We start from the raw sequence: 121,896 nt of genomic DNA, 5'->3' as shown, positions 1-121,896 counted from the left end.
ATGTAATAGTTCTGCAATGTAATAGTTCTGCAATGTAATAGTTCTGCAATGTAATAGTTCTGCAATGTAATAGTTCTGCAATGTAAAACTAAAAATTAGAAGAATAAGGAAGTATTACTGCTGTGGTCTTACCACTGTAAAATGCAACGGGCATTGTTGCACATGTCCAGAACACGTGTCCAGAACACGTGTCCAGAACACACGAGTCCAGAACAGAAGTCAAAAATTTTTCTGTTCAGTTTTGAAGGAGACAATTCTTTATTTCCACAAAGATACAGAGCCCTGCAAGGGACATTGGAGAAAAAAAATATGAAGATGTACTTTGCGAGATCCCGCAAAAGTTTTGAGTTCATGCACCTCCAGGTCAGAATTGAAAACTTAGAAACAACCACAGCGATGGAGGCCACACACCCATGTGAGAGATTCATAGATTTTTATTTTGAGCTTGGACTAAATTATAAAAACATTAACATGGTGCTTGGCAGTAGACCCAGCATGCATGTGTGAGTGAGAGATAAAGGGAACGTAGGAAGTGATAGAGTGGGAGTAGATAAAGTATAGTGAGAGATGAGAGCAGGGCCAGGTTGAGGGAACGGAGAGGCTTGCAGGAAGAAAGACGAGAGAGGGAGAAGAGGTGGAGAGGAGCAGGGAGTAAATGAAATGAAAACTGTGTAAATACCATAATTTAGGCTACTATTTTTTTTAGGTAGGAATGTATGCACATTTGTTAAATTTATGTATTCTTTTTAACAGGATCAGCTGGATGACACTGCACAGGTTTGGAATACACACTCCATCATGCCATCTAAAAACTTCCTTTGCCTCACTGAAGAACATGTTGAACTGTGTAAAAACGAGTGTGTTTTTTCAACTGACCAAACTATGTGATCCAGATGTATATGAACTGTGCAATAGCCTTATAACTGAGTCCCATCTAACTACAGCAACAGACCCATATCAGGCTGTGAACTTGTACATGCATCTAAGAGAGACATGCCATGGGTGTAGAGAAGCAATCCATTACATACTTTGGCTACTGCAGAATGACCTTGTGAGCAATTGTTTCAATGGCAGGCTGCATGTTGTTCTTAGGTGGTAGAAAGTGGGAACCCATCCTTGTAAAGTGGTCAATAGGGATGGGTATTGATAAGATTTTCACGATTCCGATTCCATTTTCGATTCTGTTTAACAATTCGATTCTTTATCGATTCTCTTATCGATTCTTTTTTTTAAAAAAAAGGAGAACCCTAAGGTCGATTAGCTTAGAACTTTGTTTTATATCTTCTCTTTAAACAGGATAGAAATTTAGGAGTAACATGGCCTTACAAACCCAACAGTGAGATCTTAAGAGATCCACAGCCTATGGCTCTTTAATGGGGTGTCACAGGGTCCCCAGGAAAAAAATAGTAAATGTAAAATAATAAAATAAATATTCTTCTGTAGCAATAACAAAGTATAACATAAATTATTCAGTAGCAATTACACAAGAATATCCAGTAATGTCCCTGCCCACAATTAAACACATTCACTTACCGAAAATCGGGGGCATCTGCTGTGGCAAATGGGTGCAAGCCTTTTACCACAAACTTAGTCACTGCTCGGTGACATTTGTCTATCCTGGCCTGAAAGGAGATGCTAACAGTAGACTGCAGTGAGAACTGCCAGCATCTGAGCCAGAACGACTCTGTCTGTCTCAAGGTTATTATCGTTTACGAAAACTAACTAAATAACGAAAACTAGAAGTGAAAAAACATTTTTGTTAACGGAAATAAAAATAAAAACAAAAAAAGGAAAACGAACTAAAACTGTAATGAGTGTTCACAAAAGTAACTAAAATTAACTGAATTTATAGCAAAAATGTGTCTAGTTTTGGCCCTGCGACAGACTGGCGACCTGTCCAGGGTGTACCCCGCCTCTCGCCCTATGACAGCTGGGATAGGCTCCAGCGCCCCCCGCGACCCTGAAAAGGATAAGCGGAAGCGAATGGATGGATGGATGGATGTGTCTAGTTTTCATTGATGTGTGCGTGTCATACAATAGTCAAGGGTAAAAATGAAGTTTAGTTTCCAGATTTTTTTCTTGCTGTCTAATTATGCCAGCAGGTGGCAGAAATGGACAAATCGTCTCCATTAAACAGATTTGTAAAGGTCAGATGATACACAGTCCTGAGGATGACTGAGAACCTTCACAGACAGTCCTGAGGAATAATTCCAGAACAACAAATAACACCAAGCAGGTCATGGCTTTTAGATTATGAAAATCAATAAATTACTGCAGACCAAAACTAAAAGGGCAAAATAAGAAGTTCCTCACTAGAGCACCAGTGACAGTTTCACAAACTGAATTAGCAAACTCAGAAAATTAATTTAAAAAGACTATAGCAAATAAAGTAAGAGTAGGTTAATTCAACAAGCACCACAGACAGACTCGCGCACACACACACATACAGTGGGGCAAAAAAGTATTTAGTCAGCCACCGATTGTGCAAGTTCCCCCACCTAAAATGATGACAGAGGTCAGTAATTTGCACCAGAGGTACACTTCAACTGTGAGAGACAGAATGTGAAAAAAAAATCCATGAATCCACATGGTAGGATTTGTAAAGAATTTATTCGTAAATCAGGGTGGAAAATAAGTATTTGGTCAATAACAAAAATACAACTCAATACTTTGTAACATAACCTTTGTTGGCAATAACAGAGGTCAAACGTTTACTATAGGTCTTTACCAGGTTTGCACACACAGTAGCTGCTATTTTGGCCCATTCCTCCATGCAGATCTTCTCGAGAGCAGTGATGTTTTGGGGCTGTCGCCGAGCAACACGGACTTTCAACTCCCGCCACAGATTTTCTATGGGGTTGAGGTCTGGAGACTGGCTAGGCCACTCCAGGACTTTCAAATGCTTCTTACGGAGCCACTCCTTTGTTGCCCGGGCGGTGTGTTTTGGATCATTGTCATGTTGGAAGACCCAGCCTCGTTTCATCTTCAAAGTTCCCACTAATGGAAGGAGGTTTTGGCTCAAAATCTCACGATACATGGCCCCATTCATTCTGTCCTTAACACGGATCAGTCGTCCTGTCCCCTTGGCAGAAAAACAGCCCCATAGCATGATGTTTCCACCCCCATGCTTCACAGTAGGTATGGTGTTCTTGGGATGCAACTCAGTATTCTTCTTCCTCCAAACACGACGAGTTGAGTTTATACCAAAAAGTTCTACTTTGGTTTCATCTGACCACATGACATTCTCCCAATCCTCTGCTGTATCATCCATGTGCTCTCTGGCAAACTTCAGACGAGCCTGGACATGCACTGGCTTCAGCAGCGGAACACGTCTGGCACTGCGGGATTTGATTCCCTGCCGTTGTAGTGTGTTACTGATGGTGACCTTTGTTACTTTGGTCCCAGCTCTCTGCAGGTCATTCACCAGGTCCCCCCGTGTGGTTCTGGGATCTTTGCTCACCGTTCTCATGATCATTTTGAGCCCACGGGATGAGATCTTGCGTGGAGCCCCAGATCGAGGGAGATTATCAGTGGTCTTGTATGTCTTCCATTTTCTGATGATTGCTCCCACAGTTGATTTTTTCACACCAAGCTGCTTGCCTATTGTAGATTCACTCTTCCCAGTCTGGTGCAGGTCTACAATACTTTTCCTGGTGTCCTTCGAAAGCTCTTTGGTCTTGGCCATGGCGGAGTTTGGAGTCTGACTGTTTGAGGCTGTGGACAGGTGTCTTTTATACAGATGATGAGTTCAAACAGGTGGCATTCATACAGGTAACGAGTGGGGGACAGAAAAGCTTCTTACAGAAGACGTTACAGGTCTGTGAGAGCCAGAGATTTTCCATGTTTGAGGTGACCAAATACTTATTTTCCAAACTAATTTATAAATAAATTCTTTACAAATCCTACCATGTGGATTCATGGATTTTTTTTTTCACATTCTGTCTCTCACAGTTGAAGTGTATTTAGTATTTTGTACCCTGCCTCTTGAACTATGACAACTAGGATAAGCTAAAGCTCCTGAATTGGATAAGGATTTTAAATGAATTTATTCCTAGGTCTGACAAATGGCAGCCAAAAACTGTAGTGTCTTTCTCCACTCTTAATTGACTTTCTTACACAATAAAGCCAGCACTGACTACCGTGTGCAAAATGTTCTGCAATGTAATAGTTCTGCAATGTAAAACTAAAAATTTAGAAGAATAAGGAAGTATTACTGCTGTGGTCTTACCACTGTAAAATGCAACGGGCATTGTTGCACATGTCCAGAACACACGTCAAAATTTTTTCTGTTCAGTTTTGAAGGAGACAATTTGTGACACACGCTAGGCACAGATACACCCACACACAGGTCGTTGTCATCAGATCCCACATTTATTAAGAGTGTGCACTGAATCACAACAGAACACCGTCTGACAGCGGTCGGTTTCCCCAGCGTCTCTCTCCTCCGCTCCTCTCCACCTCACTATATAAAGGAAAGGAAAACCACCATCAGTCCAAAATCGCCATCAGCTGTTCTTACCAGCACCGCCCCGTTGAGCTCACTGCACCACTCCTCCCCTGCAGCCGCGCCCCGGACCACACCTCCGCCACACACCCCCACCGCCCGACTGAGGCCGGGTAGCCCACCGGCCGAACCTACTCCCCCCCCCCGCGAGCGAGAGAGAAAATCGGCCACCGCCATCTGCGCCCCCGGCCTATGGACCACCTTGAACTTAAAAGGCTGCAAAGCCAGATACCACCGGGTGATCCGGGCGTTGGCATCCTTCATGCGGTGGAGCCACTGTAGCGGGGCGTGGTCCGAGGAGAGGGTGAATGAGCGCCCCAGGAGGTAATAGCGAAGGGAGTCGACTGCCCACCGGATAGCCAAGCACTCCTTCTCCACGGTGCTGTACCGTCTTTCGCGCTCTGCCAGCTTCCGGCTGATGTAAAGAACGGGACAGTCGGCCCCTCTCACCTGCTGGGACAAAACGGCCCCCAACCCTCTGTTCGAGGCGTCAGTCTGCAGAACAAAAGGGAGGGAAAAGTTAGGGGTGTGAAGCAGCGGCTCCCCACAGAGAGCCTTTTTCACCTGCACAAACGCCGCCTGGCACGGCCCCGTCCACTGAACCAGATCTGGAGCACCCAGTTTTTATACTGCATGTTTGGGATACATTATTTCATAAGATTGTGTAATGTTATACAACAAATCAGATATGAGGAATGATGGAATAATAAATTGAGATGAGTTCTTACTATTTTAACAACATGTCTGATTTTTTTCAAGTATGTTTTGAATACTTGATTTTAATTTGAGAAAAAAGGGATTCAAGAAACAAAAGTACTTCTTATAGGCCTATCTGTTACTATGTGTGCTGTGAAATCTTCAGCTTCTCTTACTTTAGTTTTTAAAACCACTTGTCAGAGATTTACAGTTAACAACACTGAGACACTTGATACTGATAACGTGCGGCACGGGTGAATCTCAGACCGAGAGACACCACGAACTGCAGTATAGGTTACATCGTCAATATGCAATATATAATCACATTTCCTGTTACGCAGGTCCTGATGCTGTCTGTGTGTAAGCTGTGTGTGTGTGTGTGTGTGTGTGTGTGTGTGTGTGTGTGTGTGTGTGTGTGTGTGTGTGTGTGTGTGTGTGTGTTGCAAGTCAATTTCTAAGAATAATATAATGCAAGTCAACTTCTGCGGATGTGTATTTCTGTACTGATCTCTTGCGGTAAACGAACACAGAGTCACAGGGTCAGCTTCCTGTTTCTACAGAAAGCTGTGTCTGGTGAAATATGTGAACATAAGTATAACATAACATTTGAAGCATAATCAAATAAAACAATAAAAACTCCCTAACACCACTCAATGAAGAATTAATGATTTACTCTGCAATCCAGTGTCTTGCATTCTGCACAGGATCTAATTACATTAAAGTATTTAATTTTGCTTTTATATCCAACATGAATCATGTGTTGTTGCCAGAATACAGAAACTGTAAATGTGAAGAGTGCAGGAGAAGAAAAAGAGTTGAAAGATGGAAAACAAGCAGGGGAGAGGAATCAAAAAGACAGAGCAAGAAGACAGGGCTTACCTGCTGGGAAGGTTTGTACAAATATGCCATTTAAGGGCTCTTTGTTAAGTCAATAACATAAAATCTGAGGCCTGTATTACAAAGCAGGATTTAGTCCAAGTAACTTTGGGTCCAATCCTGGGTTTCCATACTTCTCATTCAGATGCTTCGTACTCACCTTGGTAACTTATGCTGTAAACCTAACCTGTTCTGGTGCACATTATGTTCTACATTAGAGGTTAACAGACTCACATCATTGCCTACTAACCATTCAAGTGCCACCATTCCTTCATTCTCCATTGCTCACCATACCCCCATTCAGTCCCGGGTGGAGAACCTGCAGTCTAAGTTCTGTCAATACGAGGAGAGCCAAGCCCTGGTGGAGCATATCCTGCAGCACTGGGACCGGCGCCGGGGATTGTTGTTGGTCCCACTCCCCACTGAAGATGCTTTAGGGTCAGCTGAAGTTACAACAGAGAAGCAGGTGTGTTAGCTGGCCAACACACCTGGTGGTCCTCCACCAGGTGGCCCTCCAATCCCTCCTTTTTTTTTTTTAACTTAAATGTAAGACTGCTTGGAAAATTGGAAAGGTGTGCTATAATTCTTTATCCTTGTTTGAATCCAAAATATTTTTTCCATCTACACAGTCCTCTGCTGATAAGAAGAGCAGGAGAGTCAGTAACAAGCTCATATCACCTTTGCACAGTCAAATAGCAGGACTGTCAGAAGCAGAGAAGGCAGACGACAAGGCATCTCCTCTGGACATTCCATATATTGTGTTAAATGTAACAGAAAAAGACTACATGAGCATCATAAGCAGCTCTTTGCCTGCCCTAGATGAGGTATAGCATCATTTCACAGATCTTTCATTTTTATAAAATTATTAATTATGTTTCTGTTGAAAATGAAATTATTCTTTCATAAGTTTAAGATGAATTCCTAATCTATTTTCTTTTCTGCTTTGGTCTCATTAGGTGTTGGATGATTTAGGGATAGGTCCTAGTGGCCCTCCAATCCCTCCTTCTGTCACCTTCTCTGTCGTTCCTTTTCCCAAAAAACGAGAGCAAGCTAAACTAGAACAGACCTGTTTCACCTTCCTGGTTCCTTCAGGGCTGGATGAAAAGGACAAGGACAAGAAAGAGGACGAGCTGCAAGCATCCGTTTTAAAGTTATCGGTAATGTCTAAACAAAAAAAATCATTCTTAATTTGAGGCAAAATCTGAAACACAAGCAACATGGACCTCATGTCCATTTAACCCACACAAGCTTATTTTGGTGTTAAAAGCATGAAATTTTAGGTTTTTAAGTCAGAACACTGTTTGTCTGCTGTTTTTGTAAAGGAAGAGGCAACAGGCTCTAAAGGTCATGGCAAGGCCACCATTAAGGACAGCACAGTGGCGAAGGACAAGGATAAAACGGGCCGAGAGATTCACAGGAGCAAGAAACAGACTTCCGCCAAAACAAAAGCACAGGGACCAGAGCGTCTCGGGTCACGTTCGCATGCCTCCTTCCACCCCGAGGACACTGACCAGGAAGAACATCAAGCAAGCTTGGAACAAAAACGCAGCCATATGTAAGACGTACTGCAGAATCACTAATGTTCATTAGTGTTTTTTAATTTGTTGTTGGTGCTGCTTGTCTGAATGTGTGCTTGTATGCATTTAGTCTGACAGCATTTCGCTGGGTTGTGCCAGCTGGCGGTGAGGTGGTACTCAAGATCTGGTTCTACTCAGAGTCACCAGGAACTTTTAAACATACCTTCAACTTTGAGATAGTCGGGACCCGGAGACTCAACCAGCTCATCTGCAGAGGAGTTTCTACTTATCCTTCCATCAGCAGTGATTACATGTCAGTCTGCGTAGTGTGATGAACTAATGTAGTGAAATAACTGCAAACGGGGAGGTTGTAGTTGGCGTGTTGTGTTCTGCCTCACTTTGTAAAAATCTAGATCTATTTTTCACAGATGAATTAAGTTTGAAGCTTTTTAATAGTCTGACTTTTTGTGTGTGATTTCCACAGGACTGTGTTTCCCCACAGTAAGAAAGTCACTCAAACTAAAGAGGGGCTTCTGAAGACCTATGTAATTAAACCTGGATACTTTGAGTTTGGACCTTTGCTCTGTGGCAAGACCAGAGACAGGTGAGAGGCAGAACGATGGCTATAAATGGTTTCATGTGGTTGTGGCTTTCTTTGTATTTACAGATTCACGTGTGTGTTTTCTAGATACCAGGAAAACAGGTACCCCGAGAACTCAGAGAAGCTGGTGATTCACAATAACTCATGTCTGGAGGCTGAGGTCCAATTCAGTTTCAAGCATGATACGCAGGCCACCACATATCTGTTGGACCCCCCAGCCATGACCCTCAAACCGAACCAGAAACAGGTAGAATAGCACTAATGCTGTCTGATAATTTTACTCTACTTTCTCTACTTACATTTAAATACTTTTCCACCCTACAAGGAGTTGACGCTTTGGTCGTACCCAACAAAAGTAGGACAAATGAAGGACGGCTTGATTTGCCAGATCAAAGACAATCCTGAGCTTGTGGTCATTGAGCTTTCGTGCTGGGGCGTTCGGCCAGAGTTGGAGTTGGAAAGCAAGCATTTGCACTTTGACAGGATTTTGCTGCACAGGTACCAACATATACCGCAGTAATTCAGGGAACACGGATAACTATTGCTCAGTTTACAGATTCAAAAGTGAATTTGAAAAAAAAAAACCATGAAGAATTTTCTCAAAAGAAAGGAGCTTCAATGATAAAATATGCCACAGTGGATAATTTGGGATTTCTCTCTCTTCACCCAACCTTTTTTATCCTGCCCAGGAGGGACAGCCGCAGCATTATGATGTATAATAAGACAGCTCTGCCAGTGTCCTGGAGATTGCAGGGTGTGGAAGAGTTGGGTGATGAGTTCACTGTGCCACAAGATCAGGGCATCATCTCACCTAACTCTTCTTTCCCTTTGAGCTTGCGCTTCAGAGCCCGAAGGCCACTCAATATTAAGAGAATCTTGCGTCTGGAGGTAGAGTACAACCAGAGCAGTACTCATGCTGTAGTTAATAAATAACATGAAATAAATGAATATATTATAGACATGTTATACACACAGAAGTACATCATGTGGGTTTTTTTCCAGGTAGCCGATGTGGAGAAAATCCTAGGTGTTGTATACACTGAAAATATTCAGGTTACTGCCGAAGCCTATGACGTGGACCTGGAAATCAGTCCAGGTACAAATGAAACAGCTTTTCGTTTAAATGTGAAAGTGAATGTGGGCCTTTTATTGATTTAAATGCAGTAAACAATCCGATTTTGACCATTTTGAACCTGCACTTCCATTCTCCACATTTTATGCAAAAGAAGGAGTCACATAAAAATGATATTTAAGTTGAAAAAATGTAACAAGGATGTTACAGTAACTGAAAATCCATCATACAGACATTGTTATATACATTTATATTTCCTTAAATAATGAAAATTAAGTAGAGCTGCCTTTTTATCATGAGGAAATATTTTTGTCACAGAGAACTGGCATCTAACGCAGCTAAGGACCATTAACAGATAGCACTGCAAAATGACTGACTGAGTGGGTGGCAGGATATAATAACCACCAATAATGTACTACATGCTCATGTTTCTATGTCAGATGGCTGTCTTAATTTTGGAACCATCAGAGTCTTTGAGGATGTCAGACTGTCACTCAGATTGAAAAACCAAGGAAAATATGAAGTATCTTACAAGTGAGTTTAAACTGATAGTTTTTGCAATATTTTATTCATATAAAGGTTTTCATGGAACGGTCATTTAATTTTATTGTTCTCTTATCACAAGGTTTAATGTTGAGCAGACAGACCCAGCGCAGCCAGACCTAAACTCCATTTTCAAAGTGTCTCCTCAGTGTGGTAGTCTGATGCCCAACAAGCCCGCAACAGTGAACATCCTCTTCAAACCTGATGTGGAAGTGTTCATTAAAGACCAACCTATCCTGCCTTGCCAGGTTCGATCCATAAAAAGTAAAAACTTTATTTAAAAGATTTAAATAATTGATAGCTGACACTGAGTGAGCTAATCTTTTGCAGGTGATTGAACCGAGCATTGGGACAGGAGGAGAAACTGTAGCTATCGTGGCGATCAGGGTTTCAGCCCGATCTGTTCTCACCAGGTGAAGGCCGATTCATGCTCTCACTAATTCTGCACTATTAATATATTATTTATTAATAGTGCAGAAACATTATTGTATTATCGTATTATAGTATAGAATTTGAAAAACTGTGTTTCTTTCATCTCATTTCCAGCCTCTTATTTTGCTCATATGAAGCAGCTTAGTAGTTGTTTTTTTGTTTTTGGTGTTTTATGTTCGTCTCTCTTCAGGTACAAGATCACACCTTCATCCGACTTGAACTTTGGTCCTCTGATCTATGGCAACAAGAAAAGCCAAAGCTTCACCATAGAAAACAATGGGGTCTTTGAGGCCTCTTTCACCATCTGCCGCATGATCACAGATCCCGTGAGGACAGGGTAGGCCAACAGAACACACAAAAACAACACATCCAGCACATGTTATTTTAAAGATATTTTATTTGCTCCACCATTTTTAGTTTTAGTTTTCACAAAACAAAATTTTGTAACATTTATTGTTAATAAATTGTGTATTTTTTTTCTCTTTACATTCTGGTCTCAGGGGTCCAGGTAAGACTATATCAAGAGAGACCCTTTCAGGGAGGCCCAATGCTGCCAAAATACCACCAGAATCCTTTCAGAGTTTTCTTCAGGTGAGAGAACACTGGTGAATTTCACACCAGTGACAGTGCCTGATAGATGGTCCTGTTTGTGGTTTTACAGTCATTGGACTCTTCATTAATTTTCTTAGAGTTACATTTTCTGTTTATTTTGAGATTAGTCAAGCTAATAATTAACACATGAATAATCACAAAACAGTCCTGACATTTTTTCTTTCAGTTCCTTTGAGTTGTTATGGATTTACAAAAGTAAAACAGACAAAATAGACACTGAAAAGGTCTATAAAGTGAATTAATAAGAAACACGATAAAACCCCTTAATTTTAACAGGGAAGCAATACAAAAAACGGTGATGATGGTCATGAAATAAAATTGTGTATAATTTAGTGTCTTTGATTTTTATGCTTAATAGTTTGTAAAGCAAAATAAACTAAATTCTGCTCTTTGACATTAAATTTGATTTCTTTTTGTAAGTACTCCTTTCAGTATTCTCATCACCTCTCCTTGCTTCTTCTGATTTTCCTGAATTCTTCCAGAATCGCCTCAGCGTGGGTATGTTCTCAGTGTCTCCCTGCATTGGGAGCCTACAGCCAGGGTCTCAGCAGCTGGTGACAGTGGACTGTGCAGCTGAACAGCTGGGCAGGTGGAGCCAGGGTCTGCACATTGACATCATTGGGCGTGACCCCTCAGACCATCCTGATGGCATACCCTACACACTGCTGGCTGAAGTCTGCAAGCCAGGTGAGAGCTGCATGATTCTTTTTTGATCAGTAAAGCTGGTCAGGCTCAGCTCTACAGTCCTGAAATTACCAAAGGCATGTTAAAAAGATTTTTGATCAAAGATCAAATTCTGTTCTAAACTTACTGCTAGCCGTTCTTTGACTTAAATCATATTATATCTAGCTCTTTTTTTTTGGTTTCTAGGCATAGTATTGGATATGGCCTCCATCTTTGAGGAACACCATCTGTGCTGCAGCAGTAGCCAGCTTTCTTCAGAGCAGTTTTGCAATGCTAAAGGGATTTTTGTGCTGGATGAAAATAAGTTTATCTTCAACAAAATCCTGGTGGGTCAAACCAGCCGAGCTCGCTTCAAACTCACCAACAGCAGCAAGGTCCCCTGCATGCTCAGCTTGGCCATCAGAAGTGCTGGGCCTAAGGTGAAGTGTTTAAAGTCACAAGGATAAATGTATATCGGACTGTTTCTGTCTATCATAATGTAGGTAGAAGTTTGAGTCTAAAATATGTATGTTTTACAGTCATCCCGACACATTGAGGTCTTTGACTTGCCTGTGACAACACTGAGCATTCCCAGCCTCTCGCACGCGTTTGCTGTTGTCACCTTCACACCTCAGGCAATGCAGCATTACAGTGTTGTGTTTGAGGCCAAGGTGGAGGGAAGTGGAAGGTAAAGAAGCAAATGACTGTGTATGCCACTGCGGTGTTGTCTTTAGTTTTTCTATCCCTTTTTTAATCCCTGTTACTACTGTATATAATAACAATAACAGCACCGGTTGTTTTCTGCTGCTGACTTCTCCCACCCTGCTCTCTTCTCTCTGCTGGATTAAGAGTGACACCCACAATTAAGACCAGCGTGCTGGAGTTTGACCTTTTGGGACAAGGCACTCTGCCCAGTGTTTGTGTGGTACGTCCAGGTCTGAGGAGCAGTAAAGGAAGCCCAGTGCTGCACTTCAGACGGGTACCAGTAGGGCGCAGACATATCCGACCCCTGGTGCTGTTAAATAATGGAAATGTTCCAGCTGAGGTGAGAAGAAGGAAATTTGTCTGTTTATCCATTTTAAATTCAGTAAAACCAAATTATACCAAAATATAAATATTATTATTTACAATGCATTCAGAAACATAACAAACAGTCTAGGTAGGATTTCATGAATAATGAATGTGTTTTCTGAAAATGTGTATAGGTCCAGATTGACATGCTGGATGAGCATGGTGTGTTCACCCTAAAAGCTGCGTCTGACAACATTAACGCCTCAGTGGACTCCACACAGCGTGCTTCAGGTAAATAAAACTTGTATTTGTGAAACAACGCCTACAGAAAAGTGCACTGTAATTTTAACTGTAATGTTTTAATGCTCGTTTTACCACGGCACTCTGAAAATACAGCTGACATTTCTTTAATCTAAGTCTGAGTTCTTAAGGCTGTAGTGTGACTTTCTCTCCTAAGTGGCCATCTTAACATTGCTGGGTACTGTCTTACATATTGTTGTAACGATTCATCGCATTAGCTGGCAGTTCTTTATAGTCCATGAGCATCAACGTGACCTTATTGCAAGAACTTCCCATTCAATTTATGTCCCAATTTATGATTTATAGATCCTAACCGACATGACTCGGTTTTACCCTGTCTTTTCTTTGAGGTCAAGTGTGATCTTGTTTTAGTTTAACAAATGCACTGAAAACTAGTGGGTGAGGCTTTAAACCATTCACACTTCCCACTCCTCAATGGTTTCTGACATTTTTCCTTCTCCACAGAGCACAAATCGGTGCACAGAGTAAACCTAAAGCTGAAGAGTAATGAACCAGTGGAGATTGAGGTTGGCTTCTGCTCTGATAAACCCTTGAATGTCAAGGAAAAAATGTCACTGCAAGTGAAGGACAACCAGCAGAGCAACACTACAATAGAAGTAACAGGAGAGGCTTACCAGCCAATCGTCTCTCTAGATCACATCAGCAGGTCGTTGCAGGATATAGATCATGAAGATGAAAAAGAAGGTATGGCATAAGATTTTTTTTACAAAACCTCCTAATCTTGTGATTTAGTTCAACAGAAGCTTGAGTCTTTTATTAAAGACCTAATTTCTCATTTATAGGTAATTATGAGGTGCTGGATTTTGGTGACTGCCATGTAAACGTTCCATACAAAGAAAGTTTTACTATGACCAACCACAGCAGCAGCCAGGTGCTGAGGTTTGAGTGGCCCCCTAGTGGACCTCATGTCAGCTTTTCACCACAGGTAAAATATCAACAAAGTGGCAGAGGCTGTCAAAACTGTTAAATGGTGGAGCCAAAAAATACTTTTTCATAGCAGTGATAAAATGTGCATTGTCAAAAGTCGCTGGTTAGTTTGGCATTATTTTTGAAACAAAATAATGCCTCAGTGCAATCAGCATTTCTCTTGTGCAATAATTAAATAATTTGTGGTTTTAAATATGTACCAATGACTTTATATTCATTTATTTATTATACTTGCTCTTTTTTAAACTTTGTATTGATGTTTTTTTTGTTTTTATGTGAGCTTGTGCAACATAATTTCGTTCTGCGTTGAATATTTGAGGTAGTGCTGACAATGACAATAAAAAAAATCTTGAATCAAACCAGCATCAACAAATAGTAAATACAGCTATAGACATTATTTCTGAACACACGCAGTTCCTTTCCTAAGACACTGATTGTAGTAATTTTACATTTTCTCTTGCTTGTTTTACTGCCAGCTCAGGAAAACATTTAGCTGCTTGTTGTTACAGGTGGGACACCTTCATGCTGGTTGCTCTAAGGAAGTGATTGTCACATTTAGCTCCAGCAAGGCAGTGACTCTGTCTCAGCTGCAAATGAGATGTAAAGTTTGCCAGGTGGAGTTCCAGCAGCCTGTAGAGGAGGTAGCTGACTGGGATGACCGACACAAGATGGTACACTGGCTGAGTTCTTCAGAGAAAGCTTCAGATGCATCCAAACAGGCTGTAAAGGACAAGGTACATGTGGGCCCTAGCTTATTGTGTTAGAGAGACAAGTGGTGTCAAATGCTGTATAAGGAGACAAGTTAATAAATCACATTCTTTTATCCAGGTGATAAGAACAGATCCTGAGCCTTGCTGCTCTGTGGTCGACGGCTCTCAGGTGGAGCTTGAATTACGCATCAGTGCTGTCTGCGACTATGTGAAGTTAAGCTGCAGCACAGACATCATCCTCTTTGAGAACACCATGCTTTTCCAAACCAGGCTGCAGCAGTAAGTCAGGTTTTGTGTACAACATATTCCAAGTCATCAAACCTAATAATATATAACATGGTATTCTTGTGAAACATTATTTGGGGTTTCTTATTCATCAGATAGAAATGAAAATACTAAAGATCAAAAAGATAGCCACTAAAGGCCACTAACATTACATTGCTCAACAATCTGCTTCTCAGAGCTCTGCCTCCAGCACCAGAGAAAACTGTGCACTTTAACGCTTTACTGGGCCGTAGCCACACCGTCACTGTAAAGTTTATCAACTATGCCCGCTTCAAAACCACGTACTTCTGTAAGGTAAAAACAAAACAAAGAAGAAGAAATAGCCCTCTTCTGTCTTTGTATACATTCATGCTAGGATGACTTTATATGCATTCAGTGTCAGCCTTCATCACTTCTTAAGACACCTTTTTATGTGTTCTTTATAATTTGTCAACACACAACTCAGTGTCTGTATCTTTCTGTCAGTTTTAAACAGAAATTTTCTCGTGTTGTCTCTCTCCTCCAGACTGATTACCCAGACTTTATCGTGGACAAGAGTGTGAGTGTAACTCCGGGTTTCCACGTGGGCTCAGAGGCCAGCGTGGACGTCTGTTTTGAGCCTTCTCAGCTGGGAGAAGTGAAAGGCCAGCTCAGCCTGTCTTCAGGAGTTGGTGGAGAATACATATTTCCCTTACATGGGTTATGCTTGCCCCCCCAGTCTCAGGGCCCATTCAGCATTAAAGCCGGTGGGAACATCATCATCCCCTTCAAGAATGTGTTCCTACAAACCACAGCTTTCTCTTATCTGGTAAAGACCAAGTAGAATTTGTGAAAATGGCGCAGTGAGAAAACCAGATCAAGCAGTGGCGTAAAACTAAAAATGTCTTTTATGTCAAGTGATTTCCAACGTACTAATTCAAACACATCAAAAACAGGCAATATTATTAAAAACAGGGATGTTTTACTGAGGAGTATTTACACTGTTCACTGCGACACCATGAAACATTAAATTTAGCCTGGAACAGATTGCAGAATTGTGCAACCCTGTCTATGTTTCAACAAATTTGACTCCTGTGTCTCTCTGATACAACTTTCACTTTAGCATATTTTTTTTTAGCAATGATAAATGCTTCAGTTTAATATATGTGCTTTACTTAATAGTACATCTTATTTTGATGTACAAAATACAAAATACAGTTATTTTGTATTTGTTTGTTAGTTTGAAGCGGTTGTTTGTGGTTGTTCTGATCAATGCAATTACATTATTAACCTGCAAAAACACTTTTTTCCTTAATAAAGTTTTATTACACATAAATAAACAATATTTGGTGGTTCCATTAACAAACTTCTCCTGTTAGTAAATTAGCTGAATATCATCTCTTGACCTTGTGCTAACCTTGCTGATTCAGCATGTCATATTAAAGTGAACTGACTGTGCCTGTGCTTAGAAAACAGTGCAACTTCCCCATAAATATAACCACACCTTTCAGTGTTTTTACCCCGATTAGTAAATGTGGTCTTAAGTGTTTTACCGCTGTTGCCTAGAGAGCCAGTTGTGCACAGGGAGCAGCACAGTGTGGCTAGTTTTTGCCGGCAGCTCGTGCATAATAGTGTCCTCTGCTTTAGGAGGATCAGCAGTTCCCTGCAAGGAGTACAGCATGCCTGTCCCATCGGGAAAAGCAAAAAAGACTGATCCCTGTGCAAAAGGAAGGACAAATGTACAATTTTCAGGGATTAAATCCATTTAATCAATCAATCGTATCTACATGCATTTCATATTTAACTCAGTGCCACTAAAATGGCACTGCTCCTCTACCTGATGTTTCTTTCCAGAAGTAGTCATGGTCATAGGTCGGTAGGTGATCGTGAATGCCGTGTTCTGGTGGGGCTCGAAGTTCACAGAGAGTGCTGCACTCCAGTGCTCACCCTCAATGACAGGTGCGATGCTGCAACACTGGTTTGTGGGGTTGAGCACAGACAGGGTCTGAGTGTGAGAGCCACGAACTGGGCAAACAAAATTCACCACCTGCACACAGAGAGAGGGCAGCAACAGTTCAGTGACAGATGGCTCAAAGGCGCTGACATTACAAAGAACAGATGACGTATGACGTTTAAACTTCTGATGTCAAAACATCTGAAGTTTCCCACATCTGAGCTACATCTGCTGATATGAGAAATTAATTCCTGTGTCATGGTAAAAAATTAGATTACCTTCAACTCAATCTCTAGATAGACTTCTTGTAGACATTAGTGTTACAGAGCTCATTGAAGCCAAGTAATATTTTTTAAAAACTCTTATATATGTTTCACATCGCCTGATGTTGACCTCTAACCATTCCTACAATCTGAAACACTCACAGTCATCTTTACTATTGTGCCATCATCTGGTTTCAAATTTATTGAATTTATTGACTGGTTACTGGAAACACTGTCCCATGTGAGTGAGCAGATTTGTATTAGAAACCTGAAACTATGCCATGTGGTTATTTAAAATAATTAAATGGAAACAGAATTCGTTAGTTTACTGACTACATAAAGCACTGCTGCTCTGCATGTGAATACTGAAAGGTAAGATCAAAGTCTCTCACTTTTAACTCAATAGCACAAATAATCACTTGCACGTGTAAGTCAGTGGTTTTTAAAAGTTAGATCACATACATGCATCATGTAAATATGACACATTCTCATCCTCACTGGTCTTCAAAAGCATTCAGTTAACCTGAAATAGCTCTTAACAAGTAACTATCCAATGATCAATCAGATGGTTTTTTTTGTTTGTTTACTATATTACTCAACACTGTATTTGTCTGAAAAGGTGCTTCAGTCAAACCTCTCTGCTGGTGGAGGTGGCGATGCAGGAGCCAGTGACAGTAAAGGTGATGGGTGAGGAGGAACCAGTGGCGGCTGGCCCATAGGGGGCGCTCGGGCTCCGCCCCCCCAAATGTGGAGGAGTAAAAATATATATTTTTTAAAAATTCATCAATGATAGTTTTACTATGTGTGTGCCCATATACAGCCAGGCGTATTTTAACATTTTCACCAGCTGACTCATTAAAGTTCAACCAACAAACGGTGTTTTTCTTCTTCTGGGGCGCTCGTCAAAGCGCCCTTGATATGCAGCGAAATAGCCTATCATTAAATGGTTGCCAGGGGAAAATAATAAATATTTGACCTATCAGCGTCGCTGAATTAAATGGTTTGGGGGCGCTTAAAATTGCGCCCCTGCAGAAAACGCGCGAAGATTTGCTGTTCTAGAATTTTACCTCAGTCAGTAGCCTAAGTGAGCTATAAGGTCAGAGAGAGACGATGGCAGGCACAGCCTCCCCCAAATTCGGTTAGATCGCTTCTAACCTACCCTTTTGCCAGAAGGACAATGGCAGAAAAACTGCAAGTTAAAGAGTTGGGACCTGACAAGCCCGAAATTCAACTAACCCAGGCAACGAAGGAGAAGTCAAAAGCATACAACAGGACTTTTTGTCGGAGTTGGTTCCAGCGCAAGTCGTGGCTGACAGGCTGTGGAACAGCTAATGCACTTTTTTGTTTCCCGTGCATACTGTTCAAAAGTGACAAGTGTGATTTGACGTGGACACAATCTGGACAAACCGACTTAAAGCACCTCTCCGAACGAATCAAGAAACATGAAAGCTCACGAGTTCATATGGACAACAGTGTAAAGCTAGCTGTGCTAGGGAAAACTAGCATAGCGGCGCAGCTAGATGATGGACATCGGATTGCTTTAAGAAGGCACAACGAAGAGGTAGATAAAAACCGTCATATTTTATCTAAAATCATCGATTGTATTAAGTTTTGTGGTGCTTTTGAGCTAGCAATGCGGGGACGCATTTAGCCCACCCCCCAATCAGTTTACAGTTGTTGTTTTCAATAGTTATTTTTCATTCATTCATTCAAAAAAAAAAAATCTGTTCATGTTCATTTTTACAAATCTATACAAATGGCCAGAATATGGTTGTTCATTTTAAATTTAAATTAAAATTGTGTTGTTTGATGTACTCATTAAATGGGTCATTTTAGTCGATATCATAAAAATTGCCCCCCCTGAGATTTTTTTCAGGAGCCGCCACTGGGAGGAACCCTCCACAAAGCAGGACAGATTCTCATATCTTGTGTCGTTACGCAGCTCCACAGGGGCAAACGTCACTTGAAAGGAAACTTCCATCCCTGGGTTGATAAATCCTTTTAATGGCACAATGGACAACTCTGCAGGAAAATCCTCTGTTTTCCAGTTAAACCTGTAAGAAGGTGGATTGAAAAGTAAAAAGCAAATAGGAGGATATAATCCTGTGCATGTGACACCTGATTGCAATAATACAATACTGTGTGTCTGTGTGGAGATTTGTTTGCTGGTAGCGTCTAACCTTACCTGGCACTACTGTCGCCAGTATTCGTCATGACAGTCTTCTTCTTGACCTGGCAGTGCTGGACCACAGCTCCAAAGGAAAGGCAGTCCTGGTCCAGCTGAACTTCAACACCCTGGTAGTTTTTTGTGAATTATGTTAACGGTAATCGTTGTTATAAGATCATGGCATTCAGTTTAATTCATATTAGTAATACAGTCTATATTCAGAACTTTTTTAAAGGAAGTCTGAAGGAAAGGTTTATTAAAAAATATTTTATGTGACAATTTACTCCTAGAAGCTGATGCTGATCAAGACACATAAAGAAACAGATTATCTGTTTCACAGTGAAATTTATGTACCTGGCAAGAGCCTTGGATGGTCAGCAGGGGTTGGATCAAGCCTAAACACTTTGCCTGCAGCTCAGCAATGAAGGGACGAATGCGCTGATGAGGTGAGAAATGGATCTGAACATTACATGTTCCGCCACTAGACTTCAGCTTCAGCTCACCTTCTGGACTGAAACACAGATCCTGGGAGAGAGGGTGACATGAAGTGCTGCTCGAGTGGACTGCTGTTTATGCATATCTTGCCTGCGTTGTCTGTCTGCATTCCTTCTGATCAATTGGTGTATCTGTGCTGAGCATTAGGGTGCAAGAAAGGTCGATACTGCTGCGGTTTACTAGAACCACCTGTTTTTTCATCTTCTGACCCAGTTTCAGAGGTCCCAATTTCACCTTCTTCTGCCTTGGATGCTCAACTTCCAGCTACAAAAAGTCAGGATATGATATTAAAAACATACTGATTTTGATACATTTTATGGTCAAATTATGAAGCCAGTGGACATCAGAGCATCTTCACATTGGATCCAGGTTTTTGAAAATCTAATATCAATAAAATTATTAAATATGTAGCTTGATTTTATAAATCTTACATGTGTTCAAGTTGCTTTTTTCAAACACATAATACAGTTAAATGCTATATTGATATAAGCCCATATTAGATCTAAAAGATGCCTTTTAATCCATCCATAACCACTGTGAGGTGGGTATTCAATCTATGTTCTAGGTGTAGGCTGACAAGCTGCTCCTGGAGGTCAAATCAAATCAAATCACTTTTTATTGTCACATCACATGTGCAGGCACACTGGCACAGCACATGCGAGTGAAATTCTTGTGTGCGAGCCCCACAAGCAACAGAGATGTGCACAACACAAACGAGCAAAATACAAGAATGGCCAACCTGAAACTAATAAATATATGTACAATATATAATAGTGTATGCATTTCTGGATGTGTATACTAAATGTTTTTCTACGTGTGTGTGTGTGTGTGTGTGTGTGTGTGTATACACATTTTTACAAATTAAATAGTAAACAATAATAAAATAAAATATATAAAAATATACAGAGTTGAATATGTGCAAAACAGTGGCATTACTGTACGGTATGTAGTGCATAATGTTGAAGTTCCAGTAGTGAAGCTGAGGTGTCTATGACGTGTTCAGCAGTCTGATGGCCTGATGGAAAAAGCTGTCTCTCAGTCTGCTGGTACGGGACCGGATGCTGCAGAACCTCCTTCCTGATGGAAGTAGTCTGAACAGTTTATGGCTGGGGTGACTGGAGTCCTTGATGATCCTCCCCGCTTTCCTCAGGCAGCGCTTCCTGTAGATGTCTTGGAGGGAGGGAAGTTCACCTCCAATTATCCGTTAAGAGCACCGCACTACTCGCTGGAGAGCTTTGCAGTTGTAGGCGGTGCTGTTGCCATACCAGGTGATGATGCATCCAGTGAGGATGCTCTCAATGGCACAGTGATAGAAGGTCCTGAGGATGCGGGGGCTCATGCCGAATCTTTTCAGTCTCCTGAGAAAGAAGAGGCGCTGCTGCGCCTTCTTCACTGTTTTGTTTGTGTGTACTGACCACGTAAGATCCTCAGCCAGATGTACGCCAAGGAACCGGAAGCTGCTCACTCTCTCCACAGCAGCGCCGTTGATGGTGATGGGGGTGTGTACTTCTCTGCACCTCCGGAAGTCCACTATCAACTCCTTTGTCTTTGCGACGTTGAGGGTGAGATGGTTGTCTTGACACCAGTGGGTCAGGGCGCTGACCTCCTCCCTGTAAGCTGTCTCATCACTGTTGGTGATAAGACCCACCACTGTAGTGTCGTCCGCAAACTTCACAATGATGTTGGAGTTGTTTAGCGGCTGTGCAGTCGTAGGTGTAGAGTGAGTATAGGAGAGGGCTCAGTACACACCCCTGTGGAGCACCAGTGTTCAGTGTGATGGGGGATGAGGTGATGCTGCCCAGTCTGACCACTTGGCGTCTGTCAGACAGGAAGCTAAGGATCCAGCTGCAGAGGGAGCTGCTCAGTCCTAGATCCTGCAGTTTCCTGTCCAGCTTCGAGGGAACGATCATCCGCGGTGCGCACACTGTCCGGTCTCATGGTGTTCGCTGTGTCGAATCTAGCGTAGAATACGTTTAGATCCTCACACAGAGAGGCCGTGGTCTGCGGTGTGCTGGTTTTCCCTCTAAAGTCTGCGATCGTGTTTAGTCCCTACCACATACTCCGAGGGTTGTCAAACTGTTGCTCCACCCTGTCCCTGTACTCAAGTTTGGCTGCTTTGATCGTGTTCTGGAGTTGGTAATGTGCGTGTTTGTAGTCCGATGTGTTCGCGGAGGTAAAGGCGGCGCTCCGTGCCGCGCGAACATCTCCGTTAATCCAGGGTTTTTGATTTGGGAAGGATTTAACTGTTCTGGATGGGACGACATCTTCCACGCATTTCCTGAGAAATCCGCAGACTGAGTCTGTGTATTCATCAATGTCCCTAGCACTTAAACCCCCGCGAGCCATCATTTTAGGGATTCCTACCTATTAAACCCGGAGAGCAGTCAAATGGTGGAAGTGGAAGCTAAATACCTATAAAACCCAGAGAGCAGTCAAATGGTGGAAGTGGAAGCTAAATTGGCTAGTCATTCATATGTATATTAGGCTGTTAAGTAGGAATTCTGGAGGGAGGGGAGTGGGGGTGAGGGAGTGGAGTGTTTCAGTTTGCCATCTTACCACTGGCAGTCCCAGGCTTCTACCTTTCTACCTTTAAAACCCGCCACCAGCCAAATGGCTGGTAGGCTTTTAGCTAAGCTTTAGCTTCAGGCAAGTGGAAGCTAAATTGGCTAGTCATTCATATGTAAATTGGGTTGTTACCTGGGAATTCTGGAGGGAGGGGAGTGGGGGTGTGTGGATGAGGGGGTGGGGGAGCTGCTAAAAGCGGTGAGCTTCCTTTTGTTTCATCTTGATGCATTCTCAATCATCCAGGGAAACAAATCTCCAAAAGTCACCAACTTGGAGTGTTTCAGTTTGCCATCTTAGGGAGAAATCAACACACATGGGTGTATGTCCTTTGTTGCTGAGATTTATTGATAAAAACAGTACAAAAAATCAACCATTTGTACACATTTTTACAAATAATTATAAAAAGTGAGTGAGTACATTTCAACATTTTCAGCAATCACTCACAATCCTGGCACTGCCATGGTATCTGTAGTCTGCATTTACCACATGTGTATCTGTTGCAGTGAACACATCGCACAGTGGCATGATTGTTCTTGCAATTGTGTTTGACCTGACACATGGCTCTTTTTCCAGGGCTCGGTGTGGAGGGTTGTGTCAAAGGCAACTGTTCTTTTCTTGCCTTCTTCGCAGCTACATGAGAGTGAGCTAACTCCCTTGCAAGCTCCACCAGGAAGTCCACCCGTCTTTCCTTCGTCCCGGAGCATGCTTGATACAGCACATGTGCATTCAGTGCTGCCATGTCAATCATGTTATAAAACACGGCAACTGGCCAGCGATGTGTTCACTGCAACAGATACACATGTGGTAAATGCAGACTACAGATACCATGGCAGTGCCAGGATTGTGAGTGATTGCTGAAAATGTTGAAATGTACTCACTCACTTTTTATAATTATTTGTAAAAATGTGTACAAATGGTTGATTTTTTGTACTGTTTTTATCAATAAATCTCAGCAACAAAGGACCTACACCCATGTGTGTTGATTTCTCCCTAAGATGGCAAACTGAAACACTCCAAGTTGGTGACTTTTGGAGATTTGTTTCCCTGGATGATTAAGAATGCATCAAGATGAAACAAAAGGAAGCTCACCGCTTTTAGCAGCTCCCCCACCCCCTCATCCACACACCCCCACTCCCCTCCCTCCAGAATTCCCAGGTAACAACCCAATTTACATATGAATGACTAGCCAATTTAGCTTCCACTTGCCTGAAGCTAAAGCTTAGCTAAAAGCCTACCAGCCATTTGGCTGCTCTCCGGGTTTTAAAGGTAGAAAAGCCAAATGGCTGGGCTCTGGGCCTTCCTAGTGTTAAGGAGAAATCAACACACATGGGTGTAGGTCCTTTGTTGCTGACATTTATTGATAAAAACAGTACAAAAAACCAACCATTTGTACACATATTTACAAATAATTCAACATTTTCAGCAATCACTCACAATCCTGGCACTGCCATGGTACCTGTAGTCTGCATTTACCACATGTGTATCTTTTGCAGTGAACACATCGCACAGTGGCCTGATTTTTCTTGCATTTGTGTTTGACCTGACACGTGGCTCTTTTTCCACGTGTCAAACTTGATCCTGACAAGTTTGGGATCAAGTTTTGGGTGGCTTGCGACCTAAAATCCAAGTACATTTGCAATGTCTTCCCATATCTTGGCAAGGACCCCAGTCGTCCCACTGGGGAGAGACTTTCTGAAAATGTAGTAATGAGGCTGATGGAACCATTCCTAGACAAGGGCAGAAATGTTACCACGGAGTTTGGCTTCCTTTTGGTGGTGTTATCAGTCTGAACCACGCTGTGCATGCTGCTAAGAATATAGACTGTCTTCTTCCGTTTGGCCGCATACGCCGTCAGCGTGGCAGCAGAGGTTGAAAACACCTAAGAAATAAGATAAATTGTTATTTCCATAGCCCTTTTACACACAATGAAACACATAAACATAGAACCACAAAAGACCTGCAACATACCTGAGTGGTGAATACATTGCGATCTGTCTGTCTAGTGGATTGAGGAATTTCCCTGCGAATCCTGTTGACTGTGCCGAGGATGGTGGTTTTCCGTCTAAGAAGTTTTTGTGCCAGTGAAAGCGATGTGAAAAAATTGTCCGTGGTAACATTTCTGCCCTTGTCTAGGAATGGTTCCATCAGCCTCATTACTACATTTTCAGAAAGTCTCTCCCCAGTGGGACGACTGGGGTCCTTGCCAAGATATCGGAAGACATTGCAAATGTACTTGGATTTTAGGTCGCAGGCCACCCAAAACTTGATCCCAAACTTGTCAGGAAAAAGAGCCACGTGTCAGGTCAAACACAAATGCAAGAAAAATCAGGCCACTGTGCGATGTGTTCACTGCAAAAGATACACATGTGGTAAATGCAGACTACAGGTACCATGGCAGTGCCAGGATTGTGAGTGATTGCTGAAAATGTTGAATTATTTGTAAATATGTGTACAAATGGTTGGTTTTTTGTACTGTTTTTATCAATAAATGTCAGCAACAAAGGACCTACACCCATGCGTGTTGATTTCTCCTTAAGATGGCAAACTGAAACACTCCACTCCCCCACCCCCACTCCCCTCCCTCCAGAATTCCTACTTAACAGCCTAATATACATATGAATGACTAGCCAATTTAGCTTCCACTTCCACCATTTGACTGCTCTCCGGGTTTTATAGGTATTTAGCTTCCACTTCCACCATTTGACTGCTCTCCGGGTTTTATAGGTAGAAAGGTAGAAGCCTGGGGATGCTAGTCTAGCAGCCACGCGAAACATTTCCCAGTCCGCGTGATCAAAACAGTCCCGCAGCACAGACTCCGATTGGTCCGTCTAACAGTGCACCGCCCTCCGGGTTGGAGCTTCCTGTTTCAGCTTCTGCCTGTAGGCGGGCAGGAGCAGGATGGAGCAGTGATCTGATTGGCCGAATGGGGCGCGGGGGAGGGCTTTGTACGCATCCCGGAAAGAGGTGTAACAGTGGTCCAGAAGCCGTTCTCCACGAGTGTTAAAATGTATGTGTTGGTGGAGTTTGGGTGAGACTTTCTTCAGGTTTCCCTTATTAAAGTCTCCGGCTGTGATAAACGCTGCCTCTGGGTGTGCGGTTTCCTCGCTGCTGATCGCGCTGTACAGTTCCCTGAGTGCTCGGTCAGTGTCGGCTTGTGGGGAAATGTAAACAGCCATGATAATCACTGCTGTAAATTCCCTCGGCAGCCAGAATGGCCGGCACTTAATCATCAGGTACTCCAGGTCCGGTGAGCAGAAGGATTTGACCGGGTGCACGTTCGAAAAATCACACCAGCTGTTGTCCCAGGTCGCAGTAAGATCCTGCGACCTGTCCGCGCGGTGCACGGAGAACCCCGGTAGTTGTATTGCGGAGTCCAGTACTTTGTCCGATAGCCAGGTTTCTGTGAGGCAGATCACGCAGCAGTCCCGCATCTCTCGCTGGAATGAGATCCGTGCCCGAAGCTCGCACAGCTTGTTCTCCAGAGACTGCACATTTGCCAGTAATAAACTGGGTAACGGTGGTCTGTTAGTGCGCCGTCTCAGTCGAACCAGAACGCCAGATCTTCTCCCTCTGCGTCGGCGTTTGCGGCCTCCAGGGACAGAGAACAAAGGCGTCTCAGGTGAGATGAATGGGGGGTCTGCAAACGGAGCGTCCGTGTTGCAAAACTTGAACTCCGGAAAGCTATAAGAAAGACCGTCTTTTATGTCCAGTAAGGTTTGTCGGTCGTACACAAGGAGACAAGTGCTGCTCGTGAAAAAAATAAAGGAAAAGTAAAATTAAACACAGAAGAGAGCCGTTGCTTGGGGGAGCTCGCGACGAGGCTGCCATACTCGGCGCCATCTTGTTGGAAAGAGGCTTGGTGGTGCTTGTTCCAAGCAAGCACCGAGTGCGCAACGACGTAATGGGAAACTCACAGAGAAACTTGCGGATTCTTCAACTGACCACGGCACACCTGCACCAGGGTAAACCTCCGCCTACCGCAGTCCTGCTTTACAGGTGAAAATAGAGTAACAGGACCGCTGAGTCTTTGACTTTATTTATTTTCTGCTGTGTTTTACTTGCATCTATTTGAAAGAGTGAGTGTAAAAACAAAAAATATTTTATTTTATGTGCTGGAATGTGTAGAAAATAGGGTTAAATGTTAAACTAATTTACTCAAGTCAGAGAATGTTGCATATAATTAAATTTTTGCTTGATGCAAAAAGTTAAAAGATTAAAACTGATAAAACAAGTTTAAAAAAAAAGATACTTTTCCATTTGATTACATTTTGTATGATGGATTATGCAGAAAAAATAGAATTGGGCTGAAAGATCTATCGCTTTATCACCTCTTCAGGTTGTAAATCGTGTTTTTAAAAAGTAACTAAGTAATTAATTACTTTTGAAAATAAGTAATCAGTAAAGTAACGGGATTACTTTTTTTGGGAAAGTAATCAGTAATTAGTTACTGATTACTTTTTTCAAGTAACTTGACCAACACTGGTCTCTAATTCCTTGATGACTTCCTCAGTGTATTTAAGCCCAGTGTGTCTTCGTGTCAGTGTCGTGTCGCGTTGTCTGTTCATGCACCCTGTTATTTCTAGCTGCACGTCAGGAGTCTAGCCTGAAAGATTCGGTATTGGACATGTTCATAGTCACTTTCTCCAGTCATGTTTCCCTGCACCTTCATGTGCCAGTACCGAGATCTTGTTCACAGTTTTTCATGTCATGTTCATAGTCTGTCCACAGTACTTTGTCATAGTTCAGTCCTGGTCTTCGTTCATAGCCTTTAGTTACTCCCAGTTTAGGTTCTTAGTTTTGTCATTCCCATAGTTTATGGTTTGTTATTTTGCCTTCTGTATCAGCCCTGATTAAAGGCTCGCTTTGAGCTTAGCAAAAGTCTTGCCTCCTGCGTCTGTGTCTGCACCTGGGTCCCTCCACGCACTCTCCACTCCGTCTGCCACTGCAGACTGTGACAACATTGTGGGGAAAACTATACAGCAGTAACTTTCTTATAACCCAAAGTTAGAGCTATCCCATCACACATGATGAGGAGCTGTAGTGTATATGCAAAATACACAAAGAAAAATACTTTGATACACCCTTTGCCAGACTGTTCTGGTGTCCCACCCTTTCTCTTTTCACAACATTTTTATAACATTAATTACAGATGATAAAATCAGTTTCCTGGCTTGATTAATCCACTGAAATTACGGATCTACAAACTCTGTAGCTGTTACTGTAAAAGGTTCCTTCATGTAATGATCTGCTAGAGGGTGTGGGGAGCCACAGCCCCGTCCTCCAGGGCATGAAGCAGGTATGGAGAAGATCAAAACTCCAGACATCCAGAGGCCCTCAGAACACAAGAGACCAAGGAAGACCAACAGAGGGGCAGCCGCGCCACTGTCCCAGAAAGAGCTGAGGAGAGTCCCAGATGAGGGGTCACTCAGCAGCAGCGGAGCAGAAGCCAGGGGGGGTTGCAGTGACGTGCCCATGAGCTCCGCCGGCAGCCAGCTGTGCCTGAGTGACCGAGCCCCAGGTGGAACGGTCGAGGGCACCCCACCCCCAAAGTGGCCCGAGTGAGCACCAGGCTCCAGGCCCCGATAAGCAGCCACCAAGGAGATTTATACTCTTCATATGAAACTCACAAATCTAAATGCCTAATCCTCTGCAGAGATCTATGATGATTCGTTACTGTATAGTTTCTAAAAATATGCATTGGCAGTTATGAAACAGAGAACATTGTCACAAATTGAGCATTGTGTTTTCAATTGTTTTGTTTTAGTGTTTACATTTTTGAAAGCTTCGAGCTGCTCTTTGGTGTGAAAGTTTGAGTTTTGCAGTGGGAAGGTGTGGTTGTGTTTATGTAGCTTTAGAAAAGGGTGTTGTGTTTGGACATTGGGAAACATGGTGGAAACGTTTGTGACATGTGTTTTAGCATTTGAGAAAAACAGTAATTTGGCCTTACTGTGTTTTCTTTTGTGGTGTTTGCTGCAGTTTTCCTGTTGCGTGTGTGTGTGTGTGTGTGTGTGTGTGTGTGTGTTTGTGTGTGTAAAAGCTTGAATGTGGACCTTGAAAGTGCTTAAAAAGTGTTTGAAATTGACCCTGAACAAGGTGTATGAACACTGAGAACCCTAAGAACCAAAACCTGGAACACAAACTTAAGCTTAACATCATAATGACCCCTGAATGACAACAATACAAAATACAAAACTATAATATAAGAATAACAAACTAGAAAACTGTTTATAAGCGAAACAAAACAGTGACATAAGTCAAACTTTACTCAACTCATTCTTCTTGCTTCCTCCACTTCCGTACCAGTGATTCATTAATGTTGAAATCTCTCACAGCTCTATTCCCATGTTGTTGCAGTATATTAATGAGTAACCTCGTATTGTGGATGGTTTATCTCAGTTGTTCTCCTGACTGAAGTTTAGTCTGTTTACAACTTCCTGCCATGCGATTTCATTTGTCCCTAACCATCGGGAACCCCCACGTTAACTTTTATCGAGTGGAAAAAAAGTTCATCCTCCAGCTTCACTTTGCTTATGTTATGCTAACATAGCTGTGTCGCTAGCGATCACGTAGCACATATACCAGTTAGCCAAACTTCAGTAACCCTATAAACATACTGCTTTTTTGTCTTCTTTTATGTTGGAAGTGATAGCAGAGCTGTATGTTTTCATTATTTCAGAAATCTCTGTGTCAGAACATGCTATATCATGTTTAGGTGGAAACTAGCGAGCTAACTTCCTGCTAACTTCTAACTCTGTTAAATTTACAGTTTTTCTCAAATGCTAAAACACATGTCACAAACGTTACCACCAGGTCCCCCAATGTCCAAACACAACACCCTTCTCTAAAGCTACATAAACACAACCACACCTTCCCACTGCAAAACTCAAACTCCCACACCAAGAGAGCAGCTCGAAGCTGTCAAAACTGTAAACACTATACACAGCGTTACACACTACAGCAAAACAATTGAAAACACAATGCTCAATTTGTGAGAAGGTTCTTTGTTTCATAACTGCCAATGCATATTTTAGAAACTATACAGTAACGGATCGTCGTAGATCTCTGCAGAGGATTAGGCATTTAGATTTGTGAGTTTCATATGAGTAGTATAAATCTATAGGAAATCCTGCATGTACGTACACTACTGTAACACAACTCAATGCAAAAACAGAATCAATTGCACACAACAGTAATCTTGAAAACATGAACAGGGTGTGAAGTTTTTTTATTTACGTTATTCACACCACACACACACACCACAATCACTGTGCGGCATCATGTCGCTGAGCTGTTGCTCGCATCTCGTCCGTAATGATGGTGCGAGGTTGTCTTGCTCTCCCTCCTGGACCTTCTCCTCTCCCATGTTGGCCTTCTCCTCTTCCTCGTTGGTTGCTCCTCTTCCTCCTCTCATTTGAACTCCTCTTCCTCATTGGCCTGCTCCTCTTCTTCCAGGGCCAGCTCTTCTCCCTCCTCTCCATCAAATTCCTCTTCCCCTGACTCTGCCTTCATCCATTGTGTTTGTTTGGAATCTTCAGCATACTGTGCACTCTGAACTTGCTTTTACATGTGGGTACAGCATTAGCAACAAGTGTCTTCAATTTTGAGTCATTGTGTGTAGTGAATGACGCCAGGTGTGTTCCCTGTGTTCAAAGATTGGTGACTGTGGCAAGCATTTTGCATCACATGGGCTTTCATTTGAGAATATGAGCAGAGTTGTTTTGCAACATGTGTTTTAGCAAGGAAAAATGTGTTTAGATTTATGAGTACAGAGGGTTGTGTTTTGTGAATTGTGTCTTCATGTGACATGTGTATATGGTACTGGAATATGGTGGCTACATTTAGTAAATGTGTTTAGACTACTGGTCATTTGGGTTACAGGATTGGCTTTTGTGTTTTAACATTTGAGAAAAACTGTAATAAATCCTGTTTTCATGGATGCCTGGATGTTAAACTTAATTGTTACACCTGGTAAAGCAGCAACGCTGATCATTTTATTAAAGATGAAAGAATTTAGACAGTTTTTAACTCTCAGTGATTCTGTAGTGTTTGTTTTACTTTGGGAAAACAAAAACTCTGAAGTGGACAAAGTTTTTGGACCCAGATTACTCTTCGAGGCTCCAGACTACAGTAGCCGTAATGCTCAGATAATCCATCAAGCGGTGCTGCTTCATAGCTTACCAAAATTGTAGTAAAGCATTTTTTGACAGATGTTTGAGCACCGTGTACATCATAAAATCGGTTCGAGGTCAGTAAGTGTAACTGGTGTGATTCTGCGTTGTGTCTGATAAAAAAGGTAAAAGAAAGAAAGACCTCCAAGTAAATAATTTGCCCACTCCAGCTCCTCTCCCACAGGGGAATTGTAGAAAAGGGTGGCATTTATTTTTACATTAAACATAAAGTATGCATTAACACGTACCATATTTGACATAAGATAAAACAAAACAACAACATGAAATCCGACATACCTGATAAAAAAAGGTAAAAGAAAGAAAGACCTCCAAGTAAATAATTTGCCCACTCCAGCTCCTACGACCAAATACAAACAGTGGGGAAGAGGGTTAGCTCAACCCACCACAACTTTCAAGCTAGCAAGGAGTATATATTCATGCTAGCATTTATGGTGCCTAAAACACATTTATGATACACACATACTACACACTTATAACATCTAACAAAAACAGGCTTAATAATGACAATAATTGAACTAAACTCGCAATCATAAACATCAGGGTGGCTAAATATGAATTATGTATGTTTTAAGGTGTTGGAAAGAAATGACACCCACCTCTCCCACAGGGGAATTGTAGAAAAGAGGAGAGGCAAAAGGGGTACACTGTATTTATAGTATTGCACCAAAGAAGAAGAAGAAAAGAATGAGGAGGGGCTCTAACTGATAATGAACATAACTACAGGCTTGGAGGTCCTAAAAGTCAGGTATAAAAGGAGCAGTTTGGGGGTTTAGAACACATTTTGTGTAATTATAACAATGTGATTTATGACCCTGTTACATAAGCACAACCAGAATTCATACATAAGGCAAAACGGATTATAAGATGCACTGTCGATTTTCGAGAAAATTAAAGGATTTTAAGTTTGCCTCATGGCGGCAAAAATACATAACATATATATTAAAAAAGCAACAACAGAGACCACACCAAGGAACCAAATACCTAGTCATTTTAGGCTAAAATTGAAATACAGAATTGAATTTATTGTAGTCAAAGATAAAACTGCAAAACATTTATGAATAGATCATCTTTCTGAAATCAGTTGTTTTATGGAACTTTTTCACAGATCCATTGATAAGAAGATAAACACCAAAGATCATTCCAAGATTTTTGTTTATCCCCTCCGAGATGAACACAGTCCTCTTCTCCACCATTATCAGGCTGAGCTCCTCCCCAGTTCCTAGCAAGTCAGCAACAACATTATCTTATTATTATTATTATTAAGAAGAACTTAAGCTGTTAGTTGCTTGTGTGTGCGTGTTTGTGTGTGTGTCTGCATGTTTGGGGGGGGGGGGGGGGGGATAAATACACTTTACATTAGGATCACCAAATTTCAATTAACAATGGGGATGAGTAAAAAAAAAGGTTTGGGGTTTTGGGGTTTTTCTTTTCAGGACATGGTGGTTTTTAATCACGCTTGCATAAATTCTGCAGATGGCAAAACACACCAGTTCAGAACTTCTTCTGACCCCCTGTGGCCAAAACAAGTTATTAGCACACATCTTTAAGTTTTTGGTCGTGCAGTTGGGATCCACCCACTGACATGTAAGCTCACCATTGTGTTTAACAAATATCTTTTGAAAATTCAGTACAAGGAATGAACTGAACCAAGGTGAAGACTTACGTCAGAGTCAGTGGAGTCCCATCTACCCATTTCCACATTCCCTCCTGTTCTTCGTCATTCAAACCAATCCAAACTTCTCTGGTGATCGTAGAGAGGAAGTTCTGTTTAATATGAAGGAAAAGCTTTTTATTTTACTTTAAAATCCCAGTTTTAGTCTATGCAGTTTATTGTATCTAAAAGTCTCTTTTAAAAATCCAAAGCCAGCACTAATTAAAACTTCGGATTTTCTACAACGCATTTCGTGCAACACCGAAGATACATTTAATGACAGCTCACACAGCAAAACACTCACTCATTCAAATCTTTAATTCTTTTTGTCATATTGTCTAAACAAGCGTGGTCAAAATGTTAATATATTCTGCCAGTGGACTCTTAGAGTTGTCTGCTCATGTCATAAATCTAATACCCATTTTTACTAAAACATAATTTTTACTAAAACACGTAGAATATCACAACCAAAAATCATGTGCTGTGGAAACCAAACATAGTGCAATAGTATTCTGTAGGTTACCGGACTTCCTGTCACACCTCATAGCAAACGCTTTCTCATGCAATGTATGCTGCATCCCCTGCATTTGTTGGCGTCTTTGCCATATCCTGTTTTTCTTATCCTTGCTTCACTGCCACACTTTCTTATTCTTCCTCAGCGTCTTCTTCCACTGACAGGTTGTTTCCCCGATATAATTTCTGTCTAAAATGAATTTCTGTGATAGTGTGGCGGACCACCAGGTGGCTCCACACACACCCAAGTTGAACGGAAGTGTTGGGGTGGAGATTTTGGCGCTCACTATATGTGAAGTTCGGAGAGTCAGTTAATAAAGTTGGAGTGAGACACAGAGACTTCTCCTGTCGTTATTACATACCTCCACATTGGTGACCCCTGTAGCGAACATGCTAAGGCTCGACGACGAAGCCAGCTCCGGCCTGGAAGCATCGGCTGCCGCCGGACTTTCACCTCCGCCGATGGCTGCGTTTGCTGTGGCGCTTAAATTGCCGGATTTTTGGCTTCACGATCCTCCTTCATGGTTCGTGCACGTAGAAGCTCAGTTTGCTCTTCGTGGAGTTTCAGCCGACGATACTAAATACCACCATGTGGTGGCCTCACTTGACCCGCTGTCAACCCGCCGCGTGATGACTCTCTTCCGGGACCCTGCCCAGCCCAAGGCAAGTACGCCGCCCTCAAGGCGCTGCTGCTGCGGCGTTACTCCCTCTCTGATGCTGAGCGGGCCGAGAAACTCTTTTCCCTCGCGGGCCTGGGCGACGGCACCGCTCTCGAGCTCATGGAGAGCATGCTGTCCTTGCTGGGCGCGGATGACGGAGGATTTCTCTTCACCCACCTCTTTCTCTGACAGCTGCCGGCTCCAGTGCGCGCTGGCCTTGCCAACTCCCCGCTATTGGCCACGAAGGATTACCGCTCCCTTGCGGAAGAGGCGGATCGCATCCTCCTGGCTACCAGGACTTTCGGCGTCCAGGCGATTGTTCAGGACTCACCAGCGTTTTCCCCCGCCCCCTCACCGATGCTCCAGGGTCCCTCCGACTCGTCCACAGTGGCCGGAATCGCTGCATGGCGGCACCGCGGAAAGGGGATTTGTTTTTATCACCAGCCTTTTGGAGCGAAGGCACGGCGCTGTCTCCCTCCTTGCAGTTTCCAGACCCAGGGAAACGGGCATGTCAGCGCTCTGTAGCAGCCGCGACCGCTGGCAACAAGGAAAGGCTGCTTTTCTTAGAGGACTCACGCTCGGGGAGGCATTTCTTGGTGGACTCCGGCTCACAGAAGAGCCTTCTTCCCCCGGTTGGCTCGGACAGGCTAGCTGAGGGCTGCGGGCCATTGCTAACAGCGGCTAATGGCTCTTCCATCAAAACCTTCGGTGAAAGGTTGGTGACTATTTGCTTTCATGACCGTGACTTTCAGTGGAACTTTGTTGTTGCTGCTAGCTCTGTGCCTATAATAGGCGCTGATTTTCTTTGTGCTCACGGACTGCTGGTTGATGTTGCTAACAGACGTTTAATTGATGCTGTGTTAGGGCTGCTCAATTAATCGAATTTTAATCACGATTACGATCTGGGCTTTCAACGATCATTAAAAATGACTGAGCCGATTATTAGCCCCTCCCTCATTTATCCGCGACACCTTAAAGGCCGGTCCGTGAAAATATTGTCGGGCATAAACCGGTCCGTGGCGCAAAAAAGGTTGGAGACAGCTGATTAAGAGGACCTGAGGGAAGCTTGGAAAGCTAAGCAGAAGTTATTTGGAGAGGAGAGTGACTGCCGTTGGTTGAAAAGAGAGGTAAAAAAAAACTTCAGTGGTGTTGCACACTATTTTATATTATTTTTTAAAGTCATTGTTAACCCTTTAGCTGGTCAGAGCTGCACGCTCCGTTTTGTGTAACTATTTTTAAATCCCTGTAGAACCTGAACCGTGTAAGCTAGCGCAATATTTTGTTTTGCATATGAAACCAGAGGAGTTGTACTTACATCTTATGCCATCAGCTTGTCCTCGGTCACAGTTTCCTTCCACATAAAGCTTTGCAAAAATTGCATAAAAAGCGTTTGCAGGAACAAAAACATAATATTCCAGAAACAGGCTTTGCTGATCCGATCAGCTGTTCCTAACACTTCCCACAGTGAAACAGACATCAGTGCGAACTATCGCATGTCCGCCATTTCCTGCCCGAAACCGGAAGTGATGTCATTTTAGTGGAAAATGTAGTTTTTTACTTGTAGGCCTTAAAAGCCTATACTGGTCATGTTTGACTTTTCTGAATAGTTTCTGGGATGCTTAGAACTCAAATTGCACTGCTGGAAATAGTTTATTTTGATGCACCTGCTGTTTTCTTTGCAAATTTGCATCATAGGATTGTTTTTTGTTTTTCCTGCAGTGTATATAAAAATTGCTGTATCGCCAAAATAAAACTATGAAGACACTCAAAATAAATTTCCTGTTGTTGTAAACTATTTTTTGCAACTTTTTTGTATTTAAAGTTTTGAGGGATAAGCCTCTTAAATTTCTCCAAGTAGAAATATATGTAAAAAAAACAAAAACGATTTTCAATTTTTTTGTAGTTTATTGCACTTTTTTGCAATCAATGTAGTTACTATGGACTTAATGCATACATATTATTAAAATATGGGCTATAACAGTTGTATAGCAACTTGAAATGCTCCCACAAATGGCACTACAACATGTAAAAAAATAATATAAGCTCTGGCGGACTTGGTTCTATAGTAGGTCTTAAAGGGTTAAATAAATATCGTCAAATAATCGAGATCTCAATTTCAGTGAAAATAATCGTGATTATCATTTTTGCCATAATCGAGCAGCCCTATGCTGTGTCATTTTCCTCATTACCCTGTTTGACTCGGGGTGCTCAGCCCGTGGTGCATGCTAACTCAGTAGATTCGGGTGACGTTTTTCAGTGTTTGCTTTCTGAGTTTCCCTCACTCTCTGTCCCCCCTTTTCTCGAGCACTGTGACGAAGCATGGGGTGGAGCATTACATAACTACAGTAGGGCCCCCGGTGTTCGCGCGCGCGCGCCGCCTCGACCCTGCCAAACTGGCTGTCGCTCGGGAAGAATTTGCCACCATGGAGCGTCTGGGCATCGTGCAGCGTTCGAACAGTGCCTGGGCTTCTCCGTTGCACATGGTGCCTAAATCTGATGGTCGGTGGCGACCTTGTGGGGATTTCCGCCATCTTAATAATGTCACAGAGAACGATCATTATCCCATTCCCCACATCCAAGATTTTTCCGCCCATCTTGCGGGGACCTCGGTTTTTTCGAAGATCGATTTGGTACGGGGATATCACCAGGTTCCCGTGCGCGCGGAGGATGTCCCCAAAACCGCCGTAATTACACCTTTCGGCCTTTTCGAGTTTCTGCGCATGCCGTTTGGCCTGAAAGGTGCCGCCCAAACCTTCCAGCGGTTGATGGACTCGGTCTTGCGCGGGCTGCCCTTTGTTTTTGTATATCTTGATGATATACTGGTGGCCAGCAGCTCGAAGGAGCAGCACATGTTCCATCTGCGGCAGGTTTTTCAGCGTTTGGCGGAGCATGAACTGATTATTAATCCGTCTAAATGCCAGTTTGGGTTGCCCGTTCTCGATTTTCTTGGGCACCGTATTTCCGCCGAGGGCGCGGTTCCGTTGCCTGACAAAGTCCGAGCTGTTTCGGAATTTCTGCGTCCCACGAATGTTAAGGCGCTGCAGGAATTTTTGGGGATGGTGAATTTTTACAACCGTTTTCTCCCCAGAGCGGCACATCTGCTGAAGCCCCTTTATGGGGCGTTAAAAGGTAAGAAAGCTAATGACTCCGTTGACTGGTTTCCGGAAAGCATCCAAGCGTTTTCTGATGCTAAGTCAGTGTTAGCTAATGCTGCCCTTCTGGCCCACCCATCCCCCTCAGCGCCGATTGCGTTGACCACCGATGTGGTGCTGGAACAGCGAATCTCGGGTGTCTGGCAACCGCTCGCCTTTTTCAGCCGTACGCTACGTGACAGCGAACGCAATTACAGCGTTTTTGACAGGGAGCTACTGGCGCTCCACCTGGCGACTCGTTATTTCCAGTTTTTTCTCGAGGGTCGTCACTTTACCGCATACGTGGACCACAAACCCTTGACGTTTGCCATGTCCAAGGTTTCTGATCCATGGAGTGCACGCCAGCAGCGCCAGTTGGCAGCCATTTCTGAGTTTACCACGGACATTCGGCACGTGGCTGGTAAATCCAATCATGTGGTTGACTGTTTGTCCCGTGCGCTGGTTTCTCCCGTCTTTCTCGGCATAGACTACTCCACCATGGCTGCCGATCAGAGCGGTGACCCGGACATCCTCGCACTTAAATCCACCCAGACGGGCCTCATACTACACTCAAAAAAATGAATGAGGTGGATTGTTCAGTGTATATTAATTATTTATTTTCATTTTACTTAAAATATATGTTTTTGTTAAGTTAACATATGTTTTTCTAATCAAGTCTACGTAATTGTGTCTATTATTCAACGTACATAATACTAATGTGTTACTTGATCGCATAACATTTAAGTTAAGTCAATTAGGATCGATATACCTTGTATATCCACAAGGTGGCAGTAATGCAAAAACAGTTGTAATGAAACCGCGCAGAACAAGAAGGTTTCACGGCTTGTGCCTGATCATGCGCAAGACTTCAAATTTAACTGAAAAAGGCTGTTTTGGCGCCAAGCTGCTGTTTCTTTGAGAGGTAAGACCACTTTTTTCTTTGACTATGTTGTGTAGTATCTATATGTCCAGCATGGTTATATTTTGCGTTTGTCTTACAAGACATGTTATATCGTTTGCGTGTGCTTGTTTTACATTAGTTTTACTGGGTCCTGGACATGCTTATTTTGTGGACTGTGTAAGAAACATTTTTATTGTTTTTTGTTTTATTAAGGGATTAGCTACAGGGGTTCATGGGGTTATTCTTTCAAGGGGTTATTTTTCCATTTGCTTTCTTGGGATTCCTTTTCTGTAATCCGAGAGTCGGAAATATCGAATAGGATAGCAAGGATAGCATAAAGTGACATTTAAAATCCAAAAAGTCAAGGGCGAAAGCCACTGTGACACCATTGTTCTGCTCTATCAGTAATCTGTATTATGTAAAAATGGTCTGTAAATACAGCATGTTTCCTAGCGGAGTTATACATATCAATGTAGTTATAAATTACAGTTTGTGAAAGTACACACTTAATTTTTTTAATAAAATTATTCAAGACATATGAGTGGACAGACAATGGAGGTCGACAGACCTGGTGATAATTGCTTCTATAGAAAGTTAGCACATGGCAGTGTCAATCTCTTGCTTTTCTTCTGAGTAGTATTTTATTTAGTTGTAATTCAAACAATAATTTGCTTCTTGAAATTAAGGAATTAATTTTTTTTTTCTTTATAAATCTCAGATCCTGCCTTTACCTGCTCCCTCCTATACTGATGTGGTGTATGTGGTATTGCTGAGCTTGTATGTGGTATGTGAACTGTTATACTTTTAAAAACAAAACTGTTTTATAAGTTAAGTTTTCTTTTGTGACCCATCCCATGCCCCTGTTATTTCTTCTCCACATCTGAACCATGGTAAAGGTTGCAGTTCAAGGGCCTGAGGCATGAAATTCTTTTCAGATCAGCTGTGATCAATATTTTTTGGAACTTGATAAATAACAATAAAAGCTGTAATGGCTCCATTAGCATTTTGTGTAAATGTTTGTGTTAAAATTATAGCTTTAATGAGGTCTTACTACATTAGTTTTAGTTTGTATATGTGTACATATAGTATGTATATTTACAGTACAGTATGTTGTGTTTGTTGACATATTTTCAGGTGGAAGCAGAATATGTGAGGATTACTACTGCATGTTCCAAGGCTTTTTACACAACTTGACCAATACACTGACCAGCTCGTAAAAGTCTTCAAGAAAAAAGGAGGCGTTGCAGGGAAGAAAATTAGACAAACTTTGGCCCCAGCCACACAGGTGCGTTATTCTGTTGGTAGCAAAATATTATGGCTAATAAGATCATTTTCAAATTTAAACAACTAGTGTATGGTAGCTGCACAGTGCACTTACATTTATATTAAGCAAGACAAAGTTTGGTACTCAAAACGTTGGAAAATTTAAATTACCTAAACATATGTAAAATCTGATCCCTTGATTTAGGTTAAACCAGAAGTGAATGTTTTTATGTTATGTTTTGAATGCAAAAAAGATGATGTATTAGTTTGTCTTTACCTCCATTATGGACATATATAATGTGGTGGAAACCCTGCCCAACAGGTTAACTATTCATGTCCATGTGATGATTAGTTGGTCTTGTGTACATGTCTATCTGTGCAGTGGATATGTCATTCATTTTGCGTATAATGTGAGTTTCTGTCATCCTAAAGTATATCTGTTTTCTCTTCCTGTATCTCTGCCACTCTCTACAGAAGGAAACCATTGAAAAGGGGAGGGAGTGTGTCCTCAGGGCACTACCTTTTTACCTGAATGAAGACCCAAGCATCCTCTTCAAAGAATAATTGGTTGGTAATTTTAGTTTAGTTTTTTATCTGTATTAAACCAAATTTTGAATAACTAATGTTGTTGCATGTTGTAATGTTGTTGTTGTTGTAATTTGCATGGAACCTGTTTAAATGTTTTGGGAAATCTTCTTGTATACCCAAACTATTTATATTTATCGTTGAATCTGTAGTCTAAAATAGTGGCGCACTGGGGTGCATGTTCCTAATATTGTGTTTACGTCATTAAAGGGTAGCTTTGGCCCTTTTTCTTTCTTTTTTTAAAACTGGATGCCATTTTTCTATGTTTTTGTGTCTAAGCTACAGCTGTTCAGAGGGAGCTGGAACAAATTACCCTTGCTATCTTTACCATCGAAAGAGCTGATGCCAGCACTCCTCCAGCCGATGTGGGTATAACCATCTAGTGTGTCCTGCATGACCTGGAAGACCTGGCCTCTGCATGTGCACTCTTAATGGGTGGGATATATGCACTGAATCTCAGTTAACCTCAAGACTGAAAGCTAAGAGACAATCAAAAGTATTGAGATTTAAAGGATTTAATTGAGAGATGATACTGCACCAGAAATGTTGAAGGGTGGTGTGTATATTAGCGTTCAAGGCATATTGTTATGAGGTGGAAATATGTTCATATTCAGTTTGTGTTACATTGTGTGCATTGTAAAGGTAATTGCAATACATACTAAAAATAAGGGTAAGTTAGGAGGTTGATCTGATATCCTCGTGTTGGTGTTGTTCCCAGATCATCATACTAAATGTTGTTCCAGGATCAACATTGCAAGTGACCAATCAGAATGTTGTGACGTCATACTTTTGCGACTTCGGGAAAAAACGGCGTAAAACAAAAAACTGTACTTAAGCTGCGTGAAACCGCCTCTGTCCGCCGATCAACTGACCCTAACCCTAACCGTAACCCTTTAATAAACAGTAAGCAGAATTGATATTGTCCTTGCAACATTTGAATTTCATAAATGCACGAATGACTTGGAATAGAATAACGTCACAACAATGTGATTGGTCACTTGCAATGTTGAACCTGGAACAACATTTTCATGATGGTCTGGGAACAACACCAACACGAGGATATCAGATCATCCAAGTTGGGAATGCAGGATGAATGTATATTTTGTGGACTTTTAAAGACGACCAATTGTTTCCATGTTAAAATGTTTACATCTGAAGTTTTTTGCCCAAACACTGGTAAAATAAATGTTGACAGTGGCAAGTGTTAAATGGTTACTGCTGTGCTGTTGCAAAAAAACTGAACGCTGACAAGCTGTTTTATTGTTAGACCATAATGTTGGCATGTTTTGTTAAAGTTTTATTTGGGATGGTGATGTAATTTTCTTTGATTGCTAATATCAGTGGACTATTTATTATTATTATTATTATTATTATTATTATTATTATTATTATTATTATTGTTGTTGTTACATTTTTTTTTTTTTTAAATTGTGGCTGTTGAGGTGGACACTTCACTTTGCATTGTTAAAGGAAAGCACTTCATTGGCATTGTGTTACTGGACTGACCCTAAGCAATCATTGCAAATAGCAACTTTGCTATCCATTTTAGACACTAAAAGAAAAAAACACTCACAGACCTTACTAGCATCACATGTGCATAACTCAAGTGTCATCTTATCAATGTGTTATGTGATCTTCAATGCGTTTTTTTTTTTTCTTCTATTTCTGGTAGATACAGCCATTTAATTTAAAGTCTTGATGTTGCATCTGTCTACATACTGTTAATTACTAACCCTAATGAGCTGTTGTGTTTTATTTTGGACTGGGTTTACACAAATGCTCACTGAATGTGTTGGCAATAAAATAAATTTTAAAAAATAAGTTGGATGTACTTAATTCATTTGTGTGGAACCTGTTGACAAAATAGATTTATGTAAAACTAATTAATAAAGCACAAGGTGGCTGAAAATATAATATTTGAATTAATCTAACTTAAATTTAACATTTTACTGCCACAAATAAGAAATGTGTTGAAGTAACTAATCTAAACTATCTAACCTGAAAATATATCATCTATGTTCATACAACATAACTTGATTTAGTTAGTCTTAAATATGTCTTGTTAATCTTAAGTAGTTTTTTTAAATTAGATGAACTAAAGATTTTTGCTTTAAACTAACATAATTCAATTTCGTGGAACCTGTTGACAAAATAATTTTAATTAAAGTCAACGTTTCATTTTTTTGAGTGTAGAGGACAGACCCGTGCAGGACGGTGGTCCCCTCCTCGTCTGTGATGTTTCCACCGGTTTTTGACTCGGTACATGCTCTCTCTCATCCAGGGGTCCGGGCCTCTGTTAAACTGGTCAGTTCTAAATTTGTTTGGCCAGGCCTTCGCAAATCTGTTAAGGAATGGGCGTCAGCGTGCATTCCCTGCCAGCGTGCGAAGGTTCATAAACACACCAAGGCGCCCCTGGAGCCGTTCTTCATACCCAGCAAACGTTTCGATCATGTGCATGTCGATCTGGTGGGTCCTCTGCCGCAGTCACAAGGTTTTACGCACCTTTTGACTGTTGTTGACCGGACCACCAGGTGGCCGGAGGTGGTCCCCCTGGCGTCCACTACAGCAGCAGTGGTGGCCAAGGCGTTTTTGTCAAGCTGGGTCTCGCGTTTCGGCCCACCCGCAGACATTACGTCAGACAGAGGCCCCCAGTTCATATCCGAGCTTTGGTCGGCCATGGCTGATGGACTGGGGGCTAAAGTCCACCGCACAACCGCATACAACCCGCAAGCTAATGGGATGTGTGAACGGTTCCACCGGTCGCTTAAGGCTGCTTTTCGTGCCTCCTTAAAGGATGGCAATTGGGTTGACCGCCTCCCGTGGGTTTTGCTTGGGCTGCGCTCTGCGGTTAAGGAGGATCTCGGCGCTTCCCCAGCTGAGCTAGTGTTTGGTCAGCCCCTCCACGTGCCTGGAGAATTCTTGCCCGAAAATCCTTCTCCCTGCTTCGATCCATCAGTGCTATCTCTCAACCCGCTTTTGCACTCGCTTCGGGTTCCTGGTCCGGTGCACCATTGCGTGCCTGACACCTTTGTTCCAAAGACTTTAGAGACTGCTAAGTTTGTTTTTGTCAGGCACGATGCCCACAGGACATCGCTGCGGCCGCTGTATGACGGCCCATTCAGGGCTATTGAACCGGGCCAGAAACATTTTGTTTTGGATTTTGGGGGTCGAAGGGAGACTGTGTGTGTTGACAGACTTAAACCTGCACATGTTCTTCCGGACAGTAATGTAGTGCCGGCCCAGGCCCCTCGCCGTGGCCGCCCTCCTTCGATGGGGTTGACAGACTCTGGTTTTCCCCCCAGGACTACCCCCGGACCACCGGCGTTTGAGCCTCCTCCTGCCTTTCCTGCTCGCCTTCACCAGCCTCGTTCACAGGATGGACCTTCCTCTGCCTGTTCTCTCCCTCCCAGGTTCAGTCGTTCGGGTCGTTTGCTTAGACCCAGGGTCCTGGACTGAATAGAGACCTAACTGTGTGTTCAGGGGACCACCAGGTGGCTCCACACACACCCAAGTTGAACGGAAGTGTTGGGGTGGAGATTTTGGCGCTCACTATATGTGAAGTTCGGAGAGTCAGTTAATAAAGTTGGAGTGAGACACAGAGACCTCTCCTGTCGTTATTACATACCTCCACAATAGTACATTTTAAAACGCTCGTGATTTTTTTTTTTTACTTTATTTTGATTGTGTTAACACTACAAAAAATATATACTTTGAAATTAAAAGTATTCAGCAAAAATAAAAAGGGTCTAATCTAATAAGTGTCTGTCTCACACTGTGACAGAATTATAGTTGTTTCAGTGTTTAATGTCTATATATGTGTTGATAAAATGTTGAAGGGTTAATAGAAACATTTCTTGGTTTTTCAAAACCAGAAAAAGCTATTTACATTAAAAATAGGAGCTTGAATTTCAAAATGTATTTACATCTCAATAACACACACATACATAAACACTGTACCTGTTCTTCAGGGCTGTTAATAACCAGCAGATCTGCTCCACTGTTTATGCAGTCCATTCTGGCTTCATCCCAGGAACCAGATCTTCCTGAGAGGAGATAACAGCTATGGTTGAAGTTCCATCCTACAGGACATTTTTTATCTGAATGAAATTACAGAAAAGCAATATTTAAATTAAAGAATTTTTTTCCTGAACTGTATAACAATGCTTATTTGATCTCTGTTTAATTAAGTAAAGTCCTCCAAAGACTTGATCACAGTTTATTCACTTGAGACTCAATAATAAGAATAATAATCATAATCATAATATAATACAAAATAAAACTTAAAATCTACCTAATAAAACATTTAACAAATACAACAATGAAAACATTAAACACTAGCACAAGTTTTTATCTTAGCCACAACAAAACATGTCATATTATAAAATAAAACAGAGGACAATTAAAATGTAGAATTATAATAAGCGATAAAACTTCAAAACATTTATGGCATGGTAAATGGCCTGCATTTGTATAGCGCTTTTCTAGTCCCTAAGGACCCCAAAGCGCTTCACACTACATTCAGTCATTCACCCATTCACACACACACACAGGCGATGGCAAGCTACAGCTGCCCTGGGGCGCACTGACAGAGGCGAGGCTGCCGGACACTGGCGCCACCGGGCCCTCTGACCACCACCAGTAGGCAAACACGGGGTTAGTATCTTGCCCAAGGATATTTGGCATGCAGGCAGGAGGAAGCCTGGGATCAAACCACCGACCTTCTGATTAGTGGCTGACCTGCTCTGCCACCTGAGCTACAGCCACCCCGGGTTATGAGTAAATTATCTTAAAGAAATTTTACTTGGGTTTGGTGTTTTTTCGCAGATCCATTGACGATTAGCTGTCAAACACCAACTATCACCCCATGACCTTCTCCCATTGTTTGTGACATAAGCACAGTCCTGTTTTCCACCATTATCAGGTTGTGTTGTTGCCCAGTACCTAGCAGGTCAGTGACAACAACATTATTTTATTATTATTGAGGGGAAAATGAGCCTTTGTCTTTGGTGTTTGTGTGAGGAGTTTTGTCAGACTGATTTTCCATCAGCAGCTTTGAGTTTTTATGAATACAGTGTACATCAAGATCACCAAATTTCAGATAAAAATAAAAGATAATATATATTTCATTTTACTTTTACTACACAAGGTATACAGACAAACACACAAGCCCAGACTGCACAAACATTTTGACTGAAATAATAACTACAGCCTTGGCACAGTGTGGCAAAAAACAAGTCATTTGCATGCATCTTTAAGCTGTGGGAAGCCGTTTGGCTCCACTGACCATTATGCAAGCTGAACAATCTGCATTCATCTGTGGGTTTAACAAATTTGGAAATATTCTGGAAATTTAATAGTAATGAATGAACTAGTAAAGTAATGAACTGAACCAAAGTGAAGACTTACGCCAGAGTCAGTGGAGTTCCATCTACCCATTTCCATGTTCCCTCCTGTTCTTTGTCATTTAAACCAATCCAAGCATTTTTTTTGGTGATCGTAGAGAGAAAGGTCTGTTTAATATGAAGAGAAAACATTTTAACCACAATTTTATCTATAAACTATGAAATTATTTTATGTCATAAGTTGCACCTGAGAAAACGCATAATCATAGCAAATAATTTCATTTCACAGGTGCAGTTAAGTTCCTCGCTCCTGAAGTTCAACAAGCCACATGCTAGAACGTGCAAAAAGAAGCCATTTCACACCAAGATTGTCTGCTTTGCACTGCTATTTGTTTACAATTGGAAAAATTGTTTGCCAAATAATTATCAACAGTTATTATTTTCCTGTGTAGCAGTGGAAATACAGATAACTATCACTGGATTACTTTACTGCTGAACAAATCCTTTAAACTGTCCCCTTAATCTGGTGTACAACATAGCTTTTATAATAAAAAAAAAATCACTATAAAGAGAAGAATGCATCATTCTTCAAAAAAAAGGTGCCTTTGAGTGCTGCCTTTGAGTGCACTTTGATCAGTCAAATGCAGCTGTGCACATCTGGCTGCAAAGCTTCACTGACTGTAGTTTCAGGCGCCACTGTAATAATTAATCTAAATAATATCACATATTCTCTGAACAGTCAATCTGTGGAGTGGACAGGAGAGGGGGATGTTACAGGCTGTCTTTAGTAGCACATTTGTCTGAACTAGTGTCTAATAAAACAGTTATGGGGCGATCGTGGCTCAAGAGTTGGGAGTTCGCCTTGTAATCGGAAGGTTGCCGGTTCGAGCCCCGGCTTGGACAGTCTCGGTCGTTGTGTCCTTGGGCAAGACACTTCACCCGTTGCCTACTGGTGGTGGTCAGAGGGCCCGGTGGCGCCAGTGTCCGGCAGCCTCGCCTCTGTCAGTGCGCCCCAGGGTGGCTGTGGCTACAATGTAGCTTGCCATCACCAGTGTGTGAATGTGTGTGTGAATGGGTGGATGACAGGTTGTGTAAAGCGCTTTGGGGTCCTTAGGGACTAGAAAAGCGCTATACAAATACAGGCCATTTACCATTATCACTGTTGCTATCATTTTGTGTAAATTATGCACAATCCTTGAAGCTGCTGCATGCTAGCTGTGTTAAGTTTTTATGCTTTTTGGTTTTACTGTATCTGTGCAGCTAACCAGCAGATTTACTTTAGTCATGTCTGTTGTAGAGCCATCAATCTAGTCTTGGGCCTTGGACCAGCACACATCTATTTTCATCAATTTTAGTTGACTTTATTTTTTAAATTTTTTTATTCAGTAAAAAATACATTTTTATTACAGTAAAATGTACAAATGTTCTGGATTAAAATATTCTCCAGACTCTATGTAATTGTTGAGTCTTTAAATTAGACACCACCGCTGAAGCTAATTCACTGTAGCTGTACCACAATTTGTTAGTTGATTCATATGATTTTAATTGTTCTACATGGGATGTTCTGTGCACCAGTGAATGTACTGATTTATCACTGGCTTCACTTTAATACTGAAAAACATATAATTCTAGGACACGTTTTGAAGCACTCCTGTCCAGTTATGGTATGTGCAGTTACATGTGTTTGATGCAGACTGAGCAACTTTTTGTTCAAAGGTTTAAATGTCTGTATTTTGGCCAAAGTAAAAATTTGGCCCTTAGAGGTTCTGATGCACACTTCTTTTCCTGATCCTCGTTATGTGTTTTTTCAGTCATAAAAGCTTTGTAATACTGTACAATAGATTAATGGGACAGCTGTGACATGGCTTCACAACTTCAGAACTTAACTTAGATTACTCTGGTTTGTAGGATTTGTTCAGCAGTAAAGTAAAACAGTGATGGTTGTTTGCATTTCCACTGCTACGCATTAAACATTAACTGTTGATAATTTGGTAAGCTTTGTCTTTCAAAATGTAAACAAATACGGACACAAGCAGCGCCTATGTCACTTTCACTGTGTAACTGAATTTAATGCAGTAACCTGAAGTGTCCATCAAGGTGACCAATCACATTAGGACCACCCTTCTCCTTTGCACTACTGCACCCCATCAGTCAAAAATGAGTTGATTTGCACAAGCAGGATTTCTCTCCAAGCACAAAGAGCTAAACACAAGGGCATGAAACAGCAGCACTGTTTTACTGAAGATAAATTTCACAACAACAAATATAGTAAATCACTCTCGTTAACCTGCAGCATGCTGTAAATCTTTTTCAACAATCAATAAATCATTGTCACCAAAAACTTGTTGATGCTGTCTAAACAAGGTGATCAAGATGTTAATATATTCTCTCAGTGGTGTTACAGCCCTGGGCCCTATTTCAGGAAGCCGGTTTAGTGCAAACTCTGAGTAAGTATACCCCGAGTCAACGAAAACTCTGGGTTTTCGGTTTCACAAAGCAAGTTCTGATTAATTCTGAGTGAGTTACTATGACGACACACTCCGTGAAGCTAACCTGCCCCCTAGCAGGTTTACTTCAACTAACCCTGATGTTCTCCGCCTCTTTGTCGGAAACCTGACTGTAGGAAGTGTCAGACATGGCGTGTCCCTTCCTTGAAGAGCCAGTAGATGTTGAAGCCTGAATTCTCCGCAGAGCTCTCCGCCGGGAGAGAGTGATTAGAGCGCGTTCGGACATTTTATCATTTCCTGATGATTTTCTGTGCGAACGTTACCGTTTTTCAGCACAATCGATAATTTATTTGAATAACACTTGGTCACTTGGTGTTCGCTCGCTCTGTGGTAGAGTATCACTTCCTGTTCCTGCTCAAACACAGTGGTGTTTCTGAGTAGCTTATTTGCTTAGCGATTTAATTAACAACTTTTAAATACATTCTTCTTTCATAGTATAATCTTCACGTGCTTCATCCGAAGCACACTTTCTGTGTACTCACTACCTAATTTATAGCCAAAGTATTCACTCACTGTCTCTGTACTGTCTCGCTAGCCTAGCTTAGCTCGTAGCCGACTCATTAGCACCATGGCTACTTCACCTGTCCCTCCTGCACTTTCTTGCTCATTGTGTCAGATGTTTAGTTACTCCTCGGCCTCCTTTAGCAGTAATGATATCTGTAACAAATGTAGCATATTTGCAGCGCTGGAGGCCAGGATTACTGAATTGGAGACTCGGCTTCGCACCCTTCATTCACCCGTAGCTAGCCAGGCCCCTGTAGCTGGTGCAGCCGAAAATAGCGTAGGCCCCGCTAGCTGTTCCCCGGCAGGTCCCAAGCAGCTGGGGAATCAGGGAGGCTGGGTCACGGTGAGGAGGAAGCATAGTCCTAAACAGAAGCCCCAGGTACACCACCAACCCGTTCATGTGTCTAACCGTTTTTCCCCACTCGGCGACACACCCGCCGGGGGTCAAACTCTGGTAATTGGCGATTCTGTTCTCAGACATGTGAAGCTAGAGACACCGGCAACCATAGTCAATTGTCTTCCAGGGGCCAGAGCAGGCGACATTGAAGGAAATTTAAAACTGCTGGCTAAGGGTAAACGTAAATTCAGTAAAATCATAATTCACGTCGGCAGTAATGACACCCGGTTACGCCAATCGGAGGTCACTAAAATCAATATTGAATCGGTGTGCAACTTTGCCAAAACAATGTCGGACTCTGTAGTTTTCTCTGGTCCCCTCCCCAATCAGACCAGGAGTGACATGTTTAGCCGCATGTTCTCCTTAAATTGCTGGCTGTCTGAGTGGTGTCCCAGAAACGATGTGGGCTTCATAGATAATTGGCAAACCTTCTGGAGGAAACCTGGTCTTGTTAGGAGAGACGGCATCCATCCCACTTTGGATGGAGCAGCTCTCATTTCTAGAAATATGGACAAATTTATTAAACCCCCCAAAATATGACTATCCAGAGTTGGGACCAGGAAGCAGAGTTGCAGTCTTACACGCCTCTCTGCAGCTTCTCTCCTCCTGCTACCCCCCCAAAAACCCATCTCCATAGAGACTGTGTCAGCTTCCAAAAAGACAAAAAACAAACTAAAAACCAGCAACAAACAACTTAAACATAAACAATTACAAAGAAAGAACAATACAGTATCCACATCTGAACCAAAGAGTAAAACAGTGAAATGTGGATTATTAAATATTAGGTCTCTCTCCTCCAAGTCTCTGTTAGTACATGACTTAATAATTGATCAACAAATTGATTTACTCTGCCTTACAGAAACCTGGTTGCAGCAGGATGATTATGTTAGTTTAAATGAATCAACACCCCCGAGCCATTCTAACTACCAGAAATCTCGAAGCACAGGCCGAGGGGGCGGTGTGGCAGCAATTTTTCACACCAGCCTATTAATTAATGAAAGACCAAGACAGACTTTTAATTCATTTGAAAGCCTGATGCTTAACATTGTCCACCCCAGCTGTAAAACTCAGAAACCAGTCTTACTTGTTATCATCTATCGTCCACCTGGGCCTTACACAGAGTTTCTGTCTGATTTCTCAGACTTTATATCTAATTTAGTTCTGAGCTCAGATAAAATAATTATTGTGGGTGATTTTAACATCCATGTAGATGCTAAAAATGACAGCCTCAACATGGCATTTAATCTGCTATTAGACTCAATTGGTTTCTCTCAAAATGTAAAAGAACCCACCCACCACTTTAATCACACTCTAGATCTTGTTTTAACATATGGCATCGAACCTGAACAGTGTTTCCTGAAAACCCTCTCCTGTCTGATCATTTCCTGATAACATTTACTTTTACAATAATTGATTACACAGCGGTGAAGAGTAGACTTTATCAAAGTAGATGTCTTTCTGAAAGCACTGTAACTAAGTTTAAGAATATAATCCACCCACTGTTATCATCTCCAATGCCCTGTACCAACACAGAGCAAAGCAGCTATCTGAACGCTACCCCAACAGAGGTCGATTATCTTGTTAATAATTTCACCTCCTCACTACGTACGACTCTGGATACTGTAGCTCCTGTGAAAACTAAGGCCTCAAATCAGAAGTATCTGACTCCGTGGTATAATTCTGAAACACGTACCCTAAAGCAGATGACTCGTAATCTGGAGAGGAAATGGCGTGTCACAAATCTAGAGGATCATCATTTAGCCTGGAGAAATAGTTTGCTGCTTTATAAGAAAGCCCTCCGCAAAGCCAGAACATCTTACTATTCATCACTGATTGAAGAAAATAAGAACAACCCTAGGTTTCTCTTCAGCACTGTAGCCAGGCTGACAAAAAGTCAGAGCTCTTTTGAGCCAACCATCCCTTTAACGTTAACTAGTAATGACTTCATGAACTTCTTCACAAATAAAATTTTTATCATTAGAGAAAAAAATTACCAATAATCATCCCACAGATGTAATATTATCTACAGTTACTCTTAGTACCATTGATATTAAGTTAGACTCTTTTTCTCCAATTGATCTTTCTGAGTTAACTTCAATAATTACTTCCTCCAAACCATCAACGTGTCTTTTAGACCCCATTCCTACAAAACTGCTCAAAGAAGTCCTGCCATTAATTAATTCTTCGATCTTAAATATGATCAACCTATCTCTAATAATCGGCTATGTACCACAGGCCTTCAAGCTGGCTGTAGTTAAACCTTTACTCAAAAAGCCATCTCTAGACCCAGCAGTCTTAGCTAATTATAGGCCAATCTCCAACCTTCCTTTCATATCAAAAATCCTTGAAAGAGTAGTTGTCAAACAGCTAACAGATCATCTGCAGAGGAATGGTTTATTTGAAGAGTTTCAGTCAGGTTTCAGAGCTCAGCACAGCACAGAAACAGCTTTAGTGAAGGTTACAAATGATCTTCTTATGGCCTCTGACAGTGGACTCATCTCTGTGCTTGTCCTGCTAGACCTCAGTGCAGCGTTCGATACTGTTGATCATAATATCCTATTAGAGCGATTAGAACATGCTGTAGGTATTACAAGTACTGCGCTGCAGTGGTTTGTATCATATCTATCCAATAGACTCCAATTCGTGCATGTAAATGGAGAGTCCTCTTCACACACTGAGGTTAATTATGGAGTTCCACAGGGTTCAGTGCTAGGACCAATTCTGTTTACATTATACATGCTTCCCTTAGGCAGTATCATTAGAAGACATAGCATACATTTTCACTGCTATGCAGATGACACCCAGCTCTATCTGTCCATGAAGCCAGATAACACACACCAACTAGTTAAACTGCAGGAATGTCTTAAAGACATAAAGACCTGGATGGCCGCTAACTTTCTGCTTCTTAATTCAGATAAAACTGAGGTTATTGTACTCGGCCCTGAAAATCTTAGAAATATGGTATCTAATCAGATTCTTACTCTGGATGGCATTACCTTGGCCTCCAGTAACGCGGTGAGGAACCTTGGAGTCATTTTTGACCAGGACATGTCCTTCAACGCACATATTAAACAAATATGTAAGACTGCTTTCTTCCATTTGCGCAACATCTCTAAAATTAGAAATATCCTGTCTCAGAGTGACGCTGAAAAACTAGTTCATGCATTTATTACTTCCAGGCTGGACTACTGTAATTCATTATTATCAGGATGTCCAAAAAACTCACTGAAAAGCCTTCAGCTAATCCAAAATGCTGCAGCAAGAGTCCTGACAGGGACTAGAAAGAGAGAGCATATTTCTCCTGTTTTGGCTTCCCTTCATTGGCTTCCTGTTAAATCCAGAATTGAATTCAAAATCCTGCTCCTCACATACAAGGTCTTAAATAATCAGGCCCCATCTTATCTTAATGACCTTGTAGTACCATATCACCCTATTAGAGCGCTCCGCTCTCGCTCTGCAGGCCTACTTGTTTTTCCTAGAGTATTTAAAAGTAGAATGGGAGGGAGAGCCTTCAGTTTTCAGGCCCCTCTTCTGTGGAACCAGCTTCCAGTTTGGATTCGGGAGACAGACACTATCTCTACTTTTAAGATTAGGCTTAAAACTTTCCTTTTTTCTAAAGCATATAGTTAGGGCTGGACCAGGTGACCCTGAATCCTCCCTTAGTTATGCTGCAATAGATGTAGGCTGCCGGGGGATTCCCATGATGCATTGAGTTTTTCCTTTCCAGTCACCTTTCTCACTCACTATGTATTAATAGACCTCTCTGCATTGGATCATATCTGTTATTAACCTCTGTCTCTCTTCCACAGCATGTCTTTATCCTGTCTTCCTTCTCTCACCCCAACCGGTCGCAGCAGATGGCCGCCCCTCCCTGAGCCTGGTTCTGCCGGAGGTTTCTTCCTGTTAAAAGGGAGTTTTTCCTTCCCACTGTCGCCAAAGTGCTTGCTCATAGGGGGTCATATGATTGTTGGGTTTTTCTCTGTATCTATGAAGCGCCTTGAGGCGACTTTTGTTGTGATTTGGCGCTATATAAATAAAATTGAATTGAATTGAATTGAATAACATCCTCAGGCCTAGTATTGCTCATGTGATACATCGCGGACATCCTCTCAGTTCTGTACATATTATTTGTATTGCACTTCGGTTTCTTGCAAACGGGAGCTTTCTGTATAATATTGGTGACGCTGAGCACGTTTCCAAGGCTACCGTCTGTCGGGCAGTCAGGAATGTTACAGTTGCACTGAAACGTCTCCTGTACTCGTTTGTGGTGTTCCCCGGTCACAGACCCACAAGATTTATCAAAGAGGGATTCCACAAAATTGCAGGTATCAGGATGAACGAAACTTAATTCATGATGTGGTGATACTTGAACTACTACTTACATTTTACATTTATTTTCACAGTTCCCAGGCGTGATTGGCTGTATAGATGGCACTCACATTCCAATCATTGCTCCTTCAGTAAATGAAGGAGACTATGTGAACAGGAAGTCTTTCCACAGCATTAATGTACAGGTACATAAAATAAAAAATGAAATATAATAAAATAACGTGTTAAATGGGTGGAAATCCCTAGATCAATGTTTAAATTAACACTCACGCATTGACTCTGTCGGCTATGTTTTGCCATGCATGCTCCCTTTCTTTTGCAGCTGAGGCTGTGTTACTTTTTTTCTGCAAAATTTGCATGTTATCGGCATATGCTGCCATCAGAATTTCTACCTCAAGCGCTGTAAAATACATTGACCGCGCCTTCTTTCCCTCCGTCTCCATGGTGACTCGCTTAATCTGTGCTCCACTAATCAGGGCTTTATGTATCCTCGTGCGCGCGCTTAACTTGGGGTTAAAGCAACTCCGCGTTGATTGAACTACTTGTTATCAGCCTTTCTGAAACCGAATATTCCGAGTTGGACAGTTCGGGGTTACTCAACCCTGAGTATCGTTTTTCACTCTGAGTTTTCTAAACCGGCTGAAATAGGGCCCTGGACATATACAGAATCAGGACGTGTCAGTATGTCTGTATTGTTTTTTATATGTGTGTACTGTGCCTTTAAGAGTCTCGGCAGGCCCCTCCTTGGGTGAGCTGTTTTGGGTTGGCTTTAACCTGGCAGCTCCTAATTGGCCCCACTATCAACAGGCTGTTTTTTTTTTTAATAAAAACCTTTATCCTTCATAAAAAAAGTTCTTAAAAAATTTAAAGAGATTTTGCTGATACACTTTAATTCAGCAAATGTAATGTAAAATAACCATATTCATCATGGTTTTTTAACTTTATTCTGATTGTGTTAACGTTAAGAAAAATGTTCATTTTTTTAATAGTAAAACTATTCACCAAATAAGAAAAGAAAAACAGAAAATATCTTTTAGTAATAGGATAAGATGGCCCCAACTGACAGCGTGCTCAGTGAATACCTCAGGCAGCAGAAACCCATGGAAGAGGAGGAAGGCGAGGAACTATTATGGAAGGACGGGCCCCTCCATGGCATGTACCACCGGCAGATAGCGGAGGTGACTGATATCCAGAAATGCTGCCATTGGCTGGACAAAGCTTGACTGAAAACCAGCACGGAGGCTCTAATCATGGCAGCACAGGAACAAGCTCTGAGCACAAGATCCACAGAGGCTGGGGTCTATCACACCAGGCAAGGCCTCAGGTGCCGGCTATGTAAAGATGCCCCTGAGACAATCCACCACATAACAGCAGGGTGCAAGATGCTAGCAGGCAAGGCATACATGGAACGCCATAACCAAGTGGCCAGCTTAGTGTACAGGAACATCTGTGCCGAGTATAACCTGGAAGTCCCGAGGTCAAAATGGGAGATGCCCCCAAGGGTGGTGGAGAATGACCGAGCTAAGATCCTGTGGCACTTCCAGATACAGACGGACAAAATGGTGGTGGCTAACCAACCGGACACAGTGGTGGTAGACAAACGGAAGAAGACAGCCGTAGCGATCGATGTAGCGGTTCCAAATGATAGCAACATCAGAAAGAAGGAACACGAGAAGCTCGAGAAATAGCTCGGGAAGATGATGGAGGGTGAAGGTAACAGTGGTCCCAGTTGTAATCGAAGTCCTTATATATATATATAATTACAGGTGAGGGTCAGGAGTCCCAAAATGAATTAAAAAAAGACATCATTAAATAATTTATTAAATGTTTTAAATAGATGAATAGGCATGTAATTAATTACTTAAATATGGCCTTTCATATACATAAACACTGTACCTGTTCTTCAGGGCTGTCAATAACCACCAGATCTCCTCCTCTGGCTCTGCAGTCCCTTCTGGCTTCATTCCAGGAATCAGATCTTTCTGAGAGGAGATAGCAGTTATGGATGAACTTACTCCATCCTATAGGACATGTTTTTTCTGGAAGACATTACCAACAAATACCAGTTCAGCAAGTTACTGAATTATATTTAAAGAACTCTATAACAATGCTCATTTGATCTGTTCAATTAATTGGAATTTTAGTACTTCAATAGTTTTGCTTTTATCAATCACACCAACAAGAACAGTAAAGCCAGAAGGACACATTTCCTGCGGGGAAATTAAAACAGAGTGGACTGTCTGAAAAAATAAGACAATGAAAACACTCTAGACAAATTTGTGTAACCACTTTGTTGGTGGAAGCTGGACCCAGATCCAGTTTATCAATGATGTGCTTTTTTATTTGTTGTGATCAGTTTCATTTCTGATTCTAAACTATAATTGTCTTGGCTGGAATGACCATGTTGCTGATGAGACTGCCCACAAATATTATGACTGCATCGTGGTCAGAACTGTTGTATTAGCACCGTGACAGACTGGTGACCTGACCAGGCTTTACGCTCACTCTCACTCCACAGCAGCTGGGATAGGCACAAAACCTTCCAAGACCCTGAACTGGATAAGTGGAAGACAATGGGTAGATGTGTCTGTTAACCCACTTTCAGGCCTTTTGTTCACACATTGATATCTAAGGCAGTTTTCGAACATCTGAAAACATTTTAGAGATAAAAGACTGAAATTTTCACAGACCTTTATTACCATCAAAATAAATCAGAATCTGTAATACATCAAAAAAGTCTTGACTAGTTAAAATATGAAAAAAGTCACCACGTTGCGGAGCGTCATTTACCTGGCAGGAAACACGGCGCCTAAGCGGCTCAAACGCTCAAAAGTTTGGTCATACTTTACGAGAACGGATAACAACAGGGCAACTTGCAATACTTGCAAATTGGATAGTTCATTTAAGGGAGGAAACACTACGAATATGCAAAAGCAATTTGCTCACAAAACACGCGATGACCTTAAATGAATGTCGTGTTTTTAATTCCACTCCGGACTCATGAATCTCAACCCAGCAGCAGCGGTAACGTTTGCACGTCCTCTCCCGTTAATGCGGCAGGTAAATAATCAACTAACAGCGCATATTATGTTAGCGCGATCTGCCTTATTACAAAACCTGCCATTATTGTGCATTTAGGTGACCATGATGACACCCCATTAAAGAGCCGTAGGCTGTGGATCTCTTAAGATCTCACTGTTGTGTTGTAAGGCCATGTTACTCCTAAATTTCTATCTTGTTCAAAGAGAAGATATAAAACAAAGTTCTAAGCTAATCGACCTTAGTGTTCTCCTTTTTTAAAAATAAGAATCGATAAAGAATCGGAATCGTGAAAATCTTATCAATACCCATCCCTAGTCAGGGGTCAGCAACCTTTAACACCCAAAGAGCCACCTGGACCCGGTTTCCACGCAAAGGAAAACACTGGGAGCCGCAAATACTTTTTGACATCTAAAATGAAGATAACACTGTATATATTGTTTTTTTTTACCTTTATGCTTTGTGTGAACAACTAAAGTAAGTAAGTAAAGTTTATTTATTAACAGACAGGCAGTCACAAAGCGCTGTACACAAAATATTAAAATAAACAATACAATCAATAGACATTATACACAATGTAAAAGATCAAATGTAAAGAATGTAAAGAATATAAAATACGTAGATCAACAAAAGGCTTGTTTGAACAGAAACGTTTTTAACTGCTTTTTAAAAGAATCCACAGAGCAACTAAGGTGTGTGAAATCCATTAAGTTTTACAGAGAAAATCACATTTTGAACTCTTAAAGAAATATAACAAAAGGAAAGACACCCAGCTGAACTAAAATCATCCATGTAGCAAACAAAAACTGTTGTGAGCCGCCACCCTCATATCGCCTTTGGAGCCTTGACCTGACATTTAAAAAGTAATTGGAAAAAAAGCACTGTGCTGCTAAAAAAAATAGATATTTGCAAAATTCTGCCTAAATATGTATTTTACCTGGTTAATGTGTGTGGCGGGGCGTGGTCTGCAGCGCCGCTGCAGGGGAGGCGGACGCACCTGAGCGGCACCCGCAATCACACCTCGCCGCCTTAAAGTCTGTACTCTCACTGCTGTTGTGTTTTCGGGCTGTGAGCTGAAAAGCTACAGCCGGCTGTATGCGTACAGCAACCATGTGAAAAGTGGTCAATAAAGAGCATGTTCATGGAAACGTCGTCGGGTCTGCCGTGGTACGTTTACAATGGAACTTCTGCTCCTGAACCTCTGCGCACAGCGTCTGCAAATCGGGGCTGTACGAAGTCACTTTCATCTTTACGCAGGACTATAAGTTGTCATCTGTGAGGCATGAGCGTTTTTTGTTTTTAACATAGTTCACGGTGGGGAACAGCTGCTGACATAATGTGGATCCGAGGATCCATAATTGGCATATCTGGGGTTGAAAGTCTCGATAAATGCACGCCGTTTCTACAGGTATACCGGCTTCTGCGAGTGTGACGCTTATTTTGAGCGATGAAAAATAATAAAATATAATTTTATTTTTATATTTCAATACCACAATAATCTTCCAATTTAGAACTACAAGTTAAAAAAAAGAACTAAACACAAATAAAATACACTTCAGCTAAATACTTCTAATTTATTTTCCCAAACCACCTGGAGCCGCAGTACAAGGACAAAAGAGCCGCAGGTTGCCGACCCCTGGACTAGGTGAATGAGGCATGTTAAAAAAAGTGCTTTGACTGCTCAAGCAGAGTAGAAAAGTGCTATATATAGATATATATCTTGAAATATATGAAGATAAATGATCACAAAACCCATTAGATGTGTTCAAACTCTGAACCATGAAATTTGTATGTAAATGTGTGATGGTCAAGCAGAATGTTCTAAAGAAAAAAAATGTCTGACTTTAGATGGAATGACTGTAACTACCTATATTAAGGTCTATTTGTTGTAGACTCATTAATTTATAAATGTAACTACAATTTCTATAAAGGAATCAATTTCAGCATTTTTGTACTGGTTTGATTTTGTGATGCAGTCGGCAATGTTGCTACTACTGGGGTTAGGTTAATTGGTGAATCTAAATTGTTCATAGGTGAGAATGTGAGTGTGAATGGTTGTGTGTTTGTGTGTTGTGTGTTTCTATGTGTTGGCCCAGCAATAGACTGGCCACTTGTCCAGGTTGTACCTTGCCTCTTGCACTATGGTAGCTGGGAAAGGCTCCAGTGACCCTGAATTGGATAAGCGCAAGCGAATGGCTGGATGGAAATAAATTAAATGAAATATCATCCAGCAACTTTCTTGGGTTGACTTTATGAATTTCGAATAATTTCAGTGAGTGCAAAGTCTTGAAGAGCCACAATCCCAAATGACAATGCATATTTGGTCTCTTAAGCATTTAAGTTTAATTAATTTAAGTTAATTAAGTTTCTTCTCAGTGAGAGAAAAGGAGAACAGTATTTGCTAGAGAATTGAATCACTGTAAAGACAACGGTAAATAAAAGGACTCACTCAGAGAACTCAGAAGCACTTCAAGCTCTTTGAGATTTTCAGAGAAGTTGGTACGCAGCAGGTCTCTTTCCTCAGTCATGACGGCAAGTTTTTTACTCACAGTGGAGAGATTTGCATTCAGGCTGTCTCTTTCCTCAATCATAATAAAGTCTGAAATAAATAAATTAGGGCAGGCTTTTGAGACACAAAACATCTTGTGCATTCATACTTAGACTGCTTCTGATTTATTTTAAACCATAAAAACTTTGAACATTGCTTAGCTTGTCAAATATTAATTCAGCACTCAGTGGCAGTTTGAACAATTATTTATGAAGAATCAGACTCACAGTGGACACCATGAGTGACAAATCCAATAAGAAGCAAAACACCCAGCAGACTCCACAGCACAATAACACCTAAATAACGATTCTCCTTACGGCTCTTTGGACCTGAAAAGAGAAGAAAAAAAAGACTGAATTATACAACAGTAACAACAGCTGTTAAAATAAATCTATCACTTCCTACCTGTGTGATGTGTTGACAGTTTTGGGTTGTCTTGTTCAGCAGATTCAGCACTGGCAGAAATTTCCTCCATTGCTCACAAGCAGGCAAACTATTTCCTAAATGGTGAGATCTGTAGCTCAGCGCTTGTAACCTCAAATTATCAGTAGTTTCAAGTTCTTCTTTTTTTGAACTTTCGAGGATGTCACACATTTCAGATGTTGTTGATATGATTTTCACAGCACTAATTTACCAGTAAAAGTGGATCTGATCCTTTCTAAAGATAATTTTGTATATGATAGTTGTCAGGGTTCCTGGGTCGGTGACCCAGTATTTCCAGTTCATGTTCACTGTTTATCTACTGCCTGTTCCACTTCCTGTTTTATTGCGTTAGCCTTGGTCTGTGTGCATTATGTTCAGTCCTCTTCCCATTAGTTCATTATGTGCAGCTGTGTACTCACCAGTCTCTCATTATCATTATCACCAGTCTGTGTATTTAAGCCCTCTGTTTCTACCCATTCACTGTCGTGTCATTGATGATGTCGTTCAGTTCAGTTAAGTCAAGTCAGCCAGCCATTCAGTCAGTCGTCCAGCCAGCCATTTTCTACCTCTGTTCTGTTCATCCACTCCTTATAATAAACCTTCACCAGTCTTCACCTACCTGCGAGTCCTGCGTTTGGGTTCCTTCCTCCTCGCCTCCACACAACGCCTGACAGAATGACACGACCCGTGCCACGAAGACACGTTAGGAACCCAGCAGACTCGGACCTCTATGAGCGGCAGGAGGTAGCGCTCTCCTTGTGGGCGGAAAAACTCAAGGAGAGACAGCGGCTCTTCGCGGAGCGAGAGCACGTCTTCGAGGGCACTCGCTTGGCTCTGGGCGGGCCTCGGAGACGCCGCGTTCCCCCACCTGCTGCCTCACCTGCACCGGAGCATCTGCCGCGGAGAGTGGACGTTTCACGCCGCGCTTCGGCCGCTCCCTCTCTCGCCACTCCGCCCCACGCTCACACATCACCTGCCTCATTCACCGGACCTTCAACCTCGCCACAGCACAGCGGCTCCGCCTTCCACCTCGGCTCAACAGAGGCTCCCGTGCCAGAGGCTCGGACGTGTACCCCGCCCGCTTCCACCTCCCGGAGAAATCGGCGCACACGCCGCCATAAAATGGACTATTTCCAGCAATTCCCGGTGGTGAGTTCCAGTGACTGTTTTCCACCCTCATTTGACTCTCCACGTAAACCCAATAATAAACCCATCTCTCATTCATGGGATGTTTCCCTCCTGGAGGATTCTGTGGACTGGGAAGATATTTTCTGCTCTGCTCCCCCAAAAGACTGTTCAGTCAAAGACTGTAAATAGTGGTGGCAGAAGGACCAGAATAAATCCAGATAGACCTGTCAATATCACTCGCCCAGTCATCATTTCCACTCCTGTCAGTCAGCCGACACCCACACCTGTGCCCGCTCCCAGGACGAGGGCAGCTGTGACCCCGTATACCTCCACACGCACTTTTGTTCCTCGGGTGGGGGTGACTGGTGTCCAGCCACCTCCCGTGCCTGTCCCAGCACCTAGGCTGAGGGCGGCCAGGATCCGGCCTGACCCCCCTAGAGACTCAGCTGAGGCTCTCCAGCCAGTGCCCTCACGCTCTGGAGGCACGGAAGAGCCAATCAGTCCACCACTTCATCCACCTCCTGACCCAGCCTTTCACACCCTCGCACTATCCCTCGTTAGATTAGCTGAACTGTCCCCTGCCCAGGCACCAGTCTTACTAGCCCAGGCCGTAGCTTTATCTCCCCGTCTAGCCCAGTCTGTAGCTCAGCCATCAGCCACACCGACCTCAGCTCCGTCGTCAGCTACGCCTGCCTCTGTTCCTCCCTTAGCATCTTCGCTCCAGTCAGTTCACTCACCTGCTGTCCAGTATCCTGCTGCCCTCCAGTCAGTTCACTCACCTCTAGTCCAGTCACCTCCTGTAGCTCAGTCCCCTCCTGTCCTCCAGTCACCTCCTGTAGCTCAGTCCCCTCCTGTCCTCCAGTCACCTCCTGTAGCTCAGTCTCCACCTGTCCCCCAGTCACCTCCTGTAGCTCAGTCCCCTGTCCAGTCAGTCCAGTCGCCTCCTGTTTCCCAGTCGCCTGTCCACCATCCTGTTCGGTTCCCGGACCTGCAGCCACAGCACCCAGAGCCAGCTGTGAGCTCTCCTGCTTCTCAGCCAGGGGTTTCCGCACCCGCTGGCCCGGCCGCTCCTCAGCCAGGGGTTTCCGCACCCGCTGGCCCAGCCGCTCCTCAGCCAGGGGTTTCCGCACCCGCTGGCCCGGCCGCTCCTCAGCCAGGGATTTCCGCACCCGCTGGCCCGGCCGCTCCTCAGCCAGGGATTTCCGCACCCGCTGGCCCGGCCGCTCCTCAGCCAGGGGTTTCCGCACCCGCTGGCCCGGCCGCTCTTCAGCCAGAGGCTTCCGCACCCGCTGGCCCTGCCTGTCTCCAGCCAGAGGCTTCCGCGCCCGCTGGCCCTGCCTGTCTCCAGCCAGAGGCTTCCGCGCCCGCTGGCCCTGCCTGTCTCCAGCCAGAGGCTTCCGCGCCTACCGGCCTCGGCCTCTGCTTCGCCCGGTCCGGCCTCGGCTGCACCCACGCCCGGCCTCTGCCTCGGCTGCACCCACGCCCGGCCCGGCGTCGGCCTCTGCTTCTGCTCCGACTGTTCCGGGGCCAGCCTCAGAGCCTTCGTCCTCGTCGGGCCCAGCCTCAGAGCCTTCGTCCTCGTCGGGCCCAGCATCAGAGCCTTCGTCCTCGTCGGGCCCAGCATCAGAGCCTTCGTCCTCGTCGGGCCCAGCCTCTTTGGCTTTTGTTTCGCCTGCTGCAGCTCCAGCCTGTGCTTCGCCTAGTCCGGCCCCGTCGTCGCCTGATCCTGCCTCGTCTGGTCCTGTGCCCACCGGGCCATGGCCAGCACGCCTAACACTGGAGAGCCGCCGCTGCCTGCCGCGCGGTCAGCCCCCTGAACTGCTCCGTCGTCTCCTTCTTTGCCGCCGTTGCCTTCCGCCTTCCGCACGGCCGGTCCCCGGGACGCCTTTGCCTGAGTGGCCGCCGTTGCCTTCCGCACGGCCGGCCTCCTGAACTGTGTCCACGTCGCCGCCGTTGCCTTCCGCACGGTCGGCCCCCGGACCGCCTTCGCCTGAGTGGCCGCCGTTGCCTTCCGCACGGCCGGCCTCCTGAACTGTGTCCACGTCGCCGCCGTTGCCTTCCGCACGGTCAGCGCCCGGACCTGCGCTGTCGTCGCCGCCGTTGCCTTCCGCACGGTCGGTCCACCGGAACAGTCTCGTCTCGACCGCCGCAGCCGCCTACCGGACCAGCTCGGTGGTCGCTGCTGCCTTCCACATGGCCGCCCACCTGAACTGTCTCGTCTCGGCCTCGGGCCGCGTGGCCACCCTCCTGAACTGTCTCTGTGTGGACTCCGTCCCTCCGTCCTGGGCCCCCTCCGCCCGCCCTGTTCTGGTTTTTTTTTCTTTTGGCCGTCGGGTGCCGGCCTTTGACGGGGGGGGGGTACTGTCAGGGTTCCTGGGTCGGTGACCCAGTATTTTCAGTTCATGTTCACTGTTTATCTACTGCCTGTTCCACTTCCTGTTTTATTGCGTTAGCCTTGGTCTATGTGCATTATGTTCAGTCCTCTTCCCATTAGTTCATTATGTTCAGCTGTGTACTCACCGGTCTCTCATTATCATTATCACCAGTCTGTGTATTTAAGCCCTCTGTTTCTACCCATTCACTGTCGTGTCATTGATGATGTCGTTCAGTTCAGTTAAGTCAGCCAGCCATTCAGTCGTCCAGCTAGCCAGCCATTTTCTACCTCTGTTCTGTTCATCCACTCCTTATAATAAACCTTCACCAGTCTTCACCTACCTGCGAGTCCTGCGTTTGGGTTCCTTCCTCCTCGCCTCCACACAACGCCTGACAATAGTCATATGAAAACTAATAAAAGTTAAATTTCTTTACGCAGTTTTTTTTAAGAACTTTAAAGTTTCAGATTTCAGATTCATATAAAGAAAATGATCAGAAAGTTAGCAATTAAAACTTTAGGCTCCTGCCTAAGACCTTTAAGTTCTTATTTAGAAACTATATAGAAACATGCTAGATAGTATTTTTAATCAGTTTTTAAAGATGGATTATTTACTGTCATTGCTGCAGAGACATTTGTGTGATATGTGATTAAAAATAACCTCAACACAAGAATGAGATAATAACGTTACACATGAATGTGCTAAAAGGGGAGAATTTCTCTCCCTCTCTCTCTTGCTTTTTAAAACATCCAGAAGCTTGTATAAACATTATAATTTCTTGGAAACAGCACAAAAACAACAGGTCAGCTCCTAAAAATGTTAGATTAGCACAAGTGGAGAGTGGCAATTAGGAGACCTTTATCTGATTTTGCCTTTTATTGATAAACAGGTTGTGAGAATCCTATTTTTAACTACCAAGAGTGCCACTACCATGCTAATAGATGACAACACCCTCCATAAGCACAAATACATAAACATGGAGAGGGAAAAATAACAAATAGGTAGAAAAAAAAACAAGGAAAAAAGGCAACAAAAAGGACAGGGGGGAACATAGCAAGAACTAAAGTTAGTCATGTATAACCTATTGAGGCCAACAGTGTGAAGGCAATGATGAAATATTCATTCATCTGATATTCAGCGTAAGTGTAAGTGCACGTGGCACTAGGACGCTCTAGACCGCAGGTCGTAAGTGAAGCAGTGGGAATAAGAATCAGCACCCCCAAATCTGAGGCCATGGTCCTCAGCCAGAAAAGGGTGAAGTGCCCACTCTGGGTCAGGGATGAGTTCCTGCCCCAAGTGGCAGAGTTTAAGTATCTCGGGGTCTTGTTCATGAGTGATGGGAGAAGGGAGCCGGAGATCGACAGACAGATTGGTGGGAACACCTTGGTGTCCCCCTGGACAAGCTGGAGGAGGTGGCTGGGGAGAGGGAGGTCTGGGCTTCTCTGCTTAGGCTGCTGCCCTCTTGACCCAGTCCCGGATATGTTGAAGAATATGGATGGATGATAATTAGTGTTTGTGAATGTTGTGGATTATGGTGTCTACTTGTTCAGGGTTATGTTGTCCACTTAGTTTTTTACCAGACTTCATAGCAATAATGGATGATTATTTTTTTCGCATGACTATATGTTGTAACTCATCCAGTACAGAGCTGCTGTTGCATAATGTGCCTGTACTGTGGGTGTCCTTGTTATCAAATTATGACTGGCTTTTGCCAGGAAACCATCTTTTATCACTAACATCTTGCTGTTTCCTGTAAGTCCATGTTCATCCTCCGTATCTGTGAGCAGTGTTTATTTTGTTCTGATCTTCTTAAATTCATGGAGAAACATAATATTTTATGAAAGCATTTAACATATTTAAGGGCACTTTAATGTAAGCAACCATCACACCCAATGTGCATTTCATACAATTTCTGTGTATGGTATTATATAGACAGCATACAAATGATGTACATCACTGGGGCTGAAAAGCAAAGTGTTTAAAAAAGTGTTTTTAATGTATTTCTAATGACCATGAGAGGATGACTTATCTCAGTGCAGAGTTAAGTCCAGTTGTATAGGAGTAATACTGTGTATGTTAACCAGTGTTGGGAAGGTTACTTTTAAAATGTATTCTGATAGGTTCGTAGCATAAACCTATTCGCTGGAACATTCAAGACAATTCTACTACACAGCAAAAGCAAGACACAAGTTACCAAAGTTCTTTGTGTTACTCATGTATGAGGGAGAGGACTGGACGAAGATGTGACCCCATAAACGACTTCCCTAAACCTGCTGGTCTGGAAGTCCAGCAGTCCATCGTCATACAAAACTCCAAGCCTTGCGCTGAAACTGGGACATACACTGCATAAAATGTCTGACATTATCCATTGTCGTGCCCTCATGACAGAGGATGAAGCCCTAATCAAGTCCACTGATGTGTTCAAGAAGTTGTATGTCTCCAAATGGTCCGAGATGGTGTCTCACCGTGCCTTGAACACAATGAGTGAGGCAATGTTTAACAAGCCATCAACATTGCCCTTTACAGAAGATGTTCGGATTCTCCATCACTACCTTCAAAAATCTGCAGAAAGTGCCTTTTGCAGCTTGGAGAACGAAGCCACAGCTCAGAATTATGCCCAACTTGCACAAGTTACACTCTCACAAATCATTGTGTTCAATCAAAGATGTTCTGGAGAGGTTTCAAAGATGCGCCTCAAAAGTTTTCTTGAAAGAGACAAAACAGCACTCCACACAGATGTTGCCATGGGGCTCTCAGAAATGGAACAGAGACTCTGTAACTATTTCTGTAGAATAGAAATAATGGGAAAAAGGGACAGAAATGTTCCAGTTCTGCTAACACCAAGCATGCTGGATGCTCTGTCACTACTGGTTAGTAGGAGGCCTGACTGTGCTATTTGTGCCACTAATATCTACCTCTTTGCAAGACCCCGATCAATGAGTCATTACAGAGGAATGGACTCCTTGCGTGTTCATGCACACCAGTGTGGAGCAAAGCAGCCTGAGTATCTAAGATCGACACAGCTCAGAAAACATGTTGCCACACTCTCACAAGTCCTTAATTTGAAAAACAACGAACTTGATCAGGTTGCAGATTTCCTGGGTCATGATATCCGTGTTCACCGCGAATTCTACAGATTACCAGTTCCCACAACACTGTCACGGGCTGCGATGGCAGACCGTGGAGTGACAGTGAAAGCAGGGCCCAAACGCAAGACTCTAAGTGAAGGACAGTGGATTTATTTACAGGAGGTGAAAAACACACAACTATATACAAAATCCCAGCACTGTGGTCCCGTGGTGATTCTCCCTGAATCCCACACAGTGCAGATGTCCGTGAGAAGTGAAAGGTGGCGACTCCAAAAAACTCCAATTCCCACACCGTGACTTTAGAGGCGTACTCCGCTCCCGATTCCTGGTAACACAAAAGGCAGAGGGTTAGCAGGGGATCTGTTTCCTCGGAGGTTACGTAAAAGCTCACGGCAGTACTGACGAGTTCTGACTCAAGGATCCATCGTCGGCCTCAGCTCAGCTGCAGTCCTAAATGCCGTTCCTAGACGAGCGTAATCTGCTGCAGCTGGCAGAGGACGACGAGTGGCAGGTGCGGCTGTCTCTCGAGTAGACCACTTCCGGGTTCGCAGTCTCCTCAGCGAACCCACACCTCCGGAAGCTCACACAGAGACACATGGAGAGACGGAGAGCAAACCAATACAACACACGGAAAACATAAACATAAACATACACTGAAAATGCCTGAGCCCTGGGTCCCTAGACCCAGGCCATGACAAACACAGCTGGCCAAGATTTCCAAACTGCTTTTAACACTGGAAAAAGGACATCTTTCCCAGATCCAGGGGAAATCACTGGATGAGATCAAAATAGAAGGTTTGTATTGAAAGGAGCAAATATTAGGGCAGTAGTTGAATATTATGCTTTCATATTATTCAATTCCTTTAATTTTAAATATGTTTATATTGTCTATCCTGTAAAATAGTCAGATGTCTATTCATATTAATGTACAGAATTCACCTGCTTGCTGCTACTACTGCATATTCACCCAGTGTATATACTATATGTATGTATATATATATATATATATATATAATGTTCTTCCTCTACACCCCCCCCCCCCCCCCCATTTTTGCACATGTCGAGGAGCGTGTCAGGCTACATTTCACTGTGTGTTATACTTGTATAACTATGCATGTGACAAATAAAGAACCTTGAACCTTGAGCCTTTATCAACAGAATTAAAACCTAAAAGCACAGACCATTCTGTTAAATGTCCATGATTTAAGGTTCTTGAAGTCTATTGTTTCATCACTTTGCAACATTTGGCAAACTGCAGAGTGGTGGCCTTAAATAGTAAAACTATGTACTATAATTTCCAGTATTTGTTCTGTATTTTATCATATCTCGTTGTTAATGTGAGATTTTTGGGGGTTTGTGTTTGGTTTTTTTGGGTTTTTTCCACAATTTCTCAGATGAAATTGCATTAAGTGATGCTGAAACAAAGGACGGTGAGAGTGAATCAGATGATGATGACACAGCACTCACAATGTCGGCGTGTGGCACCAGTGAGCCTGTATATGCAGTAGCTGATTCCACAAAAACAGCGCAGCTCCAAGACACTGTAGATTGTGGTAAGTTACCACTAGCTTGGTTTCTGTGGATAAAATGTTTGTTACAAATATTAAAACTTAATCAAATGGTGTAATCAGCAGATGAAGGACCACTCACAATGCCTGCAGCAAGTGAGACTGCTGCTCCCTCTGAAGGTAAGGGGTGCAATTGGTTCTCTAAGCTTATGGACACGTTCTTTGTAATTTCGTTGCAATTCTGTCTCTGTACACCACCACAATGGATTTTAAAATCAAACAATATCCATATGTGTTAAAGTAGACTTCCTGCTTTAATTCTAGGAATTTGACGGAATCATCACATCACAGCCATTATGCGTAGTCTATTATTCTAAGAAGCTCAAGGGTAATTGTATAGCTGACAAACAATTTAATGACTGGGTGAGGCCTGTCTACAGACTACTTCATGTGACATACTATGGTGCTTGCATGATGCATTCTCATTATCCAGGTAAGTAAGTAAAAAGGTGGATTCTGTTCATCTGAACGTAGTTTTTTCAGTGGGAGAAATGTTTCGTCACTTAGATGTTTGTGCTTTAAGGTTCTTGAAGTCTATTGTTTCACTTTGCAACATATGGCAAACTGCAGAGTGGTGGCAAAAAGTCACTTGGATGAGTGACAAAATGTTTCTCCCACTGAAAACGCTACGTCCAGATTAACAGAATCAACGTTTTGGGATTTACTCACCTGGATGATTGAGCATACATCAAGAGACTTTTATTCAGTCTTTTATTCACAGTGGAACACTAAATGTTGTCTCATTTTAGAAATTTAATAAATTTTCAAAGAGAATTTTAGCTCGTTTTGATATCGATGGTAGCAACACATTTCAGAAGTTAGTACAGGGTAGCATCCATTCTTTAAACAAGCATATGTTTTTTGTTTTTTTTGTTTGGTTTTTTGTTTGTTTAAACTACTACTACTTTATATCTTCCAGATAAAAATGCTGCTCAATCCCACAATTCCCAAAGAGCTCCCAAAAACATGTGGTCCAAGGCTGAGGTTGCTGCAGTGATGAGGCATTTTAAAGACCACATAAATGAAGGGAAACTAGCCACCAAAAATTCATTTTAAATGTTTTTAATTTTTCTGTCTTCTATATTTTTATATTTCTGTGGGAAGCGTGGGCATTTTTGTCCATAGATTTCTTTTTTATTTATGGTTAAAATTAATGTTCAGATCCAAGAACACTAATAAAATGATGTTCCAGTAATCCTGTGTCCTGTCAGATGTGTATTCATGGTAATGATGACCTATTTAAAAATTACATCATTGTCCCTTTAAAGACCCAATATTGGGTTTTTTTGGACCTCATAACACACATCGTTGTCAAGTGGACAATGTCTCCAGAAAACACAATAGAGTCTGGTTGGTGTGTATCAGTGTATCTAGACTTCTATAGGGAGTGTATGAGGTCTGAAGTGACCCAATTTTTTTTCAGATTTTTTCAAGCACTTTAACCTCGCTCCCTTGGCTCTAAGTCCTTTGAAAACGGTAGTCCACTTAAACCACCACCGGGCGGATTGACATAGTATAGTCCCTCCATACCACATAGACCCGTATGTGTGTGTGTGTGTGTGTGTGTGTGTGTGTGTGTGTGTGTGTGTGTGTTAACCACCCAAATGTGACTTAGGAGGACAACACTGTTATTGGGGGACTCTGTCAAAGTTTGCTTCATGGTGACATCACTCTGGTTTTAGGAGGGGTCTTCTCGTATTTTTTGACAGTTTGACCTACAGCATGCAGAACTGACTGCATGTGCTTTGTTTCTATGTTGAAATGAAACTCAGGCTTGAACATTAAGATAGTACTATACAGGTACACACCGGCTCACTCCTTGGCGGCCGCTTATCGGGGCCTGGAGCCTGGGGCTCGCTCGGGCCCCTTCGGAGGTGGGGTGCCCCCGGCCTCTCGGCCTGGGGCTCGGTCACTCAGGTGCAGCTGGGGGCCGGCGGAGCTCATGGGCGCGTCACTGCAACTCCCCCTGGCTTCTGCTCCGCGGCTGCTGAGTAAACCCTCATCTGGGACTCTCCTCAGCTCTTACTGGAACAGTGGCGCGGCTGCCCCTCTGTTGGTCTTCCATGGTCTCTTGTGTTCTGGGGGCCTCTGGATGTCGAGAGTTTGACCTCCTCCATACCCACTTCACACCCTGGAGGACGGGGCTGTGGCCCCCCCACACTCCCTAGCAGATCGTTACATGGAGAAACCTTTGGAATACAAGCATGCTGATCCACACAGGTGTACACACGGGTGTTCACTGCTCGTAGACCCAAATTACACCTTTCTTGGCCGCTACTTCGAAGCACATCTGTCCTGCGTGCTGCACAACAACATTGAATATTTAGTATTTACTGCTGTTTACACTTAGCTAGATTAATGCGATGGTGTTGTGTTTAGTATGTTGCTTTGTTTTTTTTGCTTGTTTTCTATTTTTCTCTCAACAGGTGATCCAGGAGATTTTTTTTCTCCCCCCCTTTCTCACTGTCCCTCTCCCCTTCTGTTTTTCCTTTCCTTCCTCTTTCTTTCTTCCTTTCCTATCCCTCACTCATGTCTGTCCCGTCTGTAACATCTGAAAATAAAATATGATAAATAATAAAAACAAAGATCGACCAAATGGACCAATACAGCAATGCCACGATGATCCATTTGGCAAAGTAAATCCATTGGGTATCCTTGTTGGTCTTCAGACAACAATTCTGATGGCTAAAGAACCAAATGGGACAGGCAAAAAAAAAAAAAAAAAAAAAAAAAAAAGATAGTACTATACAACTACTTAACTTGTTTTAGGCACTTTTTACTGCTGTAGTGCATGGGTTCTCTCTGGCTGTGTACTCTGGCTTCCTCCCACAGTCCAAAGATGTAGCTTATGGGGTTAGGTTAACTGGTGATTCAAAACTGCCCTTTGGTGTGAATGCAAATGCTTGTCCTTCCATGTTAGACTGGTGATCTGTCCAGGTTGTACTGCCCTATGGTAGCTGGTATAGGCCCCAAACCTGCTACCCCACAATCCTGATAAGGATAAGTGGAAGAGGATGGATGATTGCAAAGGAATCAGTTGTTAATTGGAGTGACAGGCTGTCGCAGGGTATCAAATTGACAGACTCTACCACACTCACACCTATGGGCAATTTAGAATTACCAGTCCAGCAAACCCCACTAACTGGATGTCTTTTGGCGGAAGCTGTAGTTGCCAGATACAACTTGGGTGAGAGGCATTGTACACCCATCATATTTGGAATAGGTTCCAGCTGCAAGGTTAAGCAAATACGGAAGCATTGTTTTTTATTTTGTTTTGTTTTTTTTACTCTGACCCCCCTCACGCAGATAAGAATGCATGTGCCATTTTTAAGAAGCTGCAGTGTTTTAACTCAATTTGCTATTCTAGATAACAACAAAGTGAAAGAATCAATTCCCCTAATCCCAGTAAAATGGTTCCAGTAGAAAAAAGTGAAGAGGTCAATTGCGTTCAAATTTTATACTGGGATGAAGTGTATTAGTTGACATCTGCAACTGAATTGAAAACACCTCACCTTTCCAACTGTCCAAAACAAATAAATGTTGCAATATTTTGCTAACAGTGTCACAATCATCGTCTGGGGTGCACAACAATATCTTCTTTGGACAAGTGCATTCAGTGTGTGGGACCGGTTTCCTCCCTCAAGTGGCTTGGCTATAAGTGCAAAGGTGAGACATTTAGTGAATAGGTACAGTATATAGTAAAAAGCATTAATAGAGGTCAACAAGTTAAAACTAGCTGAAATGAACACTGCTCCCTTTTTAATTAATGGGTGGTCACGTCTAATTAAAGAAATGTAGTATTACCTCATTGGTGCAGGACCTTGTAAAAATGGTATACTTGGGATTGTCCTCAATTCCTCATTCCATAACATAAACTGCTCAAAATAATAAAGGGAACACTTAAACAATGCGATGTAACTCCAAGTCAGTCACACTTCTGTGAAATCAAACTGTTCACTTAGGTAGTAACACTGACAACCAGTTTCACATGCTGTTTTGCAAATAGAGTAGACAACAAGTGGAAATTATAGTCAATTCACCATAATAAAGGACTGGTTCTGCAGGTGGTGACCACAGACCACTTCTCAGCACCTATGCTTTCTGGCTGATGTTATGGTCACTTTTGAATGCTGGCGGTGATTTCATTTTAGTGGTAGCATGAGACAGTCTACAACCCACACAAGTGGCTCAGGTAGTGCAGCTCATCTAGCGTAGCACATCAATGTGAGCTGTGGCAAGAAGGTTTGCTGTGTCTGTTAGTGTAGTGTCCAGAGCATGGAGGTGCTACCTGGATGTGGAGTAGGCCATAGGAGGGCAATAACCCAGCAGCAGGACCGCTACCTCCACCTTTATGCAAGGAGGAACAAGAGGAGCCCTGCAAAATGACCTCAAACAGGCCACAAATGTGCATCTGTCTGCTCAAATGGTCAGAAACTGACTTCATGAGGGTGGCTTGAGGGTCCAGCGTCCACAGGTGGGGATTGAGCTTGCAGCCCAACACCATGCAGGATGCTTGGCATTTGCCAGAAAACACAAAGTTTGGCAACTTCGGCACTGTCACCCTATGCTCCTCACAACTGAAAGGAGGTTCAAACTGAGCACGTGACAGTCTGGAGATGCCGTGGGGAACGTTCTGCTGCCTGCAACATCCTCCAGCATGATCATATTGGCAGTGGGTCAGTAATGGTGAGGGGTGGCATTTCTGTGCCTGCCAGAGAGCCTGACTGTCATTGGGTAACAAGATGAGATCCTCGGACCCTTTGTGAGACCACGTGCTGGTGCGTTTGGCCCTGGGGTCCACCTAATGCGAGACGACACTGGAGTATGTGGCTGGAGTATGTCAGCAGTTCCTCCATGACAAATGGTAAAATGGTAAATGGCCTGTATTTATATAGCGCCTTACTAGTCCCTAAGGACCCCAAAGCACTTTACATATCCAGTCATCCACCCATTCACGCACACATTCACACACTGGCGATAGCAAGCTACATTGTAGCCACAGCCACCCTGGGGCGCACTGACAGAGGCGAGGCTGCCGGACACTGGCGCCACCGGGCCCTCTGACCACCACCAGTAGGCAACGGGTGAAGTGTCTTGCCCAAGGACACAACGACCGAGACTGTCCAAGCCGGGGCTCGAACCTGCAACCTTCCGATTACAAGGCGAACTCCCAACTCTTGAGCCACGATCGCCCCATGCCCCGTCCCATGCTATGGACTGGCCCGCCTGTTCCCCAGACCTGAATCCAATTGAGCACATCTGGGACATCATGTCTCACTCCATCCACCACAAACTGTCCAGAGGTTGGCAGATGCTTTAGTCCGGGTCTTGGAGGAGATCCTTCAGGAGACCGTCCGCCACCTCATCCCGAGCATGCCCAGGCACTGTAGGGAAGTCATACAGGCATCTGGAGGCCACACACATTCAACTACAACTACCTAAAGAACAAAGTATTTAATAAGAATAATTCATTCATTCACATCTGGGATGTCCTTTTTTTGGGGGGGGGGGGGGGGGGGGGATTAGCAGTGTATGTGTAGTCATTAAAATATCCTTAAGTGTGAACAGTTTGGGTTTTTTTTTCAGCATTTCACATTACTGCAATGCTTTGACAAAAAACTACTTCACTTAAATAGAACTGCAAAGCTAAATTAAGTCTATCAAAATGTGTTTCAGTTTGTTTAGGGGTCTGGCACAAATCCTGCCTTGCAAAATTGGCAAATCAGAATTGTCACCAGTCATCACAGGTGTGTATCCCATTCATATTTGGCTTGACTTTTTTTCAGTTTATTTTTTACCTGTCTAAAGTATTTATCAATTAAAATAACTTTTCTTCTTACATTCCAGAAAGAAGAAATTTCTGAATATTCAGGGGAGGATGGATTGCCACATTCAGTTCTGGATCAAATATCAAGTGATGATGATGGCAACCACAGCATATCAGAAGAAGAATATCTGCCAGATTCAGAGTCATATGATGAAGATTCAGATGAAGACATCTCATTATTGCCAAGCACATCAAAAGGTCTGCTATGGCAAGATGACCTCTCCAAAGCGCATGAACAATCAGATTCAACGAATTTAATCCACAACTTGACAAAGGACAAGCCACAAGATAAAAGTGAGCTTTGCGAAACTGAATCAGAAAAAATGACTTTAAGTAAAAGAAATTACTGCTATTTTTGTGGCAAACCACAAGCTAAAATTTCCCGCCACCTGAAAACGCACAAAACGGCTCCTGATGTTGTGCATGCATTTTCCCTGCCTAGAGACTCAAACGAGCGTAAAAGCCTGTTAAAGAAATTGAAAAATAAGGGAAATTTTAAGCATAATGCTGCAGTTTTGCATGGTGGAGTGGGACCACTGAAAGTGAAGAGAAGACCCAAGATTAAAGCAGTTTGTTGTTGTGTCTGCGTACCGAATTCTCAGTGCATAACATGGAAGAAGCTATTAAGCCTGCTAACTTCCAGAGAGTTGTGCAAGCAGTAAAGAAAGTTTCAGGTTTTGATGAAGAGACACTTAGGCACTTAGACTAAAACAGATATACTTGTGTTTGCTATGCCAAAAAACAATAAAAGAAGGTACGACCTCTTCTCGTGACCCCAGGATGTGAGTGTGTATGCCAGAACACTCTGGAAGGCACACAGAGTCTTTACAGACTGCTAAGGATCAGACCTCTATCAACATGCAATTGATTATAAAACTCTAAGCATATATGAGTAAATACTTCTAAGCATAAATGACAATCCAATAATATAAACCTGACATATTCCACTACAGATTACAGAATACATGCCCCAAAATGTATTTTGTAACGTTTTTACCTTACTCAATGAGAGTAACGTATTCTGAATACTTTGGATTACTTAATATATTATCATGCTTTTTACAACTACATGAATGTACAATTGCTGTGTGATTTATTACTATTACTGAAGGTCCGCGGCTCCGAACCATAGTAAAGGGACCTCTGGCTAATACGTGGGGTTCGTGTCGGGCTCGTAGCCGAAAACTAGCTTTACTTTGTTGTCTGGGTCAACTTTGCTTGCGAGAGACAGAGAGAGGCGTTGAAAGGCTGCTGCAACAGAACTTATTGTTTCGGAGGAAAACACGAACACAGTGTACAGTCGAGTCTTAATAGCTTATTTACAACTGGGCTCATCAGGCACTCTTCTTGGCTGCAGTGGTTATTATTATATTTACATGCTTCCAGCTCCCGTTTCTGCTCGATGACAACTCGTACTTTCCACTCTCCTTTTTCTCCCTCCTTGTGCTCACAGACACGTAACGGGTATGGCAGTCCATTCTCCCTGCAGCACGGACTACACTGCCCATGATGATACATTCTTTAGAGCTATGACTGTAGCATTCTGCCTATTAGCTTAGCACAACAACAACAACAAACAGGTGCTCTGTCGCTACCCATCTGTACCGGAAACCCGATCGGTACCCCGCATGCACAAATCTTACGTCACTTCCTCTCTTTGCCAGCATTGCGACATTCAATATATTTGAATGATACGGTTAGCGCCCAGTTAGCTCCTAGCATTTCTCAACATCTCTGCCTCCTTTTCGACTACCAGGACATTTAAACTATGGATAATCTGTATACAAACAAATTCATGCTTTTCTCCGATTGAACAACAGCACCGTAAAATAAGAAGAATGGCGCCTAATTACAGAGTTAATATTACAGACTTTGTAATATGTCACGTGAAGATTCATCAGCCAGATGAAGTGTTTACTGACAATTGACAGTGATAGCGGACATCATCATCACTATTCCGATCAATCCTCTCCACACAGACAAGCATAAACACACTCGACTATCACTAAATCAAAATTAACACATGTTTGTAATGACGCTAATTCAGTTTACATTAGGGTTCATTCGCTCGGTCAGCAGGTGGCAGAAAACATCTGCACATGCGCGGTACAGATCAGGTAGACCCGATTTGTACGGTCCGACATTGCACATGCGCAGTAAGGATCGGGGAGTACTGATCCGTCACTATCTTTTTATTTTTTTGTTTTTGTCTACATTATATTAAATGTTTCATTATCGGAAATATTTTAAGCGATACTTATTATTCTTAACATCTTAACAGATACTCTGACCCGTAACTGTCGTAAAACGCCATGTAATCCATTTATTTCAACAAAGTAACTGTATTCTATATACCACCTTTTTAAATGGTAACTGTAATGGAATACAGTTACTCATATTTTGTATTTTAAATACTTACCGGTGGTACATGTATACCGTTACTCTCCAACACTGATGTTAACTGAAAGAACACATCACTGTTGTTAACCGTGTTAGTGCATTACAAAGTAATGTGTTACTGTAATCATATAACATTTTCCAATCTGTGGAACCAGGAAGTTTCAATATAATGCCACGCTAAATTAAGGAAAAACAACAACAAAAGATGAAACTGATGACATGTCAGAGTGCCTGTAACAGATTTCAATGGGTTATTATTTTGAAATCCAAAACGTAACTGACTTTATATTGAGTGGCTTAAGTGAAATGAGTCCATGGAAACCAGAAGATTTTTTTTTAATAGCTTCAAGAGTTGAGACAAAGCCTGAGCTGGTCCAGAGGCTTTCCGCGCTGACGAAGAAGTCCAGTCAGCGGCCTGGAAGGTGAACACTGACGCCGAACCAGACATTGACGAGGAGGTGGCATGGCAGCTGCAGGACCAGATGAGGCAGGACCAGACAGTAGAGTGGCAGCCACAGATGATGGAGTAGGTGGGTGCACTGCAGGCTGGATGGATCCCACTGACCCTCCAGCGGGGACTGAAGACAGCTGAAGCGATCCCTGACACCTTCCAGCGGAGACTGAAGACAGGTGAATGGGCCCCTCGGACCCTCCAGCGGAGGCAGAAGACGACTGGCACAGTTCTCCAGAACACTCAGTGGACACGAGGAACTGCTGGCCGGGCTTTCCAGAACCCCCAGCAGACACCAGGAAATGCTGGTCGGGCTCTCCAGAACCACCAGCTGATGAGGCAGACAGTGGCGTGGGAGCCGCGGAGTGCTGGGTTGGCTCACCTGAGCCTCCAGCAGGAGCAGATGCAGGGCCAGAAGGTGTGGGGACCCCTGGCTGTATAGGCAGTTGAATAATGGCAGTTCAGTATGAGTGGCAGACTGAACTGGAGACTGAGCTAAAGACTTCACTGAAGGCTGAACAGGAGACTGAGCTAAGCTAATAACCAAAGTGATGGTTGAGGTGAGAATGGAGCTGGTGGTGGAGCAGATGACTGAGCTTCAGGCTCAGTAGAGAGATAACATATTAACCAAAATTCTAGAAAAAGCACATTACATAAAAGGTATAAATTGACTTGCGTGTAATTGAATGAAATCAGTATTTGATCCCATACCACCCAGCCAAAATTCAGGGCATTATGCCACACAGATTGCAATCACTCAGTCAATTGTAGACAATCCTGATCTGAAATGAACACAGAATCAATTTCATTTTTCTCCATTCCAACCTCTCCAGCCTTTGGGCGAGATCAAAGAGCTGTCAAAGGGCGTTGGGGACAAGATTGTTGACCTACACAGGGCTGAAATGGACTACAAGACCACCAGCAACTAGCTTGGTGAGAACTGTTGGCATTCAAATCAGAAATAGAACAAATGACCATCTATCACCCCTGGTCTGGAGCAAGATCTTCACCCCTGATGGGTGATGATCATCAGGAATTTGGTGGATAACCCCAAAATTAAAATTGTAATCATCTGAAGGCAGCTGGTACCACAGTCAGCAAGCACACCATTAGTAACACACTACACCAGGGGTGTGCAACTCCAGGCCTCGAGGGCCAGTGTCCTGCAGGTTTTAGATGTGTCCTTGATCCACCACAGCTGATTCAAATTGCTAAATTACCTCCTCAACATGTCTTGAAGTTCTCCAGAGGCCTGGTAATGAACTAATCATTTGATTCAGGTGTGTTGACCCAGGATGATATCTAAAACCTGCAGGACACCGGCCCTCGAGGCCTGGAGTTCCCCTTCTCTGCACTACATAGTAATAGACTGACATCTTGCAGTGCCTGCTAGGTCACTCTCCATGTACAAGCCCATCTTAAATTTGCTGGTGAACATCTTAATGATTTATAGAGAAACTGGCAGAAAGTGCTTTGAAAACAATAATCAAACACTCTGACAGACTGATATACATACAGAAAATAATTACTTCAAACCATTCCTTCTAAAGGTGGTTCAACAAGTTAATGAATTATAGTGTCGTAATTTTTTTACAGGACTTCATATCACTCCTATGAATTTTCTTTTAACGACTGTATGTTGTAACTCAAGTAGTGCAGAGCTGTTGTTGCATAATGTGATTTTACTGTGTATTTTGTTTATACTGTGTGCATGCTTGTTATCAAAGTATGGTTGGCTATTGCCAGGAAACCATGTGCTATGTTGCTATCTGTTAAATATCGGTACATGTGATTATTATCATATCATGGTCAGGGTTTTATCAGCTTACTGTTTCCCTTAAGCCCGTGGTCATCCTCTGTACTTTGAATGCTGTCAGCAGTCAAAATAACAGAGCAGGACACCAGGGGCGATTCTAGTATTAGAGCTTTGGGGGTGGTGAGCACCCAGAGAGCTGCCCAGCCAGGCAAGATAAATCATAAGATTCTTAACTTCATCAAGTCTTTCTGTCCCTGGGTCCTCATCTCAAAACATGACATCACTGTTTTGTACATTTTAACACAATTTAATCCCCACATTTGTGAAAGAAAAGCAAAACACTTTTTTGAAAAGTCTATAACAAAACCATCAAATCTGATCAAGGTTATTTAAATGCTGCTAAAGAAGAATGGATTGGAATAAAAAAAATAAATACATATCCTAACCTTAATTACTGGGGAGAATAATGAATGATGCTCATAGTGAGTAAAAAGTAAACTGAGTGCATTTTTTGGACAGAGATTCACTTTTAATGTGTATGTATAATATAATACAGATACATAAAAAACACTCCCAAAACAGAATAAATTATTACAAATAAAAATCTTTACTGCAGACACTAATTTTACTAATTTAATAATACTAATTTTGCGCTGTAAGATTTATGAGGTTCATTCTTTCATAGTGGTACTAGGGAGAGCTTGACATTTTTATCAGGTGGTACACACTGTAAAAAGTTTGAGAAACACTGATAAGTGTATGTGTGCTTTTGGAAAAAAAATTAAAGCTGCTGTAACGAATCTTTGAAACAAGCTAGCTTAAAACATTTTTAGAATATAAACAGAGCACTCTGCTTCTCTTTACAGCTCCTCCACCAGGGCTGTTTGGCACTTTCTGATAGTGTGCAAATGTGGTGCACGTGCTGTGACAGTCATACAGACAACTGGACGGTCCAAAAGTTGGCCTACCTATTACTGGATGAGGTTTTAGTAGAGTTGTGGCTGAACCACATAAAAATATATTATTAATTTTAATTAATCTCCCCGATCAATTATAATGTTATGTTGGAATGTTGTTAAAGAGGGTCAAAAATGTTCCAAACCAGTTTGTTTTGCAGATTCTGTATAGCAGCTTTAATATAGGGAGGACACAACTTCCAGATTGTGTGAGTAAAATACGTTTTTTTCTCTTTGTCAGTTTAATAGTTTCTGTTTTGCCTGTCACTGTTCCCTGACTGTTTTCTTACTTTCAATCAAAAGGAAAATAACCAAACCACATGAACATCTAATAAAAGATATAAATACACATCCAGACATCCACCCATTCACACACACATTCACACACTGGTGATGGCAAGCTACATTGTAGCCACAGCCACCCTGGGGCGCATACATGTCAGTGTGCCCCAGGGTGGCCCCAAAACACACACACACACACACACACACACACACACACACACACACACACACACACACACACACACACACACACACAGATGTTATCCAGACTTGCACTTTGAAACAATGAAAAGGACCTACAAGCCACAGTCCATGTAAATCACATCACACCCAGGTGACTGCCAAACACACACACACACACACACACACACACACACACACACACACACACACACACACACACACACACACACAGAGCATCCATAAAGAATGATGATAGATTAAATTATTAGTTCGTTAAGTGGTACACTGGATTATATTTACCCTTTCAGGCTCTGGATGTTTCAGGTCCAGATCATTGTTTGGAAAGCTGTTTGGTTGCGGCTTTAGGCAGCTCACAGTCTTCTGAATCTGGCTGGTCTCAGTCTTCGTGTGTAACAGATAGAAAATGAAAATACAGTGCATTTTTGAAGAGGCTTTTGAAACATTAAACTGTATGAGAAAGATAAGTTTCAAGCTAATGTCTTTAAAATATTCACTGTCATGTATAGAGAATTTAAGGCCCTATGATTAAGAGAAAAATAGTCAGTGTGATTTCTTTAATCTTTTTTTATTAGTAATAAAAGAAACACGAGCCTTTCATGATTTGTGCTAGTTTCTGCTGAGATTGCAATTAAAATCGTCCCTGAAGAAGAAAAAAAAAAAAAAAAACACACAAAAAAACCCCACTAAAGCTCACCACCAAAATCCCAAAACGAAAGTATCGACAAATCTATTTACAGCTATTTACAACAAACTATTTATTTACAACAAAACACCAAACTATTTACAACACGGGGGAGATCGCGACCATGACACACTGAAACACAGGGTTTAAATACCTAGAGGCAGCAATCAGGAAAATGGACAACAAGAGGGAAACACAGCTGGGGCAACTCAGAACTGACGAGACAGGGAAACGTAAAATGAAAACACTAAGATAACACAGACTTTCAAAGTAAAACAGGAAACGCATAACAGTCACGCCAAAAACAACACACCGTCAACACCAAAACGTAACAGTTCCCCCCACCCAAAAATCAAACATTTAACACCAAGTGAAAAGTTTGATCCAGTCCCACTGACCCTCCAGCAGACGACGAAGGCTGGAGCAGTCCCACGGACCCTCCAGCGAAGGCGGATGAAGGCCGGAGCGGTCCCACGGACCCTCCAGCGACGACAAAGGCTGGGGCGGTCCCACGGACCCTCCCCTCAGCGAAGGCAGACGAAGCTGATGAAGGCTGGAGCGGTCCCACTGACCCTCCAGCAGACGACGAAGGCTGGAGCAGTCCCTCGGACCCTCCAGCGAAGAAGGCGGATGAAGGCTGGAGCGGTCCCACGGACCCTCCAGCGAAGGCGGACGAAGGCTGGAGCGGTCCCACGGACCCTCCAGCGACGACAAAGGCTGGGGCGGTCCCACGGACCCTCCCCTCAGCGAAGGCAGACGAAGCTGATGAAGGCTGGAGCGGTCCCACTGACCCTCCAGCAGACGACGGAGGCTGGAGCGGTCCCACGGACCCTCCAGCGAAGGCGGATGAAGGCTGGAGCGGTCCCTCGGACCCTCCAGCGGAGACGGACGGCTGAAGCGAAGGCAGACGAAGCCGATGAAGGCTGGAGCGGTCCCACTGACCCTCCAGCAGACGACGAAGGCTGGAGCAGTCCCACGGACCCTCCAGCGAAGGCGGATGAAGGCCGGAGCGGTCCCACGGACCCTCCAGCAACGACAAAGGCTGGGGCGGTCCCACGGACCCTCCCCTCAGCGAAGGCAGACGAAGCTGATGAAGTCTGGAGCGGTCCCACTGACCCTCCAGCAGACGACGAAGGCTGGAGCGGTCCCTCGGACCCTCCAGCGAAGGCGGATGAAGGCTGGAGCGGTCCCACGGACCCTCCAGCGAAGGCGGATGAAGGCTGGAGCGGTCCCACGGACCCTCCAGCGACGACAAAGGCTGGGGCGGTCCCACGGACCCTCCCCTCAGCGAAGGCAGACGAAGCTGATGAAGGCTGGAGCGGTCCCACTGACCCTCCAGCAGACGACGGAGGCTGGAGCGGTCCCTAGGACCCTCCAGCGAAGGCGGATGAAGGCTGGAGCGGTCCCTCGGACCCTCGGACGAGCCCCCATATGTTACACCCCGGCCTAGGCAACCGGAGTGCAACACAAAAAAAAAGTAAAAATAAAGAAAAAAAAAACACACAAAAAAACCCCACTAAAGCTCACCACCAAAATCCCAAAACGAAAGTATCGACAAATCTATTTACAGCTATTTACAACAAACTATTTATTTACAACAAAACACCAAACTGTTTACAACACAGGGGGAGATCGCGACCATGACACACTGAAACACAGGGTTTAAATACCTAGAGGCAGCAATCAGGAAAATGGACAACAAGAGGGAAACACAGCTGGGGCAACTCAGAACTGACGAGACAGGGAAACGTAAAATGAAAACACTAAGATAACACAGACTTTCAAAGTAAAACAGGAAACGCATAACAGTCACGCCAAAAACAACACACCGTCAACACCAAAACGTAACAAGCCATTGCTAAAGGAGTAAAACAATCACCTGTAGCAGCAACGAACTATCACTAGGGCCCATTTATCTTCGAGGGACAAAATTTAAAATGAATCTAACTAAAGAGGCTAGAATCACATTAGACATCAATCACTGTTAAAATTTAGAAACCGAAAGCCATTTTTTATTTCTGCATACCTGCTGATATTTTTTTAGTGCTTTTAGAGGGCTTTGATGTGGCAGCCATCACAATTGCCCGTTTTCCATTAGTACCTACCCCTGTTTTTCCAGTAGGTTATAGTACCATGTAGTTTTTCAGTAACTACACAGCAAATTCAAAAGTGTTAAATGTTTTGGTGTTAATAGTCTTCTTGCAAAAGTAGAGTTAATTTTACTCTAAGTAGAGTCACATTCTTTTAATGTAACTCTGAGGTGTAAAATGATAGTAGTTAAAATTGAGTGTTAAAAATGAGTGTTTCTATTTCAAATCTGGAGGTGTTACAATGGAAACATTAACTCTTGACCTCTTAACTCTGAACTCCTAGAGGGGCTATGACACCAACAGAGTAAATTCACAGACTCCACCCCCAGCACCATAGGCTCCAATCGAAGCTGAAGTGAAGCCGTTTCAGAACACTTTGCTCTACATATTTGAGTTGTTTGCCATGCTTGGTAAGTCATTTTTTCAAAGATTGTTTCAATTATTTCTATTAGCTTTTACTTCTGTGGCTCTTTGGAGTTGAGACAAAGCTGTGTAAAAGGCATTAGCCATGTTGCTCGGTGATAGCATAATATTCTGTTTTAGCTAGCTGAAAGGTATTGTTTGCGGGCAAATACCACAGCCTTGAAAAAAGCTTGCATGTGAATTTTCAGTCAAACTTTTGGTCAAATACACCTAAAACAATGTCTAGAATGTGAAATGTTGGTATAATGGTGCTACTTGAAGCCTGAAAACGATCGCCCATAAAAAAAAAAAAAAAAACGAGCAAACAGCAGTAGCAGGCGTCCTGACTGGGTTCTACGTTAGCATAAAACTCCAGAGTTTTGTGCACACGGTTTAGGTAAAAATGAAAAAGGTTGAGGCTTTACATTTAGTTCAGTATTACCTGTTGCCTGTGTCCTTGTCTTTTGGGAAAATACTTTACACCAGTAATGGCTTTTTTTTTTTACTGTGCTGCAATTGTTTACTGGATTATTTGTGCCATTAATTAGTGTCAACTAATTTTTATTCAATCTCCACACAGGATATGCTTGTGAAGATGGAATATGGGGGAGAGCAGAAGTGCGTTGAAGTTCCACAAAGGGATGAATGAAGGACATGCATATTGTATTGAAGAAATAAGTGATGAGAATGCTGTTATTTGCATTTACCAGCTCACCTATGTCAGACCTTTTGATAAACACAATTCTAATGAAAGTGAGAACATGTATACTGTTAAATCTTTCAGAAAATGTTTTGAAATTGTGGTGCACAGTTCAGAATAAATGTTTTTCAAAAACCTGTGCGTCTTTTTAGTAAATGTTTATTTCCAAAAGAAATTTCTAGAAGTTCAGAACAGTAAAATTCTCGCTTTTTAGAATGAATTAGAAGATAACTCTTACGTAGTTAAACTAAAATACTCTTTGAGAGTTAATATATAAACTCTTAACACCAAGTGTTAAATTATCAACTCCAGACAGATTTGGTGTTTAACACTAAATCAGAGTTAACGTACCAACTCTCCAAAAAGAGTTAAATTAACACTCTCTGGTGTGGACCCATATAGACACTTTAATAGTGTTGAAATCAAATCTGACAGTGTTAATTTGGACATGCTGGATTTGCTGTGTACTGCACCAAGGTTCCAAGTTATCCAAAGTGATCAGAAAATTTGACATAGACAGACTGAATGCCACCAGGTGGCTGGTCAATGGTGTCACTCGATAAGTTATGAGTGCGCCTCCTTCGTGAAAATCCAAGCCATCATTTTTGAAACTCTGAAATGTTTGAAATGGCAACCAAAATTAACAGCGTGATCCCTGAATTGAACACTAAAGTATAGACTGAGCAGCAGGCATTTTGTCACCTTGACGTCCATGCTTGCTGTGGCATTTATATCACTGGATGCTCGGCTGCATTGCTATAGTGACCCCAGGCACAGTAGGTGATACTCAATTTCAGTGGAAAACTAGATGCCCTAAGTCCCGTTAAGCCAATTTGAGTAGGTACAAATGTAAAAATGGCTTACGGTATGCAATTTATCAGTTCCAAAAAGTACAATTGTAGAAATACCTTGCATCTCCAGGGCCAATCCGAGTCACCATAATTATAGTCTATTTCTTCGCCTGGACTTATGTCTCTGCTTGCAAATAAGCATAGATGGGGCTTTCCATTGATATTTAATATTTTCATCTTAGCACTTGGACTGATGTGGTTGTCGTTGACAAGTCTGCCTAATGACCCAGCTTCTTGAGATGCATCCACACTGTGGGGTTAGGCAAAAAAGTATTAGCTTAACTAGTTAGTTAGGAAGCTTTTTTTTCATAAATCAAAAGCAATGTGTAATTTAATCTTAATCAAACTACACTGATATAATACGCACCACCAGAGTTTTCCATCAAACTTGAATTCAAACATCAACACCTTCAGGCTGTCATGATAAACTCTGTGTCTCCGCTCACATTCTTCTTTTGTTATGAGTTTACCTCTGTATTCCAAAAGGAAGTCTCCTTTTTGGAATGGAACAGTCGTGAAAATGCCCCGACCTGAATTGCAGAGGCATACCAAGTGAGTGACAAAAGACAAAGTGACAAACTCCAAATCTAATCCAAACTAAAGACCAACTTACCTTTGAAGGCATTTATGTAGTGGATATCAAGTCCCAGTTTGTCCCTTCCAGCAGAAACATGACAGACTGCATCCTCCCGTGGAGGAATGTGTCTCCTTCGCATGTTCTCCTGTACGTTTTGATTGCCTGTATTACCAAAGCATATAAAGTATTACGATTATCGTCATCATTGTCATCATCATCAGTAGTAGCAGAACTAGCAGTAGTGTAGTTTACAGCATAAACACAGCTGACTTATTCATAGTCCTAATTTATGCCTTCTTTTAAAATGTTAAAGGTCTAGTACTCAAAATGGCGACATGTGACATTTCTGTAATGGCGACTGCAGAGAGTGATACAAGTACTGAGAAAGCTTAGGCATCAAAACTGTAAGAAGTTTTTTCTTCAGGCATATAAATAAATACACGACTAAATACACTTATACCCCTTGCTTTTATTTTAGGGCCAATCACAATGACTTCCGGCCGTGTGTATTGAAAATGTGTATTAAATTGCAGTACCTACACACATCCACGCTAACTTGAAACGTCGCTGTGCAATACACTGGAATACACAAAAATCAGGTGAGGGGTATAGGTGGACTTTTAAGAAAATCAGAAAATCTTTTAATTATAGTTTAATAAATGAATTTACACTACAGTTTAAGCAAATACAGGTCAAAAGATAAATAATGACCTCATTAGAAGTAGAAAAAATTATTATTTAGACACTTAAAAATGCATTTACAAGTCATGTTTTAGGGGGACACATGAATACACAGCAAAAAGTCGAAATGTCCCCGGAGCCCAGGTATAGCGCCAGGTCAAATGTCAATCCATACCACATAGATGCACTCACACACACACACACACACACACACACACACACACACACACACACGCACGCACACACACACACACACACACACACACACACACACACACACAACAGGAGTTATAAGGTTAATGGGCATTTGGCCAGTTAGCTAGTTAGTATCCATTTAAAACAGGACAGTGGTAACAACAGAAGGCTACAGACAATTTTAAGTTTTAGGTTTTAAATAGGCTGTATACATTTCAATGGGAGCATCAGGACGGTCAAATGTTGCTGATTGTACTACAGTGTAGTGTAGCAAACATCGCCGGAAAACAAGTTTTTTTACACCCAGGTTACCTGGGCATAATGTTTTTCAGCTAAAAAGAAACATGGCCTGACTTCTACCTAACTATATAAAGAGTAACTGAAGGTTAAATGCAGCTAATGGGGCGATCGTGGCTCAAGAGTTAGGAGTTCGCCTTATAATCGGAAGGTTGCCGGTTCGAGCCCCGGCTTGGACAGTCTCGGTCGTTGTGTCCTTGGGCAAGACACTTCACCCGTTGCCTACTGGTGGCGCCAGTGTCCGGCAGCCTCGCCTCTGTCAGTGCGCCCCAGGGTGGCTGTGGCTACAATGTAGCTTGCCATCACCAGTGTGTGAATGTGTGTGTGAATGGGTGGATGACTGGATATGTAAAGCGCTTTGGGGTCCTTAGGGACTAGTAAAGCGCTATATAAATACAGGCCATTTACCATTTAATATGTCCTGTTTTAAGCCAGACCTCCGCTCTGCTGCGTCTCAGCCACCATCGCTCTGGCAGAAAGGGCGCTAGAGCCAGAGTAGGGGAGAGGCGAGCTGGAACAAACCATCTTGTGAGGGGGGGTTATCTATACTTTTGTTGTTAAAATGTTACGTCTCAACCAAGTACTGTATGCTTTTTATATTTTTAGCAGTGTGTCACACAAACAACAAATATTGTCAAAAAAAGTAAGAAATCTTTGGGGGTGCTTTGATTCATTTTGGGGATGCTGAAGCACCCCAAAAAATGGGCTAAAATCGCCCCTGCTTTAATCTTACCTTTCAGTATTCACATGCAGAGCAGCAGTGCTGTATGTATTCAGTAAACTAACGATGCATTTCTGTTTCCATTTAATTATTTTAAATAACCACATGGCATGGCATAGTTTCAGGTTTCTAATACAAATCTGGTCACTCACATGGGACAGTGTTTCCAGTAACCAGTCAATAAATTCAATAAATTTGAAACCAGATGATGGCACAATAGCAAAGATAACTGTGAGTGTTTCAGATTGTAGGAATGGTTAGAGGTCAACATCAGGCAATGTGAAACATATATAAGAGTTTTTAAAAAATATTACTTGGCTTCAATTAGCTTACCTGAGAGGAGGATTGCTGAGGTGTGAAATGATATGACTAACCTTTTTTTTAATTTCCTAAGCTTGGGTGGAGCATTTTTAGTTTGACACATGAGATGTGTCAAAAAAGGGGGGATTTAAGGTTTAATTTGAAATGGGTTTTAGGATTATTTTATAACTTTTGGGGTTTTTGATCATTTAGATATGGTAAAACTGATGGCGCCGAGTATGGCAGCCTCGTCGCAAGCTCCCCCAAGCAACAGCTGTTTTCTGTGTTTAATTTTACTTTTCCTTTATTTTTTCACGAGTAGCACATGTCTCCTTGTGTATGACCGACAAACCTTACTGGACATAAAAGACGGTCTCCGCATCTCACCTGAGACGCCTTGGTCCTCTGTCCCTGGAGGCCGCAAACGCCGACGCAGAGGGAGAAGATCTGGCGTTCGGGTTCGACTGAGACGGCGCACTAACAGACCACCGTTACCCAGTTTATTACTGGCTAATGTGCAGTCTCTGGAGAACAAGCTGTGCGTGCTTCTGGCACGGATCTCATTCCAGCGAGAGATGCGGGACTGCTGCGTGATCTGCCTCACAGAAACCTGGCTATCGGACAAGATACCGGACTCCGCAATACAACTACCGGGGTTCTCCGTGCACCGCGCGGACAGGTCACAGGATCTTACTGGGAAAAGCAGAGGCGGTGGTGTATGTTTCATGATCAACAACAGCTGGTGTGATTATGCGAACGTGCACCCGGTCAAATCCTTCTGCTCACCGGACCTGGAGTACCTGATGATTAAGTGCCGGCCATTCTGGCTACCGAGGGAATTTACAGCAGTGATTATTACGGCTGTTTACATTTCCCCACAAGCCGACACTGACCGAGCACTCAGGGAACTGTACAGCGCGATCAGCAGCGAGGAAACCGCACACCCAGAGGCGGTGTTTATCACAGCCGGAGACTTTAATAAGGGAAACCTGAAGAAAGTCTCACCAAAACTCCACCAACACATCCATTTCAACACTCGTGGAGACCGGCTACCTGACCACTGCTACACCTCTTTCCGGCATGCGTACAAAGCCCTCCCCCGCGCCCCATTCGGCCAATCAGATCACCGCTCCATCCTGCTCCTGCCTGCCTATAGGCAGAAGCTGAAACAGGAAGCTCCAACCCGGAGGGCGGTGCACTGTTGGACGGACCAATCGGAGTCTACGCTGCGGGACTGTTTTGATCACGCGGACTGGGAAATGTTTCACGTGGCTGCTAGGGACATTGACGAGTACACAGACTCAGTCTGTGGATTTATCAGGAAATGCGTGGAAGATGTCGTCCCATCCAGAACAGTTAAATCCTTCCCAAATCAAAAACCCTGGATTAACGGAGATGTTCGCACGGCACTGGCGGCACGAAGCACCGCCTTTACCTCCGCGAACACATCGGACTACAAACACGCACATTACCAACTCCGAAAGATGATCAAAGCAGCCATACGTGAGTACAGGGATAGGGTGGAGCAACAGTTTGACAACCCTCAGAGTATGTGGCAGGGACTAAACATGATCGCAGACTTTAGAGGGAAAACCAGCACACCGCAGACCACGGCCTCTCTGTGTGAGGATCTAAACGTATTCTACGCTAGATTCGACACAGCGAACACCATGAGACCGGACAGTGTGCGCACCGCAGATGACGTCAGAGCGCACACTGTGTCTGAGGAGGATGTGCGGAAGTGCTTGAGGAAGGTGAACGCACGCAAAGCTACTGGTCCGGACGGGATTCCTGGCCGCGTCCTCAAGTCATGCGCGGCTCAGCTGGCTGGAGTGTTCACGCACATCTTCAACCTTTCCCTCTCTCTGTATGTAGTCCCAGCCTGCTTCAAAATGGCCACCGTCGTCCCTGTACCCAAATCCTCCACCATCTCCTCATTGAACGACTGGCGACCTGTAGCCCTGACCCCCATTGTAAGCAAATGCTTCGAGAAGCTGGTCAGGGACTTCATCTGCTCTGCACTACCCGACTCACTGGACCCTCTACAGTTTGCATACCGCCACAACAGGTCCACTGATGATCCCATAGCCCTGACACTACACACTGCCCTGTCACACCTGGAGAAAAGAGACACGTATGTGAGAATGCTGTTTGTAGATTACAGCTCAGCATTCAATACCATCGTTCCCTCGAAGCTGGACAGGAAACTGCAGGATCTAGGTCTGAGCAGCTCCCTCTGCAGCTGGATCCTTAGCTTCCTGTCTGACAGACGCCAAGTGGTCAGACTGGGCAGCATCACCTCATCCCCCATCACACTGAACACTGGTGCTCCACAGGGGTGTGTACTGAGCCCTCTCCTGTACTCACTCTACACCTACCACTGCACAGCCACTAAACAACTCCAACATCATTGTGAAGTTTGCGGACGACACTACAGTGGTGGGTCTTATCACCAACAGTGATGAGACAGCTTACAGGGAGGAGGTCAGCGCCCTGACCCACTGGTGTCAAGACAACCATCTCACCCTCAACGTCGCAAAGACAAAGGAGTTGATAGTGGACTTCCGGAGGTGCAGAGAAGTACACACCCCCATCACCATCAACGGCGCTGCTGTGGAGAGAGTGAGCAGCTTCCGGTTCCTTGGGGAATGTCAGAGGAATTTTGCTTTTAAAGGTTTTATTATTCATATAATAATCAGGTAAGAGTGTGTTTATATTTCTGTTTGTACTCAACCAGCTGCACAATTAACCGTTGGCTCTTTGCTCCATAATGGAAACTGTTTGCTGTCTCATTATCTGTTAGCAACAGGAAACCGCCACCCAAGAATAAGAAACGACCTTGTAGAGAACACAACGTTTTGAGAAGTTACACCTGCCTGCTCGACTAGATAATCATGTTATTTCCTTTTTTGTATGCTTCATGCTGTGTATAAATAAAGGCAGAGAGCTGCTGCAGGGTGTGGGTCTCTCCCCTGAGCTCTCACCCGTGCACGTTAAACTGCTGAAGTGTCTGAGTGTCATCTCTTCGCCTGAGTGTTTGATAACTGTTTACCTCTGACAGGGAACATCTGGCTGAGGATCTTACGTGGTCAGTACACACAAACAAAACAGTGAAGAAGGCGCAGCAGTGCCTCTTCTTTCTCAGGAGATTGAAAAGATTCGGCATGAACCCCGCATCCTCAGGACCTTCTATCGCAGTGCCATTGAGAGCATCCTCACTGGATGCATCACCACCTGGTACGGCAACAGCACCGCTTACAACCGCAAAGCTCTCCAGAGAGTAGTGCGGTGCTCTGAACGGATAATTGGAGGTGAGCTTCCCTCATCTACAGGAAGCAGTGCCTGAGGAAAGCGGGGAGGATCATCAAGGACTCTAGTCACCCCAGCCATAAACTGTTCAGACTACTTCCCTCGGGAAGGAGGTTCTGCAGCATCCGGTCCCGTACCACTCGGAAGGCAGTGGTGGCCACTGAGCAGGTCCGGAGGGCGGCCGCGATGCCAGTGGTGGCGACGAACTCCTTCCGGAGGCCGTCCCCGAAGGCCATGATGCCAACTTAGCGGCCTGGAAAACAGCTGGCAGAGGCGAGGCGGAACAGGTCGAGCTGGCACCGACGGCGGCGTGGCAACCGCAGGACCAGACGAGGCAGGACCAGACGAGGCAGGACCAGACCAGGCCAGACCAGGCGAAGATGATGAGGACGCGGAGGCCGGACCAGGCGAAGATGATGAGGACGCGGAGGCCGGACCAGGCGAAGATGATGAGGACACGGAGGCCGGACCAGGTGTGGATGACGGCAGCGGGACGGCTGCGGAACCTGACGGCAGCGGGACGGCTGCGGAACCTGACGGCAGCGGGACGGCTGCAGGAGGTGATGTGGAGATGTGCTGGCTGGGTCCTCCAGGACCACCAGCAGATGTGAGGATGTGCTGACTGGGTCCTCCAGGACCCTCAGCTAACGAGGCATGGGGCTGGACGGGCTGCTCGGGCCCTCCAGCAGACGTGGCATGAGGCCGGACGGGCTCCTCGGGCCCTCCAGCAGACGTGGCATGAGGCTGGACGGGCTCCACGGGCCCTCCAGCAGCCGACACTTGAGGCTGGCTGGGTTCTCCTAAACCCCCAGTAGACGAGGCAGGACGCTGGTTGGGTTCACCTGAACCCCCAGCTAACATGACGTGAGACTGGACGGTTGACTGAAACAGAAGTTGTAGTGGTGGTCGCGATGATGGTCGTGCTGGGTGTAGTGATGGTTGTTGAACATGCAACAGAGCGGGTAACCGACTCTCAGCAACTCCTCTCCGGGGAACAGGGACGGGTACTGGGCCTGGTCGAACCTCAGCCACCGCCACCTGAAGAACAGATACAGGGCCAGGGAAGAGCTGTGTTCTGGCTGCCGTACCCCTGGGGGCCGGTGTGGGTGCAGCAGCTAGCTGGACCGCTGCTGCTCCCACCCGAGGAGCTGAAACGGGTGCAGGAGTCAGCGGGGTCTCAGTTGCCCCCACCCAGGGAACCAGAACAGGCACAGGCAACGACCGGGCGCCCACCATCCCCACCCGCTGCGGCGGCATGAGAAGGCTTGCTCGCTGTGACTGAGGCGGTGTGGATGAGGAGATGAGGGTGAATTGGGCCAGCTCCCGGGCTTTGACTGCCTCCTTAGCCTGGGTCAGCGAACGGCTGAACTCCGAGGCAATAGACAGCTTGCGCAGTTGAGGATTTCTGTCAAATATGGTTTGTATTGCATTCAGCCTGACTGAGAACGTCTGCAAATCTGAGGCGTGGCTAATGCGAGTCATCAGTCCGAGGATGCGAGCAAGGTCCACCTCTCTCTCGAGGTGAGCTGAGTCCGCTGGGTCCATGTTATGGTTGCGTCCTTCTGTCACGATGAGTTGTGTGGCTGTCAGTGGCTGGACCCACGTGCAGGACTCGGAGACAAAACATTAACTTAAACGACGGCTTTATTTGCTGGAGAGTCACCTTTGGACGATACATAAACAACAACTTAAACTAACTAGACAGGAGATGCTGAAGGAAGACGACCATGGATACACACAACAAACGTGGAGGACGCAACAACTGGCAGGGAAAAACACAGGGCTTAAATACATACTGAGGTGATTAGGGAATGTGAAACAGGAGGAGAGCACAGCTGGGACTCATCAGACATGACAAGACAAGGGGAGGCAAAACTCAACACATTGACATAGTACACAGACTTTCAAAGTAAAACAGGAAACTGAACAGACGTGGACTAAACTAGGGGATACAGTGACAGAAATCAAACCCAAGAGAATCAAAACACATCATGAAAACAAAGATAACTAATACAAACAGAAAAACACTGAGTCCACAGACTCAGGAGCGTGACAAGAACATCCAGGTGTCCTTTGAGGCTCCTCCAGATGGCTCTCCAGGACTGTGGTTTGGCACCTTGACCATCTCCAGTCAGAGCTCTGAGGGCCACAGGAAGCCCTACTCATGGGTCTATTACCTGAAGGGCCACCGCCCCGAGTCATTATAGAAACATGCAAATATAGAAAGACAGAGATGCCAACATGAGTACAATGAAAAAGGCATTGATTGCCAGATTGTACGATGGTCCAGTTGCATATGCTGACAAGTGACTTATCTGAAGCTTTATTAAGATTTTATTGCCAAAATCCAGAATATCTCCTTGTGTAGTGTGTGATTCAAGTAATTAGCTGACAAACCTGTCAATAAATATTTAACAACTGACTGGTTCTCCTGTCCTCAACGACTGGACAGTTATGGGACCATGGGTGGTGCCACTCCCCTGCCGCCCGTCTCTTCCACCAAAACGACCTACTTACCTTTTCCCTTTCTGCATAGGAAACGCTTCAGGAAACGGGGTAGAAGGAGTGGTGCCCGCGTTCGCGTCAAGGCTTATATTAGAGCTATGGCTATGGATTACCCCTCTACAAGTCGTGAGCTGTCACGATTTATCTTCTACTCCAGGAGCTGCTTTGCGGCTAAATTGTTAAGTCATCGTTGGATATGCCCTGTTGGCCCTCAAACCTATCCTACCTGCCCAGTGGCTTATCACTCTGCTCGGTCTTGGATTACACCGCCTGGCCGCGGTGTTCAACACAGCAATCTCAACACCCTGCGACGGGCTACCGCTAATGACCTAGCTCCTCGGAGTCGAATGGCTTTATTTAATGTTAGGTCTCTTTCAAATAAGGCCTTTCTCTTAAATGACTTTTTTCTCACCACGGGACTGGATGTTCTATTTCTGACGGAGACATGGACTTCTCCGGGTGAGTTTATCCCCTTTTCTGAGCTTCTCCCTCCTGACTGTGCCTTCTTTAGCTCACCAAGGCTCACTGGTAGAGGTGGTGGCCTAGCCTCGGTTTTTAAAAACAAACATGAAGCACGGCTGCTACCCTCCCCAACCTATTCTAGCTTTGAAGCTCAGTTATTGGAATTGACTGGCCCTCGGACTACTCTGTGTGTTGTGGTTTATCGTCCGCCTAAATACCACAAGATGTTTATTTCTGAATTTGCTGACTTCTTGGGATCCATTCTTTTTAAATATGGCTCTGTTATTATTTCTGGTGATTTTAACATTCATGTCTGTTGTATGGATGACCAATTGGCTAACGATTTTCTAGCACTAACTGCTTCTTTTAATCTTACCCAGTGGGTGAATGAGCCTACCCATGTTAAGGGCCACACCCTTGATTTGGTTTTTACATACGATGTGGATATATGTATTAAGGAAATTAGAAACACTGGACTTTCCGACCATTCTCCGGTTATTTTCGATCTTGACCTTGGCAACACCGGATCACGCTTTGAGGCTCCTCTTTGCCCTATGCGTACTGTGAATGCTGATACTCTGTTGAAATTTTCTAATTCTTTTGTGAACTTTTCATTTACTACGTCAGATTGTCTTACCCCACATACGCTTGAGAATTTCGCCAATACTCTATTAACTACATGTTCCTCTATCCTTGACATTGTAGCACCGATCAAAATGAAACGCCCCAGAACCTACTCACAATGTTGATTAAATGATTCTGTTCGCGCCTTACGACGTATGTGTCGACAGGATGAGAGGAGGTGGAGGTAAGATAATCTCCAGTCATCATATGACATTTTATGCATTAGCCGCTCGAAGTTTCAATCAGCTGCCAGAACGGCTAAAGCAGCTTTCCTATCTAAAATTATCACCACCAATGGAAACAACCCTCGAATTTTATTCAAAATTTTTAATTCTGTGGTCAACCCCTGCCCCTCTATGCCTCTGCTGTGCTCCCCGGGCCTTTGTGAAAAATTTTCAAGTTATTTTTTGGATAAAGTCGCATCTCTTAAATCTACCCTTCCTTTGGTGACTGACCGTATGCCCACCCCTGATTGTTCTACTACTTTTTGTCAATTTGAACCTGTTTCTCTCTCTACTCTGAAGCATCTAATTGAGAAACTGAACAATACTAATCTTGTACATGATGTACTTCCATCCCGTATAGTCAAGGATTGTTTTAGTGCAATTGGACCTTGTCTATTGTCCATATTGAACTCCTCCTTGCTGTCCGGCTATGTACCATCAGCTCTTAAACATGCTATAATCCAACCTGTTCTTAAAAAAAGTAACCTCGATCAAAATGATTATGCTAATTATAGGCCGATTTCCAAACTTCCCTTCGTGGCTAAAATTCTTGAGAAGGTAGTTCTGCTTCAACTTCAGACCTACCTGGATGAGAATAACATTAATGATAAATATCAATCAGCCTTTAAACAACACCACAGCACTGAATCAGCACTGCTCAGAGTTTTTAATGACCTTTTACTAATGGCTGACAATGGACGCCCCTCTGTCCTAGTGCTATTGGATCTTTCATCTGCATTTGACATGGTTGACCATAACATACTATTGGCGAGACTAGAGCACACTGTAGGCATCAAGGGCGCTGCCTTGGATTGGTTTAAATCTTACCTCTCCGATCGGCTCTCTTCGGTTCACTTGGCCACCTCCTCCTCCTCCGCTGTACCTGTTTGCTGTGGTGTCCCCCAGGGATCTGTGTTAGGCCCTACCCTGTTCTCACTGTATATGCTTCCTTTAAGTGTCATTTTTGAGAAATACCACATTGCCTTTCACTATTATGCCGATGACATCCAGATCTATTTTGAGCTGAATGATGATCTGGCTATGTCCGTGAGTAACTTTCGAGAGTGCATGTGTGAGGTCAAGCAATGGCTTCTGGCAAATTCTCTTATCCTTAACGATAAGAAAACTGAAATTATGATCTTTGGCAGTGACGCTCTTCGTGCCAAACTTCATGATGCTTTTGGTTTTCTCACTAGTTCTTTCCCTGACACTGTTAGGAATTTGGGTGTGCTACTTGACAGCTCATTTAAACTTGATAAACAAGTATCTGCTGTCGTCAGATCTAGTTTCTACCAACTTCGCCTTATTTCCAAGGCCAAACACTACATCCCGCACAATGACTTGGAAAAGCTTATCCATGCCTTTGTAACGTCAAGACTAGATTATTGTAATTCACTTTATTATGGTCTCCACTCTACCCTTTTACATAGATTACAGACAGTCCAGAATGCCGCTGCACGCATTCTAACTAAAACTAAGAAGTTTGCTCACATCACTCCCATCCTTGCTGATCTGCACTGGTTGCCTGTGAAATTTCGTATTCAATTTAAAATTCTGTTGTTTACTTTTAAAATTACTAATAACACAGGGCCAAGTTATCTTAAGGAACTCTTAAATTCATATCTTCCTACGAGGGCCTTAAGATCTTCCTCACAGTCATTGTTGGTTCAGCCCAGATCTCGCTTGAAGTCTAGAGGTGATCGAGCGTTTGCTCTAGCTGCACCTGAGCTGTGGAACAATCTCCCGATTGGCATCCGGGCATCTGATTCTATTCAATCTTTTAAATCACGGCTTAAAACATATTTGTTTGAACTTGCTTTTTCTACTAGTTAAATTCTCGCCTCGCTTCTAGTGAGTTATTCTATTAATGTGTCTGGTTGTTTTGCGTTGTCCTGCGCTGTCAATGTTTTCTATCACTGTGTTTGATGGTACAGCTTTACTCTGCTATAGCTGTGTGCTATAATTTATTTATATTAGTGGTCTTTACCTGTGAACATAATCTCACACTTATATGACTCTGACGTTATAGTGCTAATTATTTTATTATTTTATTGTTGCGTTGTCTATGTTCTCTATCACTGTGTATGATGGTACAGTTCTACTTTGCTATAGCTGTGTGCTATAGATTATTCCTATTAGTGGTTTTTACCTGTGAACATAATCCCACACTTATATGACTCCGATGTTTTAGTCTAAATCATTTTATTGTTTTATTGTTTTATGTAAAGCACTTTGGCATGCCCCTGGCTTTTAATGTGCTCTATAAATAAAGATTGTTGTTGTTGTTGTTGTTGAATAAATTCTGCAAAGAAAACTTGGAGATGCCTGTTACTGCACAAATATTACCACATGGGGGGAATCATGAGTTCATTTGAACAGTATATGTTAGAGCCAATCTATAGAGAAATATTTTTGATACTGTTTCAGTTATTATGTTACATGTTTAATTTTGTATAATATGTTGTTAGAGAATAAATGCTGCGCGTTTAATTTGTGTCGGGTAAGAAAACATTACAGCGCATGTGTGGTAGCAGGTTAGAGTGAGCCAGGATGGCAATGGAAATGTGCGCTGTAGCAGCAAATAGTTTTTTGACCGTGACATATTTTGTTTGTATGTACGAGTCAGAAATAAATCTGAACAGCTCACATTAAGAAGTGGAAGAATTATTTTTTCGAAGCTTGGGACAGAAATTCGCCACTACAGTATATGTTGTTCATTGATAGGTCCAGTTAGATCACTTGACTTCCTTTTTGTATCATAATGACCCATATGTTAACTTTTCACCGAAGTGAATTCATCCAAACTGGCCTGTTTGCTGTTAGACTCATGGCACATTATGGGGAAACTAGCTATACAGCAGTAACTTTCTTATTACCCAAAGTTAGAGCTATCACATCACACATGGTGAGGAGCTGCAGTGTATATGCAAAATTCACTCGTTTTACTTCTTAAGGAAAAACACTTTGATACAACCTTTGTCAGACTATCCTGGTGGCCCACTCTTCCTCTTTTCATGGTGGAAAGAACAAACTTAATTAATTAAACCAAAGTGCACATAAGATGTGATTTACAGACTTGTGCTTAATCATTTATTAATCATAAACAATCAGCCCAGCTTTACTGCTTGCAACAACAAGCCAGAAAAAAAAAACCCCACACAAAACAAAAACGCAATATCCCTGCATTGCAGCAAGTCACATGGTACAGTTGTAGCAAAAAGTTTTGAGAATGACACAAATATTGGTTTTCACAAAGTTTGCTGCTTTTTGTTTTTATGATAGCAATTTGCTTATAATGCAAAACGTTTAGAAGAGTGATCAGATGAATTGAAAAGTCCTTCTTTGCCATGAAAATGAACTTAATCCCAAAAAACCCATTTCCACTGCATTTCATTGCTGCCATAAAAGGACCTGTTGACTGAGGACAATATCCTGACATCAGTATAACTACTAACATATTGTGACAACTTCTGATTATCCATAAACATATGACTAATATGTGGTGAGCCAGAGAATCTGCTGTAGTTCTGCTTTGGCCACTGGTTCTCTTAAAATGTAAAATTAACTGATATATCAGCAGTCAGCAGTTGGACCTCAGTTCATGTGCTAAATTATGTTTTCTTTTTTTACAACAGGAAGTAAATCTATTTATAAAAGTGAACAGTATATAGCTATAGCTACAACTCAGCACTGCAATGCTTTAGCTAAATTGGTATTCAGAGAGGAATAAAACAAAAATAAAAGAATAAATGATAAAGGATCAGGAGTGGGTTTTATGGTATTTTTTCACAGACCCACGGCAGAAAATCCCTGCATGAAACATCATTCCACAAAGTGCTGTCAGATGTCCTGATATGAGCACAGTCCTCTTCACCATACTGTGGGTCTCCATCGCCATTATCAGGTTGGCGATTTGCCCAGTACCTGACAGATCAGTGAGCACAATTATTATCTTTGAGAAAATAATTAGATCTGAAACATTTATAAAAACAAGAAAAGGATGAAAAGATTTTTATAACATCAAAGATTACAGATGATAAAATCAGTTTCCTGGCTTGATTAATCCACTGAATTTATGGATCTACAAACTCTGTAGCTGTTAAGAACAAATTGCAACAAAATGCAAAACAAAACTTGGTGAAAAAAATAAGCTACTCTGTGTTTTTTGTTTGTTTGTTTGTGTTTCCCTGTCAGGAGATGATGGTAGTGTTGGCTGGTGTCTCCTATATGTGGTTTTATTTCTGTTATTCATTTTTAACTGTGTGGTTAACACATTTGACTTACACAAATAATATCCCCAGTTTAATTCCAGGAGACAATTACCCAGGTTAAAATCTGTGCTAAATCAAAACCCTGTGTTTTCACCTGCTGTGGTAACCCCATGGCAAATAAGGAAGCAGCTAAAACTACATTCTTCATTCTAAAATGCTTAGTTAATATCATGTATGACCACCATAAGGCTATCAAAATAAGTCAATTTTTATGATTTTCAGCGACTGACATCTAAGTCTATTAGTGAGTTTATTTGTGAGCAGCATGTATTATAAATATAATTAATATAATCTGCCAAAATGACAGCTTACTTCAGATTAAGAGGAGTTCCGTCTACCCATTTCCATTTTCCCTCTTCTTCTTCATCATGTAAACCAATCCAAGTCGGTCTTTTGGTGAGCCTAGTAAGGAACTCCTGTTCAGAAAGAACAAAAACGTGAATTCCCATTTGGGAATTTAGTTTATTTAGTTTATACATACATTTTAATGAAATTTGCAGATTGTCTTGGTGGAGTTTAATAAACTCAGCCGTCTGCTCTTTGCTCCCTAAAATATAACACTGGACACTGGAGTAAAATCTCTACCATCTCACACTTCTGTTTAATCAGTTATCTGTTTGACGTTTATTTACAGCTATTTATAGCTGTGTGAAAACTTTCTCAGCCAAACTGATTTACTCACAAACAAAACACTGAAAAAAGCCAAACAATAACATTTTGAAGTTAACTAAGTGACTTATATATCATGTTTAACCTGAGTAGCGAAAGACCGCGGGGGGTTTGACAACAATGTGCTGTGAGTTCGCTGTTTTGGCCGGCTCTAGTGAGTCATTCATCTCCTCCTTTGGCCAGCTTATTATCCCTGCAGGGTACCTGATCACAGGCAGGGCGTAGGTGTTGACAGCCCGGATCTTATTCTTACCTTTCAGCTGACTCCTCGGGACTTGCCTGGTACTTGGTGGTTGCAGCTTTCCTAGTGGTCTCCTTATGGTTCCCATTTGCCCTTGAGTACCCCAGCTACAAGTACCTGGGGTACTCAAGGTCAATGTTGCTTTCTTGTAGTTTGATCCCTTCAGTTCTACTTTCCCTCCCTCCGTTATCATCCAACTACACTTCTCCAGTCCAAACAACATTCCGATGTCATTGCTGTGTATCCTTGTGGTGTGGATCAGTGAATCGATGTCACATTCACTCTTGGCATACAGCTTGATGTCATCCACGTAGAGGAGGTGGCTGACGATTGGCCCATTCTGTAGTCAGTATCCGTAGCCAATCTTGTCAGTGAACTCACTGAGCAGTTTCAGGCCTATGCAGAACAGCAGTGGAGACAGTGCATCTCCTTGGTAGAACCTGCAGTTGATGGTGACTTGTGCTATGGGCTTGAAGTTGGCCTCTAATGTATGGGCTCTAGTGTTGTACGCCACATACACATTGAGTTCCTGATGACGGCTCTTAGGGTCCTGTTGATCTTGTATAGTTCTAGGCATTCCAGGAACCCAGGTGTGGGGCATCTATCCAGGCAGCGCACAGGTTGCTGAGCCTAGTCTTGCTGTCTCAGACAACTGCTCGGTCTATCAGTAGCTTCCTTTCTGTGCCCCACTCATATAATGAACCATAGCTTACCCACTACGATGCTTGACAAAAGCTTCCATTTGGTACCAAGGCTAGGACCAGTCCCTTCTTGGGGTATTTGGGGATCAGGACTCTCCGGCCTTCAGTCATCCATTCAGAGTGTCTCTCATCGACTCAGTGAATACTCAGCCCCTTCAGCCAGTAGGTGTGGCCATGGTGAAGTCTGGTGCTGTCTAACTCTTCACTGTGATGATTACTAGACCATGTTCAGGGTCTGTGATAATCACTGCGATGGTTAAATCACAGTGATGGGTACTGGACTTCAGGGAGCAGCCCACTTCTCATCAGAATGTTCTGGTACCTCAACACCTGACGCAGGCCTTGTGAATCCGGTCACGTCCGAGCCTGTATGGCTCCATATTTATCTTTTTTCGCTCATGTCTGTGGTAAGCTATACCATTATACTACACACACACACACTAGACTTCTTCCACAGTATCCAGAGTGAGATGGAGTAACAGCTGTTTCAGGGTTTAATAATTGCTGGGACATAAAAATATGTATAGTATGTTTGTTTGCTTTGCTGTAAAATGTCAGTTTTTATAGTTTTTCTCCTGCTTTGACCCACCCTCTAGTTCTCATCTGAAGATGTATTTGCCAAAACAGCTAAATTGTAGTTAACAATTAAAGTTACTATATAATCAATTATAACTGGCTGCAAAATAATTTCATATGTCAATTATTATAGGTCCGTCAGTATTTGGGAGCTGAATCTTCAGCCCTGCTGAAAGCCTAAATGGGAGCTTGTCAAGTAAAAGTGAAGAAAGGAGCATAAACGAGACGTGCAGCATACAGGAGACCGCAAAGCTGAGAGCAGAATTGATCAAATTAGGAGCTAAAATAAAAGACTGAAGTGATAGCCGTTTTTATTTTCAGCAATTTTCCATTTTTAAGGACAAAAGGTTTCAAACTTGTCCACGCCTTAAACCTCATGTGTGTTTAATCTTGTAGTAGCAAATGCATAAAAATAAGGGATTTGTGAGGACACTGAATAAAAAATTGCTTCCTTGAAAACAACATTTACAATTTAGTATTGAATGAAAATAATCTATATACAAAGTGTCTTTGAATGGCAGAGATGCATGTAGCACAGAGCCATTGCTCAGTGTCTGAACGGCAGAACGCCAGAATCTTAGCTGGAAGCTCACAAAACCATTTCAACAACCACCACACCGCTAAAACTAGACATCTCACAAAGTCCAAAAATGCAGGTTTCATCACACTCAAAAGTAATGAATGAGGGGTACGAATATGAATATTCATGTATAAACACAGTAAAACACATACATATGAACTGTACCTGTTCTTTAGCGCACTCAATAACCACCAGATCTCCGCCTCTGGCTCTGCAGTCCATTCTGGCTGCATCCCAGGAACCAGATCTTTCAGAGAGGAGATAGCAGCTACAGCTGAAACTACTCCATCCTGCAGGACATTGTATAACTAGAAGAAATTAAAAACAAGTAATATTTCAGTAAGGTTAATGAAAAATATTTAATGAACCTTACAACAATGCTCATTTGATCTGTTTAATTAGATTTATCTATAGTTTATTCACCTCCTGACTTTTATATTTGTTTGCCTGTGTATATTTACTATGGTGACAGTTTTTGTACTGCAACCAATATTTTAATAATCAGTTATTCCATTCAGTAATCAGATAAAAGTACTTTTTTTCTTATTAATGGGCAATAATAAATGTTCAAAAGAAAAAAATCACAGGTCTTTTAAAATGAACCCATCATCAGTTTATAGTTTAGAAATTGCTGTTGCAACTCTTTCATGTATTTACAGGCCATATTAAAAAAATTCTTAGATGCAAAAATTAGTGCCCAATGAAATAATACAGCCTAAACTAATCATTCCAAGGTTTTAAACATTATTAGGAGGCAAAAAACAAACAAGCAACAAGCAAAAAGTATTTTATCTCCTGGATGAGGTGTTTTTGTGTACGTGTTTTTGTGTCTGTGTGCTTTAGTTTTCTAGTAAATGTTTTGTTGTAATCCTTTAGAGGAGCTGCAATGAAGAAAAGAGAGCATATCAGTGTTCTGATATTTGCCTTGTCCATTTTTTTTACTAGCCTACAAAAGAAAAAAAAAATTGAACAGAGGTTTTTTTTATATTATTTGACTTTAAATCTGAAAATGACGTTACAAAAGCATCTTCTATTCACGTCAGAGTTAGCTAAATACATGGTTTTATGTTAGCCTCCCCCCACCTTAATGAAGAGGGTGAGCTCAGGCAGAGTGAAGAAAGCATGTTTGGTCTTGGTTTGTTGCATCCAAAACAGCAGCACTTGTGGCTAAAACTTTACTGGGAACCTGCCAGGAGTCCTTAATGAAGCCAGCTGTTCAACAAACTCCACCATGAAAAAAAATTATTTGCAGCTGTTCTCATCTGACTTATTCGGTTTACACAGTGAAAATCTGCAATAAAGCTACATCCGACTAATAAAGGTAATAAAGTTAAAATATGCAGATGAACTGCTAGCTTAGCCTGATAGGATGGTTAGGTCGATTGCTTAAATCACCCTACTAACCTAAGGGTGAATCTAAGGTGGGGGGGGACATGGGGTGTACTAGAAAATATTTATTTCAAGTTTTTCCAAGCATTATCTTGCATATTTAGATTAATATCAAATATAAATAAATTAGATATTAATTCAGTTGTATTAATATATATATATATATATATATATAAAAATACTTTTTTCCTTTTCTTCTATATTGATTATATATTACATATATCTATTATATATCTTTATATTTATTATCACTACATTATATTTCTCATGTTGGGTGATCAGTGTATTACAGCAACCAAAACAAAACAACAACAACAACCCATGACTCAATACAATAAATACAGTTTCACAAAAAACACATTTTGAAAAGTTAAATGTTATACTGTGTCAATATCAATATCAATCAATATCAATCATTCCAAATCCAAATTAGAACTTTGGCACAAGCATAAACTGTAATGAAAGAAGGGACGTCTCTGAAAAGTGAGGCCAATCCAAAAGTGCTTTAAATGCCTCTCTGAGAATTAGAAGGTGAAATATTGAATTTGATGTGTGCAGAAGAAAACAGTTTTCCATGTCAGACAAATATCTTGAAAGAAAAAAGATTATTATTATTATTATTATTATAAAAAAAATAATAATAATAATAATAATAATAATAATTATTATTATTATTATTATTATTATTATTATTATTATTATTATAATTCATATCATTAAATTAAATCTTTTAAAGTTTTGTTTTGTTGAATGGCTGTGAAGAAGGTCTGTTATTATCAGTCTTCTGCAGGTTAACATCTCACTATTTTTGCTGTCTTTTCCAGAGTAAAAGTAAAAAAATTAAAGTAACCACAAAACTGCAATCTACTTAAGTTTTACGCAATATGCAAAATGCAGCTACAGTAACTGCTCCTAACTTCTAATAACTGGGTGAAACTGATAGAAGGTTGTGTTTAGAGACTCAGTGATTTGTGAATCTCTAAACAAACCTGTAGATCAGAAAGTGATGTCTCGGTGAAAAGATGCATCACAACTGAATCAAACATGACCACAGATGAAACAAGTAAAATAACAGTTAAAAAAAGATTTAAAGGATATTGAGATAAAAATAAGAATATGTAGTGTCAGTGTAAGGGCTATCAGCTTCCTTTTCAACTTCCTTAATGAAAATACATTAAGGATACTTGTTGTGGATTCAATCATTTTATAAGTCACTAAACACCATTAAATACATTTCACATATGTGTCGATGAAATACAGCCCTTAAATTATTTTAGTACCATTCAGATTTGTAAATGTAAATTTGTGACAAGCATAAGGTACACTGCTGCACTGCAGCTTTATAGTGACAAGCAGTGATGCGGATAATGGTTCATGTGATATTTTCCTAATGACTGAAATTTGATTTTAAAAATGTGTTAAGTCAGAAGAAAATGATTACATCATTTGTTTGGAAAATGAATCACTACATTTCCGAGAAAAACCTTTTAGAGACACAACAGCTCACACAAGGACTCACTCTGCTTTTTAAGCTCTTCAGTCTTTTTAGTCAGCAGATCTCGCTCCTCAGTCATGGAAGAAAGTTGGTTACTGACTGCAGAGATTTTTTTATTCAGAAGGTCTCGCTCCTCAGCCTGTGCCGACACATGTTCAGCTGAATTGTGGTCTGAAATAAAAAGAAATAACATTGATGCTTTCATTGACTGAGGCACAAAAGATCTAAATAAAAAATATTTTAAAATTCTGACTGTAATTTGTGAAACATATTAATTATGTAAACCAGTTTTATGCTTGTACAAGTTATTGTTGCTGTGATCTTGTCGTCTTCAAGATAATTTCAAGAGGATCTTGAAATGGAAGAATCAAAAATTCCACATTGAATTCCAAATTTTATTCACATGGTGACTGATGATCAGTAGGACAACTATCCATGAAAAATCCAACTCACAGAAGAAACTAAGTGTGATAAGTCCAACCAGCAATAAAACAGCGAGCAGGCTCAGGGAGAGAATAACACCCAAATAGAAACTTCTCCTAGAGCTCCTCTGACCTGAAAAGAGGACAAAAAGAAAAACAAACAAACAAACAAGGAACCCAAACAAATGTTCAGTAGTAATAACAGATGTTATAACCTCCTTGCTCTATCACTTCCCTTTTACCTGTGTAATTTGTTGAAGGTGTTGGGTTGTCAGGTTTAACACATTCATCATTTGCATATATTGCCTCCATTGCATACATGGATTTGGGTTGTTTTGAAGAGCTCAGCTCTGCAGCACAGGATGATTGAAGTGTGAAAGTCTCACTGGTTTCAGTTGATTCTCCTTTTAAATTCAGAGGAAGTTGCATATTTCAGTGGTTTGTGCATCTATGCAACCACTCAAACTTGATATGTTCTTAATTAAGCCGTATATACATGTGATAGTCATACGAAATCAAACTGCTTTTCATGTTTGTATAAAAATATAATTTTGCTGAAGTGTAAGTAAAACAATGTATGAAAATGTGTGTGATTAATTTATTTGTAGAGATTAGTACTAGAAAGCACTGTGAATGCTTAAATTGAGTAGAAAGTTTCAATACAAGTACCAGTTCATTCATCATCAGAAATGGACAAATCGTCTCCATTAAACAGATTTGTAAAGGTCAGATGATACACAGTCCTGAGGAATAACACCAGAACAACAAATAACACCAAGCAGATCATGGCTTTTAGATTATAAAAATCAATAAATTACTGCAGACCAAAACTAAAAGGGCAAAATAAGAAGTTCCTCACTAGAGCACCAGTGACAGTGTCACAAACTGAATTAGCAAACTCAGAAAATTAATTTAAAAAGACTATAGCAAATAAAGTAAGAGTAGGTTAATTCAACAAGCACCACAGACAGACTCGCGCACACACACACATAACTGAGCATGACCCTCAGTGAAAAAGGTGAAAATCAGCTTTTACTCTTATAATATGGTTAAAAAAAGAAAGTTGTAATTTAAGAAACTACTGTGCTATATATTTGTGTGACATGTGTAGCTGTGAAGTATTTGCATAGCATAATTTCTATGACCATTTTTTGTTAGTAATATGTTCTTTCCCTCTCACTGAATGACAATAATATTAATATTTATTATTATTACTATTATAATACTGCAGTGCCAGTGCCACACACACACACACAAACAAATGTTTTATGTCATTTTTTATGTGTATGTGGTTTTAAGTTAGTAATTTCCACATTTCTATAGGGCCTGTAGAAACCAAGTTGAACATAAAAAACAATTTACATAAAATAATAAATGATTTTGGCCTGCAATGTATTTAGTATTTTGTACCCTGCCTCTTGAACTATGACAACTAGGATAAGCTAAAGCTCCTGGATTGGATAAGAAGGATTTTAAATGAATTTATTCCTAGGTCTGACAAATGGCAGCCACTCTGTCTTTCTGCACTCTTAGTTGACTTTCTTACACAATAAAGCCAGCACTGACTACCGTGTGCAAAATGTTCTGCAATGTAATAGTTCTGCAATGTAAAACTAAAAATTCAGAAGAATAAGGAAGTATTACTGCTGTGGTCTTACCACTGTAAACTGGTTCACAAGACTTGTGCAACGGGCATTGTTGAACATGTCCAGAACACACGAGTCCAGAACAGAAGTCAAACTTTTTTCTGTTCAGTTTTGAAGGAGACAATTCTTTATTTCCACAAAGATACAGAGCCCTGCAAGGCACATTGGAGAAAAAAATATGAAGATGTACTTTGCGAGATCCCGCAAAAGTTTTGAGTTCATGCACCTCCAGGTCAGAATTGAAAACTTAGAAACAACCACAGCGATGGAGGCCACACACCCATGTGAGAGATTCATAAGTTTTTATTTTGAGCTTGGACTAAATTATAAAAACATTAACATGGTGCTTGGCAGTAGACACAGTTATAATACGGTGGGGCAAAAAAGTATTTAGTCAGCCACCGATTGTGCAAGTTCCCCCACCTAAAATGATGACAGAGGTCAGTAATTTGCACCAGAGGTACACTTCAACTGTGAGAGACAGAATGTGAAAAAAAAAATCCATGAATCCACATGGTAGGATTTGTAAAGAATTTATTCGTAAATCAGGGTGGAAAATAAGTATTTGGTCAATAACAAAAATACAACTCAATACTTTGTAACATAACCTTTGTTGGCAATAACAGAGGTCAAACGTTTACTATAGGTCTTTACCAGGTTTGCACACACAGTAGCTGGTATTTTGGCCCATTCCTCCATGCAGATCTTCTCGAGAGCAGTGATGTTTTGGGGCTGTCGCCGAGCAACATGGACTTTCAACTCCCGCCACAGATTTTCTATGGGGTTGAGGTCTGGAGACTGGCTAGGCCACTCCAGGACTTTCAAATGCTTCTTACGGAGCCACTCCTTTGTTGCCCGGGCGGTGTGTTTTGGAAGACCCAGCCTCGTTTCATCTTCAAAGTTCTCACTGATGGAAGGAGGTTTTGGCTCAAAATCTCACGATACATGGCCCCATTCATTCTGTCCTTAACACGGATCAGTCGTCCTGTCCCCTTGGCAGAAAAACAGCCCCATAGCATGATGTTTCCACCCCCATGCTTCACAGTAGGTATGGTGTTCTTGGGATGCAACTCAGTATCCGTCTTCCTCCAAACACGACGAGTTGAGTTTATACCAAAAAGTTCTACTTTGGTTTCATCTGACCACATGACATTCTCCCAATCCTCTGTTGTATCATCCATGTGCTCTCTGGCAAACTTCAGACGGGCCTGGACATGCACTGGCTTCAGCAGCAGAACACGTCTGACACTGCGGGATTTGATTCCCTGCCGTTGTAGTGTGTTACTGATGGTGATATTTGTTACTTTGGTCCCAGCTCTCTGCAGGTCATTCACCAGGTCCCCCCGTGTGGTTCTGGGATCTTTGCTCACCGTTCTCATGATCATTTTGACCCCACGGGATGAGATCTTGCGTGGAGCCCCAGATCGAGGGAGATTATCAGTGGTCTTGTATGTCTTCCATTTTCTGATGATTGCTCCCACAGTTGATTTTTTCACACCAAGCTGCTTGCCTATTGTAGATTCACTCCTCCCAGTCTGGTGCAGGTCTACAATACTTTTCCTGGTGTCCTTCAAAAGCTCTTTGGTCTTGGCCATGGCGGAGTTTGGAGTCTGACTGTTTGAGGCTGTGGACAGGTGTCTTTTATACAGATGATGAGTTCAAACAGGTGCCATTCATACAGGTAACGAGTGGGGGACAGAAAAGCTTCTTACAGAAGACGTTACAGGTCTGTGAGAGCCAGAGATTTTCCTTGTCTGAGGTGACCAAATACTTATTTTCCACCCTAATTTACGAATAAATTCTTTACAAATCCTACCATGTGAATTCATGGATTTTTTTTTCACATTCTGTCTCTCACAGTTGAAGTGTACCTCTGGTGCAAATTTCTGACCTCTGTCATCATTTTAAGTGGGGGAACTTGCACAATCGGTGGCTGACTAAATACTTTTTTGCCCCACCGTATAAGTGAGAGACATCTGAAGAGAGTTCTTTGTGCAAGGGGACACACTTGTCACAAAGCGTACTCTGACCTGGCAGTCTTGGTTGAACTCATTGGCAAATAATTGCAGTACTCTGCGCAGCTTCACAGGTACCAATGAATGTACACTAGATGCAGGGAACATGGACTACATGTGACGAAAAAGGATGTGGGCTTGGTGTTGAAGGAGCTGGATTCCTGAGGGGTGGCACTGAGACAAGCAAGACGTCTCAGGTGAAGGAACTTTTTTTCAAAAGGGCCGAACTTCATCTGGCACCTGGACTCGTGTGATAAACTGAAGCCATATGGCATCTCTATCAATGGGGGTATTGATGGTTTCTCAAGAAAAATAATCTGGTTTAATGTCTACACAACAAATAGTAATCCGAAAGTGATTGAGGGGTATTACATAGAAGCGGTGCAGTGTTTAAAGGGCTGCCCTAGAGTTATGAGGGGTGATCTTGAAACTGAAAATGGCCACGTTAGAGGCTTTCAGCGTTTCCTTGTGCCCATGGCTCCAAACGACACCCTTGAGAGTTACTTGGAGGGAGCAAGTACTGCCAATCAGAGAATTGAATACTGGCGGCATTTTCTTCGCAGCCAGTGTCTGGAGTTCTGGTTGTTCTTATTTGCAGACATCAGAGACAACGAGTACTTTGAGGGTGGGTTTCTGGACAAAAACCTCCTTAAGTTTTGTTGCATGGGATGTATTCAGGTATGTTAATAAATTATTTTTTCTTGTGTGTGTGGATGCATGCATGTGTGAGTGAGAGATAAAGGGAACGTAGGAAGTGATAGAGGGGGAGTAGATGAAGTATAGTGAGAGATGAGAGCAGGGCCAGGTTGAGGGAATGGAGAGGCTTGCAGGAAGAAAGACGAGAGAGGGAGAGGAGCAGGGAGTAAATGAAATGATTGTGTAATTGTGTAAATACTATAATTTAGGCTACTATTTTGTCAGGCAGGAATGTATGCACATTTGTTAAATTTGTATTCTTTTTAACAGGATCAGCTGGATGACACTGCACGGGTTTGGAATACACACTCCATCATGCCATCGAAAAATATCAATATCCCCAGTGGTCGGCCTAATCTAATGCATTACCTGAGCTGTATGGACAAGAGACTTCCTTTGCCTCACTGAAGAACATGTTGAACGGTGTAAAAATGAGTGTGTTTTTCGACTGACCAAACTATGTGATCCAGATGTATATGAACTGTGCTATAGCCTCCAGCAACAGGCCCATATCAGGCTGTAAACTTGTACATGCATCTATGAGAGACCATCATGGCACTTGCCACCTGCACTATTCTTTTGCCTGTGGCCTTCTTTGTCTCATACAGTGACAACACACTTTCCTTATCTGACAGTTTCAGCTGCAGACATCCCATGGGTGTGGAGAAGCAATCCATTACATACTTTGGCTACTGCAGAATGGCCTACTGAGCAGGGGCGGATCTAGAAGGGTGGCATGGGGTGGCAAGTGCCACCCTAAAATGATCTCTTGCCACCCCAAGTGCCACCCCAGTTTTGCATATGACAGTGTTGTTTATTAAAATAAGATAGCATTAACAGTTTGAGCGTAGTTACAGTTAACAGTGAATATAAATGCTAAAACTGAATACATAGTGTCCCCCTCCACCATTAACAAATGGTTCAGCCCATAGCAGGACCAGCTTTTTTCTTGTTTTCAGTAGCAAGCGATGCTTATGATTGTGCCAGAGCACATTCTGAACAACACCATGGGAATTTCGGATTTTACACAGGTGGTTGGATGTTGCACTCTGGAAATGGAAGGAAGGTGAGTGTTATTAACCCTCCGTGGTCCACGGACATGCTGCACCTCCAAATCACATGACTGATGTAAGCTGACATAGCAACACGTGTCAGCTTACATCGCAGCTTACACAAGCTTACAGCTTACACATAGCTCCAGCCACGCTGAGTCTCTGTTTGAGCCCACATTGAAAGTTCAAAGTTTTTACATTTTAATTACAGGCCAGTAAATCCAGAGTTATGATAATATATCAAGGGCGTAGATTTGGTTTTGGCATTGGTGGGGACGGATGATTCAACCACCGAACCCTGCCCTGTTTCTTTTTTTTCCCTTTTCGTCTTTGCTTCTTGATAAAAAAAAAAAAGGAGAAATATACTTGCCTACATATGCTATTCTACATGCTTTTAAACCATTTAAAATTACAATTCATAGTTTTATATGTGAATTATATAATGTTAAGTTACTATTAAACAAATGACTAAGTATTTTATACTTTAGTTTACTTCAACCATATTCCATACAAAAATAAAAAATAGCTTAAAATACAGTCATGACAATAAAAGAATATGACTTTAAGGACAACATTACTTCAGTTATACTACACCAACATCTGTTATACTTTGGCACCAATGGAACACTGAATGACCTGGTGGTTTTTGTCCATAAAACTACTCATCTAAGATTCCCATATGGAAAAGAAATAGTAAAAACATATATGATTTACTCATGAAAGTGGCCACTTTCTCATTACTTTCATATATTTTTTTAGTAAGTATACAAAACATACAAGTTTCATTATATAATTTTTCAAGGGATCTTATATGTGTTTTCACTCTTGTATGCTTTTCATACAAGTTTCATACAAGACAGATAAAAACTTTTTAAGATTTATGTATATCTTTTCTATATGGGTTACCACAAAGTAAAAGACCTCTCAGCAAAATTATGCAACATTTTAGGCACAATTGCCCCGATCAAATCAGTCAGCTGGGATGTTTTACTCTAAACCTGAACTACTGTTACAGCAACAGACACGGACTACTGGTGTCCCACACAACAACTCAATGTCCACTATGTGAAGGAGCCAAACACATGCCTTCTCCTCTCATTAACTGAGACGAACTGCTGGCATATTTGTTTTACATCTATACTGTCCAGTCTCTCCTGGTGGACATGGCAACCCGTTATTCATGATTACATACAATTTTAGACTGATGTGGGCCAAAGCCTAAAACGATGTGCTGTTCTCCCCGGTTCAGATATTTGAAGTTTGCACAGCTACATTCTCGCCTGAAAATTTTTTAAAAGTTTATTTTGCAACCCAGAAAGAGTAATAAGAGGGGCACTGAAATTCGGGATTGTCCGAGAAAAACGGGTTGGCATGTATTGCCTTGCATAGCCTGTAACGTTATTATGATGGACAGATTTTATGAGTGAACTTGACTTTAAGTGACTTACAGGTTTCTTTGAAAAATACTTTCTTATATCCAGGTTCTTTTTGCTGCCATCCTCCTCTCCTCCTCACAGTGCAGGTTTGCCGCTGCTAAAACTAAACAGAGCTCCCTGAAAGGCACAGCCAATCACATTGGCCATATTTGTCACATGACGTAGGACTCCAGTAGAGAACGTAATTTAACTCTTTCTGCACCGCTGGGTGAATGAGACGTCGACAGATCGTTTTTTTTTATTTCTATCGTTTTTTTTTTCTTTACTCGAAGAGATCAAATTATTGGTGGGGACAATTCAATAATCGCTGGATATTGGCGGGGACATGTCCCTTCCGTCCATGCCAAATCTATGCCCTTGTAATATATATAAGCCATGCTTTTTTCTAAATACTGTCCTCACGTTTTTGTGTGTGTGTGCTTTTAGCATTTTCTAAGGAAAGCGCGAAAACAGTAAAGAAAGGGAAAAAAATCCACCTCTTTCCTATCGGTGAAAAAATGTACCATGTCGATCAATTAAAAAAAAAGTCAGCATGTGGGATTTGGTTGTTTAGGAAGAGGGAAAAGATTTGGGAGAGCGAGCGAGTGAGAGAGAGAGAGATTTTAGATGTGGGAGATTTGTGACGTTTAGTGTGGAGTGTATACTTAGTGTGTTGTGTTGTCTTGTGCAGTTGTTCTGTTGTGTAGTCGTCGTTTTGTTTTGTGTGTCAGTGAGGGCACTAATGAATGTCACAAAGGCACATTTGCAATGTAAACACTGTCACTAAGTGATACACCTCCTGTTGTCAGGCCTGCAGGTTTCTCCCTGTGCTGTTCTGTCTTTTGGCGGACAAACATTATTTTTACTGGCACACATCATTTGTGGGGCATCTTATTGCGAAACCTGATTGTTCTCTCATTTTAGTTTTAGTAATATTTTTAAATGGTTGTACAAAATGAAAAAAAAAAAACCCGGCAGGTTTTATTGGCTGCATTTTTAGATGAATAGTTGTATATGTTTACAAAATGTACATTTTATATTTGCATTTCAAGTTCTAAGTCTGCTGTGACAAAACAAATTTCCCACGTGTGGGACTAATAAAGGTTATCTTATCTTATCTTATCTTAAACATTTACTCAATGTGTGTGGGGGTTTTTTTTACAGTAAAAAATACTACTAGGATTTTAAGTTCTTTGTGTGATTTCAGATCAGTAATACTAATGCAGTATGTCAGTGAAAAAACAACTACATGCTGTTGAGCTGAAAAGATACCAAACAAGGCAAGGGGGGAAAAATAAAATGAAACAATTTGAGGGTGAAATACAAATGTAAACTCAAAAGGAGACAAAAATGGCCGGTTGTATTTCAGACCTCAGTGGGTTAATCCAACAAATCATGAAAAATTAGGTTTAAATTTTTGTTCGTGACAGTGCAGATTTCTGACATTTTGTGTAATTTAAGCTGTAAAAATGTGACTGTTTTCTAACAAAAAACAGTGAAACTTAAGTTAGACTGGTGTTTGTAAATGAACCGCCCCATGTTGTGTAGCTTTCTGGATTTTATACTCATTGGGCTACATATTTATTTATTATACAGGCTATACAGTACATAGGATCAAAACTCACATGTTTTATGTAACTAAAGTGTGTAATTATGTGGGCTACAGACAATAATTAAGTTTTAGACTATATTTATATGAAAAACGTGTATGCTTACTGCATTTGAATCATTTAACCATATGTAACCACCTGCATATGTGTTCGGGGGAAAAAAAGGCTTTGATTTTGCCACCCCATTTAAATTCTTTGCCACCCTCATGCCACCCTAAGAAAATTTCTTTAGATCCACCCCTGCTTGTCAGTGGCGTGTCCAGCGGGGTGGCCTGGGGGGCACAGGCCACCCCCCCAACCAGACTGGCCACCCCAGGTGCCACTCCAAAGGCAAAACAATAAAATTCAATCAAATATCAAATGTACGATTATGTTTTCACGGTGAAGCTCAGATATCCGAGTGTAAGTGAATGCAGCATCGGCTTCTGCGCTATGTGCATCACGTTAGCAAAGGTAGGAGAGCCAAGCACGAAAGACGGCACTGCAGGAAACAATTTTTCGGTGAAAGAAAATGAGGACAGAATAAATGTCCTGGTAAGTAATATTAAGTTTGTTGAGTTTAGTAAACTTCGGTGAAATTAGAATACCAAAGAAAAAATAACACTTAAAGAATTATTGCAGCCGTCGAATATTTCAGACAGTATGCTACTGAGGGGAGCTAACATAAGAGTTATGAGTTATAAGATATAATCTAAGTCGTAACATTGCTGTATGGAGCTGCAGATTTGGTTGCAGGTTAACATAGCTGGACTGGCCATCGGGCATACCGGGCATATGCCCAGTGACTTATTTTTTTTTTTTTTTTTGTAATGGCATGAGCAATGAGAGGTGGTGGATTGGCCAGATGCAGGTCGATGTGTAAAAATAACTCAGTTGTTTGGTGGTGGCTATGGCGGGGCTTCCACAGAGGCCAGCAGGTGGATGAGGGAAGGGGAGGCAGGAGGAGAGCCCCGAGGCAGCCGCCGGTCCGAGTGTCAGGTGAACTGAACTTCAGGTAAGAAGTTATGACCTGCAGTCTATCTGGATCAGATATAAACCAAGTTTAGGTGGAGTTTATTTTTGTTGTGCTGACTTTTTACCGTCAGTTGCAATAACTCGCACTGCGTTGTAGCCAGTTTGACGGAGTTTTTATACAGCTGGGTGGGTGTTACTGATGTTACTGATAGTGAACTTTCTTTTTGTCACGGTTTGCGGGGCAAGCCGTGTGGATTTGTAGTAAGGACCAAAAGGGCGGCAGTTCTGGTGCAGGTGAGTGTTTATTTATAATAGTGGGCAAAACAAAACCGGAGCACCAGAAGGACAAAAGACAAAAAGAAAAACAAAACACGAGGCCAAAGACCAAAAGAAAAGCACACCAAAGCACAGGAAAACAGAGACCAAAACAAAAAAAAAAAAAAAGACCAATAAAACAAAACACACCATAGCCCAAGGACAATGGAGTCTAAAACAGAAAGGTCCAGGGGGCCGGCCAGGGGGCCGACAGCACAGGAGTCCAAGACAAAAGAGTTCAGGGGGCCGACCGTGCGGACGGCAACGGCGGCGACAAGGATACAGTTCAGGAGGCCGGCCGTGCGGACGGCAACGGCGGCGACGACAGCGCTGGTCCGGGGGCCGGCCGTGCGGAAGGCAACGGCGGCCACTCAGGCGAAGGCGGTCCGGGGGCCGGCCGTGCGGAAGGCAGCGGCGGCCACTCAGGCGAAGGCGGTCCGGAGGCCGGCCGTGCGGAAGGCAGCGGCGGCCACTCAGGCGATGGCGGTCCGGGGGCCGGCCGTGCGGAAGGCAGCGGCGGCCACTCAGGCGAAGGAGACGACGGAGAAGTTCAGGGGGCCGACCGCGCGGAAGGCAGCGGCGGCGCTCCAGTGTCAAGCGTACTGGCCGAGGCCCAGTGGGCACAGGACCAGACGAGGCAGGCGATGACGGGGCCGGACCAGGCGGGGCTGCAGAGGCCGAGGCCAGACCAGGCGGGGCTGCAGAGGCCGGACCAGGCGAAGCACAGGCCGGAGCCGGACCAGGCGAAGCACAGGCCGGAGCCGGACCAGGCGAAGCACAGGCCGGAGCCGGACCAGGCGTGGCTGGACCAGGCGAAGCACAGGCGAAGGCTGGACCAGACGAGGACGAAGACTCGGATGAAGCTGGACCAGGCGAAGCACAGGCGGAGGCTGGACCAGACGAGGATGCAGGCTCTGAGGCTGGACCAGACGAGGATGCAGGCTCTGAGGCTGGACCAGACGAGGCGGAAGACTCGGAGGCTGGGCCAGGCGAGGCGGAAGACTCGGAGGCTGGGCCAGGCGAGGCGGAAGACTCGGAGGCTGGGCCAGGCGAGGCGGAAGACTCGGAGGCTGGGCCAGGCGAGGATGATGATGAAGCTGCAGCCGGCGGCTGGACGGGCTCCTCGGGCCCCCCAGCTGACGAGGCAGGAAGCTGGACGGACTCCTCGAGCCCTCCAGCTGACGAGGCAGGAAGCAAGGGCCGGAGCGGTCCCTCGGACCCTCCAGCGGAGACAGGAGACGAAGGCCGGAGCGGTCCCTCGGACCCTCCAGCGGAGACAGGAGACGAAGGCCGGAGCGGTCCCTCGGACCCTCCAGCGGAGACAGGAGACGAAGGCCGGAGCGGTCCCTCGGACCCTCCAGCAGAAGTCATCACTAAGCCAGCAGTCATGGAGTCCTCTGGCAAACACGAAGGCAACTGGCAATGCACTGAGCACGGGCTCTGCACAGGCAATGCTGACATGGCGCAGTTTTCAGGTAGCTGCTTAGACTTCAAGGGTCCAGAATCAGCCGGGGACTGAGACCTAGCCTCTGGGGAAGCCCTGGAGCGGCAAACTGTGCCAATGGCGGCTGAACCATGAAAAGCACCTTGAGGTGAAATTAGACTTTCTCCCTGCATGGAGTGAATGAGTGAAACCGGTGATACTGGAGCCAGAGCTACGGGTAGCGGGGGCACTGGAGCTACTGGGGCCTGCGCTACAGGCGGCACTGGAGCTACTGGGGCCTGCGCTACAGGCGGCACTGGGGCTACTGGGGCCTGCGCTACAGGCGGCACTGGAGGCTGAACTGAAAGGGACGAGGGTGGCACTGGAGGCTGAACTGAAAGGGACGAGGGTGGCACTGGAGGCCGAACTGAAAGGGACGAGGGTGACTCTGGAGGCTGAACTGAGGGTGACTCTGGAGGCTGAACTGAGGGTGACTCTGGGGGCTGAACTGAGGGTGACTCTGGAGCTACGGGGGCCTGAACTGAGGGTGGCTGCGGGGGAGCTAACTGAGCTGGGAGTAGCTGCGGGGGAGCTAACTGAGCTGGGAGTAGCTGCGGGGGAGCTAACTGAGCAGGTGATATGCTGTTCACAATATCATATGCTGCACAGAACATCGCCCCTGAATGAACAGTCCATACATCATTTAGCCTGGAGAAATAGTTTGCTGCTTTATAAGAAAGCCCTCCGCAAAGCCAGAACATCTTACTATTCATCACTGATTGAAGAAAATAAGAACAACCCTAGGTTTCTCTTCAGCACTGTAGCCAGGCTGACAAAAAGTCAGAGCTCTTTTGAGCCAACCATCCCTTTAACGTTAACTAGTAATGACTTCATGAACTTCTTCACAAATAAAATTTTTATCATTAGAGAAAAAATTACCAATAATCATCCCACAGATGTAATATTATCTACAGCTACTCTTAGTACCATTGATATTAAGTTAGACTCTTTTTCTCCAATTGATCTTTCTGAGTTAACTTCAATAATTACTTCCTCCAAACCATCAACGTGTCTTTTAGACCCCATTCCTACAAAACTGCTCAAAGAAGTCCTGCCATTAATTAATTCTTCGATCTTAAATATGATCAACCTATCTCTAATAATCGGCTATGTACCACAGGCCTTCAAGCTGGCTGTAGTTAAACCTTTACTCAAAAAGCCATCTCTAGACCCAGCAGTCTTAGCTAATTATAGGCCAATCTCCAACCTTCCTTTCATATCAAAAATCCTTGAAAGAGTAGTTGTCAAACAGCTAACAGATCATCTGCAGAGGAATGGTTTATTTGAAGAGTTTCAGTCAGGTTTCAGAGCTCAGCACAGCACAGAAACAGCTTTAGTGAAGGTTACAAATGATCTTCTTATGGCCTCTGACAGTGGACTCATCTCTGTGCTTGTCCTGCTAGACCTCAGTGCAGCGTTCGATACTGTTGATCATAATATCCTATTAGAGCGATTAGAACATGCTGTAGGTATTACAAGTACTGCGCTGCAGTGGTTTGTATCATATCTATCTAATAGACTCCAATTCGTGCATGTAAATGGAGAGTCCTCTTCACACACTGAGGTTAATTATGGAGTTCCACAGGGTTCAGTGCTAGGACCAATTCTGTTTACATTATACATGCTTCCCTTAGGCAGTATCATTAGAAGACATAACATACATTTTCACTGCTATGCAGATGACACCCAGCTCTATCTGTCCATGAAGCCAGATAACACACACCAATTAGTTAAACTGCAGGAATGTCTTAAAGACATAAAGACCTGGATGGCCGCTAACTTTCTGCTTCTTAATTCAGATAAAACTGAGGTTATTGTACTCGGCCCTGAAAATCTTAGAAATATGGTATCTAATCAGATTCTTACTCTGGATGGCATTACCTTGGCCTCCAGTAACGCGGTGAGGAACCTTGGAGTCATTTTTGACCAGGACATGTCCTTCAACGCACATATTAAACAAATATGTAAGACTGCTTTCTTCCATTTGCGCAACATCTCTAAAATTAGAAATATCCTGTCTCAGAGTGACGCTGAAAAACTAGTTCATGCATTTATTACGTCCAGGCTGGACTACTGTAATTCATTATTATCAGGATGTCCAAAAAACTCACTGAAAAGCCTTCAGCTAATCCAAAATGCTGCAGCAAGAGTCCTGACAGGGACTAGAAAGAGAGAGCATATTTCTCCTGTTTTGGCTTCCCTTCATTGGCTTCCTGTTAAATCCAGAATTGAATTCAAAATCCTGCTCCTCACATACAAGGTCTTAAATAATCAGGCCCCATCTTATCTTAATGACCTTGTAGTACCATATCACCCTATTAGAGCGCTCCGCTCTCGCTCTGCAGGCCTACTTGTTGTTCCTAGAGTATTTAAAAGTAGAATGGGAGGGAGAGCCTTCAGTTTTCAGGCCCCTCTTCTGTGGAACCAGCTTCCAGTTTGGATTCGGGAGACAGACACTATCTCTACTTTTAAGATTAGGCTTAAAACTTTCCTTTTTTCTAAAGCATATAGTTAGGGCTGGACCAGGTGACCCTGAATCCTCCCTTTGTTATGCTGCAATAGATGTAGGCTGCCGGGGGATTCCCATGATGCATTGAGTTTTTCCTTTCCAGTCACCTTTCTCACTCACTATGTATTAATAGACCTCTCTGCATTGAATCATATCTGTTATTAACCTCTGTCTCTCTTCCACAGCATGTCTTTATCCTGTCTTCCTTCTCTCACCCCAACCGGTCGCAGCAGATGGCCGCCCCTCCCTGAGCCTGGTTCTGCCGGAGGTTTCTTCCTGTTAAAAGGGAGTTTTTCCTTCCCACTGTCGCCAAAGTGCTTGCTCATAGGGGGTCATATGATTGTTGGGTTTTTCTCTGTATCTATGAAGCGCCTTGAGGCGACTTTTGTTGTGATTTGGCGCTATATAAATAAAATTGAATTGAATTGAATTGAAATGAAAAAGAGTCCTCACTCACCACAGCCGGCGATTTAGAAGCCCGAACGTCCGGCTGTGGGGTGGCGCGCTTGCGGCGCGATCGCCGTTTCCTCCCAGCAGACGGCTCCGACGGGCCGGGCAAGATCACATCCGGCGAGTCGGGCAGCGAGGCAGGAGTGGCTGAGAGAAGGTGTGGTGTGAGCCGGAGAAAAGCCTGCATGGTCGGAGGAAGCGACAGCAGAAGCCATGGCAGGCCAGAAAAGAGCCGTTGTAGCCGACTTTCCACGGCACGACGAAGCTCCTCTGGAGGGTTCTCTAGCCATAGCCCGAGGAGAATCTCCACATTGTACGCAATGTCGTCCTGGAGCTCCTCGGACGGATTTACTGCCGCTGGGTCCATGGTGGCTGGTTCGTTCTGTCACGGTTTGCGGGGCAAGCCGTGTGGATTTGTAGTAAGGACCAAAAGGGCGGCAGTTCTGGTGCAGGTGAGTGTTTATTTATAATAGTGGGTCAATACAAACAGCAAGGGTGGCAAAACATGAAACTAGAAACCTAAACTGGGTAAACTAATAAGACAAACCAGAAACGAAGATGCAGGGAGGTCCGGGGAAATACATACGGAGAGACGCAGGGAGACCAAGGGGAAACAACACAGACGAACCAGCAATTACTATGACAGAAGACACAACTTAAATACACTCAGAGAACACAGGGAGATTACATACAGGTGGGAACACAGCTGGGAGTGATTAACATGACGAGACTAGGGAGGCAACTGAAAACACTCACATAAGACACAGACCTTCACAATAAAACAGGAACTTACACAAGAAAAGACAAACTAAGAAACGCGGACTAAATACAGGAACACACAGGCAGAACAGAGTAAACACTAACCAGAGAAGGAACAGAACCACAATCACGAAGAGAAAACACAAAACACTGGATCAAAAGGACCCAGGATCATGACAATTTTACTCATAAGGTTAGTTAGTAGAGTTGCCAACGGCTCCTTAAAAAAATGGAATGGTCCGTCATTCAGAGAAAATATTACACGTTTTGTATTGAGCTGAGAAGAGATGCAGTTTGTCCCGGACTTTCGCTATAATGAAAAAAAGACACAAAGCTGGAGTTATTCTGTCGTTACGCTGCACAGCTGCCTCTTCTTCTCTTGTTTTAATAGTTTTAATAGTAATAATAAAGTTGTTTTATTATGTATGTTGTATTCTTGTACAGCACTTTGGTCAACGCTCCTGTTGTAATTAAATGTGCTATATAAATAATTAAACTATTCTCTCATTCTCTCCCCCTGCCTCTCCTGTTGCTACTTCAATCATGAAACTGATCAATGATCAGCTGATCGGCTTTTCTCTCTTGTTTGTTTATCACCCACTTTGCACCAGAAAGAGGAAACCAGCAGATGTTGCGCTAAACAACAGCAGCACGTTTAAGCTTGATCAGCTGTTGTTAGAATTTATTTAATATTAATTTCTAGTATCAGCTGATGTTTGCTGGAGCCACAGCTGTAAAGCTGCTGGTCATGATGTCGGTTTGGATATGTGGTGAGAGGGAAACATGAAGATGAAACCAGGAGATGTCCTTACTGAATGATCAGAGCTGAACAGGTGATGGAGAAACAGGTTTACCTTTTAGGTGACATAAATTAGTTGAAAGGAAGTTATGAACTGTTTCTGAGAGACAAATAACACCAGGATCCTTTTTTATGTAGCTGACAGCTGGTAACTGTGCAGGGGTGGATCTAGGAAAGTTCTGCCAGGGGGCCAGGTAGGGCATTAACAGGGAAAGGTGGGCACAAAGAAATACTTTTCTTTCTTATTCTCATTTAAAATATCTAGCTTTTATTAAATAATTATCTGAATCTTACAACCAAAGTTTTTATCTGACGTAAAATGTATAGAAATCATACATATACCAACAAGACTGTGTACATCACTATCACAACAGCATTTGTTTTCATTCAAAGTCTTTATGGCTTTAATACCTGGTGGGCCGGTCTCTAGTCAAAATGCCAGATTTTCTGTCCCAGTCCAGCCCTGCAGGTTAATACTGGCAGTGTCACCATGCCAGCTGACTGTATTTCATCATCAGCCAGTGTTGTTCTTTATCAATATTACCAAAGTTTACCATAAGGCAGCATAGAAAGTATTTACTTGCTTTCAGGTTTTATTCAAATGTTAGTCTTTTCAGTTGTTTCCCCACTTTTTTCCTGTTTCAAAATCAAACACCAGTTTGTGAGAAGATTATCTTCTCTTTTTTAATAGGCAGATAAAGTTTTACATTGGAATTGGCTAATTTGTCAATTGTTTGTTACAAATGTTTGTATTTTAATATTAAAAAACTGTTTTTGCCCAAAACATATGTGCACTATATGTCAGTAAAAATACTATGCAAATATTGCTGTCCTTGAATGCTGAGTAAACACTGACAAAGCACTGATTGTATCTCTTGTACTTTATCAACGCAGTATCTGAAAACTTTTCACCGTAGTGGTTAAAATCTCATTCTAATAAGAGTCAAAAGCGCATTCGGTTATTAGGTTTATAGGATTATTGAATTATGGTTAACGGTTGGTAAAATATTTTTTAAACATTATCTGCCAATTACATCTGCCACCCTTCTCCAAATCTGTGCCCCTACCTCGCCCCCCCAACAAAAATTTTCTAGACACGCCACTGCTGCTTGTGAGCCATTGTTTCAATGGCAGGCTGCATGTTGTTCTTAGGTGGCAGGAAGTGGGAACCCATCCTTGTAAAGCGGTCAAGCAGGTCTTCTTCAACATTATCCAATGTGCCCTGGAGAGCCTTCTCAACAGCTGATCTCTCAACAGGAGAGAGATAGTTGAGTGATCATGATGTCTACATCAACTGAGTCCATTCCATTCCAAGTGTCGGGAGCCAGCCCTTTGAGGGGGGGTACTGTCACGGTCCTGGGCCTGTGGCCCAGTGTTTTGATTCTATATTATTGTTTATTGGTCTGTTTTCCTTTTGGTTCTTGGCTTATGACTACTGGTGTTTTGGTTTCTGTTCTATATTTCTTAGCTTTGCCCCTGATGTCACTCTGACCCCTGTACTGTATTCCTCCTGTTCTTGTTCAGAATTATCTGTGTTCAGTCTGTGGATTTCCTGTTTTATTTTGAAGGTGCATATCTTATTTCAGTATTTCTAGTTTCGCTTCCCACCTGTTCCTCGTTCCCTCATGTTCCTGCTCGGGTATTTCTAGTGTGTGTCCCCCAGTGTTCTGCGTCGCGTCGTTAACGTCAGTTCACCCTCAACTATCTGTGTATTTTGCCTCTGTGTTTCCAGTCTTTTGTCTCCCGGCTCCAAGTGTTTCTCAGTAGTTTTGGGTTCTCAGTTTAGGGTTATGATTTTGAGTTATGTTTGGAGTTTCTGCCACAGCGCAAAAAAGCTGCCTTTTCCATGTACCGAGTCCAGCGTTTGGGTCCTCTTCTCCTGCCCTCACACAGCACACCATGACAAGGACAGGACAGCTACTCGGTCACCATATGAAGTTACATATTTTGCCATTTGTTCATCAGTCATGACGGATAGCACTGCCTTATCCACCTGCAGACATAAAACATTAGGGAAATGCTATTACTGAAATTGAACTTCTAGTTTTATTCTACGAAGCCACACTAGCGCACATTTTAAAATATATTATTTATATGTACTCTGCAGCAGGAAGGATTTCATGCTAATGCTTCAGCAAAAGATAGGGTTCTGTCAGTGATCTGTTGGTAGATTCAAAGCATCTTTAGTTATTTTGGTTATAGAGTTAGTATTATTTAACACTTGCCAACAATTGGTAATTAAACAGTTTGCAAATGGAGTACTAACTGTATTAGAAATAGAGATCTTGACCACTGTTCAGGATCACTGTCAATAGTTATTTATTAGTCTTATTCAATTACTGTTGCTGTAGTGGTATTAGTATTGTAGTAGTAGTAGATATTTATATACCACAGTACTAAAAGCTATTTTGTGAATTAAGGTATAAGTGAGATAAGTTCCACCAAGTATTTCATGCCATGGTGTCTACGTTGCCATGGTAATGGCACAGACAGATAACAATATGAAATGTTAAAACATATGTACACTTAACGAGTTACGTTTAATGAACCTGAAGATAATTGCAAGAGTTAACATCGCATGCTTGCAAACACTACTTCTGTTTTTCACCAAGTTTGTCGCCTTCTCAACCCCAGTGTTTTAAGCTATCTTGTTCTTTCTCTTACTGAATTTTATAAGTACCTTGTCTTGTTGCATGTGCATGATGTCCTCTTGTGGGACCTCACTTGACCACAGGAAATGTTCTAAATCCACCTCCATGTCTACTCTGTGGGCCCTTCTGATTCCTGAATGGATAGAAACAGAACCGCTGTGAAAATGTAGTGGGATCTCACAAAAGTACAGCCTTAGTAGTACAGTGCTATACAGAAGTACATTTTTTTTCTCCAATGTCCCTCCGTACAAAGACAATAAGTTACCTGGATCAGAAGTTTTTGGGCTTCTTGAATAAATCCTCCCTCTCTCCACTTGCTATTACTACTTCCTTCATTCATCTGAACATTTAATCACTGAGGTACATTTCTCTTTTAATTAGTAGGCCTTATC

General features: G+C 42.8%; 5 protein-coding genes and 2 long non-coding RNA genes across 10 annotated transcripts; 4 read left to right on the top strand and 3 right to left on the bottom strand.

Moving 5' to 3' along the window:
• Positions 1-5,963: 5,963 nt before the first annotated feature.
• On the top strand, positions 5,964-14,768 carry LOC113007374 (hydrocephalus-inducing protein homolog). Its single transcript, XM_026143867.1, has 25 exons — positions 5,964-6,090; positions 6,381-6,542; positions 6,706-6,900; positions 7,033-7,233; positions 7,399-7,631; positions 7,724-7,906; positions 8,078-8,197; positions 8,282-8,441; positions 8,520-8,692; positions 8,884-9,082; positions 9,197-9,290; positions 9,707-9,800; positions 9,892-10,057; positions 10,140-10,222; positions 10,432-10,578; positions 10,742-10,832; positions 11,336-11,540; positions 11,724-11,956; positions 12,056-12,204; positions 12,366-12,561; positions 12,722-12,818; positions 13,293-13,532; positions 13,631-13,773; positions 14,285-14,509; positions 14,604-14,768. The coding sequence occupies exons 3-25, from the start codon at positions 6,862-6,864 to the stop codon at positions 14,766-14,768; spliced, it is 3,636 nt and encodes a 1,211-aa protein (XP_025999652.1). The 5' UTR covers positions 5,964-6,090; positions 6,381-6,542; positions 6,706-6,861.
• A 1,203-nt stretch (positions 14,769-15,971) lies between these two features.
• Positions 15,972-19,159, bottom strand: LOC113007988 (hydrocephalus-inducing protein homolog). Its single transcript, XM_026145081.1, has 5 exons — positions 19,131-19,159; positions 18,842-18,999; positions 17,580-17,644; positions 16,566-16,775; positions 15,972-16,445 (listed from the first exon to the last, which is right to left on the bottom strand). The coding sequence occupies exons 1-5, from the start codon at positions 19,157-19,159 to the stop codon at positions 16,278-16,280; spliced, it is 630 nt and encodes a 209-aa protein (XP_026000866.1). The 3' UTR covers positions 15,972-16,277.
• An 11,864-nt stretch (positions 19,160-31,023) lies between these two features.
• On the bottom strand, positions 31,024-58,346 carry LOC113007802 (C-type lectin domain family 4 member M-like). Its single transcript, XM_026144749.1, has 9 exons — positions 58,136-58,346; positions 57,958-58,059; positions 57,632-57,781; positions 54,040-54,125; positions 44,471-44,574; positions 43,866-44,005; positions 43,022-43,107; positions 32,025-32,125; positions 31,024-31,580 (listed from the first exon to the last, which is right to left on the bottom strand). Exons 1-9 carry the CDS (start codon positions 58,203-58,205, stop codon positions 31,448-31,450), a joined length of 972 nt encoding a protein of 323 aa, XP_026000534.1. The 5' UTR covers positions 58,206-58,346; the 3' UTR covers positions 31,024-31,447.
• Positions 36,927-39,768, top strand: LOC113007804 (uncharacterized). 4 transcript variants are annotated; one of them, XR_003269945.1, is made up of 4 exons: positions 36,927-37,237; positions 37,935-38,000; positions 38,351-39,046; positions 39,344-39,768. It is a non-coding gene; the product is annotated as an uncharacterized LOC113007804 (long non-coding RNA). The 4 variants fall into 4 exon arrangements; XR_003269946.1 differs by having other exon boundaries at positions 36,927-38,000; positions 38,351-38,501; positions 38,954-39,046; XR_003269947.1 differs by having other exon boundaries at positions 36,927-37,979.
• A 965-nt stretch (positions 58,347-59,311) lies between the features above and the next one.
• Positions 59,312-60,984, top strand: LOC113007373 (proline-rich extensin-like protein EPR1). The gene is made up of 2 exons (XM_026143866.1): positions 59,312-60,136; positions 60,849-60,984. Exons 1-2 carry the CDS (start codon positions 59,382-59,384, stop codon positions 60,982-60,984), a joined length of 891 nt encoding a protein of 296 aa, XP_025999651.1. The 5' UTR covers positions 59,312-59,381.
• A 4,459-nt stretch (positions 60,985-65,443) lies between these two features.
• Positions 65,444-66,430, top strand: LOC113007805 (uncharacterized). The gene is made up of 3 exons (XR_003269948.1): positions 65,444-65,537; positions 66,137-66,295; positions 66,374-66,430. It is a non-coding gene; the product is annotated as an uncharacterized LOC113007805 (long non-coding RNA).
• A 30,096-nt stretch (positions 66,431-96,526) lies between these two features.
• LOC113007803 (CD209 antigen-like protein E) lies at positions 96,527-103,513 on the bottom strand. Its single transcript, XM_026144751.1, has 6 exons — positions 103,393-103,513; positions 103,182-103,283; positions 102,753-102,899; positions 100,010-100,152; positions 97,390-97,493; positions 96,527-96,730 (listed from the first exon to the last, which is right to left on the bottom strand). The coding sequence occupies exons 1-6, from the start codon at positions 103,469-103,471 to the stop codon at positions 96,580-96,582; spliced, it is 726 nt and encodes a 241-aa protein (XP_026000536.1). The 5' UTR covers positions 103,472-103,513; the 3' UTR covers positions 96,527-96,579.
• Between the last annotated feature and the right edge of the window lie 18,383 nt (positions 103,514-121,896).

The sequence above is a fragment of the Astatotilapia calliptera genome, chromosome 16, assembly GCF_900246225.1.
Source record: "Astatotilapia calliptera chromosome 16, fAstCal1.2, whole genome shotgun sequence".
Lineage (NCBI taxonomy): Eukaryota > Metazoa > Chordata > Actinopteri > Cichliformes > Cichlidae > Astatotilapia > Astatotilapia calliptera.
Note: the sequence above shows the minus strand (reverse complement) of the source record. Positions and strands in the feature narration are given on the sequence as shown.

Bases quoted from the DNA above. Each gene is read 5' to 3' on its own strand.
- LOC113007373 (XM_026143866.1), top strand. From the start codon at position 59,382: ATGTTTCCCTCCTGGAGGATTCTGTGGACTGGGAAGATATTTTCTGCT. The intron at 60,137-60,848 runs CCTCCAGTCACC...GCCCAGCCTCAG, and splicing joins GTAGCTCAGTCCCCTCCTGT to AGCCTTCGTCCTCGTCGGGC.
- LOC113007803 (XM_026144751.1), bottom strand. From the start codon at position 103,471: ATGTATGCAATGGAGGCAATATATGCAAATGATGAATGTGTTAAACCT. The intron at 102,900-103,181 runs GTGAGTTGGATT...TTTTTATTTCAG, and splicing joins TATCACACTTAGTTTCTTCT to ACCACAATTCAGCTGAACAT. The intron at 96,731-97,389 runs GTAAGCTGTCAT...CTGATCTGTCAG, and splicing joins GGAACTCCTCTTAATCTGAA to GTACTGGGCAAATCGCCAAC.
- LOC113007988 (XM_026145081.1), bottom strand. From the start codon at position 19,159: ATGACGAATACTGGCGACAGTAGTGCCAG. The intron at 19,000-19,130 runs GTAAGGTTAGAC...ACCTTCTTACAG, and splicing joins ACTGGCGACAGTAGTGCCAG to GTTTAACTGGAAAACAGAGG. The intron at 17,645-18,841 runs GTTCCTCCCAGT...CAGCCGCCACTG, and splicing joins TCTGTCCTGCTTTGTGGAGG to GTTCCTCCTCACCCATCACC.
- LOC113007374 (XM_026143867.1), top strand. From the start codon at position 6,862: ATGAGCATCATAAGCAGCTCTTTGCCTGCCCTAGATGAG. The intron at 7,234-7,398 runs GTAATGTCTAAA...GTTTTTGTAAAG, and splicing joins CATCCGTTTTAAAGTTATCG to GAAGAGGCAACAGGCTCTAA. The intron at 13,774-14,284 runs GTAAAATATCAA...TTGTTGTTACAG, and splicing joins ATGTCAGCTTTTCACCACAG to GTGGGACACCTTCATGCTGG.
- LOC113007802 (XM_026144749.1), bottom strand. From the start codon at position 58,205: ATGGAGGAAATTTCTGCCAGTGCTGAATCTGCTGAACAAGACAACCCA. The intron at 57,782-57,957 runs GTGAGTCTGATT...TATTTATTTCAG, and splicing joins TGTCACTCATGGTGTCCACT to ACTTTATTATGATTGAGGAA. The intron at 54,126-57,631 runs GTGAGTCCTTTT...ATCTCCTCTCAG, and splicing joins AGTGCTTCTGAGTTCTCTGA to AAAGATCTGATTCCTGGAAT.